This window comes from Enhydra lutris, unplaced genomic scaffold, assembly GCF_002288905.1.
Source record: "Enhydra lutris kenyoni isolate GAN:26980312 unplaced genomic scaffold, ASM228890v2 scaffoldscaffold19, whole genome shotgun sequence".
Lineage (NCBI taxonomy): Eukaryota > Metazoa > Chordata > Mammalia > Carnivora > Mustelidae > Enhydra > Enhydra lutris.
The window spans coordinates 9,095,622-9,239,800 of record NW_019154103.1 but is presented as its reverse complement, the minus strand read 5'-3'; the positions used below and the strand labels follow the sequence as shown (position 1 = coordinate 9,239,800).

At 38.7% G+C, this 144,179-nt stretch overlaps 2 protein-coding genes across 2 annotated transcripts in view; both read right to left on the bottom strand.

The window, feature by feature from the left end:
• Positions 1 to 27,584: 27,584 nt before the first annotated feature.
• On the bottom strand, positions 27,585 to 139,604 carry LOC111148298 (versican). Its single transcript, XM_022504787.1, has 15 exons — positions 139,244 to 139,604; positions 127,210 to 127,285; positions 120,931 to 121,308; positions 117,322 to 117,496; positions 117,110 to 117,237; positions 99,079 to 99,372; positions 89,533 to 92,547; positions 65,632 to 70,860; positions 62,202 to 62,315; positions 60,538 to 60,651; positions 55,496 to 55,654; positions 54,156 to 54,238; positions 37,159 to 37,303; positions 29,692 to 29,874; positions 27,585 to 29,546 (listed from the first exon to the last, which is right to left on the bottom strand). Exons 2-15 carry the CDS (start codon positions 127,277 to 127,279, stop codon positions 29,419 to 29,421), a joined length of 10,215 nt encoding a protein of 3,404 aa, XP_022360495.1. The 5' UTR covers positions 127,280 to 127,285; positions 139,244 to 139,604; the 3' UTR covers positions 27,585 to 29,418.
• A 3,794-nt stretch (positions 139,605 to 143,398) lies between these two features.
• Positions 143,399 to 144,179, bottom strand: part of LOC111148365 (X-ray repair cross complementing 4) — a 337,166-nt gene continuing 336,385 nt past the window's right edge. The window contains exon 9 of the mRNA XM_022504862.1: positions 143,399 to 143,565. Within this exon, the coding sequence (XP_022360570.1) occupies positions 143,399 to 143,565 (167 nt within the window). The remainder of the gene's footprint in view (positions 143,566 to 144,179) is intronic.

Below are 144,179 nucleotides of genomic sequence, written 5' to 3'. Positions count from 1 at the left end.
CCTGTGATAAAACTTAACTTATAAATTAGGCAAAAGTAAGAAAAAAAGTAACAATAATGATATAATACAATAATGAATACAATACAATAATGGATAATAAAACAGAGTAAATATCATCATATACTGTAATAAAAGTTATGTGAATGTGGTCTCTCTCTCTCTCTCTCTAAATATCATGCCATACTTATTCATCTTCTTCCGGTGATAATGTAGATGATAAAATGCCTTTGTGATGAGATGAAGTGAGGTGAATGACATAAGCATTGTGATGTAGCATTAAGCTTCCAATGACCTTCTGACATCAGAAGAAAGATCATCTGTGTCCAGACTGTGTTTGACAGGTTGACTAGAACCACAGACTGTGAAACCATGGATACGGGGGAGAGGATTGATGTATAGTATAGCAAAGGTAGTTTCTCCAACAAATGGTGCTGGAACCACTGAACATGCAAAAAATGAATTAGACATAGACATTACAGCCCTTACGAAAATTCACCCAAAATGGATCACAGTCCTAAATGTAAAATGCAAATCTATACAGCTCCTAGTAGATCATATAGGAGAAAACCCAGATGACCTTTGGGATAGTGATGCCCTTTTAGATGCAACAGCAAAGACGTGATCTGTGAAAGAAATAATTGCTAAGCTGGACTTCATTACAGGTTAAAACTTTAGTCTGTGAAAGACAATGGCAAGAGAATGAGAACACAAGCCACAGAATGGAAAAATATTTACAAAGGATACATCTGATAAAGGACTTTTATTCAAAATATACAAGAACACTTACAACTCAATAAGAAACCAAACAACCTGACTTAAAAGTGGACCAAATTCCTTAACAGACTCCTCACCAAAGAAGATATACGGATGGCAAATAAGCATAATGATGGAAATATGTCACTACATATTTCTTCAAATCCATAGAATATACAACAACAAGAGTAAACCCTAAAGTAAACAATGGACTTTTGGTGATAATCATGTGTCAATGTGGGTTCAACCCTGGCAAAAAATGTACCATTCTGGTGAGTGATGTTAATGCTGGGAGAGGCCACATGTGTGTGGGCCTGGGGATATTTGGGAAATTCTGTACCTTCCTCTCAATTTTTTTTATAAACTTAGAAGTGGTCTACAAAATTAAGTCTGTTTAAAATGTTTTGTTTTGACTTGTTTTATTTCTTCAAGAAGGATTATAGTACGTCACCAACCCTCCTTGCAGGAGAAACACAGGGAACAGGGCAGAACATCTAGTGTTTGTGACATCTAGTGGCTCTGCATCTGAATGACAACCTCTTAGAGAAGGAAAATCTGGCAAAGTCAACAGTGGCTCTGCCTGGGTTTTACCAGTTCCTGAAAAAAGCACGAAAGCACTCCTAATTCCCCAGAAAAGTTCAGCGGTGCTCTAGTTTCACAGCCAAGTAGATGGAAATAGAAGGTGTTTGTCTGTCTGCCGAGTATTATTATTATTGGATTTAAGAAAGTACAAAAGCCGAGGTGCACCAAAGGTAGGAAATAATAAGGGCAGGGAAGGGTGGGAAAGCCAGTTCCCATCCTCAGGCTACTCCTTAGCACAAGAAAGGCCATGAAAGAGCCCGCAATCCTCCACAGCAGCATCTTGCCTCGTAGTGGAAGGAAAGACGCAGAATGCAACTTCTGGCTAAATGGCTGAGGTCTTCCTGGAGGCTGGCTTCCTGGGAGAGAATGGGGAAACTGACCCAGTCTTCAGTCATTTCTGTGACCATGTTGACTTGGCTAGTTGATATCCTCTTTGTGCTTTTGCATAGGTGATCTCCCTAAATTTAGACCCCACAACAACTCTAGAAGGCAGGTGTTTTACTTCCTTGTTTTGGTAAGTGAGAACACAAAAATCTCAGAGAGTCTGTAACTTGCCCTAGTTACAGCTAGAAAGGAGCATTTTGTCGACAACTGATTCCATGTCTCTTTGGCTTCAGGAAGCCATTTTTCTTCTAAAATGCATTCATCCAGATTATAGCTTTCATAAACTAGTATTCTTTGTTTTTCCACCAGTATTTCCCACTTTTCTAACCCACCTCCCTTGTAAAAAATAATCTGGGTTTATTGGCTCAGGGGAGGGATGTGGGGAAACAGAAAGCTGTGAACATCAGCAAATATTTGGGAGCAAAAGTCTAAGTTAGGAAGTTAGAGGATTCAGGGCATACAGGAAGAGCGTAGGAAGAGTACCCAGAATTGAGGTGGAGGGACCTGGGTCTACTTCTTTTCTGGAAGAGGTGGGATAAATTTGAGAGAAGACAGGTATGCATTGGAAAGAGAGGCCCTGAGGCTTCTTCCCTGGCAGAGCCATCATGGTAGAAGCATTCATTGTGGAAATGTCCAGAACACCTCAACTGGTGCATGTGACTATAAATCACCTGTCTGAGAGTCTCACGTCCTGTGGTAGGTTGGAAGCTGCTAGAACCATCGGATTTGGAGAGACCAAGGTTGCAGAGACAAGGCACGTCCCCGACAGCTGGGTTAGCATGGAGCGCAGTTAACACACAGCCCTGGGAGGTGTGGGGAATCTCACTGGACTGGGTTTTAAGGGTTTACCCCATGGAAGAACTGAAAGACTAAATAAATTTCATGTTGGATTACAGAGAAATAAAGGCATATTTAATAGCCACCTTGTATTAGCTCCCTAGGACTGCTGTAATGAATTACCATAACGTGGGTGGCTTGAGAGGACAGAAATGTATTCTCTCAGTTCTGGAGGCTAGAAACACAAAATGACGGGGGCAGCAGGGCTATGCTCCCTTTAAAAACTATAGAGAAAGCTCCCTTTTGGACTCCTCTTGGCTTCTGGTGGTTACCAGTGTATGGGGGGAAAATAATTTCCCCAGACCCTTCTAGGTCTTAGCTGAGAGCCAAGGGTAACATGAGAGAATCACACGGAAGTTTAATAACATATGCACATGGGAGATACCTCAGGAAAATTGAATAACTTCCCCAAATGGCCCAAGCCACCCCCTTAAATACCATGTTCAGCTCAAAACGGAAGAAGATGTTGGGGGAGGGCAGTTATGAGAGGCGACCAGACAAAGCCCGGTAAGTGAAAGGAGTGAGTGTGGCTAAGTGGATTTGCGTCCTTGCTTTCTCCACTGGTAAGAGTTCTAGAGATTTGGTTATCCTCCTCTTCCTGGTACAGACAGGAAGACACTAGAAACAGAGATTGCCCTTATAAATGTAAATGTCTCACAAAAGGGTAACTTTGACTCAGGCTTCAGAGCATTCCTGTGGCTGCTATTGCTTAAAATTAATCAGCCTAAAATAATCCTTATGCTAAAGAAGCCTATTTCAGGGCTGTGTGTCCGGAGCGTCTTCACCAACAATCCCCAGCAGTCTCCTTCACACTGCCCCTTTCCCTCTGTGTGTGACCATCTGTGTCCTCCCTTCTTCTCATAAGGATGCCAGTCATCAGATCTAGGGTTCCCCTAAACCAGTATGACCTTATCTTAATTCGATCATATCCAAAAAGACCCTATTTCTGAATAAATTCCTATCCACAGATTGCAAGAGGTAAGGCTCGAACATCTTTTTGCGGGGCTCACTGCAATGCTCCACACACCTGAGTCTGTGGTCTGGGGTTCCTACCTGCTACACATGTGAGTTTGGTGTGAAGGAGGTGACACTGTGCAGGGTTCAGAGCCTTGAAGTTCAGGGGGCTGGTCTAGCCAAGTTGATGTAACATAGGACCTTGAGCAAGGCAATTAGCCTCTAGTGGTCTTGATAACCTCAACTCTATGGTCGAGATTCTTTCTAGCACTGACGGTTGATTCTACTGGCCCAGAGTGGAGAAGTAGATGAGTCCTCCCCTTGGCCCAGATACAGTGTGGTTTAAGAGGTTGTCACAAGACTCTGCTGGTCCGAACACTACCCTCCACCTTATGATGCTTCCTTCCTGGCCTGCTTTTCTCATCATTAGGATCACAAAGGTAGTGAATGACAAATAAAGAAATACTTTGTGGATTTAGGGCCACTGCAAGGATTATCTAGATTCTGGAAAACCAACAGTTCTATTGACAACAGGATTCAGTCTTGAAATGCTGAAACTACAGGGAGACCTGCTTTGTGGGGGGGGTCAAGCTACATGGTTGCCAAGAGAAACGAGGACCTGACTTAGAGAAAACTCTGGGCTTAGGGTCTGCACGGTTCCTTTGTTATCATTGCAAATGCATTCTCAAAAGAAAGCAAAGACTGAGGAGAACCAGAAGCCAAGCGGGAAGGCAGGCCAGCCCAGATTGCACTACTCCACATCTCTGGGGAGAGCTGGTGAGCCGCTCAGGTGGGCTGGCCCTGAGCCTGCACCAAGAGGAGGCAATGGAGATGTCTCACTCTGTCCTAAGGAGACAGTCTCAAGGATTTCCACAGCCAAAGCCACAGGTGTTTTCAGAGGCAGAGGCCTGGCTGAAATCTGGGCTGCTTTTTAATGCCTAAAAGCTCTGTAAGTAAGAAGCAAGGAGCACTGAGAAAGGAGGAGGCATCTGAGTGCTGTGGCCAGGAGCTTTGAGTTCTGCCATCAGAAAGGCTGCCTGGGGGGCCATGTTTACTAGCTGTGTGACTTCAGGCAAGTTATCGTCTTCTCTAAGCCTCAGATAAAATAAAGATTATTATCCTACAGCCTATCTAGGTGTGCAGTTGTGACACGATGTAGGTCAAGTGCTTCATAGAAGCATAAAGGAAGTAGCCAGTTAGTGTTATTATATTCCAGACACAGAACAGGATACTAAAAATTAAGTGTACTAAGGCCACAAGGCTAAACATATACTTCCAAGGTGAGAATCCAGGGCTGCCGACTCCTTAGTTCTTCCACAAAATAATACAGAAATGAAAAAGGAAAAGCCAGGCACACTTTATGTACTAGTTATCATCATGTTTACCCTGTGCCAGGTGCTATTCTAGGCACTTTATAAATACTAAGTCACTTAAGCCTCATAACAATCAATGTAGGCACGATTATTGCCAAGTTATAAATGAGGACAATAAAAACAGAGAAGGTGAGTGACTTGCCCAAGGTCACCCAGGGTCAGTGGGTACTGTGTTGTATCTCAGGGATCTGAGGCAAATTAAAAAAAAAATAAATAAGAGTATCATTATATTTAGATCATCTCTCTAGAAACTCATTAACTAAAACATACTCTTCTTTTTTTAAAAAGTATTTTAATTTTTTTGAGACATTTAGTAAACTCGATGGCGTGCATAAATCTGAAACTCCCAGTTATCCATGAGTAAAAATAAGCCTAAAATTTCAGCCTGTGGCGCATAAATTGATAGTCTACCCAGCTGGTAGAAGTTCCACAAATTGCAAATGCATTTCTGTAAGACAGCTTGTCTTCCGTAAAACAAGCCTTACAGAATTTACCTTATAAACCATATTGCTAGGCTCCAAATTTCTAAGTTCCTTAGAAGTTATTTAAAAATTAATCTCAAATGTTCTAAACATCTAACACAAATCATAGCACACATAAATTAATCTATATTTGATGACTTTGGTCTTGCCTATGATTTTCTGTATCTGTCCTACAGTGTGATTTCAAGGTTCACAGCACCTGAAACCTCAAACACCCTAACAAAAAAGACCCTGATGGGCTCCAGAACTGTGCACTTGGCTCAGGACAGAGCAAAGTAAGGTCGTCATCCAGCAAAGAGATGGACTCTCGTAAAGTTGAAAAACTAAGCAAAAGGTGAGCTATGGTACCCTGGTGTAATGTGACGGAAGAATTCAGGTTATTCCCAAGTGCCTGGCAGAGCCAGGCAGAGCAAGGAGGCTGGGGAGAACCATGTCCTTTACTGAGACAAAGAACCCGGGAAGAGGTGGAGGTCAGCACACAGCACAGAAATAATTCAACTTTAGACATACTAAATTTGGAAACCCTGTGAGTCATCCAAGTGGAGATTTTTAGTAGACTGTTTGATCTAAGTTGTGAAGCTTAGAAATGGGGCCTGGCCTGAGAATATAGACTGAAAGTTTCCAGGATATTGTGGCAGTCATTGGATTTCAATGAGACCACCTACAAAGGGGTGATGGAGTGAGGAGAAGAGAGCACCTATCGGAGGGTGTGAGGAGCCCCAACATGAAAACATTGGATAAGGAAAATTAAGTCAACATATAAGACAAAGAAAAAACGGTCACAGAGGTAGCAGGAATTCCAAGAGTGTGTGGCAAGAAAGCCAAAGACAGGAATCAGTCAACTGTGTCAAATGTTACTAAGAGAGAGAGTCGAATAAGGACTGAGAGTACCCAGAGGAGAAACACCATGGAAGCCATGGGTGATTCCAGCAGGAAGCTTCACAGGAGGAGTGGAATGGAAATTACATGACAGTGAGTTGAAGAGTAATGGGGAGCTTGTTCCAGCCATGGCAGTGTCTCTCGTATGGGATTCTATGACTGGAGCAGTCATAAGAACTGGATAAAAGGTACAAAACAACGGCTCGGGGGAGCCGGCAATATAGGTACTGTAAGCCTTGAGAAGAAAGCATAATATGTGAGCTCCACATTCCCCCCTGCCTTTTTCTCTGAGGTAGTTTTCCACATTCAAGCATGGGGAAATAGGGCCCACGTAGAAAGTGGCTGTCTTGCAGGGGTGAGGCTGCCAGAAGCAATTTCTGGACAGTGAGAGAAATTCAGAAAAGGGGCCCAGAAACTGATGTACGTATTTCCCACAAGTTGTTGGGCTGTGTCTAAGCTGTGCAGGAGTCCAGCGAGATTCTGCCAAACCAGATGAAAACAGCGGCTGGAAAGATAAAAATCTGATCACAGATTTCAGCAACGTGCTGTACAGAGAAAACAGAGGTTAGAATTTAAGCCTTACCAAGGAGGACATGCATTAGTAAACATTATAAAATTTTAGTCAAGGCTTCAGAAGGGGCATGCCTTAGTAGCAAAGGGAACCCGCAAGAAATAAGGTCAAATAAGGTAAAAAAAAATTTAACAGTCTAGCCCCATGAAAGCCTAAAATCACACCTCAGCAGGATCTGTCTGCCTGCCAAAAACAAACAAAAAACCAGCTCTTTTTGAAAGAAATCACAGAGCCTCGACAGTTCTTTTTTTAATCCACGATATCCAAACTTATGAGGCATGCTAATACATGGGACACATTAGGTTTGCTAAAAACCAAGAGAGGGCAAAGAAGATCCACAGGTAATTCATATACTAGAGGAAAAAGTTGGTCAAAGAATAGAAAAGACTGAGCATTAAGCAAAAAAATTGGAATGCATAAAAAAATCAAATGGACATTTTAGAATCTGAAATTGGGAAAACGCTGGGTAGGTTTTACAGCAGACAGAACACAATATGAGCCAGGGCTGGAGAACTGGAAGACAGGTAGATAAGAGTATGCAAAACAGAGGCATAAAAAGAAAAAAGAAACAAGACAGAACGTAAGAGATATGTACGGCACAGGCAAAAGGGATAAATCTGTGTAACTGGTGTACTGGGAAGAGGGGAGTAAGGGAAGTGGACAAAGGCAAAATTCAGAGGGAATAGTCTATCCTACCATCTTTGCTGCCTTATTTCCGAAGTCATCATTGTATCCTGAAGTGACAAGTTTTGCTTGAAGCCTGATATCTGGTAAATATTCTCTTGTATTTTTGAACACCTGCTCTCTTAGTCAGCATGGGTTGCTCTAAAAAAAAAATGTCATGATTGAGAGGCTTAAACAACACTCATTTATTTCTTACAGTTCTGGAGGCTGGAAAGTGCAAAATCAAGGTGCTGGCAGATTCAGTTCCTATTAATTAATGATCCTTTCGCTGGTTTGTAAAGGCTGTCCTCTTACTGTGCGCTCATATGGTAAAGAGGAAAAAAGAAAGCGCTGGGTTCTCTTTCTCTTCTTATAAGCACACTAACCCCATCCTGGGGCCCCATCGTCATGACCTCATCTAAACCTAATTACCTCCCAAGGGCCCCAACTTTATATACTATTGCACTGAGGGTTAGGCTTCAACATATGAATTTGAGGTGGGGCGGGGGGAGGGCACAAACATTCAGCCCATAACTCCTGCTGTGTGCACTGTGCACACAGAATTGAGCCTGAAGGACAGGTCCATCTGATGCCAAAGTTTAATGATTGCTCCTTGCCAGGACCATGCAGCACCCCTCCTCACCCATTTGTCCCTACTCCAAAGCTAATATAGCCTCCATATTCTGTCAAAAGGCAAGCAAACTAGAGCCTGTGGCCCAAATCTAGCCTGCCACTGGGTTTTGTAAATAAATTTTTACTGGAGCCCAGCGGTGCCTCTGTATTTCCACTCTATCTCTTGCTGCTCTCATACCACCACAGTGGTGCTGAGTATTTCCAAGAGACCGCCTATGGCCAGAGAGGCTAACGGTATTTACTCCCTGCTCCTTCGCAGACGAAATGCTTGCTGACTCATGCCCTAGCTCACTGTAAAAAGGAATTTGACTGTGGCAACGTATGAAACTATTACTGCTATTAATTTCTTCATTAACTAAGCACCATAAACTTATCACTCCTTAATATAAAGTGAGTGATGCTGCTGATTCTCTGGGAGAGAAGAAAGTGGTCGGTGCTCAGGATAGGAAGTGGTACAACGTCGGCCATAATGACCAACGCACATAATTAATTTTCGACTGAGAGGGCAAAAAAGGTCTCCGAGGATAGAACCCTTTAAGAATGGGGAGGTGATTCGACAGACATCACCATGTCTCCACATTGTGGATCCACTATCTCTCTCAGGTCTACCTCTGTATAATCTCTATCTTTTTCCTCTTTCCCTTCTCTCTCCCACTGCTGTGCACATGGCCTTGCTGTTGTCCACCCGCAAGTAATCACTCGTCTTAGAGCCTTTGTGCTGACCACTCCCTCAGCATGGAACACTATTTCTTCTGATATCACTGGAGTTGAATGCCTTTAAGTTTTTGATCAAACCATTCTTTTTCCATGTGATCTACCCAGATCCATTGACATGGTTGGCAGCTTGCCTGCTCCCACCACACTTCCTATTATTTTCCCCCAAAGTATTATCAGTTTCTCTACCTTGTCATATACTCATTTATTATGTTTATTTGTATTGTGTTTACCCCCTAATAGGACCTAAGCTCTATCAAGGCAGGAATTATAGGCATTTTTGGTTTTGTCTACTGATGCTTCCAAAAATCACCTAGAACAATTATTGAAACATTGTTCCTGCTTATCGTATATTTACATATATTTTGAATGAATGAGTGTACATTCACATTTTGTTCTGGGGTCCCAGAAAAACTTTTAAGTCGATTTTTAAAAATAAGTTCATTTATTAATTAATTTATTTTTTGAGTGGGAGGGAGAGTGAGAGAGAGAGAGGAGGGAAAAAGGGAGAGAGAGAATCTTAAGTAGGCTCCATCCCCAACACAGAGCCCAATGTGGGGCTCGATCTCAGGACCTGCTGAAAGCAAGAGATGCTGAACCAACTGAACCATCCAGGTACCCCTAAGTGAATCTAGAACCAATAATTTAGGACTGGCCCATGTAAGCTTGACTGAGAAAATGATTTTTTCCTTTCCTTTCTTGTCATAATTCTCCCTTTGTTTCCTGCCCAATAATAGCAAGTATCTCCCAGAGATTTCTGATGAATGAGATTTTCACAAGTCCAGACTTCTAAGCAGCTTATTAACCAAAATGCTTTAATGAAGCTTTTAATCCAATTTAGTACCTAAATGCTGGATGCCAATGCCAGGCCATTGTGGTTAACCTAGTAGTATGGAAGAGTACATTTTGTATTCTGTTAACATTTTTTTAAATAAAGATTTTTATTTTCATATATTTGAGAGAGAGAGAGAGAGACAGAGATAGCAAGAAAGAGCACCAGCTGGGAGAAGAAGCAGAGAAGAGATATGGGGCTCTTTCCCAGGACCCTGGGATCATAACCTGACCCAAAGGCAGATGTTTAACTGACTGAGCCACCCAGGCACCCTGATATTCTGTTTACATCTAAAATTCAAATTATGTTATAAAAAAATCATTAGTTGATATCCTCCACTTATATTAGAACTAGTTGTTCAGTCTAAATTAGATTTTTCCCCCTCCTTCCAGGGTATCATTATGTTCTTTATGCTTTACAAATATAATATTATAAATATAATAAAAAATACATTAAAAGTATCTAACACAACTTCTTGGAGCCAGATTAGGTCTGAATGCAGAAACTGGCATCACATACTAGAACGATTACCAACAACAAGTTCTTTTTGTTCTTTATTTTGATGACACAAAGGATTAAATAACAAATAATTTTCTAGGCTATAATAATATTATCCATTTTCAGCCTTTTAACTGATAGAGAGAATTTTTTTGTTCTAAATGAAAATAGAAAGTATAATGGCTAGTGGATGACTTCATATCTAATTATCCACATCTTAGTTTGTAGAAAGGCAATTCCAGGTTATTTAAGTTGAAATATTTTGCCTAGAAATCAATGTAATAGAAGCCTGATTTTTCTATTAAAACAATACCTTCTTTTTTGTTTGTTTTGAACCATATTCAACACTCTAAGTATAGATCTAAGTATAGATTGGATAAATTTCCACATCTATTCAATTTTAGCATTTAAATATATTTCCAGGGTGGGAGGTAGGGGCACTCTTTTTACAAGAAAAACTTTAGTATCGACTGTCAGAACAATTAAATTCTTACTGAGATTACCTTAGCGTGTTTCATTTCTAGCACTGTCTGGTTTAGGGAAAGATTAACAAGAATTGTTCAAAGCACCACATAGGGTCTAGACACATGTTGGATTTGGGGTCTCCCAGAAGAATCTACTCTGGGATCTGCCCTAATTCTCCAACCAACTAGATCTGAAATAACAAAGATGAGTGCAAGGAAAAGAGCAAGGAAATGCTAAATAGACCCTTCTAAGTTTGCATCCGTACAACATCATGCATGGTATCCCAAAATGGGAGCATATTGACTTGGGTATCAAGGATCTGGGGTACAAACGGAGAGAAAACAAAATAAACTGAATGAATTGCCTTTATCGAGATGCTCTCCATTTGTTAAAGTCCATATAGAGAACAGTCATTTGGAGCCATAAGTGTCACATATGTGGAATTATTTCATTTCCCCCAAGACAGAGAAATGAGACCAGATTTACTCTACAGTTTTAAACAACAACAAAACAGAGAAAATCTATAAAACAAGGGTTTCCAGATACTGAATGACAGGCAGCACCTGACAAGAGCCCCTGAGAGAAGAGAGACAAATGAAACAACTAAAATGATACCTTTCCACCTGTACAGCTGAAAGTGGAAATAATTCACAACCTCTGGGAAAACATCTTCAATCATTCTTCTTTCATTTTTCAGAATACGTAAAAGAATCCATTTATTCTACAATAGGCATTGAGTCCCTTATAATCCTTATAGGCTGTCACAGCCAGTAAAGAAGACAAACAAGAAACAAGTAAACAATGAAATAAGTAACACAATTTCAGCTGAGAAAGAGCCTAAAGCAAACAATAAAACAGTAAATGATTCGTTGGGACTGAGGACAGAGTATGTGCCTGTTTAGGCATGATAATCCTAAAAGTCATTTTTTTAAAAAAAGATTTTATTTATTTATTTGACAGAGACATAGAGAGCACAAGTAAGCAGAGTGGCAGGCAGAAGGAGAGAGAGAAGCAGGCCCTCCGCCGAGCAGGGAGCCCAACGCGGGGCTCAATTCTAAGACCCTGGAATCATGACCTGAGATGAAGGCAGCAACCAAGACCTGAGCTGCCTAACTGACTGAGCTACCCAGGTGCCCCCTAAAAGTCATTTTTAAGAGGGCATTTGAGCTGAGAGACCTGAGAAGTGATGAGCAGAGAGCTATAGAACAAACATTTTGGATATGAAAAACATGACATCAAAAGACCATGAGATGAGAATGAGACTGAGACAGAAGAGCATAGTAATGACGGGAACCTGGTAGAAAATGATTCCAGAATGGCAGGCAAAAGCCAGATCATGGAGGACCTTAAGGACCATGGAAAAAGCTTGGTATTTTATTCTAAGTGGATTTACTTTAAATCTAAGAACGTTTCAAGCAAGTGAATGACATGATTAAATTTCAACAAAAAATAATTTCATTACATTTCAACAAAAAATAATTCATCCTGACTTCTAGGTGGAGAATGGATTATACTGGGTTTGGAGTGAATACTAAGAGCCAACATAGAAGGCAATTTGAGGAACAGGGCAAGAAAAAATGGTGGACCCGAGTGGCAGCTGTAGACGTGGTGAGAAGCAATTAAATTTGGAATACACATTCAAATTTATATTAAAATATTTCCTACACTGCAGATATTGTTCTAAGTACTTTCATGCAATAGCTCATTTGATACTACAACGACCATATGATGTGGGCACTATAAATATCCCAATTTTAAAGATGAGCAAACTAAGGCACAGAGTAGTTAAGTAACTTGTCAAATATTGCAGGTTAAGTAAGAGGTGAAGCCTCTTACAGGGCTCTGGCTCTAGAATTCCAATTTCTTTACCATTACAAAATTTTGTAGAACCCACAGGAACTGCCAATCTCTCACCTAAATCACATTATCTTTCTTTTGGTTTCTATAAGATGTCATAGTCTTTTTATTCCCCTGGGGACTTCATATGGGTTTGTTTTCTTTTCCTGAAGTGTACCCCCACCAGACTTTATGTCCTGTTTTATTCATTCCTTCTCATCCTTCACACCTTCCCTCCACTTCAGTGTCACCTCCCTACGGTGGACTTTTCATCCTGTCTAGAGTTCCCTCCCTACACTGTTTTCCTTTTTATTACACTACTCTGTTTCTGCCCTTGTAATCTTTTAGTACAATCTATGGTTTACATATATTTGTGTCCTTTTTCTTCCAATGTCTTTCTCCAACAACCATATGATAGACTCTATGACACCAGGGATAGTGTGTGTTTCATTACAGTATTTTTCGGCACCCAACACAGTGTTGGAAACATAGCCATCACTCAGTAAGCAATGAATGAGAAAACCTGAAAATGGAAGCCTAGTTTTTGATAAAGATAACAGACAGATAACGAGGAATAGGGAGAAACAGCATATTAAGAAACAGTTCTGTAAACCACGTCACACATTGCTCAAAAGTTCAGAAGAACTGCATATAAGAAGACAGTCATTCTTTCATTCAACAGGTATTACTGGCTAGTTCATAAAGGCCCGGTGTACTTGGGTCACTGCAGTAGTAAAAAAAACAGACAAAAATACCTGCCCTCGTGGACCATACAATCTAGAGGGAGGTAATAAACAAAATCGATAAACAAATGATAGGCTAAAAATGAAAAATAAATCAAAGAAGGGAGCCAAGGAGTGTTGAACAAGGGAGTTGGGATTTTCAGTAGGTGTTCAGTGAAGTCTCCACTGAAAAGGTGATATTTTAATACAGATCTGAAGGAGATGAAAGAACAAGCCAAGCAGGTATCTGGAGGCACAGAGGTCCAGACAAACAGAACAGCAAGTGTTGAGTGCTAAGGTGGGAGTGGACTCAGTATGCTTTAAGGAACAGCAAGAAGACCAGTATGGCTGGAGCTGACTGAACATGAGGGAGAGCAGTAGAAAAAGGAATTAGAGAGGTATTATTGAGGCAGGTGTACAAAGACCCTCCACAAATTTGGCCCATTTGTGGCCTCCTTTCCAAGAGATATGGGGAGCCACTGGAGGATATTCAACAGTGGAAGAACATACTCTGACTTAGGTTTTAGCAGTTTAGCTGCTCTGATAAGATTAAACCAAAGTGGAGTCAGGATGGACCCAGGAATCCAGATAGTAAGCTATTGCTTAATCCTGACAAGAGATAACAGTGGCTTGGACCAGTATGTAGCAATGGAGGTGCTGAGATAGGAAAGACGGCGGAGAGACGAGACAGAAGGGAAGGGAAGGAGTTTGTATTGGAACATGCTACATTTGAGATGCCTAGTAACATTCAAGTGGAGATGTAAGATGGGCAACAGTCTTTGCGAGTCAGGAGTTCAAGGAAGACATCGGGGCTGAATCATAAGTATAAACCTGACATTTACAGTCACAAGAGTCTGTATGAGATTAACAAAAGAAAGTATATAAGCAGGAAAGATGTAGATGAACCAACAGGGAAGGAAGATACCCAAAGAGTAGAAGAAAAAAGAGGAGAATGTGATTCCTGGAAGTGAAATGCAGACAGTGTCTACAGGTGAAGTTTCAATGAAAAATCAACTGGGTCAAATGTTACTGGCATAAAACACAACCATTATGTCCTCCTTGGCTGGGGTTCCTTTGGAAAGCCTTGTCTTTGTCAATTTTTTTGTTTGTTTGTTTTTAAGTACTAGAATTATTATCTATCTATCTATCTACCTACCTATCTATCTAGGATAGCCAACAAGAAGGTCTGGGGGCAGAACGATACATTGCTTCTTTTAAAAAAAGATACATTGTTTCTGTGTATAATTATAGCTACAAATCTTTACAACTCTGGTAGGTTTATTTTCATTACAATTATAACTAGCCTTATAGACTGTTGCTCTTAGAGGAAAGGAAATACCAGAGGTTAGGGTTCTAAAGCCTCCATAAGGATGTTAATGGTCTAGAATTGGATTTTGCTACCAATCCCCCAATGCAGATAGATGTCAAAGGAAGTTAGAGCTGTTATTTTCACTGCAGCATGGTGAATTTTACTGGAGAAGTGCACACTACAGAATCTGGAATCTTTTCTGTAATTCATAGACATATGTTTAGCAATAGTGATTACTTGGACTATACTTTTAGAAATTTGCACATTTTTTCTGCTCTTCTACAAGATGCATCATATAAATGATGCCATGCAGGGTCTAAGTTTTCAGATGGACAATTTCAGAAGCAAAAATCCAGGATGAAAATTTATGGATACAGATATAGACATAGATAAATAATTTATATGATATGCAAATATTTATTGTACAGTATCTATTTTTATAGTTATATTTTTATTATATTTACTTTAGTGTATACATCTCACTGTTCTAATTAGACATTTTTGCATTTAGAAAACAATCAAGTGTGGAGCACCTGGGTGGCTCAGTCAGTTAAGCATCTGACTCTTGATTTCAGCTCAGGTCATGACCTCAGAGTTGTGAGATCCAGCCCCGTGTTGGGCTTCTCACTGGGTGTGGAGCCTGCTTAAGATTCTCTCTCCCTCTGCTGCTTCCCCCTGCCCCAAATTTTAGAAAACAATCAAGTGATCACATTTTGTAAGATAATAACATCCCATTTGAAACTAAAATGCAATTTCATATTCTTTTGAAAGAGTCACCATTTCCACTGAGGTTTGCATTGGCAACATCAGAGTATTAATTCAGTAAAGAAAATTAAATATTAATAAAAGTGTGCGATAGATCATGTTCTTTATTTCTTGGATTCAGAGCTTTGTTCTGCTTTTTATTCCAAGTACATGAGGTGAGTGCACATAAAATAAAATGAAACATAATTTTAAATAAAATTAATTTAAAATAAATGAAAATAGATATATGAGCATGCTCTAATTAATGCCAAATGACAAAAAATAATTTTTGCAGGCTAACTTGAAATGAGTTTTTTTGGACGCATGTAATTATCTATAGTCTCAATTTTATTTTTAACCACTAACTGCTGGGGCTGACTTCAATTGGCTTCATTTGTGTTTTAAATAATTAGTATTTAATAATGTATTATGCATTACAGGGATAGTCACAGAGAACCCAAGTTTCAATTACCTGCCACTTCAAATTATAGACTCTCAGTAATTAGCTTCTGCCACATAACCCATAATGGAACAGACCAAAGTTAATAGAAAGCAGGAACAAAACTACATAGCCAGTTTGGCATGAGTAGATTTCAAAATAAACCAATTTGTGTGCCTTTTAATGTACTTCTCTGCAGGAATTAAAAGGCTGTCCGGCTAACCTTCCCGAGTCTCCCTAATTTATAATAAAAGAGATAATAATGAAGTTAGCGTCTGCCTCGTAGGGATGACTTATTCACCATGAGAAAGGCATATAGTTTAGATGTCAGGATTTCATCAACTCCAGTACACAGTATTATATTTAGAATAAAGTCTGAAGTCCTCACATGACCTAGGAGGCCTTTTATCCAGGGTTCTCACAGCCAACTGGACAACAGGATCAGTGGGGCTGGGGGAGGGGATCAGATCAGATTCTGTGAGAGCAGGGTATGGGGAGGTGGGAAGGCTGGAGAGGGCTGGAGGTGCCTAGCCTCAGTATGCTTTGTAAGTGTACCCAATGAGCAGGTTTGAGAACCCTTGTCCTACAAGATCATGTCCAGAGTTACACTGCCTGCCAGCTTATAAGAAATGCAAGTCATCAGGCCCCACACTAGACCGAGTGAATCAGAAGCTGAGAGCAGGACACAATGCTTTAATAAACACTCTGGCAGACTTTGATATGCCCTAAAGGATGAAAACCAGCGCTCTAAGCTCTTGCTGTTCCAAGTGTGCTTTACCTTCCTTCCAGCAACATCAGCACCACCTGGGGGCTTGTTGGACATGCAGAATCTCAGACCTATCCCAAGACCTCCTGAAGCAGAGTCTGCATTAGAACAAAATCCCCAGGTGACAGGTAGGCACATTAAAGTTTGAGAAGCACTACTCTGACATAATGGTTCTCAATCTTGGCTACAAATCAGAAGCATTTGGAGGAGCTATAAAAATTACAGATGCCTGGTAGGCTGAGCAGGGAGCTCCTGGTTCTCCTATTTCAACGCACAAAGCTCTACCATTTTGCAATAAGCTCTCATTGTAAGAAGGGCTCTACTACAACTAAATGCTTTGGGCTTCATCTACCCCATTTTCACTAGAACAGCCTCACGATGGCTGAAATAACTAAATTAGTACAACTCTTGCTTCTATCTATGATCAGAGGGCCTCGCTGTATCCCTAGTTCCCAAAGCAGCCTCTAGTTCTTTCTGGGAGTCTCGACACTCCCACGGACACTGTGGTATGTTCCCTAAAGCCCACACTCTGCCAGAGCCACCAGATTTGCTTTGCTCTTCTCCCACTAGCTATGGGTCACACGTCATCCCTTTTAGCCCAAAGCCACAGCACTGCAAAAGCCTTGGTTTCAGAGTCTCTTAAAAAAAAAAAAAAAAAAAAAAGGTCCCTCCCACTTCCTCACCAGGAACAGAAAAGAAAAACCTTTCCCTTTAGTTTTCAATGAAATGAGAATTCCCCATAGCAAGGTACATGATTTCCCAGAACTATCTCTTTAGATGTATCAGACACCACCAGATCCTAAACACCAGCCTAGGTCGTGGTAGGAGCAGTTATATTTTGGGAGCAAACTGAGTCCTATCGGAACCAAGGCTCAAGAAGCCCCTTCCAGAATCGATGGAGATGCTGGAGCCCACCATACCACAGGTGCTGATCTCAGGCAGATCTGCTTCCTGCCACACCTCACCTGCCACTATTTCCTGTGGTCTGACAATCACTCCTCCCCCGCACCCTTTGGGGAGTTAACTTAGGATCTTTCTGTGGTGTTCCAGACACAAAGGGGCCTTTGCCATCCATTTGGAGCGTTGAGTACACAGTTTCCAACTCCCAAGCAAGGAACTGGCAGATGTAAATACATGAAGTTGGGCCAAAACATTGTTTGGCACCATGTCAGTATACTGTAAATCAACTTACAAGATGGCAGAAGACATGACTTTAAGAGAAATATTTGAGACAGTGTTTTCAAAAAGATTCTTATTTACTGCAGAATTATCACAAACTACATGCTGCTTGAAAACAAATCTTCCTTTCCACACTCAAACATTTATTTTCGTTCTGAACTCCCAGGCTATTTCTAGTTTCCAGCAAAGTCTGTTTTGTTCCAAAATGTCTTTAATCCTGAAGGAGATAATATATATTTTCAGTGTGTCACTGTAGATGTAGGATGTTCTCAAATTGTTTCTAGAATACTGAAAACTTTCAAACTTTTCAGGAGCAACTACTGCAAAGCCAGAGGTACCTTGTTATGTTGTCATAATCTTGTAATAAAGTCAGAAATGAATCAAAGAAAGTTAATAGAATCATTCCTGGGTTATAGTTCCAGCTCAAAAAATATTTGTTGAATGAATGAAAAAACTGGTGTACAAATGAATCAATTTCTGCTTTTATGTTGGTAGCCTAAACCTAAAGAGATTTCTAAGGTTATGAAAACTTGGAGCACATTACTTCCCTAATTATTTTCGTTATCTTTTCTTTGAAAGTAAAAAGTTGGATATTTTATTTGACCTCTATTTTCACTTCAAAAATTCGCATATTCACATACTTAAATAAACATTCTCAGGACACGTGGTAAAAGTGTATCAGGACTTCACTATTGTGCCTGCTATGATGTGGGCTATACTTGCAAATTTCCTCCAATACTTTCTTGATCTCTGGGATCAAGTTAAATGGCTATATGGAGATTTGCCCACATCTTTCTGGAAAGCAAATTCTGGTTCGGTTCTAATGACAAATATTTCCTTCGGTTAAACAGGCAAGAGTGAAAGTCACAACGTGACTCCAGCAAGAAAGGACACTGATATTTACTCTGACAACGTAGGCTTATTGAGACATGAATTGCACCTGTATTTTTCAAAACATTCATTTCTATGATAGTCTACAAATCCCAATAGTCCATATATCCTCATCTGCTAAACCATTCAGCCACTTACCTTAGGTGGCTGACAACCGTGGATGGCATATTCCTGGAGCAGAATGGTCAGAGACAGAGAGACAAACAGCTTCACATTTTTCTTCTTTTGTCCTCAGCTTCTGAAGCCACTGGTTAGTAGAACTGCTCAGTGAATAAAACATAAGTTCTTGATGGCACCTGTGGTGAAGAGGTAAAAAGTTTCTGCCTTAGTTTCATTGCGGTGTTATTAACATCATCCCACTGACCTTAATTTCAACAGGCTCCCCCCTTTGCCCCCACACCTAAGGAGTAACAACCAAAAGTATTAATGAGCTCCAGAGTCCAACTTCCTGGGTATACATCCTATCTTATGCACCAAGTGACTTGGGGCTGTCTTGTAACCTCCCTGCTCCTGTTCCTCTGTCAGTAAATAGGAATGATAGTAACATCAATGTGAATCTTAAGGAAGGTGGTTCAGTCATCCATTGAACAGATGTTTATCAAGTGCCCACTGCGTGCCAGGCACTATGCAGGTGTTTGGAACACAGTGATGATCAAGACAGAAAAGAAAGTCCCTGTGCTCATGGAGCTCACGTTCTTGTGAGAAGAAACAGTTGGAAATACACTTAGGAGAGTGACTGGTTCCCAATTAATAGTCCTTCTGCACTTAGTTACTGAGCGCTCTTTGGAGCCATGGGGGTTAAAAATAGTGATCTCAAGCAAATACGCTCTTGAACATTTTCTTTCCTAGTCATGCTTTTCTGTATTTTCCAACACGTTTACAATGAGCGCTGGTTACTTAGGTAGTAAATTAACAACAACAACAACAAAAAGAGCAATGACATAATCTAACAAATACCTCATGGGTGTCTACTGGAGAGAGATATGGTTCTGGTAATGATTCCATGAATATCCACTGCCCAGGCTCTTTGCAGCCCTGTGAGCTTTTCTGTTATTTCAGCATCTCTCATCCTTTGGTCTAGTCTCTATCCTGAACCTCTTCCTTTGTGGATGGACAAGAGTGCTATTTTTGTGTTTTCGATCCTGCATTTAATTAAAAAAAAATCACTCCAAATTTTTTTTGTCCTTATACAACGAGAAAATCCCAGGCAACTATCTGCCCTATTCTAGTGAGCTTCAGCTATTTCTTGCCTTTTCAGAGGAACTGTCTTGTATCTTTAGCATGAATGCTTTGTAGTATTTATTTTCCTTAACTTGGATGCTAAATGTTATAATTAATATTTTTCTTCTTTCAGCCTTTCATTAGAGCCTCACCAAACCACAATACCTTCTTTTTAATGACATGTTTTGGCTCTACCTAAAGTAGCACAACCTCTAACAATCCCAGCAAATGATCTTCCTTTCCTAAATCCTTTTCCAAAACCATGACATTGTTGTGTTACTCTCATTCTGCAGAAATTACTTGGCTTTTTATTTTCCTGGGTTACCTTTCTGCTTTGCTCATGACGTTCCTTTTTCAATTCCCAAAGTACTCTTTTGTTCTACACAACCTTGTACAAAATAAAAGTATCTGTTAATTTGTTAATTTCCACAACACTCTCAGGAGAAAAGACTCAAAGTTAAAAAAATCAAAAGTATTGCCACGTAGTAAGCATTGAAGATATTACTTATAAGAAAGCCTATGTCATACAGATGTTTTTAAATATAGGTTTAAAAAAATTGCACCTCCTTTTAGCGCTAAAACAATATTCCTAAGACCACATGGTACTTGAAAAAAATACAGAAAAATTTTAGCAGTCTCCTTTCCCCCAACATTCATGGCACACCGGTATGTTTCATAAATCCACCTTGCATGTCACTCTGACCCTAGCAAGTCTGATACCATGCATATGATGGCAAAGCACATCACACCATCCCTAGGTGGCGAACTGGGACTGGAGCTGATTTCTCCCTATTCCTCCCCAGTGAGGGAATGGCCCAACCTTTACTTCTGAGAAGGTCGGTTAAGCCTTAACAAAATTATGCTGAGGACTTGAGGGAACATAAAGATTTCTGACCCAGTCAGGCAACACTTAAAACTGCGTATTTTACTGGACTACTTCCAGAGTTTATAGGCTGTTCCACTGAACTCCACTAGAGGTTTCTCTTCCTTTCAGCACATCTATCACCTCTGTTGAAGAGGGAAGCCCTTCTACCAATAATTTTCCACTCCTTGGAATCAAGACCCCAGAGAAAATGAACAGAATATTTCTTGGGGTTCCCGGGTGGCTCAGTTAGTTAAGTGGCTGCCTTCAGCTCAGATCATGATCCCGAGGTCCTGGGATGGAGCCCCGGATTGGGCTCCCTCCTCAGTGGGATATCTGCTTCTCCTTCTCCCTCCGCCTGCCACACCCCATGCTTGTGCTCACTCACTCTCTCTTTGACAAGTAAAGGAACAAAATCTTAAAAAAAAAAAAAAAAAAAAAAAGAATATTTCTTAAAGTAAAAATTTACTCTAAAAATATAACATTTTGTAGAAGAAAGTAACATCACCTTCTTAATGGAGACCAGCTCAGCTTTTCTTTTTTACTAATTCATTCCAAAGTAGGTGCTTATCCTTCAACTTGTAGAACTCAAAGACTTACTGAAATGGGTGTTCCAACAACAAAGGGGAAAAAGTCTTCCCTGAAGGATAAAGGCATGCCTCTATCCAGAGAACCAAGATGGGCTGGCAGCTGTAAAATAACCTCCCTTCCCTACTCCTCACACTTTCCCCATATATGGCCATAATGCTTTCAAAAATATTGGGGTTTAGCCTCAGAGAAAGTTGTGACGCACATGTGTAACTTGACTCCTACTCTTTTCTTCACTCCTAATTGTAAGACAAGCATTGAAAACCAAACCTGCTTATGATTTCAAGCTAAGGAGTGTCATACTTTATTTTGGAAATTTAAGGCAGAGAATACAACCTCAGGACCAATCAGTTGCCGTGTGGCTATGTTTATGCACAGCTGGGGCACAACTGAGAAGACTGGCAGTTGCGACAATTACGTGGTTAGTGTTTAGTGGTTGTAAGGAAGGAACTAAAGATAACTAAAGATAAAAGCACACAATAGGAAGAAACCAAGAGGAACTGACACATAGTGTTCCAGACTGTAATGTAGCATGCCCATCCTATGATTGATACGAAATGGGTTACTGCCATAATTTCTCTAAAGAAATGCATCTAAAACATTCTGCCAGTCAGGAATCCAATAGGAAACAGATGGCATAATCAAATTGGATAAGTTAAAGATAGTTTAATAAAGGAACTATTTATAATGGTGGGCAGCTTAAGGAACCCACAATTGGTAGTGCAGTACTAGTGGGCCAATAGTGGTGAGGTCTTACTGCCTCAGTCCTGAAGGGTCAAGAAGAGAGAACAGTTGGGAACCAGGAGGCAGAGAAGGCTATCTGGAGATGGGTGCCTTGTAGAAGCTAATGACATTATTGTAGGGATAGGGCAGCCTATGAAAATCCCACAGTGTCAGGAAGAAGCCAAGAAGAAACACACGCTGATGTCAGCCTTCTCTCCCTATGATCACCCACCATTGGTTCCCATGGCTGAACCTGATAGGAACAGTCTCACAGAGTCTCACAGGGCACAAAGCAGGAGGAAAAGGGTATAGAGCATATCTGGAGGGGCAAAACATATGTCTCCCTAAGTCAGATAGTTTTTCTGGTCTTCCATTTCTGCCTTGTACACAACTGGTACAAAGGGAGTCTGACTTTTGATCAGAGAATGAACAGGAAGCCATGCTGATCTAATAGAAAGAAAAAAAATAAATTTAATGATTGATTTACTTACGATTTTTTAAAAATTAATTCCTCCATTCTTCTTAGGCCTAGAACAGGGTTTTTGGTTTTGTTTCTTCTAAAGCATTTTGATATACATATGAAATTAGATTTTATTTTGTAGGTCATAGGTTCTGAAGAATTTTGAGCTGGAGAATGCCAAGCTCTATTTGCATATTTTAAAGAATGCCTATAGTATTTAAAAGCTGATTTTGAAAGTGATGCATCTAGAGATAGTAATACTCTCTGAAAGTTGGGAGAAAGAGAAGGCGAGGGATATGAGAAATTTGCAGAGGTAACATTAATAGGATTCCATCTTAATTGAATATGAGCATTAAATTATGAGTGCAGAGTGACTCTTAGACTCCTACTTTGAAAAACAACAAACGTGTAGATGGTTATTGGGAGAGGTGGATACTGATTCAATTAGGGACATACGCAGCTAATGTGCCTACAAAATCCAACCAACTGGATACTTACCCATCACACATAAGAAAGAGATATGGAAGTTATCATAGTGTAGGAAGTCGTTAAGGCAATGATGATGGTAGAATCAGGTAAAGATGGAGGGGAGCACAAAGAGATGGCCAAGAATGGAGGCTTTGGCCAATAACATTTTGAGAAATCAGACCTCTTCCTGTTTTAGTGCCATTGCAAATCCTTCCCATGACTGTAAGCCCCATCCGGGACAGAGACTGGCCTGTTTTGTTTCTCCTCAAGATCTAGCACAGTGCCTGGTATATGGTTAAGCCCTTGCTACATATTATTGAACAACTGGTGAGTTCAGTTTGGCTAATGGGCACAGGAGAGGGTGATCTGATTTGGAACTGGAGTTATTCCGAGATTAATTCACTCCCAAGGATTCTCCCACTTCTGCCTTTTTTGGGGCTCCGCACTGAATCTGAATTTCTTTTCCTCAACTCAGTTGCTGGGAATTTACAATATATCTTCTTTGCTTCTATTTTTCTATTTTTAACTTTGTCATCAGAATGATTCATTGAATAACGTCGTTTTTAATTCCTGCATTTCAGACTTCGTTTCAGGCTTATCCTTTAAGAAATAAATATTTTTAATCATGCTGCTTTATTCAGTTCTTTTTGTTTTTGTTTTTTTGTTTTCTGTAGAAAAAGATGATCTCACTTTTTTCTTGTAAAACCAGAGGTCCATTCAAAGTTTGGATAGTAATCATCACCAGACTGATAGGACACATGCTCATAAATATGGAGAGATCATGTACCAAAAATCACAAGTACTTTAAGGACTGTGTATCTTAAAGCAGTGGTCTCCAAACCAGGGTTGCCTACCCTGGGAGTACCCCAAGACACCCCCGCCCCGCCAAAGGGTACATGGGCACAAGAGGGAAGCAATTTCCAAAACTTCCAGTCTTACTTGGCCTCTTGCCTAAGACTCATCTGCCTAAGAAGGTGTCTGTGGTGTCTGCCTAAGAAGGTGTTTGTTCTCTTTTTGCATCTTCTTTATCAGTTCTCATAAACTTCAGTATGGATCCAAATCATCTGGAATTCTTGGGGAAACCCGGTTGCTCTCCCATTACCAGAATTTCTCTCATTACCAAAAAGTAGGGTAGGGTAGGGTCTTGCATTTCTTTTAAGTTTCTAGGTGGTGCTAAAGGAGTTTTTTCAGGAACAAACTTTGAGAGTCAAAGGCTTCAGACAATCAGCCTTTTCCCACTTTACAAAAAACAACCACCACATCAAACACAGTTCTAATCCATCCTGGATCTTAGGATGCATTTCCATGGAACGTGGAAAAACTGTGAGCAAACAGGACAAACCAAAATTAATTATCCCGATGATAGTGTACAAATCAAATCGTTTTTTAAGGCAGGTGTTTGCAAAAATATTAAGAATGACTTCATTGAGTGGTCAGCTGAAAGATAATTGAAAACAACTTTCAGTAGAATGCTATGGGATTTTTGGCACATAATTCAGAAAGAGGTGAAAAAGTTGAGTAACATTGCACAATAAAACTATGATTTCCATCATTTCTTTGTATGTGAATAAGTTGTCTCAGTGTTTAAATCCGTAAAAACAAAATAGGAACAGAACTGAAGCTAAGCTGTGATATATTTCTAGTTCTTAACTAATATTTACTCACAGAAATCTGAATTGGGAAGAACAGTTCCAATTACCTCACTGAGATGTATTTCTCTATTTTAAAGATTTTATGTATTTATTTGAGAGAGAGTGAGAGCAGGAGAACATGAGCAGGGGGAGGGGTAAGGGGAGAGGTAGAGGGAGAGGGAGAAGCAGAATCCCTCCTGAGCAGGGAGCCAGAAACAGCTCCATCACAGGACCCTGAGCCAAAGGCAGACGCTTAACCCATTGAGCCACACAAGCACTCCTGAGATACATTTCTAATAAAATTTTACAATTTGTATAATTATCTTTCAAGTTCTGTAATAGCGTAATATTGTTTTGATCAATTATATAATCAGTAAATTACAATGATAATTCAGTATGAGAGAAGATTTTAAATTTTTGCACAAGAAAAATTAATTTTCAACTTTTAAATCTAAGTTTTGATCTATATATGTTTGATAACTAAATCAGTAGAAGACTTTCAGGCATATTAATGTATAATATTTGTATAAAATTCCATGGGGAAAACTGAAATTAAAAAACAAGTCTAGGGGCCCTTGGGTGGCTCAGTGGGTTAAGCCCCTGCCTTCGGCTCAGGTCATGATCTCAGGGTCCTGGGATCAAGCCCTGCTTCGGGCTCTCTGCTCAGCGGGGAGCCTGCTTCCCCCTCTCTCTCTGCCTGCCTCTCTGCCTACTTGTGATCTCTCTGTCAAATAAATAAATAAAATCTTTAAAAAAAAAAGTCTAAAAATAAGGAAAAGAAAAATATAAAATGTCTGACTGTTAAAAGTCTTTTCTTCAAGCATTTTAAAAATGGATAATAGTAGGTATGAAACCACTATGGTATTTAGATTCCACTGAATATATTTAAGAGTAATGTTACTTGTTTATTTTAGAATGGCAATATTTAAAATATGCCAGACATACCATCCTTTACAACTGTTTGACTTTATGATGAAAAATGTTTTTGTTGACAACTTAAAATGTGATGGGCATATAAGCTTTAAATTTTTATTTTAGAAGCAACACTACCAAAAATCATTTCAGACTTCCTGCTTTGAGGCAGTAAACTTTTAATCTTTGGCAGGGATCATTTGATAGGCTCAGACAGAACTCTGAATTAAGTTTTAATTAAAACCCAAGCTTTGCTTATTCTATAAACACCTCAACAAAAACCATTTCTGTTCTTGTTTGGCATTCGCTCTTTCTTGTCCAGCTGGGATCCAAACATACAGAAATGAGTAATAATGGGAAAAGATTATACAATCTTGAATGACTCACTCAAAGACTTTTATAAACTTTCTATTTAGACTTGTTTTAGAAAAGAATCATTTTCCCGAAGTTTGGTTTGTTTAGCAAATGTAAACTGTGCAAAAAAAAAAAAAAAAAAAAAGCCCAGATATCAGTACAAAAACATTGCTGTGGGCATTTTTCTTCAAAAACCATTTCATTGCATTTGTAATATTAGGAAACACAAAGAGAAACGCATTAGAACACATTGACATCATCAAGTCTGTAGCCACTTGATAATAACATATTTCTTTTTCTAATATATATGTTCTTTGCAGATTATTTTCTTAGGAGACATTCATGCTCAGGTTAGGCACAAAATCTACTCTGGACTTTTTGCAAGCTATTACATCTTTTCTGTCCATTTCCAAACTCCCTAACTTTATTGTACATGATATACGACTTCTGGACAATTATTAGCTCAAGGCTAACCCAGTTCCTATTTCCTGTACTGTACTGAAAATTCACTTAAGATTAGCAAAGGTCTATTGTCTATCACATTAAAATGATATATCCCTCCCTGTACAATCTCTTACCTCTTTTTCATTTTAGCTACTCTGGAAGATTACCTCTTCTCAATAGCCCTCACTGGTAGGGACACATTCTTCTTCCTGATATGCAGTCTAGCCTTTAGAAACAGAAAACTACCTCTGGCTGACTTTGAGTGCTAAAAGCCTCCTTAAACTTCTCACTCTGTCCCATATTCTGGGTACTAGAACATCCCACAGATTGCATTATTTGCACCTAGATCAATAAAAACTTATGTGATGTGCTTATAAACATCTACTAAGAGTGTATATGCACAAGAAATGAAAATTCTTGTCCATTCCCTTGGGTAATTTCTGTTTAAAGTTCTGGGTAAAAGGTATGACAGACTGGATTGCACATTATAAGGACAAGCTCAGCAAGGAAAAGAATCTCTTCTGCATCTATTCATGCCCAACTTCCCAGATATTTTTGACATTCCAAGAAAAAAACCTCAAAATAATTTTCAACTCACCTGTGTCCCTTCTGATATCTTCTATAAAACCTTAGAACATATCATGGATGTGTTCTTCCAAATTATTGGTAAACATATTGAAAAGAATGGGCTGTAAAATAATCCCCATGGGATGCATGCAGTATAAAAACTTCCTGTGGGCAGAGACCTGTCTAACTCATTTGTTGCTGGATCTCCAGGGCCTAGGACAGTGCCTGACGTAGCCAGTACTCAATAAGTAGTGAAAGAATCCAACATGAAGGAATGGACGGAAATCTGGGTGGACAGAAACTTGATATTTTTGACATCTTCTGATCACTTTTTAGATAGAACCTCCTAGCCAGTAAATCAATCTCTTAAATGTATAACAATTGGAACATAAAATTTTGTATTTTTCTTGAGGATATCATGCAGGCTCTGGAGATTACCTACATTGACTACAAACTAATTATGTGACTTTAGACCAAGCACTTGAGTTTTCTACAGCTGGTCTCTCATTAATCAGACAGTAACAACACCTGTCTCATAGGCCTGTCAGGAGATGATACACATAAAGCACTTGGCCCGGTTCACAGGAAACACTCTGTAAGTCGAGGTATCACTTCTCCTACTGCATGTTTCTTTCACATTTGAGATTAATGCCTAACCATGCAGATGTAAACACTATCGGAATTACTCTCTCAGTTTTCGCAGGTATGTATATAATCACTTCTCTGTTAGCCACAAAAGTCATTTCATCCAAGCCATCAGCTTGAACTTTGTGATGGAACTAGAACGTAAAAATGTCGGTGCACATTAGCATTTACAGTTGTAAATAACCAGACCAGTCACAGTATAGTAAAAGAAGGACTTTAGGTTTCTTTGGTGAAACAAAAGCAGGTATAAAAAGTTACAAAGGTTTTAGATTTTCATTCACAAAGAAAAAAAAAAACAGTCATTCACATTTTACACTATACATGTTATAATATAAATACAGGAACGTATTATGTGCATTGTAATGAAGGAGAAACATTGAAACCTAAGAGGTCAACACAGTACTGTTCTGTGCTCTGGAACACTCAGGGGTGGATTATACTTGGGGCAGCAACCAAGGGAAGTTGCTCAAAGACGCTGAGGATGAGGGGAGCCACTGTTGCTCCTTCCAAGCCAAAGGAGGTTTCATGAAAACGAATCCGTGTTGGGTCTGCTCTTTTTGCATTTTATTTGTTGTCTGCTCTTCTCAAGGTTGTTCTAACTGAAACTGGGGAAAGACTCCTAAATGCCTTCTTTCCATTACAGGTTTTTCCTCAAATGTTAAGTGGATAATGATTCGAAGTCATCTTCAGCAGTCACTTTATTCAAATAAAGGGGAGAAAACACAGTAGGAAGAGATAGGGAGAAATGTCAACATGTACACTCCACCTAACAGGAAGAAATACCCACACTTCATGCGTAGCTCCTTGCTCAGAAGGGGCAAACACCATTTGCAGAAAGCTATACATTTTCCACTCTTCTCAGAATAAACACTGGATGCGTTCTATCCATCACATTATTTAATCAAGGACAAAATACCTAGATTATATGGTCCCAAACGGTGTGGGGGAAGCAAAAAGGATAACACTGAAAAATAACTAGCATACTAGGTCAATTTTCAGGTTTGGGGGAAAATAACATCCAATAAATTAAATCAGTATGGCTTACTTCATTTATTTATGTATGCTTCACAGCTGCAGCATTCATACATGAACATTCAAAACTTTATAAAAGATTAAAATGGTTATATATACAAAATTTCTTTCTTTGAATGTGTGTGGTTGTTTTAACAATCCCCCACCCTCCAGAATCCTTAGGTCTATATCCACTTGAAATGTGTTGATCTGTAACCTTGCAAGTTAGTGTTATGAAAGCCATTAAAAAGGAGACCTGGTTGAGTTAATAATTAGCACTTTGACCCCTAAAAAAATGCTCCTGGTCCTAGAAAAGTCCTCCATTCAGGCCTTTCTTGTAAGTGAAGAAAAAGGAATGCAGCAAAGAAGAGTTCCACGGTGCAGTCCCTAGTTCTGTGGGGATCCTATCAGCCAGGCTTCGGCATCACATGGAAGCAAATTGCCCTTATGGCTGACATGGCGCAGTGACCTACGAGACCTTGCGTTTTTGTTAGCTGTCCAGAAAAAGCCGTCCTCGGTCTTGCTGACAAAGGGCAAGTGAAACCGTTTCCAGCCTAAACAAACTACAAAAAGCAGCCGAACCAATGATTAAAGACCTCTGAGGCTCCATAATCATCATTAAATACGCCCAAACTCTGTGTGACTTTTTATTTTATATACAGGATTAAAATCAACATTAAATCATCTTATTTACATTGCCATTGGTGCTGAAATGGAGCTTTTTAAATAGTACAGTAGGCTGGTATACATTATAAAATGCTCTGCACTGGAGGCAAATAGAAAACTAAAGAAATTAGGTAGGCTGGAAACGGTTACTTTCTGCCCTCATTTTCTTTCATTTTGTTAGCTTTCCTTCTGAATGCCAATACTTTCATTAAACGTTTTGGGAGCACAGCAACCCCAAATGACTGGACGGTGGTCCAAAAATCCAAACCAACTGATAATACTTCTCGAGGTGATAGGAAAGGCACAGGAAGTTAGGACTTTGGCTGAAATGATGAAAACACGTGTTCGCCATTTTAGGGATCAACGCCTGGACTCCTGCCACCTCCGGCTCCAACGGTGATCATGTTTTGATGTATTTATTGAATTGTCCTTTGCTGATGAGGAATTTTTAAAGTATTTCTTAGAGTAAGTCCTTTGGTATGCAGATGCTACATGGAAGGAAAGAAAGAAAGAAAGAAAACACAACAATATTACTTGCTCCATACCCTAAACTACCAATACCGTAGTCGTAAAATGAGGGTGTCTAGTGGTTGTTATAGCACGGTTGTCCATTCTTTCTAAAGGACCACTTACGGTTCATGCAGGTAATTTTAGGCATAGCCCATCTTCCATTTCCTAGGCAACGGATAGTTGGAAGGTGGCGTTGAATGAAACCATCTTTGCAGTGATATCTAATCAGGGAGTTGATTTCATAACGAGGTTTCATCTTTCCAAAGGTCTTGGCGTTTTCTACAACAGGGGGCTGGCCGCAAGCAACTAAAGAAAAGTAAATTGGGTTATTGCCAAATAATCTAAATATTTCTATTAGTATGAATCTTTATTTTTTCCTCTTTCCCTTTTTCTGCTACCCAGCCAAGTACCCTCATCAAAGGCAATTGTTTAGAATTAAAAAACTGAAAATTTTCAAGAGAAATACTAAATACTGAGGCTCTGGGCCTAGTTTAAATCTCAGATTATATCACCTTCAGTTGTGTTTTATTAAAGAACCTTTGGGCTAAATGATCATATATGCATCTATTCATCTGGAAGGGTTACTTTTCTGAAAAATTCCAAATTAAAAATCACCTGTCTCATGCCAACATGTGGCTTTTTGGTATTGTCTCCACAGCATCCTAAAGTTTGTATTTACTACCCATCTGCAATTGGAAAAATAATGGATTTGTGACAATTAACTATCACAGTCACCTCCCAAACTTATAATCTATAATAACACGTAGTTTTATAATATGGATAAATATGGACAAAACATGGATTCCTAAGCAGAAAGAAAAAATCTTTGTTTCCCTTTATGCTTATTTTCTGTCTGTCTTCTGCCTGGAAATAGGGGGAAAGTCAGGACACAGCATTCATGTTTCAGTTTTATAACTCACTTATAAATTTCAACTCTTCAGAAGGGTAAAATAAAGGTAAATCTTAGAATATATAACCATCATTCTAAATTTACAATGAAAAATTCTGAATATCAACAAATGTATCAAAGCAGAAATAACAAAAAAGAAACAGCAGTAAAAGAAACCTTGCAATTTTGAAATTCAAAAAGCTGGGAAAATTAATTCAACTGAATTTGTATTAAACTTACAGTTTTATTCAATATTAGTGCATTTGTTTTAAATGATATACTTCAATAATTAACCTTTATTAAGTTACTGTGTTTTGCTATATGTCTCTAATAAAAAATATAACTTAACTTCAATATAATTTCCCTAAATAGCACTTCCTTTCCAGTTTACTTTGAGAATTCTGATATCACAAAGCCCATGTCATACGCTCTCACGAAATAATGCAAGTCTTCTAAGGGAGAATGATTACCGGAAACCTTCATACCAAGATGTTTGGATGTCAACATCCTAATATCAAAAAGTTTACAAACATTAAATTTATTTACATATTCAGAAGGCTATTTACAACTATATTCTTTTGTAATGACAAATGTGGTTTCACTTAAATATTTTGTTCCTCTGATTTACTTCTCCCTGGCAGAACAGCTTGGGACATATTGACCTTATGACAAAGTTATCTTTAAAGAAACACAATCCAAGTGTATCTTTTTATTCACATAAGATACTGTCACTCAGATAGAATCTAAAAATAGATTATGATGTCATACTATCTATAACTAAGAAATTAAAAATATTTGTGTATGTGAATATTTGATCTTCACAAATTCCTACAGGATAAACTGCAATGTCTATAAAAATATGTTATTTTCAATTAGTAAACTACACTGTATATGGATCAATGATAACTCCAATCTGGAATATCTATAGCCTATAACTGGTCAAGATACTAGCAAGCATCAGATAGAATGAAACCAAAGAGATACAAAAGGTTAAAAACTACCAATTAGATAACTCATTTATACTTGATTCTGTGCTATGCCAACAAATTAAAAGTTGTCCTTATCAATGGATAGATTTCTTCGAAAACTATATATGAAGACTTATGATGAAGCTAAAATAATTCAGTGAGTGTGGTATTGGGAAGGACAGGCAAATAGACCAGAAATAGATCCACATATATATGCTTGATACTTGACAGAAGCAACATGGCAGAAAAGTGGGGGAAAGGTAGTTTTTTCACTTGGACAACTGGGTATTATTATGCGTAAAAATGTACTTGGTTTCCTACCTCAAAGTATATATGGGAAATGAATTCTAGATGATTTAAATATAAGAATAAAGAAGGCAAAAACTATAAAACATTTATAAAACAACATAGAAGATCTTTCTGACTTTAGGGTAGGTAAAAATTTGTTAAGACACAAAAAGATTTGAACCATAAAGGAAATTGCAACAAAATGGAGAATCTGTTCATCAATAAATACCACAGGGTAAAAGTAAAAACAATGTACAAATTGTAAGAAGATATATACAACACATATAATTGTCAAAGGATTACTAACTAGGATATAAAAAGGATGATATATGATATGTGATAAATCATCATATAAAAGAGAAGCAATCAATTTTTAAAAATAAGGAATGCACATGAACAGAAACTTCACAAAAGAGCTATAAATGAAAGACATGTAAGTATATTAAATGATATTCAGGGAAAAGCATCCAAGAAAATGCAAAATAAATCACAAGAGATAACATTTTATACCCACTAGATTGGCAAAAATCTCCAAGTCCAATAATACCAAATGTTAGAGAAGATGTGGAGTAACAGGACCTCTCACATACGCTGGTGGGACTGCAAATTGGTACAACTACTTTGGAAAACAATCTGGCATTTTCTAGTAAATTTGATGGTACATATATCCCATGACTCAGCAACGCCACTCCTGGAAAAATACCCTACGAAAGCTCACAAAGGGCTCCTGGGATCAAGTTCAAGAATGTGGATAGAAATAGTGTTCAGGGGTGCCTGGGTGGCTCAGTGGGTTAAAGCCTCTGCCTTCGGTTCAGGTCATGATCCCAGGGTCCTGGGATTGAGCCCCACGTCAGGCTCTCTGCTCAGTGGGGAGCCTGCTTCCCCCCTCTCTCTCTGCCTGCCTCCCTGCCTACTTGTGATCTCCTTCTGTCAAATAAATAAATAAAATCTTAAGAAAAAAAAATAGTGTTTATAGTAGCAAAAACACTCAAAATAACCCAGTGTCTACTGACAGGAGAACTGGTAAATGAAGCATTATATAGTTAGTTATACATAAAATACTGTAAGCAGCAAAATGAAGAAATATAGCTAAATATATCAATATGGGTAAATCTCACAAATGATGCTGGAAAAAAAAAGCAAGTCACAAAATACATATAGGATGATTCTGCTTGAAATTCAAAAGTGTGCAAAACAAAACAATTTGTTGTTTACAAATGCAAGTATGTGTGATAATACTAAAGAGAAAAGTGAGGGAATTAAGTCATTATCTATGGTTGGAATTGGAATGGGATTGTAAGGGACCTGCAGGATGCTCCAAAGATGTGTGGACAGCATGCACCGTGTTCTTTAAAAAATACACTTGGGGCGCCTGGGTGGCTCAGTGGGTTAAGCCTCTGCCTTTGGCTCAGGTATGATCTCAGGGTCCTGGGATCGAGCCCTGCATCAGGCTCTCTGCTCAGCAGGGAGCCTGCTTCCTCCTCTCTCTCTCTGCCTGCCTCTCTGCCTACTTGTGATCTCTGTCTGTCAAATAAATAAGTAAAATCTTTAAAATAAATAAATAAACAAATAAATAAATAAAATAAAAAAATACACACACACACACACGCACGCGCACTTTGAGGGTGATGTTACCAAGAACAACTAGCATCTATTCAAGAACAAGACACCACTGAGAGATTCCTAGTACCGGGAGGTGAGGCTGAAACCCCTGCACCACAGAGACCAAGACAGACTACATTAGCAAATAACAGATGGGTTAAACGTTGACCACTCTGCTCTTCCCCCAGGACTGCGCAGCACCATGTACAGAGGTCTTCCCTGAGCCGCTGGTTCCCACAGTTGCAAAAAAGAACCCGTGGAAGATAATCAGCCTGCCCCAGCACTACGGGATGCTTTGTGGGAGCTCTACTCTGCTCTTGCACTGCAGGGCTTACAGGGGGATTTTTGGGGTCCAGCCACTGGGAATCCGACTGTGACTATGAAGGGGGAGGGGCTTGAAACAACCAGCACTTATTCAACTTTGGCAGACTAAATTCATACCTGTACTGCCTAAGTAGTAGCCCCCAGACAGCAGTTTTGGTTACCTGCTGAGGCCAGGCAGAGGCATACTCTGATCATGGACCTTGGCCGGATACAGATCTGCCTCATTCAGATCCTCAAATGAGTTTTGCCAGGCTAGAGGCTGGCTTGCCCACATCCAGGCAAGGTGCTGAGTCGCAGCCCCATCTGCTATGGAGAGTGTCTTCCAACTCCTCTGACCAGGAGGGCTGATGACAACTCCAAACAACCGAGTTTAAAAAAATGGACAAAGGGCCTGAAGAGACATTTCTCTAAAGATCTATGAAAGGCCAAGAGGTCTGTGAAAAGATGCTCAACAGACTAGTCATGAGGGAAATGCAAATTAAAACCATAATGACATCACCTCACGCCTATTTGAATGGCTATCATCAAAAAGACCAGAGATAACATACTGGACAGGATACGGAGAAAAGGGAACCCTTGTGAGATTGTAAATTGGTACAGGTATTAGGAAAGTAGGGAGGAGGTTTGGGGGATCCTCAAAAACTTAAAATAGAATTACCATATATCCAGCAATTCTGCTTCTGGGAATATACACAAAAGTTACAAAAACACTAACACTAAAAGATATCTGCACCCTCCATGTCTACTGCAGCATTATTTACACTAGTCAAGATGTGGAAACAACCTAAATGTCCATCAATGGATGATGGGATAAAGAAGCTGTGGTAGATGTACATACATGTACCATAGAATATTATTCAGCCATAAAGACTGGGGAAATCATGCTATTTAGAACAACATGAATGGGCCTTGAGGGCATTACACTAAGCGAAGTATGTCAGACAGAGAAAGACAAATACTGTATGATCTCCCTTACATGTGGAAGCTAAAGCAAATCTAAAATCTAATTCTAAATATGTGGTTACCAGAGTTGGGGGTAGGAGGTGGGGGAATTGGAGGAAAGTGTCGAAAGGTACAAACTCCCACTTGTAAGATAAATAAATAGTAAGGATTTAATGTAACATGATGACTTCAGTTAACACTGCTGTATGATACATAGGAAAGTAGATGAGAGTAAAGCCTGAGTTCTCATCACAAGTAGAAAAAATTTTCCCCCTTTATTCTTCTTTCTTTTCTTTTTATTTTATCCAAGAGAGAGGACAGATGTCAGCCGAACTGTGGTAATCATTTCATAATATATGTAAATCAAACCGTCACACAGTACGCCTTGAACTTATACAGTGATGTCTGTCAATTACCTCTTAGTAAAACTAGGAAATATAATCTTCTTTACAGGTATTTAATTCAAGTAAAATTACTTGGTTCTCTATGTTTAAAGATGTCTAAGATTATCTGAAAGGAGAAATGAGTCTTTTATTAAGTCTATAGACATTAATAAAATTCCCCAGAGTATTGATTAATAAAGAGTTAAGTCTCTATGACTAAAATGATAGTAGGATGATAAAATACAAGAATCATTTTTCTTTTGTTTTGTTTTCCCTTTAATGAAACGGAGTCCCTATTTTACAAATCTCTTTCCCCCTCAGAAAATGCAAACCATAGTGCTGTTTTTGTGAAACATTTGTAGCTATAGGGCTGTGGTGGTCAACCTGGGGCAGTTCTTTTCCTCTCCCTCCCTCCCCAAAAATAGGTGGTAAAGTTTAGAGACACTGATGGTTATTACACAGCAAAGGAGGAGGAGGGTCTGGAGGAGAGGAGACTGCTACTGGCATTCAGTGCACTGAGGGCAAAAATGCTGCAAAACCTTCTACAATGCACAGGACTGCCCCCACAACTAAGCATTAACTGGACCAAAAGTTGAACAGTGATGCTGTTGAGAAATCCTGCTTTAGGAAAAAAAACCAGGGGAAATAGACGAATGCTCTCAGATCACAAAGGGAAAAGCATGACTCCAGGGAACATCTAGATATGGAAGAAGACAAACATGACATTTAGATTAAGGCAAACAGTTCATCAAAGACTTCTTAGACTAGGAACAGGGAAAACAGCAAACACTTGGTTTGCTATTTTCATGAGTCCCATGGCAAAAGTGCGGAAGTAATGCACGTAGCCGAGGAAGCTGCTCATACAGAAAGGATATTCAGAGTCAGTTCTGCTTTAGGTAAGAGAAGAGCAGAGAGAGTGACAAGCCGGTAGCTGAGTTTCATCCGAGCTCTGTGTATCTCAGTGTTTTCTTTTTTCTGATAGAACTTCTTACTATTAGAGTTGAAGTCTTTCCTAAAATATCTACAGAGTGTATATTTTTAGTTGATTATTTTTTATCCAAAGACAAAAAAATCAATTGGATTTCATTTTTTGCATTTGTATTCTCACTCAATGAAAAAGTCTAGGTAAAGTTATAGGCAAAATTTCATGTTCAAAGACCATTATCAATTGTAAGCAGGTTAAAAAAAATGTGATGGAATTCCCATTTTTTAAATGAAGAAGTCTGGACAGTGTACCTTAGAAATTCAAACATATTGGTCAATAATAAAGACTTTTTAAAATCAGCATTTGTAATTTTATCTATTTAATGTCAACTGAGTAATTCTTATTACAGAACTTACATTTCAAGTGTTATTATTTTATCATATGTTGAAGGTATTCAGCCAGAGAGAGAGCAATGCTGTTTTGGGCTATTGTTTACACCTAAGGAACTCCTAAGGCAATGATGAAAAAATTCAAATGCCTGCCTACAAAGACCAGGCACTTAACCACAGTGAGGGAAGGAGCAAAGAGCTGGAGACTGTAGTCCCCATGGAAGGAGGATGGTGGTTCTGAGCACTCGTAAATTTGCACATGGACCAAATGGTACCAGTTCTTATTTTTTTACAAAAGTAAAAAATCCAGATTATTTTATAATATATCCCAATTTTTTTTTTTGTTCTTTGTTTTTATTTAACAGAGAGAGAGATCACAAGTAGGCAGAGAGGCGGGCAGAGAGGGGGGCAGGAAGCAGACTCCCTGCTGAGCAGAGCGATCCCAGGACCCTGAGATCATGACCTGAGCCGAAGGCAGAGGTTTAACCCACTGAGCCACCGAAGTGCCCCAATATATCCCAATTTTTAAATGTTGACAACTAATTTTTCTTAATGTTCTCCTCATCAGAATAAGCAGGTGGATAGTCTCTTGGACAGCAATTTGTTTTTCTGAAAGATATTGCCAGGTAGGGGTTTTTTTTGTTTTTTTTGTTTTTTTTAAATATAAATGCTACATTGTTATCTTAGCATCTCACATCTAAAGTAAAGACATTACTGAAAATAAACTTTTCAAATGTACTGGAAGAGTGGAATATTCCAGAGGCAGCAAGAGATGCCGTGCATGACATCCAGCTCGTGTCTTGAAGTGATGAAGGTTATTCTTCCTGAATTCACTTGATAACTAAAATGCAGATCAAGTTCTTTATTAATTAATCATTACCTGTTCCTTTTTTGCAGGTATAGGTGAGATGATAATTGCAGGGAACATCATTCCACTGGCCGTTCTCATGCCAAATGATTACGACACAATCTTCTCCAGCAGAGAAGAAGCTGTCTGGTTGGTTGGGCCTCCAGTTCTCATATTGCTGTGAAAATGGAGGAAGAATAGAACTAACTACTTGATAGTTAAAAAGTAGCAAATGATAAGACTGACAGAGACATGACATCACAACGGAATTAGAAATACTCAATTTTGATTGCATGGAGCACTGGGTATGGTGCAAAAACAATGAATACTGTTACGCTGAAAAGAAATTAAAAAAAAAAAAAGAGAAAAGAAATACTCAACTTTTAAACTACCTAACTGAAATTATTTTAATGGTAAAGAAAAAGACTTCTATGCTTCAAGTGAAAAACATCTGTATCTCAGTCTCTCTTCAACAAATATGTAATTTTTTTTCCTTTGACAATAAAATAGGTCTAAGAAATTCTGTTCTAGTTATTTTAGATGTTTAAATATATAATCAATGCTCGACTTTAGAAATGTAATCATGTTATTATTATTAGATGTAACAATATTAATGGAAGTGGAAATAGAAAAAAATCCATCACTCGTCACTCTCTCATGCTTTCTCTCGGGCCTTATGTATAATTTTATGTAGTTGTGATTATAGTGTAATAGGATTTTTATTCTTCCTTTTACATCTTTATCACTATAAAATATGTTTTCTTGCCTTATTTAATGTTATTGTTTTTATCTAAGAATGAATTACAAGAATATATTTGGAAAGATAAAGTCAGAGAAGAAAGAACTGTATGTAAGGGTAAGGCAATTGTTTCCAATTCAGGGCATGTCAAAAAACCAAACAAACAAACAAACAAACAAACAAAAAAGCACAATGGCTACTTTTATGTCTTTTAAAAACGTATAATAAATAGATTAGAGAATATCTATATTTTTTTCTTTCTTCTCAGAAAAACAAATAGCTTTTAAGACCATTAAGTATGGTAAAAACCTTGATCTTTGATAAAATAATTTGTGAGAAGATGTAAAGTTTGAAAGCTTCCAGATTAAGAGACCTTCTACTTTTTCTTCAATTTCTTTGCCTCCCTTTGCTTTAAAATCCTCAATCATGCCAAAATTAAGATAGGAGATAAGAGATTCCTGCTATGTAAAAAAGAATCTTTGGAAAGTAATAAAATTGGAAAGAACCAAGATAAGCTTAATAAAGTTACTGTGGTGTTTTAATTTTTGTTTTGTATTTTTGTGGGTCTTTTGGTTTGTTTTTACCAAAACACAGAATGAAGGGTGTTTTTATTTTTCTGGTGAAAATCCACGAATTTTATGGACTGAAATCCAATTTAGTAGCCTGAATGGTACCACACTGAGTTGGCCTTGGAAAGGTTGCTCACAGGACCATACTCACCAAAGCGTCTTTGACTGGCAGGTCGCCCTGCAACCAGGAACTGACATTTGCTCTAAAATGGGTTTCCAATTATTTCTCCATTTCCTTCTCTTTGCTAACTGACCTCCCTTATCATCCCTCACCCTCCACCTATGTTTGTTTTTGTTTGTTTGTTTGCTACTCTTTTAAAATAGATAATAAACAAGAAAATGGGAAAAGAAAGCAGAGATATAAGTCATATTCAGCCTATTGCTGGTCTATATAACTAAGTGGCCTTTAGCAGATAAATTAAAGCAGGATCAAAATAAAAATTCTTACACTAAATGAAATTAATAAATAAAGGAATAGGAATGCCTTGAAACTAACAAAAATCTGTATTTCATACTTTCTAATGGCCAAAGGTTCCAGAGTTCCTGAGATACTTACGGATTTTGGAGCTCAATAATTTCTAGATAACTTTCTAACTAACCTCTTACATGAAACAAGCAAAAGTCCTCAGAGGTGGTACATTTTTGAAGATCTCAATAGAATGTGCAAACTATGCAATGCTCCCTGCTTCTTTGTCCCTACCCACACTGCTCATGTCTCTTCCTTGCTTTGTCTTCATAATGACTATTAACTTCTCATGTCCCATATAATTTATGCATTGTATTGTTTTCTCCTTAGTAGAATGTAAACTCATTGAAGACATGAATTTGGGGGGTGCCTGGGTGGCTCAGTGGGTTAAAGCCTCTGCCTTCGGCTCAGGTCATGATCTCAGGGTCCTGGGATCGAGCCCCGCATAGGGCTCTCTGTTCGCCAGGGAGCCTGCTTCCTCCTCTCTCTCTCTCTGCCTCTCTCTCTGCCTACTTGTGATCTCTGTCTGTCAAATAAATACATAAAAATCTTAAAAAAAAAAAAAAGACATGAATTTGTCTTTTTTGGCTCTTCTGTTTACTACTGTATCCTTAGTGCTGGGAATTATGCCTGCACACACTGGTACTGTTTAATAAATAATTTGATATTTAGTAATAATGAACAACAGCATGTGTTGCCTTCTTCCTTATTCATATCAACTTCTTTTTTTTTTTTTTTTTAATTTATTTATTTGACAGACAGAGATCACAAGTAGGCAGAGAGGCAGGCAGAGAGAGGAGGAAGCAGGCTCCCCGCTGAGCAGAGAGCCCAATGCGGGGCTGGATCCCAGGACCCGGGGATCATGACCCAAGCCGAAGGCAGAGGTTTTAACCCACTGAGCCACCCAGGCGCCCCTTCATATTAACTTTTTTTTTTTTTTAAAGATTTTATTTATTTATTTGTCAGAGAGAGAGGGAGAGAGAGCGAGCACAGGCAGACAGAATGGCAGGCAGAGGCAGAGGGAGAAGCAGGCTCCCTGATGAGCAAGGAGCCTGATGTGGGACTCAATCCCAGGACGCTGGGATCATGACCTGAGCCGAAGGCATCTGCTTAACCAACTGAGCCACCCAGGCGTCCCTTCATATTAACTTCTAATTGAAGATGTTGCTTGCGGCTACCAAATGCTGGGCAAGACAGGCAGTACCATTCAGGAAAACCATTGGTAATACATATCAAGAGCCTCAAAAAGTTCCAACCCTTAGACCCCCTAATTCCACTTCTAAAATTCTATCCTAAAAAGTAATCAGAGGTGTGAACAATAGTTTATCCAAAATATTATTTATACTAGTAGTAAATGGGTAAAAATCTATGGAGTGAATATGTATTCAATAAATTATGGTCAGACAAATAATATGTTATATAACCATTAAATTATTTGTCTGTGAAAAATATATAAGGAGACAGAAAATATTAAAAGATGTGTTACATTAAAATTAAAAAGCAAAATACTAAAAATACACAATGATCCAAATTTTACACGTACTCTCAGATATAGCTGTGTGTGTATATGTGTGTGTGCACGCATGCGCCCATGTGCATGTCTGTGAAAGACCAAAAGGAAATGCAGCAAAATGTGACAAAGTTTATATCTGAGTTATATGAGACAGAGATAATATTTTATTCCATATATTCTTATACATTTTTCACTTCCCTAGAGTGAGCATAAATTATTTTTCTCTCTTTTTTTTTTTAAAGATTTTATTTATTTATTTGACAGATAGAGATCACAAGTAGGCAGAGAGGCAGGCAGAGAGAGAGAGGAAGGGAAGCAGGTTCCCTGCTGAGCAGAGAGCCCGACGCAGGGCTCGATCCCAGGACCCTGGGATCATGACCTGAACCGAAGGCAGAGGGTTTAACCCATTGAGCCACCCAGGTGCCCCAAGCATAAATTATTTTTCGAATCGGTAAAAATGAACATTGTAAAATGATCTATACAGCAATCAGAAATAACTTATAAAATTCTTAGCTAAACTTTTTCTGATCTAACCTCAACAAATATCACTTCGTTACCAGTTACTTGACTGCCATGGATTTTGCAGCTGACATTTCCTCCTGATCTGAACAATGATCGTCTCATTTCCACACTGAAATGAGATTCAGATTCCATGCCACTGAAGTGATTCTCAGGGCTTACACTGCCCAGACACAGGCCTCTGGTAAAAGATTTAATTGTTTTTGGTAGGAATTACATTCGGCTTGCAACAGTGATTTAAAACCTGTGTTCTGTGTCATTGCTTGGGCAGAACTGTGGCTTAATGGTGCAGGACCAAACTTTGGGTCTGTGGTTTTTACAAGAATGTCTGATACCCACAGGCATGTCACACTATTACCTCATATCTGATAGCTCCATTGTGCAGATTTATTTTGGCTAGGATGCTTTGATTTTGCTCCATGTTATTGCCTAACTAACTTAGCAAAGGAAACTTCACTTTTCTGAATAACTTTCTTTGTTTCTCCTGGAATTCTTTATAGCTTTATTTTTAATATCACTTGCAGGGGAAAGAGTATAAAAAATAAATCGTTGACTTCAGGTTTAATAATGTATTTTTTCCACCAAAGTTAAATGTTAGATAGAGATCTCTGCTCAGGAAATCAATTCTGAGTTATAAGAATGTAATAGAGCCTCTCTCATATAGGCAGTGTCTTATACATACGGAAACGTAGATTCCTGGAATGAGCAGAGAAAAATACCCCAACTCCCATCTTGATATTTTTTCTCTTCATTTGGAATTCTAAGCAGACATCCTGGGTGATCTCCCCTAAATCAACCCTATTCTAGGGCTGGATGGGCAAACTAAGAATTATTCCAAAAAAGCCAGCATGGTTTGCAGAGAATTCATTTTAACACCATCAACAAAAACAAACGCTGATCAGACCTCTGAATGTCTGTCTGTGTCTCAGAGACTCATGTGCTCCAACCCAAACCCCACACTCTCATTGCTTCGCCAAGAAAGCAGAATTAGATGAAGACTATATCTGAAAAGAGAACCCTAAATTACTTTGCATTTTCATTCTCTTCTACAGCAAAGAAAATCACGACATAAAACTCAAGTAGCTGACACAGAAGAAGCCTCCTCAAGGTAGAAAATTTTCTACCTCATCTATAACAAACTTGTATATTATTTTGTATCAGTATGAAATTGCTTCATGTTGTCTATTGTATGACAAAGAGTTCCAGTTAAATGACTCTTCTCTGTATCTGTAGAAAACAAGTGCCAAAAAAGACAACTATTTCAATTAAATTGGATTTAATAACTTTTCAGTTATTGCTTTCTCTTTCTTTTTTCCCCAAATGGGTTCAAACAAGTCAACTGCCAAAAGCATAAAATGATTCAAAAAATCCTGGCCACAATCCAACAGCAAAGCATGGTTCTCTCACATGAAAACTGTCTCCACAAACCAGAGAACTCATTTTGAATCAGTCCTGATATCAAAAAGAAAAACTCAGAAGAGACCGAAGTTATTCACCAAAATCTATCAAACTTTATAGATGTTTAGCTTATGTTGTTCCAAATAATCTGTATTTTATTGTAAAAAATTTGTTTCTGTCTAACCTTAACATAAAACCAAAGAATTAACCTGCAGGTCCTCTGGAGCACACAAGAATTCTCTGTCTGCCAAAACTCTTCACTCTCAACAAGTGACCTCAATTTCACAGACCTACAAGGGACCTGACTCATTCTTCTCAAGCAGTATGGCTGAAGAGATATTTTCTCTTCCCAGAGCTTTGCAAGTCTCCAACTTGATTCCATAAACACACTGAGAAGGATAAAGTGTGTGTGTGTGTGTGTGTGTGTGTGTGTGTGTGTGTTTGGGGGTAGAGGTGGGGTCTCTGCTTTGGAAAGTTATTAGCAATCTACTCAAGTTAGATAGGGTTGACATCCTTTCAAGGTGAATCTCTGGTTATATAGTGTCTAGGAGTCCCAACTATCACTCAGAGATACCGGACACACTTTTTATCTTTAAAATACACACCACGGGGCCATGATCAATGGCCCTAAAATCTCAGCAGATAACTGGTATCACAGGCATGAACAAAACAAATTGATGATAAAAATGTAATGAGACTAAATTGACCTTTTCCTTATGTGGAGATGGATAACTGCCTTTTTTTCTGAGGTTAAAAAAACATTATTTCAGAAATATACAAGATTTAGAAATAAACTAGTTCCTTTGCTTAGCTTTTAGAAAAGGAGTTTCTTGGGTTCAGCTTTGAGCATGGCTCTCAGTTAAAGAAAAGAAACAAGATATCCAGTATTAATCAGTTACTGCTGGGACAGTCACAACCCAGCTGGTCCTTTACTTGATACGTATATAAGCAAATCCATTTAGGAGGAAAAATGCTAACAGCTAGGTGGTGAAAAGGAAAGACCGGAGCAAGGGAGGTTCTTGAAACACAGACTGACTTAGCCTTATCCCTCCATGCAACTTTCCCAATAGTATGTTTGGAAAAAACAAGTTTTTTAAAAACACATCTTTCCAAGAGAGTGTCAATTCAAAAACCAAAACTTTGAAGGTACAAGGTCATTTTCAACCTCTAGTGGAGAAAGAATCCCAGAAACCTTGAACTTTTTATTTTTTTTTTGAACTCTTTATTTTTAATTTTAAATCCTTTCTATCAGCATCTTAAAACAAAGAAGTGTTCAAAGCAACTGGTCCCATCAAAACTTCATTGATAATTAACTCTTCTCCATATTTGACCCATTTCAAATTCTTTTCACTGAGTTTTATGATTTCTTAACTTGGACAAATAACTATAAAGAATAATGAGTGGCACTATGTATTTCTCCTAAAAAGTTAGATACTCTAGAATTTTTTGATTTCTCTTCCTCTTTACTTAAAAGAAAGCAGAATTTTCACAGATACTAAATAAAATTGAAGTTCAGCTTTTTGTGAAAAAAAAAAATGTGAGATTTACCACTATCAGTCACAAACACAGAAATACAGACACACACAGATACACACACCCCTACAAATACAGTACTTCTTGGCACTAGAGAAGAATTATCTAGGATAATTAGAAATGTCTCCTATTTCCCCAGAACTGTGTGGCAGATAGGTTCCACCATAAATACAATACAGAAGATCCAACATGTTTAAACTGACAGAGGAATAAATAGCAATAGACCTCTTGAGGTGCTAAAATCAAGCTATCTACTAGAAACACATGAGAGGTAATTGAAGAATTCTTACACACTAGTAAACAACTGAGTATGGTTCAAATTTGAACCTGAGAAAGAAGTACAAATTATTTCATATTGTAGATCTTTAGGGTCTCTTGTTATAACTGAAACTGCAAATCTTGAATATGCAGCCACCAAGGACCCACTCTATTTGCCTATCTATCTATATATCAACCTATCATCTATTTATTTATCATCCACCTATCCACATATTTAGCTATACTTCTTCAGCTTAGACAGAGTCACTTTTTATTCTTTAAAATTTACTATAATTTAGATTATCTTAAATGGCCAATTAAAGCCTCTATGTTTTAGAACTATTATGGATTTTGCCAAGTACATTTAATAAATCATACACATTCCATTGATAAAAACCATTCTTGACATTTGTCCAGTGAAGCTGTCCTGTGACATAATATATTATTGTACTTGTTGGGAAAACTTCCTAAGTCTTCCAGCTATAATTTAGAATCTTTCCATGAAGGGTCTAGTCACTGCTTTCTACTTACTCTCCCTCCCCCAAACACTGCTAATTTAATTCACTGTAAAAAGTTTCATAAGAAAACCAAAAAAGTCCTCTAGGTTCACATACCAGTGAAACTGGCCAAGGAAAACTTTCCACTGTGTTCTCTTACAGTGTATAAAGTGAAGATATGGGAAAGACTGGATCCAATATTTGCCTCAGTTGTTGGGAACTTACTAAGCATGTGGCTCCGTGTGTTAGCCTCACAGTGCATTTGAAAAATCATCTAATTTCACATTTAACTTTTAAGTTCACAGTATAATGCAGACCACACTAGAATTTTTACACTCAAAACTACAGGAACTTAATTCACGGGGAATGCTATTCTTACTAGATCTAAGTGGAGTTCTGGGTATGTGGTTTGAAACACAAAATACAATATGGCCACTAGGTGGTGATCTCTATCCATTATTATATTATGAATTACCAACCAAGCTACTTAACAGAATTTAAAATATCCCCCTCCATCATGATTATTTCCTTCATGTGGCAAGATTAAAGAGTTATCTGTGGTATGTCCTCTCAGTTTTGTGAGGGAAAGCATAAAGAGAATATTTTGCTCGAAGACGGACCTCAGCTAAACAGGATTTACCCGTGAGATTGCATTCTCTTTTGTTATAGGTCATGGCAGCTATAATCTGAATTTTCTATCTGATTGGAAAGTTCATCTACAATAGTTGATTTTTCTCCATTTTGCCTTTTAAAATTATCAGTTATTTATGTTTACATCAGTGGTGAAACTGCATCGGAAGCAATGCCGAATATATACTCTCCACCCCAAATCCTTACGACAGGGCGGATCATAGACAAATACCTATCTGTGCACGCAAATTGATGTCTGCAGTGTGATTCACATGTTGTTTGTTTTTTGGCAAAAACTTACCCAGACTAGCCACAAAAAGTGGCACCTGGACTCAGAGCTGATTTCTCTGTGCAAAGCCCTGTCATCACCTGGGACTGAGGGTGCCATGGCTGTGCTCTCACAGCTCCAAGTTAACACCCAAACACAGGCGATACCAAGGGGAAACAGATAACCACCAAGTATAAAAGCAAACTCCACAAATAGAAAACGCTTTCCCAAGAGGACTGCTTCCCCATTTGAAACATACGCTGATAAGAAACCACCTTTTCACAAAATACAGAACTCAGAATAATCACTCTGGGTTACCCCCAGCCTTTCAGAAAAGAGGTCAAACGGTTATCTGCAAGGAAGTTAGGAGGACTACTCATTACAGAAATCAAAACATTTGGTAACTTTAAAATGCCTTTGTCCCCCCTAGATGGCTGTGGTACACAATAGGCGTTTGTTTCCAGTCTGTGGAGGGTATATTTCACTTTGTTTTATTTAACTCCTTGGGGCAAATGACCTGCCTTCCAGGAGAGATACACCTCTTCTGATCCTGATACTTGCTTAAGGTTACTCTGGCCGGGGCCTGCTGTATTTATGTTTTAAGGGAGGTTACGGTTTTCCTGTTGTCTTTCACACCAAAAGGAAAAGAGTAGCTTTGTTTTTAATGGAGAAAGAGACATTTGTTTTGGTGTCATTGCCCTGGGCTGGCAGGCTGGAGTTGGAGCCTACAAACTTAAATATGCTGAAGGGAAGAAAAACTAACTTGGGGTCTCCTGATAGTTGTTAAAGTGCCAATATGCCCATTATTTTGCTAGCTGGCAAGTGTCTGTGCCGGAGAGACAATAATCTTGTGTAATAGCGTGAGCTCACTGGACTGCAAAGCTGTAATTATCAACAGCATTTTCCAAAGGATGTGAGTTCCTCCCACTGTGAGAGCACTTGGGTTGGGGGTGGGGGGGCAGACAGAGCCCCAAGGAGCCCTTTGCATTTAACCCCAATCTCAAATGGTGCTGGTGGGTTCCTTCACCCCAAGCTTGTTTGCAGAGGTCTTCAGTCAGGAAGTGCTAAGGATCCCATCCGCATGCAGTGGGAAACTGCCAAAACCCATTCTACATTTTTGTTTGCCTTTTCCGTGAATTGCGCTAAAACAATTAGCAATTAAATGTAAATTTCTGTACGGGATTTTAGAGGTTCACAGAGCACTGCTGGAAAAGCCTCCACGAGAAGGAACTACTGCATTGATAATTTTCTGAAGGGTAATCTTGTCAATGATGAAATGATTTTCCAGTGATGGGTAAGTGTTCTTCCAGCTACCTGACCTATCATTAGCTATCTGCACTCAAGGAAAGGCAAGGCAGAGATGAGGGTTTTGTGTTCCGGAACCACTCTGTGACTTGTTTTATTTCACATGCAGAATCACAAGAACCAGTTCTTGGTTTCCAATCAAGCTGAACTGCAACACAAGTACGAGTTTTTATTAAGAGCTCAGTGGTCTTTTGCAGAACAGAAACTGAGAATTCTTTCCTCATGAGTAATGTGTTAAAGGATGAGGAAACAGCATATGTTTTCCTTGGCTTTTAGGTTAATATAAGAAGACTGTGAGGTTTAACATAATTAAATTAATGTTGATATGCAGTGTGACTTGTTCACAGAGAAGTAGCATTGGACTCGGAGCTCAAACCACACCACAGCAGACACACCTCCATCTGCAAATAATTTTCCGAAAGTCTTCTAACATTTTCAGGTAGAAAAAGTAAAACTTAAATTTTTGGTTTGGGGCTTTTGTTTTTCATTGTTTTCTGCCAAATTATGGGCAATCTTTTCAAATGAGCAGAAACCTACAAACAAGCTTGGAAAATAGTGGGAATTAGTTCATACTCTTGATTCTCTTTTCAATGTCCAAGACATCTGGGAAAGGGAGGAGGATAGGAACCTTTGTGTTTATAAAAGGGGAATAATGATACAGTCCTGCCGAAGAAAAATAATGGTTTATGGCCTGCGACTTGTTACTCCTTTTCTCTGCCCCTTTTAAGTGTCTCTTCCTGAGTTTAGGGCTATTTCTTTATGGTTTCTACCTTTTTTCAAAGCTGGGTTTTCTCACAATACTTTGTGTGACAGGCTGACATGTTTATTTATGAAAAAAGGGATGTCTGTATTTGAAGTCAATCCACAAATCTGGCTCTTCTCATGCATCAACTCTAACCAGGAGGGTAACCCACTGTCCCAAATTCCAGGTGTGCAGCTTGCCAGTACTGAACCGTGCTTATCCAAAAAAAAAAAAAAAGCAAAATTCACTTATTTTCCAGAAATAGCTTTCAAGTGGGATATTTTTAAGTGCAAAAGCCTACCAATTAGCCTTTTGTAATCTGTCTCATAACTATCAGGAGGTAAGATGAGTTGGTTAAAGCTAGAAAATAAGATTTTTATGGTTCTGTGAATTAGGAACGTGTTTGAGAACTTGCTGGATGGAGTGAGACAAGTGCAGAGGAGATGAAATTTTTGTTTCCTCCAGCAGTACGCTGGAAAGTGAAGGAGGCCAGGACTACTTCCTGGGAAGCTGACAAACCAGCAAGCAGCTTCTTACGGTGAGGCAGAGTGCCGACAGAATAGAGATGGCAGAAGGAAATGTGAAAGGGGCATAGAAAAAAATTTTTTTTTTTAATGCCTAAGAATAAAGTCAGGGATTTTTTTTTTTTTTTCACCAAACAAATCAAACTTTCCAGAAGTTCTTCAATATTTTTAAAAGGGAACTGGATTGTCAGTTCCATTCAATCCTCAACCTCTGGCCAACACTACCTAAGGTGACGTTTTTCTTTGAACTGACCGCTTCTGATCCACTGAAGCATCCAATCCCCAGTGGTGAGGGGTAAGCTTTGATGGTGCTGCAGAAACTCACTAAAGAGAAGAGAGAAAGGACCAGATTCTCCCGTCAGAATTTCTTCCTGACAGTCAGAGAGAGGAGGGAGCAAGACAATAACAGTTGTCACCTGAGGGCCACAGGTTGATGTTAAACCATTGGCTGCAGAGATCTGTTATACAAAGTAGTGTCATGAAGGCACCTAATAGTGTCCAGTCCCTAACTGTGCTATCCACAGACACACCATAGTCTATAGTTGAAAAGAAAGTTGTGGAAATGCTTTTGCTAGGAAACACACAGACAGGGCAGGATAAATGACTCCATGGTGTTCCTGATGTCTGCCTCTCTCTGTGTTTGAAAGAATCGACTCAGAGAGAAGGTGAATAAATGAAGCCCTGTCCAGCCTCAGGCAACCAATTCATTCTTGGTCAACCAATCTATAATAAAATGATCTGATAACATTCAGGAGTAAGATTTTCTTTTGCTTGTTTTTGGATAACAAGGGTTTTTTGTTTGTTTGTTTTTTGTTGTTTAAGTCATTTTTCTTTAGAAAGTGCAATGACAGAATGTGTACCTATCTTGAAAAAAAAATCCTCTTCTAAGTTTTGAGTAATTGTTGGTTTCCTAAAGTTTCATGGAAAATCTGTCCTGATTTAACTCAAACCCGCAGGGGTGGCAGAGGCTGAAAAGTTTGCTTCCCATTTTTTTCTTCCCAGAGCTTACTGTAAATGTATTCTTGGGACAACCATGGACAAGACTGTCATCATTTCCAGTAGGCACATGTTTTCCTTTGGGTTAATAACTTTTGTAAGATGCATTCTACCCAGCTGTATATATCTGTTTGGGGAGAACTTTTTTTTTCTTTTCACCATTTTTGAAATCTCACCTACTATGTTTTAAGTTTTTCATATTGGCACAACATTAAATAAAATATTTAACTTAGATGAACAAGAATTGTCACAAAGAGAATCTGCTAAAAGACTTAACTGGCCATTTAATGACTCAACATGTAACAGTAAGTTGGTTAAGCAATGTATAAATATTAATTATCATTAAAAAATTATTAAGTATCTGTTTTTGTCAACAATTCTGCCAGGTGCCAAAAAAATAGAGATGAAAGTTACTCCCTGATTTAGAAAGCTCAGTGGCAGGAAGTCAGCCCCACAGGGGATGGTGGTAAGATGGGAAAGGGACACAAGGGGCTTCTGGAACACAGTGGAGGAGCTCTTAGTCACACCCAAATGGGTAGTCTTCCGAGATGAAGGGGAGTCAGCTAAACATGGCATTTGAACATTAATTAAATAAAATTAGGACAAGAGATAAGAACATTCTTAGCACTAGGGCAAGGCTATGCAAAGAACTTCAGGAGTTAGATGTCATGGCTCATTCCAGGAACTGTGAATATTTTGAGATGATACAGCTTAGGAAGGCAGGTGGAATTGTTGGGCTTGGTATAGCACACTAATAATCAGAATTTTATATTGAAGGCAAGAGGAAGGTATACAAAATTTCAAAAAGAGAGTAACAAGTGTTCATAGCACGGGGAGAGGCAGGTCATAGGCACTGGAAACCAGATCTGGGGGAAACACTTCAGACTAGTCATTCATTTAACAATTAGGTTAAAGAAAGAACTTAAAAGTCAGCTAAAAGTATAGAAGCTAGATAAGAAATGTTTGTTTAAGTTTGCCAGCTTTCATGTGTATTTAACTTGGATGATTTAACTTAGTGTCTTTGAAGATATTACTTGGGTGACAAGTAAAGTAATTCATTATTGAAGTTATTTGTCAGTTTCTAATAAAGCACTTTGGGGCATTTCACTGTTAAGAGATCAATAGTCAAGTTAAAGAATAACTCATTAGTAGAAAACCAAGGGACAAATTGAAATGTGACTAGTTATTCGAAAACCAAGTAATAAAATAAAAACTGAAATGTGTTAGGAGAAAATAACCTTAATGGAAATCACAAGGGTAAGGCTAGACCCAGTCTCTGCATTGAGTACACTTTTGTGAAACTTATTGGGTAAACACCCCAAATAATAATAAAAAAGGACTTCGATGATACAACAAAAGCAGGAATATGTCATGTTATCAACACCATATTATATGGGCCAATAATGTGGAATGGGTCAATCAGAATCTGAAGAACAAGGGCAATTTAGATAACTCGGCCAAATAACATTATTAATTTAGTATAAGCATATAAATTGGTTTAGTCTAGCTATAAAGCATAATCATGTAAATATGATATAATTATACTACAAGTTTATTGGAAGCACAGTTTTATTATTTCAAGAAAAGAAATTATTGAAAATAAGAGAGACTGAAAAACCTAATAGAAACTAGTTTGTTTTTACTGAATTGTAGGACCGAATAATAAAAGATGATATATGGTAACTATCAAAGGTTCTTTTTGATTTTAATACTACTCTACCTCCCAAGGAGAATAAGCTCTACTAAATCTTTCAAACAAAAAATGGGGGCAAAGGGGAGAGGGGAGAAATCACTTTAAAACATAAACAAAGTCCTTAAAATTGCACACAGTCAAGGTAACACCATTTCCAAGTGTAAGCAGATACAGCTTTGCCTTGAAGACGTAGAGTTTACTATTAGGGATTTTTTCAAAGGCAAGACACTTGGAGTAAACAGCGAAACAAAGAAGACCTATTTTATTCAAAGCCTGCAAACATATGGAACCTGTTAAGGGGATGGTGGCTGCAGAAAGAACTACAAACGAGTTTAAGAGACACCTAAGGCCGTCTCAGAAAGGAAGGGAGAGGGTGGCTACAAAAGCAGAGTGGGCCAGAGATCAGTCAAATGGGAGGGAGACAGGCTGCTGGGCAGATGGTCTTTTCTGTTCCAAAATGTTCAAAGTTAGGGACACTCCTTAGCACACTTTTATTTGAAACAAAGAGGGAATTAAGAAGGGACCAAGGGTCTGTTAGAATGCTTTCTGGATTTGCTTGTGTCATTTCTTTGATACACTTTCCTTGTTTATGTAATTCATCTGCTGCCTTCTTCAAACTGAGGACTTCACTTGATGCTCTCTTCATAACCTTTGGGTTTTAATGTAAAAATGTAAACTAATTTAGGGTAAGGTTCACCAGAACACGAGGGATGTTATCTTCCTCTGGAAAATTTCCTGGGAAGATCAAGATTTGTTTTTTGCAAAGTGTAATGCTCGCTTATTTACTAAGTTGAGGACCAGTCTGGACCATGGAAATGGCAATGAAGTTATTTTTTTACCGTATTTTTCATAGTCCATTAAAAATTAATGGATACAGGAAAAAAAATCGTTGAGTTGGCTTGCTTGGGCACAGTGGCAGAGTGACATCTGATGAGTGAAGCCTCCCTGAATGGCACCTGGCAGGAGAGAAAGGTTCCCTGAGATGCTTTAGAGACCCCGACACAGCTACCAGCTACAAGCCGATTTCAGTGTCATTAGCCAAGCTCATAGGTAGTATATGGCCTTGTCCCAGACACCATAAGAAAGAAAAAGTGAGCAAGAGAACCACTTCTTTGAAAAGCTGAACTGCTAATGACCAGAATAAACATCTAGAAACATACAAAAAAATGCCATGAATGAAAACAAATCAATTCTATATAATCAACAACAGATTGGAAGTTGGGGACTTCGTCTAATCAGGGCGGTATGTAGCAGATGACGGACTTTACATACATTATACCCGGCCAAATGCAGCTATTCCAGGCTCAGGGCAAGAACACAGATGGACACCGTGAGATAAGTTGTGGTCAAGGTCTGCAAGGCACAAGTAAGTACCAACAAGAGCCCTACCTGAGTCCTTGGCTTTCTAGTTTCTCTAATATGGTTGGGACCTCACAGGACCTGCACTTTTCAGTGGGCTATGTATAAGGGAAAGTGTGTGGGAGGAAGATCAACAGAGGGTCTTCAGACCCCAATAATACCGTAGGAACGAAATATTCTTTCCACAAAAGAAAACTCGACAAATGTCTATACTATATAAAAATACATCAACAAAATTATAAAAACAGTTTTAACATACAGGAAAAAAAAATCCTTTAGTTTTTATGTTCACATATAAATTAAATTAATAAAAGCAAAATAGTCCATCTTCAGTTAAAATTAATATAGAAGAACTCATGGCCTACCAGCCTATTAATCTAACTGACCAAAATTATCCCCCCTGAAATTATTATTCATTTTAGCAAAATAAAAATAAGCAGATGCAACAATTGTCCAGTTAGGACAATTATAAAACAAGGAGTATTGATCCAGAGAATGTGGTTCACATATCTTAGTGGGAATGTATTTCATGGACAATCTACCTTCCCTGTTTTTTCTGCATCTTGCCAAATGACCTACGTTTGGACCTGAGTGACAACAGTCCAGATTAAAGATAAGGCGTGATGACACAGAGAGGGGAGGCCAGATTTTATTTCAGGGTTGCTAAAGGCAAAATGTAATAAGGGATATCATTTCAAGTCAAGGAGGTGCCAGCCAAAATAAAGCATGGCTTTGGAGACTGGCTTCATCACTTAATAGCACTGTGACTCTGGGCAAAAATTTCAGCCTAACTGACCTTCCCTTTCTATACCTATAAAACACTTCATACCTCTCTTAGAGGTTATTGTGGGGAATATACGAATGCAAGGTGCTGAGTATAGCAACTGACACAAAGACGAACTGAGCGGTACGTCCATAAGAACATAGAAAAGCTTTCTTCAGCAGACAGAGGAGAACATCCAAAAGCAGAAATTCCTTCGGCATCTGTTCTAAGGATGAATTTTACATTTTGCCAAACTCATTAAATCCACATGAGTGGCAAGTAATGAATGAAACTTAGGTACCTAAATAAATTCACACAAAGAGCTTAAACATTATTTTCAATTCTTCCTGTTATTTATCTAATTTAGAACTGAATTTATACTTATTGTCCAGCCCAGTGGATCCCAACTTGTCTGCAATTTAGAGTCACCTGGAGAACACGTGGAAAATACAGCCAGCCACCAGGGTTTTGTTTTGTTTTGTTTTTTCTAGTGATAATTTTTAAAAAGCAAAGTGGGGTTTTGCTTTAATGAATTTGAGTTGATGCCTAGGCACCAGTTGTTAAATTATGTTCCCAGGTGATTCTAATGAACAGCCAGTGCCTAGAACCACTAGTATATAGCTAACCACACTTGACCTATTTTTAAAAAATTATATTCATGTGTATTCAGAGTAGTGACTCAAAACAGGTTCAGCTGCCCCAAAATCTTATTTCAGCCAATTCAAGTTTGGGGCCAGTGTTACCATTCTATTCCTTTCTTTAAGAGGCAGAAAAAGCTTAAAATATATAATTAGTCAGCAGAGTTTGAATGGAAGAAAATCCACAAGATCATAATTCAGCAATCTTTTTTAAGATGAAAAAAATGAGCATCTTGGTTTGGATAAAAATGAGCCAGGCCCCATAGATTTCCAGTGCAGTTATATAAGAAGGAAAGGTAGATTTTTTTTTTTTCAAGGCTTTTTCTCTTACATTTATTCTTCCCCCCCCTTTTTTTTAAGCCATAAAAAGCAAAGATAACCATCTGAAAGACAAACCTGAGGCAATTCTGCAGCTGATGTGGTTTTCCAGTTCAATGGACTCTGATACACTCCTCTTTCAAAGAGAGCCACAGTGACTCTATTCTAACATTCATTTATCTTACTGAGTGAACCTGAGCAAGTCACTTAATAGGTCTCAATCAAATACACCCCCTGTAAAACGCAATCAGCACATGCTACCAAGTTCCCAGAATTGGTATCATTTTTCATGAGCAACTTACCAGTGTGCTGCCATCAGTCCAACGGAAGTCATGTTCAAACATCTTGTCATTGAGGCCTATCCACTGATAGTCATGGCCCACGCCTAAGAGAAGGGAAACAACAGATATTTTTACTACCTTTCCCATATATGGATGAAATGTATCAAAATTATTTTCAGAGTGAATCATGCATCCTCTTTTCTGGCTGGATTTTTATTTAGTTGCTCATAAAAATCTCTCATAGTCTAGCTATCTTTTGTTCTTCTGCCCAATGTGCTTTAAACTAAAAAGCTAATTCACAAACATTGAGAAACATTAAAATATCAGACATAAGAAAATAATTTCCCTAGCAGTTTACTATAATTAAATATTTTTCCTTCCTTACTCATGATAAAAACTTTCCATTTTTTTTAAATTAAGCTATGCCATTGGCAAAAATTCAGTGACCCAATAAAATGTGACAGATCATTCCCATGCTAGCCTCACTTTGAAAGCCACATGTTTCTTCTTAAAGCATTTTGAACAGTGAATACCTAGACCAGACAGTTCTACAAAATTGTCTTCAAAAATAATTAATTTCATCATGAGACGAGTCACTGACAAGAAAACCATGCAAGAAAGTTAATTGAACCTCTGTACAGATTGCTACCTAACAACCAAACTTCTGAAAGCCAGCAGGCATTATGAGAACATATTTAATAGAGCATTGAACAATGCTTCATATCAAAAAAACTGCTACATAAAAGCTAGCTGCCCTCCTCTTTGCTATAGTTTAATAAGTTATTCAGCAGCGCTGGTAGTAAGTTTCATTAACTTTCATTCTCCATTTGTTCATGTTCTTAATATGAAACCCACTTTCTATGGCCTAAAATCATTAGCAGCATGGATGAGAACCAATTTTATGCAGAGGGTAGGATTAGGGTGCTATTGACAATTCAATTTTAATTAGTGGGATAAAAAGAACTGAAAGCGATTTTCTCTTTAACTCTGGACAACATGTGCATATCTTCAAAACAGAACTACGAAGGCAGCTGTGACAAGAGTGAGATGGAACCATAAGAAGTGGCCATTTTCGTAAGTCAGAAAATGATCAAGCAGCAACGTCATTGGACTCCACCAACAGCATGCCGTTTCACCCACTATTGCTGAAGGCCAGGAAATGCTTTCCTCTGTTAGAGATGAGTGTTTCTCAAAGTGGAGGTCTCACATAGGAGAGACGGTTTTAAGTAGTTCAGAAGAGGGATTTAATAAGTTGAACCGCAATGGAGGAAGCTACATCTGTTCGGTTAGATACAGAGAAAATGAAGAAGATGGGGACACAGAGCGAAGCTTCAGGAACCCTGCGTCTATTTGGTACATACGGTTCACAAACATCTGTTCTTCATGGGACAGGATGCTTGTGAGATGTGCGCCCTGCAGACGGCACTCCCGTTCAGCTGCATCCCATGTGCGCCGGTGGGCGAAGTATTTGTAGCACTGCCCTTGGAATTTGTGCCAGCCATAGTCACAAGTCTCTGTGTCTGGAAGAAACAAGGCAGGGGCTTAGTAACTTCACCTACGTCATTCAATCTAGCCTCACGGATCTGAGTGTTGGTCAGAAGACCTAAGCCAGTATCAGTGCAATGTCCCTGAAGTTACATGTTAATAAATTTGGTCATGATGACAAAGAAAGTATGATAAAGCCAGCTCCGCTGACTCCTGCCAAGTGGGTGGCTGTACGTCTCTGGACGGAAGAGGCAGTATCTAACTGCAGTTTCCTTGTTTAGAGCCAGGGTCAGCAGGAAAGAAAACTGGCAGAGGGGCCAGACAAAACTTCTCAGGATGCAATGTCTACTGACTCACTTGTGAAGCAACTGGGCCTAAATCCTCACCAACACAACTTTTCTGAAGAGAGCCATTCAAGTGATAAGATAAGAATTCTGGCTAATAGGATTATGAATGCCCTATTTGAATAAGGACTTCAAAGGCTAAGTAGTTCCTTTACCACTTCCCAGAGAGAGCCGCTGGGTGGCCACAGGATCTTGTCAAATAAGATTTACAAAGAGAAAAAAATAATAATTGTCATCAGTAGGCAGCTTCTGTGATATAGCTAGGACTGCTGGCCTTTCTCTGAGGGAGAGGAAATAGAGGTAACTCCCTGTATAAATGCATCCGGATTTTAAGTTTCTTTTAAGTTTTTTAAGAATCAAATAACTTGGGTGCCTGGGAGGCTCAGTGGGTTAAGCCTCTGTCTTCGGCTCAGGTCATGATCTCAGGGTCCTGGAATGGAGCCCCACATAGGGCTCTCTGCTCAGCAGGGAGCCTGCTTCCTCCCAACCCCCTCCCCCCCACCGCCTGCCTCTCTACTTATGATCTCTCTCTCTGTCAAATAAATAAATAAAATCTTAAAAAAAAAAAGAATTAAATAAGTTCTTCAACTTCGTGCCCCACCTTCCACCAAGCCATACACACACACTCATATATATATGTCTGTTTATATATGTATATGCATATTTTCTCGTTTATAACAGCACACTATAACCAGTGTCCTGGTAGGATGTCAACATTTTTCAAATAAATCTAAATTTTACGCTGACAGGAAGCTTCGGCTGTACTTTCTAGATTCTAGCGTGCCAGTTTTTAAATACTTTTACAGGAAAGCAGTTGGCTCAACGGTACATATTCAATGATGATCACTGGAAATAATTTTGACTATCACAAAACATACCTCAGAAATCCACTGAACTAGTTACACGCAAACACTAACAAAGTTTATAGAATTTTAGGCACCAAGAAAACTTTCCAAATCACCTAGGAACTGCCCTCCCTTACTCTAATCTTCCTGGTTGATGAAGGAAACAAAATCCTTCCAGATGAAATACATGCTTTCTGTATACATCAGACCTGGGGGCAAACTGATAGATCGTCTCCTGTCTGTCACACCATTTGCTCCTCTTTCTGTAATTGTGGGAAAGTATGCATTCTGAGAGCTTTTCATGTTTTCCTGGCTCCAGGGATTTTGACCATCATCATACAACAGATGCAGCTTATCTCGGAAAGCGGGCTTTATTTCAGTTTAGTCTATCTGGCTTCTTGTTTGGTTACGGCCAGCTGACTAACTGGTTTAGATACTGCGCCCTGGAAGTTTGAGTTTTACTAAAGTGTTTCTGGAGACCACCAAATCTCACAGGAAAAGAATCAAGGCACAGCTAGATGATTTGGGATTAAAGTAGTCCCCAAGGATGAAGTGCAGTTGGGGGACTTAGATGCTGTAAATTTCCTTTTGCTATGCTCCCCGTGGAAGGATTTAGAGGTGAGGTAGGAGGGGTGGGGAGGAAATGGATCTTCATATTTGAGGGAGTTAGTTTATAAAGGAGGAGAACTGGAAAGATTTTTTTAGAAAACTCTACTGCCAAAGTCAGTAATGTGATATTATAGCAGCATAGCTTGCCTTAACCATGGAAATTAATAATATTTTAAGTCACAGCTCAAAATTCAAGAGGATCCCTACCTTTCCGAATAAGACATTAGGAAAAAAAAAATGCTTCTACACCCTCATATCCTCTATTAACCCAATGGTTTAGTCCAGTCTTCTTTCTTTGTGTTTTATCATTAAAACAGATTATCATTAAGTATTTTTTTCTTTTATACCAAAAAACCCAAAGGATCATAAAATTTAGATGTATCACCACATCATTGCTATAACGCCTTCTTCAGTTAACAGGTGCATATATTCCTATCAGAACACAGGTCCAAATGGGACTGCTTGTTGGTTTTTGCTAATTTTTTTTATTCATCTATCCTACTGAAACCATAGACTTATGGTCCTAATGATTATGAATATATGTGCAAACACTACTTAACAAAGTGACTCTTTATTGAAAAAAGCCAAATATCCATGTGGATTTACTTAATTATTATTCATGAATTCTCTAAATATGTAATGAAGGACTAGGCATCCCGCAGCATCTTCTAGGATGCTATTCTGATAGCAGTTATTAGAAGCAGTGTGTTTTTCTAATCTCACCTAAAAAGAGCACGATACACATTTCATTCATTAAAAGCAACACATTTGGGTGATATTTTTGTAAAAATCATCTGACATAGGGAAATACTTCTTACACTTTAAGACTACTATAATGCATGGGTTGTATCACAAAGACCCACATTTAGTTGTGTGTGTGTGTGTGTGCGTGCTGGCTGCCTGTGTGTGTTGTAAGGGAAAGTGTGACAGCTCCCGTTCATCACTACAGAAGCCAAAACTATAACTTTTAAACAATTTTACTAAAAATTTATGTCATGTAGGTAATATTTTCAACATCCGGGACATAGAGCTATCAAGCCTTAAGAAACTGTTAACATTTTGGTGCTTTTCGCTGGTGAGTCCTACCCCTGACTTTGGTTTGGGGCAACCAGTGTGTACAGAATTGTCTCCATGCTGTTCTAAGATCCACTTCTAGAGTTTATGTTGGTTATCACTACCAAAATAGGTCCCTTATTCCAGAGTTGCTGGGAGTTGGGAAGTTACTAATGCAGAGAAGAAAAGGTCAGCTGAAGAAACAACAACACAGTCATTGCTGAAATTTGGATAGAAAACTGTTTAGAAAACAATGCTGCTGTTAATGAAAAAAACATTTGTTCTTAGGCAACCTGCAAAGAGGAGAAAAAAATCTTTCAGGGTCCTGGCAATAAATCACAGAAGCACAGCTGCGTCGGGTAAACAGACCGGGAAAGCTGTTTCTCAGCAAATAATGGCGATGAACGTATACTCGCTTTAAGACAAAACAGAATGTACCTGAAAACTAAGTGGTACTACAAATGAGAGAAGAAAAGCAAAACCTTTTTAATACACATGTAAATAAAATGCTTATCTGTGAGAGTTACTTTGAAAGTGTGAAGATACTGAGATAAACCTGGGCCTTAAAAGGCAGCCTAGGTTCATTTTTCCTACTCTCTAATTTACTAGCTGTGTGACCTTGAGTACATCACTTCTCCGAGCCTCAATTTCTGGCCCATTTAGCCACACAGGGATACTGTCAACCAAACAAAATGATGTACCTGGGAACATCTGATAAACTATAAGGCATTCAACAAATAGCATCTCTTTTTATTCCCTGCCAAGAATTAAGTTGAGTCACCAGACTGGGGATCTTGTCTAGTTTGCTCCAAGTTCTACCTCCAGTACCCAGGATAGCACTTGGAAGACAGTAGGTGCTCCGTAAACATTTGCTGAATGAGTGATTTTTCTAAATGCTGCTCGGACTTGGAACTAAGGGAAGCCAGAATCGTTGTAGCATATGTGATACTTCAAGGATCTCACCCTTATGTTTTCTTCAAGAAATGGCATCTTTCTTACTGTTTTCCTTAAGAAAAGGATGAGACTGGTCCGTTTTCATATTTACCTTTTAAATTCTAAACAAACTCATCCTATGTAACTAGAAAAAAAAAAAAAACTAGAAATGAAGCCATTACCTACCCTTTTTGATGGGCAATTCAATATGTGCTGCTTTCGGTTTTGTTCTAATTGTGGTGACGTCTGGATTAACACAGTAAAGCAGAATGTGGGGCCAGACCAATGTGTCTGAGTGTCTAATGCATTTTCATTCTGTCTGGTGGAATAGAAGTTTGGCACTGGGCATTTTTGTCAAAGCCAAACCACTGTATGACTTTAAGTAAAGGAAATCAAAATTTCAAAGCTGAGTATAGCTGAAAGTGCAATCTGTTTCTGATTGATGACTAAGAAATGTTACCATTAACCACCTAAAATACATTCTCAGGTTGGCCATAAAATACCAATTACAGGGATCATGAGATTCAAGCAATCATGAACACAGGCCTTTGTTTCATTCAGAAAAAGCAGATGCTTCTTGTAGTAGGAAAATTCCCCGTTGAGCAGATTTACAATACCTTTTATGTAACATTTACCAAGCCAAAGCTAATGTATTCTAACAACTATACCAATGCATTCTCCAGAGATGATGGATGATGAAAAATAAGCCCATTGACTCCCAAGTGCTTAGGAGGAGAAAATAAAGGCAGCTAGCACTGAATTCGATACTCCTTGGTACAAGCTACACAGATGGATTAAGGTCAATGCTTAGTTTGTCCTCAGTAAGAATACTGACAACAAGGTTCCTTTTGTGAGCTAGATGTCCTTAAATTCAGCTCAATGTGCCTGTCTGCAATTTTGTTCTATCAGCAAAACATCAGTGATTAAATCAACTCTGTTTTCCATGGGCTATGGACACATACGGACACCGAACGTACTTAAGTAACCTGTGAATTTCCTTTGCAGGAAAAAACATGCCATATGGCCAACATTGCTGAAAACATCCAAATAATTGTGCCAGAAAGCCGTCCAAAAGTAACATTTGAAATGAAATAGCTATCCTGTTCATCCTACAGATGTTGCATGAGCTCTTACCTTGTTCACAAAGTGCACCAACATAGCTCGGAAGGCAGAGGCACCTGAACGTATTAAAACCATCAACGCATGTGGCTCCATTGCGACAGGGGTTAGAGTGACATTCATCAAAATCTGAAATAAAATCATAAAAGGCCACAAAAATACTTTCAGAAAAGGTCAAAGGACCCTAGTTAGTATAAGGTTGCCAGATAAAGAACAGAAAGAACAGCCAGTTAAATGTCAATTTCAGATTTAAAGAAAATAATAATTTTTTAGTATAAATATATCCCATGCTGTATTTAGGGCTACTTACACTCAAAAATTATTCTTTTCTTTTAACCTGAAATTCAAATTTAACTGAGCTTCCTGCATTTTATTTCCTAAATCTGGCAACCCTAAAAAAATTTCAAAGTTATTCATAGGAGGGTCATTTTCTCCATTGCTTTTAGATGGGCACATGAATCCTAGAACTGACAAAGAAATCCCGGGAACATTCTACCCTCAATCTTAGCTTATGCTCTGATTACCATACCTGTGGAATACTGAAAATATGTAACTGGCCTGACTGGGCCTTTTCCTTTCCAATCCATCCTTCATTCTGCTGACTGTCATCTCCTTCAAACACAGACATGATAATTTACTCTTTGGCTTTCAAACCTTCAAGAGATCCCAACTGCCCAGGGCAGAGATCTTCCAAGTGTAGTCCCTGGACCAGCAGAATAAGCATCACCTGAGAATGTCAGAGAGGCACATTCCCAGTACCCGCCCCCCCCACCGCCGGACCTCCAGAATCAGACCTTGGGGCGGGGGGATGGGAACAACTGGTATTGTAGAAGCCCTGCCCATGATTTTGATGCCCACTGAAGTCTTAAAAATCCCTCTACTAGAGTAGGAAGTAAACTCGTCTGTACATTGGATTCAGAACCTTCTCAGACCTACCCATATCTACCCGGCTTTCAAGGACTTTCTCCCACAAACCCATACATAGGCATGCCTGAACACTTGCAGTCACCTAAATGTATTCTGCCATCTGTGGTGTCTGTGCCTTTATTTGCTGTGTCTAAGTCTTGTCCCACCAGCTTTTTTTTTTTTTTTAAGAAAAGGAAACCTAAATAAAAGTGAGAGTAAAAGGAACTGATTTAGTAAAGAGACAATGATACTCCTTGAAACCCAAAAAGAAGAGGACAACAACCTCAAAACTTATGCAGGTAGAGGTGCGTTAGGCTGGCCTCTGGAGAGAATTAGAGAAGGATCTTGCCCATCCCACCTCAGAGGAGCAAGTTAACTCAAAACACAAAAACTAAACTCCTTCATTTTTAAATACAGCTTTCTAAAATTTTTTGTGTATTTAAATTGATTATTGATATGCAGATCTGGGGAAAGAGATTAAAATAGTTCCTTACTATTTAGGCAACTTGACATTTGTAAAGCCTATCTGTAGAAACTATAAAAAGACACTGTTCACCTCACTAAGCTTCACTGAGTTTTGGGTATATTAACAAAATTCAGCAAACACCTGTCCCCATTTCCCAGACTCCACTTAAATTACTCTATGATTTTAACGTCATTTAACAAATAATTCATTTACACATGGGTTTCTCTGAAATCCTTTGAGCAATATAAATTCTGCCCAATATATCTTCTGGAAAAGCATTACACTCTTTCAGACAAGAACATCTTACCAAGTTCACACTGGTCACCACTGAATCCTGGCACACAGGTGCACACATAGGAAGTTTCAGTAGGGTAACAGGTGCCTCCATTAAGGCATGGGTTCGTTTTGCAACGATCAGGTCCTACCATATTCAGGAAAGTAAGAAAAGCAATTAGGCTCATATCCAGTTTTCCATGTTTTGTAGCATAAATTGCCACTGATTGCTACCATAATGTAAGCTTTACCATAGCAATTTAGATACTATGCATAAAAATTAACATTAACTTTACTCTCTGGAGTGTTTCTTGGCATTATAACTAATCGTTACAAATTGCATCTATTCATTTCTGGGATTCAGTCATCATTATTTCTAAGCAATATTTTGTACAGTATCTGGCAACTAATATATTCTACTGCAGATTTAGTCGGCATGATAATGGCAATTGATTTTAGTCAAAAATGATTACACATATGTGCACAGTGAATGGAAAATGTATTCTTTTAAACGAGGTTAGTTCATGTGAAATGGTTGGATACACAAAACATGCATTCTTTTTAGCAGTTTGGCTTGTTATCATCATTTGAATTATTATTGCCTTTTACCACTTAATGCTCAGAAACTGTTTTTCTTCGAAAGTGTGCACTGAAGTCTCTTCTGCTACATTAATATGCTTTTTCCAAAAACACGTTCCAAATGTACTCCTTTAAACTATACTTGAAGAAAAGCAACACATAAATTAAGCTCTACTGTATAAAAACAGACCCAAAGACAAAAATCTCACCTAAAATGAGACCCCCATTTTTTTTTGAAACCCCCAATTTTTATTACAGGTTTTCTTATTAGAACACAAATAAAATCGACACTCCTAGAAGATAAATGTAAAGGCCAGAGACACAAATTTCTGAGAAACACTTTAAGATATGTTTCCTAAAGGCAAATATTTTTACAATACTTCAAGCACATATATTATTCTGTGGTATTGCTTGGATAATTGTATTTAAATGAGTTGCTTCTATTTATTATTTGAATGAGTTTTCAGAATTGCTTTTGTTTCAAAATGTTTAAAAATTCAGATGAGAGTCAAAAGTCTTACAAAATAATTGAGACAAATAGGTTATATATGGAATAAAAACCATATTTTCAAGAATCTTCAGTCCTGAAACCCTGAAGTAATTACACATAAAAAAAAGAGATCCACTTATGGAGCACAAACTTAAGGAACATTCAAATAAGGAAGCACTGCTCTAGAAGGTAACTGAGCCTTTCCACACAACAAAGTCAAACTCAAACTATCTGAATGTAAAGTAAATTCTGGACTATGAGAAAGACTTGACAGATAAGACATTCACACGCATGAGTTCAACATCATAATCAGGTTGATTCAGATGCTTACACCTACTTCTTCAAAAATGACCCTAATTTTTCTAAGACTCTTTCTCCTATAGTTCTAAAAATATGCAAAATCTCCCTAGCCATTTTAGCCTTCTGCCTTTGAAAGGACACTGCTTCTCTGTCAAGGACGCCGTCCACAACACATCTACACGCTGCCCTCGATACAAAACCAAAATGACACGTATGTGACAGTGCTTGATAAAACTGTGATGTGCCACACAAATGTGAAGTATTATTATTATTCCCACCACAGACTCCAGACACCATGCTGAGACTATGGACAAGGACTTGGCAAGAGAGTGGGTCTTCTGTGAACCTAAAGTAGTTTAGATCAGGAAAAAAGTTTTGTTTTGACGAATTCTGTTCTTCCCTAAACAGTTTGTATTACTCTCTGAAAGTTGAACCTATGAGAGAGAAACCAGGCAATCCAATGTGAGCCACTGTTTACCGAATTCACCTAAGGTCACAATTTGCTTTGCAATGAAGACGCAGGCTCTCATTCTAGGTAAATCCTGTGGTCTGGATGGATTACTGGCACAAATTTCTCATCCATCAGTCAAACCTAACTCTCTATGACTTACCCATGATTTCTGTATTGTATTTCATCAACCTGAGGAACTTTCAACTAAATTATAAGAGAATAAATATTGGCCAGATTACTAGGTTATCATTTACAGACTAAATATAGCATGACAGTAACAACAACAAAAATCCATCAACCACCTCCAATTAACTGTATTCACCAAATACTCTAAGTCATTTATAAAAGTTGCACTTTATGATTGATTATTTTACTCTATCTGAAGCACAACAAACAGAGAACCATTAGTGGCAAAAAGATAACATTGAAATGGTGGGGAGAATAATTCCAAGTATAGCCATGCTGTAAAATATATTCATTAAAATAAAAAGTATTTTCAACAACACAGCCCTTGAAGTACGGATTTTTATTTATTTTCTTTTTCACTAGGTCACTAGGTGGTAATGGCTATTTGTGGATTCCACTGACATTGTTATTTAAGTAACATTATTAGAAAATACCCCATTAAAGAAGACTTGTCAGCATTATCAAACTAGATTAAAAGGACAATAAATTCTACAAAGTAAATATTCTAAGATATCTAGTTTATAAATAATTAAATATCAATTATTCATTTTTATACTATATTAATTGGTAACCAGCAAAGAGCAATGAAAAGACCATGACTTTGGAGTGGAGCTGATCTGGGTTCAAATCCCACCAATGCCATGGTGTGTGTGGCTATGCAACCACAAGCAAATTACAGAACTTCTCTGAACATCCACATCCCACCCTTCTAAGTAGGGATAATAATATGGGGATGATGATAATAATAACATAGCATTTTTGTGAAGATCATGTAAGAGAGTCTGTATGAACCAATATCAAATTCATGCTTGCTGTCCATTCAGTTAAAAGAAAAAAAAGAGGTCCTCTTTTGACAGGCAGGATGCAAATATATACCCCCTTCCCCTTCCCTGCCCCCACCCCTGGCTAGGCACTGTGCTAGAAGCATTATACAGATTATCGAGAACAAGGAAATTACACAAAAGTATGAACTAATAACTGATATTGCACAAACTATGTGGATGTTTATTAGAGTTATTTACCACTCAAAAAATTTTAAAGGCCTGACAGATTTTGATATTGCCATAATAGCACCCGTCAATGAGATTTTTAAAAATGGGATTTCTCCCCGTTTTTAAACTAAGATGTGTAACTACAGGGCATATGACAAAGCAATATTTTAGTTATAGGTAAAACCAAATTGAATCTTTATATTTCACTTTTTCTATGTCATAATTGTATGTTGTTTCTAAAACCCAGAAGAATACAAAGAATATCTATAAAGCCCAGAAATACTCTACACTTATTTTCTTTGCCTCTAATTATGGACTCAGTAATGTGGCCTGTCCCATGGTTATGTGAATAATATAACAATCGCCACTGATTTAATATCAGAATAAAAACTATATGCATAGATGTGTTAGGATCAAGGGACTGTTTCCAAGTTTGGAAACAGATTTATCAATGTTGTGACCTTACCTGGTAAATAGACTGCTGTGCCTTCCACTGACTCCTCATTAATGCCAATCAGGAAACTGGTTTCATTAGAAGTTTCCAGAAGGGAAAATGATGGTGTTGGAAGCTCAGTATTTAACTCTGCAATGCTTACTGTTGCCTGATTATTGGAATCAAGAATTCTTGTCGTTACTTGCTGTTCTGATGTTGGTACTGTGTAATCCTCCTCTCTGATCAAAGCTGCATGGGTTTCAGGGTTTATTTCCAGAGAGGAAGGAATGGTGGGCCACTCAGAAGTCTGTGGGCTGGGCTGAGGCACGACATCTGCCTCAACTCCATAAATTGCAGAAGCAGAAGTAGAATGTGGCCACAGTGTAGCACCTTCTAACTTAGTTTCACCTGCAGTTGTGACCATAGTTCCAGGCTCAGGGGTTCTAATATTGCTCGTCATTGTTTCTCCAGAAAGGTGAATATTGGCTTGGGTTTGGGAATCTTGGAAAATCTCAGTTCCCTCTTCAGCAGTCAGTTCTGTGGAAGAAGTTTCCATTTGTTCTAATAACTTAGGATGACTTTCATCTTCTGAAGGTTCTAATCCAGTGTCGGGAGATAAGGATGGAGGCTCGGTTATGTGAAGGAGCTCTTCATTCAATGATGTGAAAGTCACTTCCATATCTGCCAGACTTCCTGGAGACCTCTGAGATGTGGCAGCATCTGTACCAGGCAGAGTACTTGCTGCATGGTCCTCTGTGTGTTCAGAGGCTCCACTGCCTAAATAGACAGTGAGCAGAGATGATGGTGTCTGAGAGGATAACTTTTCAAAAGCTGAAACTGCTGATGTTGTATCAGTGTAATCCGAGGGATTGGATCCTTCCATCAGGTTAGGAGCCTCTGTTAAACTCTGAGCCATAAGGTGGATAGTACCAATACTTACGTAGGGTGTAGGATCGATCAGTGCCTCCTCAGATCCTGATGAGAATTCTGGCTGAAAAGAAGGACCTACATTTTTCTTTTCATCATACTCATCCTGTGTCTCCAAATGGCCCAACGTTGATATTACTTCACTTTGGTCTGCAATAGCTTGACCATCAGACAAAGTACTTGATTCAAAGATGTCATCTAGGACTTTTGCTTCACTTTTCGGTTCTTCAATCTCTGGATTAACTGTGGCAGATGTACTAGGAAGGAGCAGGGATGTTGCTGTGGGAAGCAAAATATCTAACTTTGCTTCTGTGCTAGGAAGAGGGAGCCCAGGTGTGAAGGTAAAGCCCATGGGATCTAAGTGGCTTCTGTCTTCAGAAGGCATTGATTCATTATGTGTTGTCTGCATGTAGTTAGCCAGAATAGGGTCACCAGAACCCTCAAAGTTTTCTTCAGTTAAAGAAAGGTTAACAGCTGCCTCATATTTCTCTTGAACTTGAGTGCTTTCTTCGCTACTGCCAAGTGGTCCTGATAGTACCTCTGGATCTATGTCCGTTTGCATTCCAAGGATGTCTACATATATAGGTTTAGTGTGATCAATATCTATGATAGTATTTTTATCTGATGTCAGCTCAGGCAGAATTTCAAGAACGGTACTCTCTGTAATTGTCAATATTAAATCCTTGTCCTCTTTGTCCAGATCTATAATGATGTTTTCAGTGGTTTTTCTTCTGTTAGGTTTTACGGTGGAATCCTCAAATCCTCTGAGATGGTCTTGGAAACTATCTGCAGCATCTTCTGTGGCCCTCTCGTATGACACTGTATTTGACAGTGTGCTAGTTGGATCAGGGGAGCTTTCATTCTGCTCTAAATGAAGAGGCAGCAACATTGAAACTGTTGGGAATCCATCAACAGTAACAGCTTCAGCACTTGGAACCTCAGAATGTTTTTCCAGGGATCTATCAGAAACAAATGTGGTGCTTCCTTGCCTGTTTGCCTGAGTAGTTCCAGAAGTGTGGACTAAATCAACCATATTCAATTCCCCAGATCCCTCTCCAGAATGTTCATAAAGCAAGTCAGATGGTTTTGGTGCTGATGTAACAAATCCTGTTGCTGTTTCAAGACCATACGTTCTAGCCAGAAAATCGGAGGGAGGGACTGGTGTTTCTTTTGTTTCCACTGTTGAAGAATTCTCATCAGAGACTTGTTCAGTCACTGGTTGTGGTCTACTAGTCTGGATTTCTTCCGCTCGACCGTGGGTCTGATTTTGAGGATGTTCAGTATCTGTGGAGAAAGTGAGAGGTGCCATAGAAGGTCCTTCAGTTCTGGTGTCACTTAAAATTTTTAGTAAGGTTGTGCTGGACGTTGTCTCACTATCTTCAGAGAGGCTGTCTGTTTTGGAAATGGGTGGTCTAACTTCATTTGCTACACTTTCCATTTTTTCATAGTCTTCTGTTGTATCGCTTATGAGGCCGGTTTCTAAACTCTCCATGCGAGAAACCTGGGGAGAGAATGTGGTAATGATTTGCTCCATTTCAGTAAAATTCACTGATGCTGTAATAGCCAAAACTTCTTCTCCTGATCCCAGTCCGGAGAATAAAAGATCAGCATCCGACTCTATCATTGTTGGCCTCACAACTTTGGGAAAAGGTTTTATAGTTTCCTCCTTTTGGACTGGAGAACCTGTAACTAAACTTTCAGCTGATACAGATTCAGTCACTGAGGTAGTAGCTAAGAAAAAATGGGATTTTTCAGTAACTTCAGGGAGAGCAGTATAGCGTTCCAAGCCCTTTAACTCTGGATCTGGAGTAGACACATCAGTGAAGGAAATGCCTTCCTTCTCCATTTCCTCAGCAGTACTGTCAGTCCAATTCACTGTTAGTGTAGAATAATCTGTGGATCGGAGTCCAGTTTCAGTAAATGTCTGTGAATCAAACATTGTTTGTTCTGGTGCAACCGGACTTTGAGGGGATTCAAAAGACTTTGGCTCCTTAATCTTTTCCTCTGATGCTGTCTCACTTTCAATTCCTTGCCTTACAGGGTTGACTTCTTGCATGGACCATAATTTGGCTGGCTCCATAGTCTGGGGAAAATTCACTGAAACTGTGCCACTGACTGTCATTTCCACCTTTTCTGTTGTGGTTTCAGTACCTTCAGCTTCTGCTATTGGTAAAATCGTGGTTCTTTCATTGGCTTCATTAATAGCATCTTCTTCTCCCAATCCTTGGTCAATGAATGGGGAGTCTGTACCAGAAACATTCCCCACAGCACTAGGAAACACTTGGTCCACAGAGCTGCTTACTGAGACCAACTGCTCCCCTGAGCCCTCAGCTGAGGCTGTGAACTCTTCCCAAGGGAAGGTGGAAGTGCTGACCGAGGTACTCCTCAGTCCTTCTGAGTCAACTCTGTGGTTAGTGTGATCTGAAGCAGGTATTACAGATGATGAAATCTGGGTATCCTGAAATGCTGCATCTCCAGAGCCTTCCATCATTACCGTTCCTTCTTTTGCTATGGGATAAGTTACTGTTGAGTACTCTCTAAAGTCACCACTGAAATCTTCTTCCAAAGGAAAATCGGTAGAAAAGCCCTTTATTCCTGGCCCATGATTTTGTTCTCCTGAGACTTCTGAAATCAAGTTTTCTTTGGATGTTTGGCTTACAATTTCAGCAACCTCTCTGTCCATTATAGTACTCAAAACTAATCCTGTTGGCTTATAAGGGAATACAGTTTCCACATGGGGAGACAAAGTGCCAGCTGCTTCCTTCCTGGTTGGACTTTCAGACTCTAAATTTAATGAAAATGAAGACGCAGTGACTGTTTCTGGGTCAGCAGCAGCTTCTCCAGAGCCTGGCTCCATAGAGAGAGAGGCAGGGCTCCCTGGAATAGTGGACAGCCCCTCCTGAACCTCAGGTTGACTGCTACTGCTGGGCTTAGCAGTCTGTGCCCCCAGACTGTCTAAAACATTTGATTCTGTAAAGACAAGAGTGGAACTTGTCATTTCATTTTCAGACTCTGTGGGTTTTGTCGAGGACATAAAACTGTTCCTGGTAGCAGATGCTGAATCGCCAGATGTTGGTTCACTTGAGCTTTCTAATTCAGAAGGTAAAATCAATTGATCTGATCTTGGTGTTGATGAATATACCTGAACTGTAGAAGCTATACCTGGGGTTCCCTCCTCATCTTTCCTTTTCTTTCCTTCAAGAGATGTACTGAAGACCCACTCAGAAGTGTCTGCTTCCCCTCCAAATTTGGTAGGTGCTACTTCTGCAGAAGGTTGTTGAGAAACGGAGTAAAAGGTCGTTGCAGAAATACCAAAAAGACCTTCTGTGATCATGATCTTGCTGGTGTCTAAAGTAACCAGTGTATCCGTAATATTTCTCTGTGATAAATCAGTTGTCAAAGTGAACATTTTCTTTTTATCTTCTTCAGTTTCTCCAGAGCCTTCTGGAAATGGAATTGAAGGACTCCCTGAGAGCTCTATATTTTCTCTAGGGGTTGTTTCTACCCAGCTTTCTACAGTGGACAATGCACCATCAGGGAGGGCATTTCCTGTGAAGGCAACTGATACTTCCTCTGAAACATCTGCTGACACAGAACTTGGAACTATACTTGGAGTATATGTGATAGAAGTACTTTTGTCGGCCTCTTCAACAAATGTTCCTTCAGTAGCCTTCAAAAAGATTTTTTGAGATTCTTGGTCAATGGCAGCATCTCCTGAAAACTCTTCAGAAAACAGAGTTACAGGTTCCATATGTTCATGGACCAGATTATCAAGTTGAGGCTCTCTTTCTGTGACTGATTCTGGCCCCGCTGTGGCTTTTCCCTCATGGAACGGGACTGTGGGGAAAACATCAGGCTCACCACTTGAAAAATGTTCGGGTATTTCAGGGTAAGTCTCGGGCTTCCACGTAAGTTCAAATGACTCAGTTGTTTCTTTCGATTCATTAGGCTGCACGGCGGTAGACAATCCGGTCTCGGTGATCACAAACAGATGTGTTTCACTTTCACCGCTGTCTGAAAAATTTTGAGAAGGTGCAACACTCTCAAACTGGCCACGTCTAGCTTCTGCTGCTTCTGGGTCCTTGGGCACAGTGGTAACTAGCTGTTTCCCATTAATGTACTGCACTGATGGGGTGGTCGTGACGTCCGTAGCGTTTGCACACTCTTCATCTTCCTCTTCGTCTTCTTCACTGTGGTACAGATCTATTTCAATAAACTCAGGTAAAATTTCAGCAATTAGCTCGTGCTCTGGATCTGTTTCTTCACTACAAGGTTCATCTTCTTTAGATTCTGAATCTATTGGATGACCACTTACACTCAAATCACTCATTCGACCTGAAAAAAACAAAGAGTTTTCACAATACTTGAATAGAAGATTTGGCAGTGTATGACAGAAGAAATCGACAGCAAGGCTGGATGATCACACTCATGCACACAAAGAAGAATTCGAATCTTTTCACAGAGTGCAACTACCCTTCTACACGTGGTTCTCAGTCTCCAAATTTGTGGATTCACATTAACAATCGGAAAAATAAACCCAATATAAGATTATAGGAACAGGTTATGAGAACTCTTCAACATGTTTAACAAAGCAAGACCCCTAAAATGAAACAAGGAGTCACATATATACATTGTAATTGTGAAATGTGGAAATTCATATGCATGTGAACTGAAAAAAAAGAAAAAGAAAAATTAAGACCATTTCACCAAATCATACAGAAAAAAGTAAGCGATTATTGTTTTATGTAAGGGGAGTCTGAGACACCCTCTATTTGGTAAGGAAATAAGAAGAGATTCCTTCTCTAGCCATTATCTGTCCTAGAGAAGACTGGTTTCAGGAAAGTAAAAGAGAGGTTTCTTTACAGATCTTTCACAGTGCAACCACAGCCCCTCCCCAGTGTAACAGTGAGACAAAATTTAGCTGCAAAGGCTGTAGCCATGGGCCAGACACCCAGGCAGGAGGCCATGCATGGAGGCTCCACACAGGGAGAGCTCACTGAGAACACCAAGAAGGAAGGAAGGGCCCACCACACTTCACACCTTTGTCCTTCATGAGAGGTGATCTGGATTGGGTCAGTTACAGTTCCTTTTATTAACATTTCTCCAAGGAAAGTTCAGGAGTCACATCTAAACATCTGAACTAGCACACTTTAAATAACACATATCCTGAGAACACTCTCTTGTAAATTGTAAATTGCTATAAGGTACCAACCACTAAGCTAGCTCAATGGACTCTTGTGCTTCCAGAATTACATCAGCCAAACGCCTTGACTGGGCACCAGGAAGGAGGAAATTCTGGGCCATCACTTTTATCAGAGTGTAATTCAGTTGTCCTAGGAGAGATTTCTGCCAGTGCAACTGTCCTCGTCCCAGTGTCACGGGAGTGCAAAAAGGTACCTATGCGTGCAAGGGCCCGTGAGAAGACAGAGAGCAGCACGAGGATTGCACAGTATCTCACTCTCCTGTTGCAGAATTAATTTTCAGCCGAGTCCCAATTCATGCCACATACACTCAGATGAAACCGAGAAGCTTACAGAAAGAATAATTATGATGGATCCAGCCCTGTCCCCCTTTGGTAGGAAGATTGTTCCTGTAGCAAGAAGCCACTTCTTTCCATGTATGAAAAGATCAACATCAATCATTTACTGATAAGTTAGACGAGTCTTGCTTGTATTCCTTATGCATCAAAATAAATTCAGAAGTACAGGAACTACCAAGAAAAACTCTAAGAAGCTCCTCTATGTTTTTAACTATGGTTTGCTTAGAAAACGAAAGACCACAGAACTTTTATGTAACTGGAAGACATATATTATCTACCTTTATCCCTTTCACCCTACTAAAAGCAAAAACAAAACAAAACAAAAAACAAAAAACAACAACAACAACAACAAAAACAACTCTTCTCTGTATCCCATCACATCTTCACTACGTAATCTCCATAAAATATTACTTGTATAAGGCTGGGTTATTCTTACCCTAACCATATGTCCTATAACCAAATCTCCCTCTCATTCTACCTCAGACATTCTGCCTTCCAACTATAAAAACAAAGGCTCATGGGTATTCAAATGAATAAAAAATTCTTCTACCATAAGAAAAAATGAGATCAACACATAACTCTAGCATATTACGAAAATATAAAATGAAGACAAATGATTTCTGCCACAGATGCTGCAACAACTCCTAATTGCCAAATAAGAACATGACTAAATGCCTTACGTTTTTTCAAAAAATATAATTAGAAGTATAAGCTCGTTCAATATTACATCACTGAAGTTGTTATTGTGCTCTTACAGTGTCTCATGGTGTGTATGTTTTAGAAGAGGACACTTTTAAAATCTTCAGATAACATCTCTTAATAGTGCTTGCAATGAAGCCCACTGTTTTGCTATGAAGAAAAGTGATAATATATATGCATATGTACATATATGTATATGAGAATGCATTTTAAACGCCTTTGTACAAATGAATCTTTTCAAATATCATATCAGCAATTTTATCTAATCACCAAATTAAGTAGTCTCTCATTGCTAATACTATTTTAACATAGTCAAGGTAAGCCAGACTCAGGAAAACTATTTTGTACAACTTTATAGCATCTAACTGGAGCTTCAAAAGTATGCCTATCTTCAACTGCTAATATTCTCATTTTACGTTCAACCTTTTGCATTAGGTTTCATGAGGTGTAAATAAAACTAGGATTCGCATCAAGAAGTATCACACATGGACACTAAATTCACACAGAATCTTTCATTTAAATATGGAAAGAATTTTAAATAAGAAACACAGGTCTGTGTCAAGCATAGAATCCCCACCACATTTTTTACTGTTTTATAAATAATGAAGGTAAAACTAACCATTCAACCAAGCTTCTCCAAACAAACATAGGATACATAAGGAAATGACTGCTTGATAGTGTTTATTTATAAACTCCTAGGCCAGGAATAGGGTAAATAATACTCATCGCCTGCATAGGTTGATATAGGTTTCTAAATAAATTCCTTACTTTAAAAATTAGTAAAAAAAAGAAAAACCGATTAAAACATATCCCATCACCTTCTTAGTGAGTATAAATGGAGGTCGTATCAATGAAGGATGGTGGTAGCTCTAAAAATAAGTGGGGTGAAGAAAAGCAGAGAGAGAGAGAGAGAAGACACTAAGGTGTGTCACTGCATTAACTCTCAGTGTGTCAAAGGAACTGACATGTCATGATGTTCACTTAAGTGTTTTACAAAGGAATGAATAACTTAAAATAAAATGTTTTTTTTTCCTTAGAATAGAAAACAAAGAAGAACTATAATTGTAAATCAACAATTTATATACTAATTTCATTGACTATCAATTCTCATTAAATCTACTTAATTCAATTAATAAAACACCCTGGCATTTACTTTATATTTTTCTAATTTTAGTTCCAATGAACAAAGTGTAATGCTGTTTTAGTCCAGTTTCCACTTAGATAATGAACTTCCACATTTCGTATTGCACGTGAATCTATGGGGACCTCCCTTAGCACTTCAGACCATCATATCAGAATATTTTACCCAAAGATTCAACTGTTAGATGCAATATATTCCATTTTATAACCTAAGTAAATATCACAAGATTTCTATCACAGCAATTCAAACGTAGCAGAGTTGGCCTTTGCATCTTGATTTTTGCACATAAAATTAAATTCACTACCACAACCACACATGCCACCCAACTGTATTATCTTCCCAGAGGACAACTGACTGCATAAAATGTACTACCTATTATGTGTCAGACTGTATTGCAGATGCTTGAAACTCTGTAGAGACCTAGAACCTCCAAGAATATCTTCCAAGTCTGTTTGTCTGCCTGCCTGCCTCTTTCTCTTTTTCAAACAAACGCTCTTTCCAAGAGGTTAAAAAAATGGCCTTGGGGCGCCTGGGTGGCTCAGTGGGTTAAAGCCTCTGCTTTTGGCTCAGGTCATGATCCCAGCAGAGTCCTGGGATCGAGCCCCGAGTCCGGCTCTCTGCCCTTCAGGGAGCCTGCTTCCTCCCCCTCTCTCTCTGCCTGCCTCTCTGCCTACTTGTGATTTCTCTCTCTCTGTCAAATAAATAAAATCTTTAAAAAAAAAAAAATGGCCTTACTACACTCGTCTCTCTTAAGTTGAAAAGGAAAATTTTGGGGTGTACATATTGCAAATGTACCAATCATTACATTTAACCTAGGAATCCTTCCTGCACCTGCCTCCCAAGTGTCTGATCTGACTTACTCTCAGAATAGTAGAAAACACAGAAACATCTTAAGTTGTTTGGTCTTATGCTTCTCATTATACCATGAAGCCAGTGACCACCAAAGAACTATCAGCACATTACACTAAACAGTGACTAAGAAGAAGAGATAGATTTTAACATGTGCTCATTTGATCTGTATCACAAAAATGTTCTACTAGAGGGGAATTCTTAAATAAAACAGATACAAAATAACATTGAAATTATTTTGTTTCCTTTTTCCATAGTCTCACAACTAAGTGACTAATATTCATTGTTTAAGTAAGTTGTGTCAGCTTCCAAATGCTTTCATCACATTTCTTAATATTGTCTTGAGGGTGAGGGAAATGTTCATTTTCTAGGGCTTTAAACATATTTTTTTCCCACCAACAGATTCTCTACAGATCAATCTACATTTTATTCTGTCAGTGTGGCTAATGTGTTCCCATACTTTAAAAATCTCACAGGGGGTGTGGAGCTCTGAAATCTGCCCAGCACAGATAGGCGAGTTCTTTGCCACCATCCTATATTCCTGTTATGGCTACTGGACATCTCACCCAGATTCCCCTTTGCTCCTTTTTATTATTCAGTCTTTAAAATTATTTCTTCATCCCTCTTTCTTGTTACTACCACCACCCACCACCCATGTTATTAGACAGTTATAAGTACTATCATGATTGCAAACCATATAAATTTTCTTTGTGGGTTGTGGTGGGGAGACACCTGTGCATTCTAAAAGCAGGTATCTTACTCCAAAATCATGATCTGCTCTAGTTCCTATTAACAGTGCAACCTAATGGAGTAATTAACATTCCCAGCTCTTAGATGAACAAGTCCTTATAAAAGACTCTCTATTTTAGAATTTTATTCTAAGGATAATATAACTTTTATTTGGATTTCAAGAGTCAAACCACAGAACTCTACACAGTGTATGTATAATCTGTTCTATGTTTATACAAATGTATTTTAACAGCTTGACTTGAATATACTAGTACCACAGTTAATAGATTTTTTAATGGCATTTCACACAACACTTAATTCCTAGCTGACCTCAAATTATTCACCAAGTATATTTAAGTACTTCATGGCAGAATTTTTTGGACATAGCACAATCTTCCAGTCATGCTGCTAGTGGACACAAAACATTGTTGATAAGATGCATAGGCAGCTGGCTAAGGCTCACATTCTCTTCGGGGAATTTTACAATTTAAGTTTAAGAGCTTTTAATTAAATATAACTATATACCAATATACTCAGCAGAGATATAGTAGGATCACATTTTTTTAGTAAAATGGATTTCATTTTAATGTGCAATAAAAATAGTTTGTTCCCTTATTTTAAAAATAAAATAGGCAACCATACTGAAGTGGCTGAGCAATATTTATAGAATTTAAATAGAGAAAGTCTGAAGTTCTTTAAGATGTTTATATGTTTTCTGACACTTATCTATAGGTCCAATAACCAGAGAGAAAAAAATGCCTCAACTTCCTTCATAGTTGATGTGTTCTTAATTTAAAATACAATGCTGGCAGCTCAGGAAGCAAAGAAAATCACCTAATCTTTTTTAAAGATTTTATTTATTTGAGAGAGAGACAGAAAGTGAGCACAAGCAGGGGGAGGGGCAGAGGGAGAGGGAGCAGCAGCCTCCCAGCTGAGCAGGGAAGCCCAACATGGGGCTTGATCCCAGGACCCTGGGATTATGACCTGAGCCGCAATCAGATGCTTAATTGACTGAGCCACCCAGGCGCTCCCACCTAATAGAAATTTCAATCAGATTGTTTCAGATATCCTAAATCCCCTAATAGTCTCAAAATTTAAGATACTAAAAATGGTGCTGACTCAATATGCTACAAAAATTGAGGTTAGTAATCGAGATATAAACACCCTCCCCAAATCTCTTCAGATATGTTTGCACCCTTAATTACCTCAATAACTGAAAATCAAGTGATATTTACATCAATACTCAATCTCCTCAGAGATAAGAGAGACTAATCTGAACATTGGGAGACCAGCACTGGACTCTGTGACCCCTACCTCCCTATTAACTCTGCTAGCTGAGGTTCACTTGGTGCATCTCCCAAGCATGTTACCGTAGACCGGCAGCCTACTCGGGCTGAGCGGGAGCTTGATATTTTTTAATTCATGAATTTTACACCCAGAAAGGGTAATACATGTGTATAAACAACATAAGCGTTTCTGATGGCCTCACTTTAAAGAGGCAGACATGTTATGAGGATGATAAAAATCATCTCTTTTCCCCAACTTGAGATAATCCCCTAATAATGCTATTCCTTCAAGCGGAAAGAATGTGTTTAGATAGAGTCATCTAGTCTAAGTGTGCTCAAAGAGATATCACCAAGTGTGAGCTCTTCTTACTTACAGAAAAGCCCTAGGGGACTTTTCAACTTCCAATATTTAAAGAGCACGGGCTTTCCTGGAGAACAATCAAGTAAGTTTGGGACCTTCAAGCATTTCTGAACAATGAGATAAGATAAAGAACTATATGAAAGAGAAGTAAGCCAGGTTACTTAGGTTTCAAAGTTGCTTAAAAAATATAACAAATAGGGGCGCCTGGGTGGCTCAGCGGGTTAAGCCGCTGCCTTCGGCTCAGGTCATGATCTCAGGGTCCTGGGATCGAGTCCCGCATGGGGCTCTCTGCTCAGCAGGGAGCCTGCTTCCCTCTCTCTCTCTGCTTGCCTCTCTGTCTACTTGTGATCTGTCTGTCAAATAAATAAATAAAAATCTTTAAAAAAAAAAAATATAACAAATAAACAAGAACCAACCACAGGCAGTATATTTATTATTCTTTTCACTTTACTTCTCCAACATTGTGAAAGCCTTTGACAGATGATAGATAGATAGATAGATAGATACCAAATATCCTAACACCAGAAAAATGCTTTGGTCAGAATCAAGGATGTAAAATTTAAGTAAAAGCTTTGAGTAAAGTAAAACAAATGCCTCTCATAAATATGTTTATACTTCTTTTCTAAGACCTCTAAATTATCACTGGTAAGGTAAACTTTACCAGCACCATTTTATTTTTAATTATGTTACTCCTTTCTTCAATAGTCAATAGCAGTTTCTGCTCACCTCTTCTTTTTTTTTTTTTTTTGAGGAAATGCATCATTCGATTCTCACAACAACGATTTCCCTGAGTGCTTTTATTTTATTTATTTATTTTTTTTTTTAAAATTTGATAGACAGAGACCACAAGTAGTCAGAAACACAGGCAGGAGGGAGAGGAGGAAGCAGGCTCCCCGCTAAGCAGAGAGCCCGATACGGGGCTCGATCCCAGGACCCCGGGATCACGACCCGAGCCGAAGGCAGAGGCTCTAACCCACTGAGCCACCCAGGCGCCCCTCTGCTCACCTCTTCTATCTGATTTCTTCAACAGGGCGTTTAAACAGTCCGATGAACTGTCCCATATTTATCCTCTTCCTTCAGTTCTCTGTTAGAATTCTGTGCTGCCTTGGAGCCCAGCAACTCCATGTCCCCATCTTATTATACTCCTAATTCCTGGCTCAACTTCTGTTTAAGAAGAGCCTTCCGACCCCCAATTTGGAATGCTTCTAAATCCTCCTTTGAACTTGACCTTGCATTTATGAATGATCCAGCTAAAGCCCTCGGTTCTCCAGGACATCTTCTCTAAAACTCCTCAGCCCAAACTGGTTGTATCTTTGATTTGTATGCCACAGGACTTAGGTCATATCATTTCTTATGTATAAATTCCTTAGCTGTGTTTGTATTTTTGTCTCACTGCCCATTCCAAATTCTGTATTCTGTAATTAAAGTGCATGAAGAGATCCTTTAAACACGAATGACCTTCATACTCTTGCCACTCAACCCCTCTTTGAGAATTTTGTTGGCAGAATGTCTGCTCAGTTTTTTATCATCAAGAAGGAAAACGTTAACATTCTATTACAGTTCAATACTTCCTTTGAAAGATGTGAATTTTGGGCTGAAGAAATTGTTGTCCTTTGATTGCAGTAGCAGATCAAATACTGAGATACAACTAAAGAATCATACTGATAATGCAAACAGTAAAGACTCTTCTGGATATAAAAATCCAGATAATCTAAATGGGAAGACACAGTTTCAAAAAAAAATTTTTTTTTTTTAAATCATTCACTTTCTTTCCAAATCCAGTATTCCATATAGGCTTATATCAGGGTGGTAATCACCATTTTTCTTAATGTAAATGTATAATGAACAAAGTCACTTCGGTAGTAGAGTCAAAAGAATCCCTAAGCCAGGGGCGCCTGGGTGGCTCAGTGGGTTAAAGCCTCTGCTTTCGGCTCTAGTCATGATCCCAGGGTTCTGGGCTCTCTGCTCAGTGGGGAGCCTGCCCCCCCCACCAATAAATAAATAATAATAATAATAAAATAAAATCTTAAAAAAAAAAAGAATCCCTAAGCCATAACCATATGTATTTTCTTATAGTTTCCATGTTGATATAGAGAAGGTAACATGGATACAGCAAAGTGAGGTATGCAGTCTGGGTAATTCAAGACATATTTTCCACCCCTTACCATTACTTCTAATTCAATTACAATTATTCCTGAAACTTTTTTTAAAAAACATGTATTTTAGGGGCACCTGGGTGGCTCAGTGGGTTAAAGCCTCTGCCTTCGGCTCAGGTCATGATCCCAGGGTCCTGGGATCAAGCCCCGCATCGGGCTCTCTGCTCAGCGGGAAGCCTGCTTCCCTTCCTCTCTCTCCACCTGCCTCTCTACCTACTTGTGATCTTTCTCTATCTGTCAAATAAATAAATTTTTTTAAAAAAATTGAAAAAAAACATATGTTTTAATGATATTTGATTCTGTTTTCTTCCTTACTTACAGATGCCAACATTCATTTTAACACTTAGCACAAAATCTACCTTTCCCAAAACGTGATCAAAGAACACCATTTCACTCAAAGGAGACTGAATCAAACATATTCTTTTTCTCCTTAAAATTGGTAAAGTATAGCTTAACTGGCAGAAGCTTAAAGCATCCCCTTCCGCAGGACTGCCTACTTCAGCCAGCTGTCTGCAGGTCAGAAAGCCTTTACTTTACCGATGTTCAACGCTCACTGTGTATCAAAATCACACTTTTTAAAAATACAGATATCCTTGTGATCTCTCTCTGTCAAATAAATAAATAAATAAAAATAAATAAATAAAAATACAGATATCTAGTAATGAAAAATAAATGAAGGAAATTTAAGAAAACAAACTAACCAAAAGTACAAATGTCTGAGCCCTCCCACTAGAAATCCAAATTCAAGTTGTCTGATGAGGGATAGGGACATGGGCATTTTTACTTAGAGGCTCCTGGGTCATTCTAATAGTCAGCAAGGGTTGAGAAGCGGTGTTGGCAGTATTTATGCACTGGGCCATTTCCTGGTGTTTCTCAAATCCCCGTGCTCAGAATGGCGTCACTTTTGGTTAGCTGCCTGGTGCCTGGTTAGTGTAGCTCTGGGTCCTCCCAGGCAAGCTGAGTGGTTGCTCAGTAAGGGAATGAGTGCCCAGAGTTTCCTGTGAAGCAAAATCTAAAGATGCTTCTTCTATTAATTTATTTTATATCATGTCTAGTTTTCTTTTTACTAAAATAAGCAAATAGTCTTTATTATATGTTTTTGCTTACTAATTATTTCAAGTTGCCTTCCCTGTTAAGCAATAGATTGCGTTATCTTCTTTTCTTCAGCCACACAATAGCTTGACGGAATGACTTTATTTCAACACCTCCAATTATTTCCTGGAAGTGAGTGTGAAGAGATGGGAGGAGAATGTTTCATCTGCAGACAGTAAAATGGCTTCCCTACAGAGCAGAGTAAGGTGAGTGTGCAGCATAGTGAAAAATGGTAACTATAGTATATTCCGTTATACTCTACAGAAATATACCTTAATATATTTCCTTTTCCTTTTTCAACTTAGGAAAACCAAAACCTTCAGAAACCTACTCTTTGCAGCACATGGCCAAAGCAACTTAAATCACCCTGTGAGAAACCAAGAAGACTACAGGACAAAGCCAAAAGATGAAGCCACCAGAAGCCGATCTTTTATACACGTGTGCAAGCACATCTGGACATAATATCATGACACAATAGGTCAAATTTTTATAGACACAGATGCTGAAATATAATTAAACTTTCCCTCTCACTCCAGAGAGTCTTCCTTTCACACTTACACTTTAAATTATTTATGGAGAAATACTTTGTCCACTATTACAATAATTCCAACAAGTATTTAGAAGGCTTATCATAATTTATTTTCCTCCCAAGAGTCGAATCATTCTTTTTACGACAATTACAGCCTTCTTACCAATAGATGGGTGTTTTCCTCCTGATCTGTACTCAAAAAGTCTAAACACCCATATACCTCTCTAAGGAACACCATTTTTAATACATTAAATAGGTTCTCAGTTGTTCACATGATGGCTCTGGGATGAAAGACTATTTTACATTTTCTGTCACCTCAATTATGGTGTTAAAAAAATTCAAAGCACTTTGATACAAATGAAAAAATATATACAGCAGTTTTCACTAAAACACATCCCCAATCCCTACCTCTTGGCCAACGCCCGCTTCTTGGAATCATTCTACCAATGAAACAGCTGAATAGGCAACTCTTCTCGTACCTGACTGACCTCCCTCACTGAGGTGTAATGTCACACATTTTGTAAACTGATACAAATAGGCAATGCCTTATTAAAAATATACAATTTTCAGCTTTATGTCATAAAAATGAAACACCAGAGAGCATTTCTTTTTCCTTTTCTTTTATCCCTTTTGCTCCTTTCACGATGCACGTCTCTCCCCTTGGCTACATCCCTTCCCTCAGAAATGTTCTGAACACTGTCTGGGCCCATGAATACATTTTTTATTCACTGCACAAATGAATGATCTAAGAGCTATTAAGAAAGAAGAATGTAATCCCTGTGTAGAGAACTGGGGGTTTCCTTGACAACAACAAAAAGACAGCAGGGAATGCCCATGCATTCCATGAATATGCAAGAAGAGACTAGGCCTAGTACCTGGAAAAAATTTATAAAGAATTTGTGAAAAGATCTTTTTCTTTGGAAAAAAAAAAATTAAATGGGTGGTTATCAAAATCATAAGCCCGATTCTCACACATGAAGAAATAGCAGAAAGCTAATGAATTCTACATATAGGTGCTGTAGAATCAATACTACATTTAAATTTTAAATAAGGGTTGCAGCTGCCTCTGATTTGCACCCAAAATGGCATCACCCTAGACAAACACAATTCATAGAGGATTAAAATTTTAACAAGCTCTTACAGTCACAGGGATACTACAGTATAGTTATATTTGGCTCCCTGTGGGTCTAAATCTGGAATTTTTAAGATAATTTAATTTTTTTTACCTTTTTCCAGTACAAAACAATCTATAAGTGTCCCTACACATTGAAGTCCAGAATAAAACAACTGCTAACGCAGAGAGGGGATTAATTTGTACTCAGTAGTCCCCAGGTGCCAGGCACTACGTGGTGTCCTTTGTTGTCACGGGAATATTGGTGTGATGTGCCTACCACAGCGACCGAAAAGCCCTCGAAGAGATCCCTTCCTCCTCTAAGAAACCTGGTGAGTTTGTGGTATTATTATACATTTTAAATGTTATAACAACTGAGACTTCCTGAGATAAAGCAATCTTTAAGACCAAACAGATGGAAATCACAATGCTGACAATGAACCCAGGCCTGTTTCCAAAGGCTCCTTCCAGGACGTCAACTACCTCTGCCATCGATCTTATGGGGCTAACTGACCACCCATCCACATTCATTCAGAGAATCACAGAACGTGCTTCAAAAATCCAGTTCTAGTGGAGAATCTTACGTGTGGTCATTACTTGACTACTTGTTGAATAAATGAGAAAACATATATCTGTGTATTTTGTGTATAGGTGTGTATACATGTATGTGTGTGTACATGTACACACGTGATAATCTCGTTTCATGATCCCTGTGATTTGGAAAAAAGAGTATGTGTCAAAGTTTTGGAAACATTCCTTCTACACAGTAATAGCCATTAGGTCTAATTTACTGGCAAAAAAATTCTGACGGTGAACCTAAGAAATTTCTGGGTCCACACTGCAGATAAGCGAAGGAGAGACTGACTCCAGACTCACCAACTTCTAGCACTTGCTTCTGTAATACTACTGAATTAAGATGGCGTAAACCTTTAGCTCACCTTTTAGAGTACACAGCCCACTCTTTAAAAAGCAGTTCCATGCCATTTAACTTTACAAGTTATATGTGTAACTCTGAACCATGATACTTCATGGGAATATATTTTGAAAAGTTAAACATACTTAACCTACAGGAGATGCTGTATTTGTCAAAAAGCATGAATCACTGAAGCACAGGAAAGTCTTATGAGAGCACTCCCTCCTGAAGAAGTTGGCTAAATATTTGGTGTTCACCCACCTGCACAGGTTTCTAGGTGAACACTAAGAAGGCATTCATCTTCTGGAGTGGGCCGTGCCCCTCTGTCATCCAAGTGTGATTTAGAAAAATGCCTGACTATGCTTGTGGCTCCTTAGCTCCACTGATGAATCTCTGCTGGGCAGCTGGAGGCTGGCTAATAACTGGCTTCCAGTCATTTGTTTTTGATCTTCCTCTCCAACAAGGACTAGCTGAAGTTTCTCCCTTCTCATAAAATAGTCTCTGGCTTCCTGTCTTCATTGATTCCTTCCTTCGTGGATCTCAACTGCTATTTATAGTTGGTATCACGTTACCTAGTGTGTAACTATATTTTTCTGTACTGTAATTATACCTGATTGTGTTAATGCTGGCTCCCCAGAATGCGTTTAAAGTCCGTGGGAGCAGGGCCTATGGTTTATGTTTATTTTGTGTCTCTTTTAATATCTGTCAAAGGACTAGGCATGCTGTAGATTTAACTAAAGATAAATCTTGCTTGACTGTGCTCTGCTGGAAGACAGTCTGTGCCTTTCTCTCGAGTTCACTGCCAGTGACAGCTAAGTGGCATTTGTCTTTAGATAATGCCCCACCTCAGTAGTAGTTTCAAGAACTCCTAAGTTGTAACTGCAAATGCTATTTTCAGAAAGAAGAGGCTCATTTTAGGAAGATAACAAAGGTCTTTTTAGCTATCTATGGAACATGTCTTTTATTAAACTTCAACCTGTGAAGAAACAATTTCAGTTTCTTCAATTTTTCCTTGAGGTGAGTGGGTTAATCAAACATTCATAGAGCATTTTAAAAATTGAGGGTCTATTGTGTGCTTGTGTATGTGTGTCTACATGTGAGTCGTGTGCACATTATGTGTGACACATACAAAATACTACATTTAGAAGGAATTTTTTGAAAGGTAACCTTTGATCTGCAATACAGGGTTAAACTCACTAATCATTTAGAAACACTAGGGTCAATTTTTTTCTTCAAAGTGTAGAAACAAAGGGAAGATATAGCCTCTTCCCTTTTCATTTTATTTGACTAATGGAAGAGGAACTTAATCCTTTTCCAGATTTCAGGCAGTAAAGGAGGGATGGGAGAAGCCATCCTAATTCCCTGCAGAAAGAAATGTGCTTCTCTGGCAGGGAGCCACAGTGGAAGCCCAGCAAAGAGAACCACTTATGTGTGCAAGCACCAGCCCCAACCAATTTCAGGGATGTGCTCCAAAATTCTACCGGGAAGAAGCAGCCCAGACCCAGGGCTACCAATTTCAGGGTGCTGTTCTCTTGACACAGCAGGTATCTGAACAGCATACGTTGTCCCCCATATTAGCAGCAAACTAAACCTAAACACGTGGCTCCATTCGCCCACTGGCAATACTTTCCCTAGTTGTCTCACAACCGATCTCCAACGCTTAAACATGAAAATAGATGTAAATCGTGCTCTGAAAGTATCAAGCTCTGCAAGCTTGATGATGACTGAGCTCTGCACATGCATGTGATATTCTGAAATGTAACTATGTACTACCTTGATGACACATAGGCATCAGTGAGATTGAAAGTAGATTTGCAGGTGCCTGGGTGGCTCAGTAGGTTAAGTGTCTGCCTTGGGCCCAGGTCATGATCCCAGGGTCCTGGGATGGAGCCCCGCATAGAGCTCCCTGCTAAGCAGGGAGCCTGCTTCTCTCTCTCCCTTTGCCTGCCCCTCTCCTTGCTTGTGCCCATGCTCTCTCTCTCTCCCTCTTTCAAATAAGTAAATAACATCTTTGGGAAAAAAAAAAACCCTAGATTTGCCTAATTTGCTTTATTCAGCATCATACAAAGTTATTCAAAGGTAAATATCAGTGGACGCGTATGATGATAGTGAGATAAAGTATTGATAATCAGACCAATTTAAAAAATGCTTTTGGGGCGCCTGGGTGGCTCAGTTGGTTAAGCAGCTGCCTTTGGCTCAGGTCACAATCCCAGGATCCTGGGATCGAGCCCCGCGTTGGGCTCCCTGCTCAGTGGAGAGCCTGTTTCTCCCTCTCCCTCTGCCTGCTGCTCTGCCTACTTGTGCTCTCTCTCCATCTCTCTAATAAATAAATAACATCTTTAAAAAAATGCTTTTACGTTAAAAAGATCAATTCATTCAGGAAGGAATAATTGTTGCTGATTGCTTTTGAATTAGCTAGATGACAGTATTCTTTTTCTAGCCATGGTCTGAGGTACTTATTATTTTAGAAACTACCACAAGTTAAGAGAGAGGTCCCAAGAAATTGGGGGTCCTGATCTCCTTTCTCAAACGTCAACCAGAACAATGCAGCATTGCTGGTATAGTGGTGAGTATAGCTGCCTGTCAGATATTAACCAGGGGAGCCACTTTTTATCTCCTCAAGATATAGTGTTCCTAATAAGGTTTTATTTGAAGAAAGGAATCTGCTCCTATAATAAAAAAATTTTAAAGTAATTTTTCTATATAATCAATTCTATCAAAATGAAAAATATGTGATTTTGAAAAGTTATATGAAGCAATCTCATATAAACATTGCCTTTTAAAAAACGATGATTGTGAACACAATGAGATAAATACTGCCATTTTGCCAGGTGTCTATTTCCTGTTCTCAGAACCAACGCCCTTATTCTTCATTCTCTCCCCGATGCCTTCAGCTTTATGTACATTTCTCCAAAGTACAAACAAAAATGCAGGAGGAATTAATCATATAAGAGTTATTTCTCAATGATATTTCTCCAAAGTACAAACAAAAATGCAGGAGGAATTAATCATATAAGAGTTATTTCTCAATGATATAAGCAATAAGGTGCCATAATTTTCAATACAGAAACTGAGCAAAATGAATTCTAAGATAGAGGTCAAAATTATTTCTCAACATCTCTTTAATCTCTAATATCATTATATTAATAATTTCATCAATATTTTAATATCTGTATCACTTTATAGTTTAGTATTGGCTTTACACCTGCCCTGCACTTAGATATAAATTATAAAACTAGCAAAAATGAATGTTTGATGAAAAAACAACATCGAGCTGGCCTGACAAATAATATGGAATATATATGAACTTATTTAAAAAACTAATAAACCATCTATTTTAAGGTTATAACTATGAGCATTTGCATAATAATGTTTGAATTTAATATCTGTACATTTCCAAATAATTCTTTGGTTTAATGATAACTGCACAACAGTTTTTAAAGATATTCACAGTTCTGTCACACTAACTTGTGACATTTTTGATGATTTAGAGGAGCGTTCTTTAAAAAAAAAACCAAAAAACAGAATTGAAGAAACTATTCCCACACCACTAAATCCTGTAGACTTCATATGTGTTCACAAAGAAAGCCTTTCAATAATTTTTCATAATGCAGGTGTGCAAATTACTCTTGAACTAGACAGGAGTCATGTTTTCAGTATCCCCTGAACCACTGTTAAACACACCCCATAGCATTTTTCAGCTCATAAAACTTTTATGAGCTGAAAAGTTACTTCAGATTTTTTTTTTTTTTTACTGCTAACTACAGTTGCCCTCCAGCAACAGTACCTTAAGTTGCTATTAAGATCCATTTCAGCAAATATAACATAAACGTTTCTTGAGTAGCATGTTTCGTTTCATGGTAGTTAAAAAAAAAAAAAGTCAAGATTTATGAGACTTGCTGAGCATAGCAAAAAATTATGAATGCCTTGGTTTAGTTTAGCATGGGTGGCATTTTTGCTTGCTTGAATATACAGTATATGTAGAGGTCGGTTCTGTGTTTGTGAATAGATTTATACAAGTTCATACATGAACCAAGGATTTTCCAATCTGGAAAAATGTGCCTTGACACATAAAGAAGTTGGTTTCCAGGCACATATATATTTTTTCTTATTAATGTACACCTGCCTTAGAACCCATTAATTTAACATCTGCTTTAACGTTTTCCCTTGCCAAAGTTCAAGATGCTTGAAAAATTAAATTTCTCATAGAAAACAAGTAAAATTTGTAAAAGTAAGCAGCTGGTTCTGAGTAAACCTCATTGTCTTGTCAAGAAATAATCAACACTTTTAGTCTTCAGAAGAATGACATATATAAAATATACAAAAATGACAGATGAAAGAGAGAGACAGAGAAATGAGGGAGGGATCTAGATAGATACAGGCTCTACACCGACGCACCCCACCATACACACATTGGAATCTGGTCCTGATGGGGATACCCAACAATTCCCTTTCCACAGAGTATTCTGACCTACTGTTACCAACGCTGAAGAAAAACTGGTTTGAAAGCAAATCATGATCCCATGTTTTAAAAGTGGAAGAAGGAAGAGGACATACCTAGGCATGTTTCTCAGACCCAGTTGAACTAAGTTAACAACTCCAATATAAACACGCACCTTTGTATAAATGGGCTCTGGATCAGGTGACTCAGACCCTCTATTCAAGTCACCATTTACCAACTTGGATTTTTTTTTTTTTTTCTGACTGTCAATGCTTCCAGGGAGATTGAGTTGCACATCTTCTATTTTATAATTTGATCACCTTAACCTTATCACACAGTTTCCCATTTTAAGAGATTTTAAATGCAGACTAGTTTTTACTGTTTTCTCTACTATTTGATTCAACTTAGTATCTACACTAACTTGAGAGTCATCTAAATTGGGAAAAACTTCTGCATAGTCATTCACTCAAGCATTTTTTAAAAATTCTAAAATTAAGTGCTAGTAGTAATTCCCTTTCACTTTGGCTTTTTGTTTTTCATAGTAATATTGTCTTGTCACTTTTCCAACCCTACTAACATCAGTCCTCATTTCCACTACTTGTCAACTCATCTTCTCCCTCTGATCCCAGTTTCAAGAGGTGGAAAAGGAAGGTAAGAGACAGGAGACATGATATAGTTTCCAAGAAACGGCTTCATTAGCAGGACAGTGATGTCCAATCCTGGCCTCTTTCAACCATATGAGAAAGTGGAGATTAACAGTAATACTCTGGGAATGTATTTCCTTCTATTCATTGCTCCGCAAGAGCTTTTACACGAGCACATTCTGGATACTAGAAGCATGAAGTTTCCACCTACAACACTGGAAGCCAGCTGACATAACAGAGTTACCTGTTTGTTTCCAACAGGTGCACTCCTGAACACTCTAATGAGGATAGTGACACTCTTAAGAAAATGACACCCCGAAAGGAATATCCCAACAACAAGAGAGAAATTGTGGTGCTTAAAAAAAAAAAAAAAAGAAAGAAAGAAAGAAAGAAAAAAAAATTCTTCTAGCCCAACATCTTGGACCCCAGTCAAGGAAAAAAATAACTATTCATTCTTTCAATTCACATATTCAAACTAGAATACAGCAACTTCACTCACAAATCAGTGATCTCAACTTCTAAATTAAAAAGATACAAACCTGAATTGATCTATTAAACTGTATTCACTATGTGTCCTCAGCTCAGCTTACCAAAGTCAAAGATGGTGTGGTTTGACCTTTAGGAAGGAATAAGTTATGTTCGATAATGAAAATTGCAAATATTATTCAACGTTAAGCAGCAGTTTTTAAGAATTTTTGCCGGAGAGAAAAATAAAATATTTGAGCAGAATAGAAGGCAATTGTAAAAATTCCTAGAGATGAAACAATTAAATCATAAAATAAATAGCATTTTAGGGAACAGAGGTAATGCTGACATACCCATATCTGAAATTATCTGTGACACAATGAACTACAGCATTTTTTTTGGGGGGGGGGGACTGAGCTAGGGTTCTAAACATGTAAAGCCTCATTAAAATACCCAAGGACAACAGCTTAACAGTATGCTGAACTGGTATTAAAATAACATTTCAACTACAGACAAGCTATACAACAAACCTATAACATTTCAACTACAGTCAAGCTATACAACAAACCTATAAAATCCTGGGAAAGAAATAAACCAAAGCAAACCTTTAGACATCCTTCTACCAGCCCAAGACATGTGCAATACAGTTTTAGCTGTCCACAATGTAAGTACTGAAGGTTAATAGTTAAAGACCAATGGAATGTTAACACAGTCTAGTACTACACTTGAGTAGTAATGCATGGAAAGACACTGAAATTAAAACACTTTGTTCTGCATGTTCTGAAGTGATGTAACAGCGATGATTGGTTATATTAGATGACAAAGCAGGGCTTCTTAGGACTTTTAAAACATAATCGTATCTAACATTCTTCCAAATAACATATTTTTCCAATTCTTGTACAAATATATGAAGGTAAAATACAGAATTTTTTTTCACACTCCAGTTATCTTCTAATGGCAGCATTTGGCATGTTGATTTTTTTTCCCAAAAGTAATTTTCAAGATAAAATGCTGATTGCCTTGACTGGCATGTCTAGAAAGCAAAGACTTACCTGTCTTATTTTCTCTGACCTCAATAATATAAACATTAATGTCGGGGCGGAATTTTGTCCCTGCTGGGGGTTCTGGAGTGGAAATTTCCTGAGGTCTGAGGGCCTCTTTGCCTTCCACAGTGGGTGGTCTTGCTGGCTGTGTAGCAGAGGGAGTACTTGAAGTTGTGAAATACTCTCTGTCAATATCAGTTTCTGTTTCCTTCCCTACAACATCCTCCAGGGTAGTGGGAGGAACACGAGATGTTGATTCTCCGATGATTACCATGTCACGGGTTGTTTCTTCTCCAGGCTCCCTGTCAATGAGAGGCGGTTTCTCAGTGGGTCCTGGGGATGGCTTGGATGCTGACGTGGTGTGGGGTCTTTCTATTGAAGTGAAGGCAGCTGTGATATTACTTGGAACTGTGGCTTTAATTGTTGAAAATTCTGGGAGTTCTGTGGCTGTGGGCTTTTCGAATAATCCTGAGCCTACATCAATATAATCTAGGAATGCTTTCTCTCTTTTCTCAGTAGTGGTTTCCTCTATAAGCTGGGTAACATGGGTGCTGAAGGGTGATACAAATTCCCCTGGACTAGCACTTTCTGTCTCATACTTCTCTTCAGGCTCTGGACTCAAAGACACTGTTGGTCCTACACTTGGTGTTAGGGTTACCACTTCATCTGTTTCTGCTTTGTGCTCAGGGACAGCACCAGTTGGATAATACATACTGTGCTCAACTTTTCCAACTGGAGTTGTTTTGACAACTGGGACTTTCTCAGAAGCTGTCACCAACCTGTCTTCAGAGACTGTGTATGGTAGCCTGTCACGCTCTTGTTTACCCACAGCTGTTGTTGCCTCCTCAGCTGTGGCAGCTGTAGAACTGAGAGTAGGAACTGGCTTCTCTGCGGTTGCTTCTTTCCAAGGGAATTCTTCCTGACCTCTTCCCTGTGTAATTTCTATTGTTGTTCTTACAGTTTCAGGGGAAATGGTTGCTTCCAGATGAGTCTGATTAACGACATGTATGTCTTGAGAGGGTTCACCTAGAACTTCACCTTCTGGTGGAACAGAAGGTACCAACACTCCCCATTCTGTCTTGGGAATTACAGAAAGAGGAACGGTATGGGAGCTGTCTACATAAGCAGTAGGTTCTTGGGTGCTACTATAACTAACAAATGCCAATCCTTCCACGTATGAAGTGTCTACAAATTGGGGGACAGCAGATACTGGCTTAGAGACATCTATATCTTCTCCTTCATCCAAAGCACTTCCTTCTGTGGTTGCATAAATAACTTGGCCTTCCACACTTGTGGTAGGTGGAACTCTTTCCTTGGTTGTAGAATCTCTCAAAGTCGGCTTTTCTGCAATACCAATTAATGTAGTTGGCTGAAATCCAACTGTGACTTTCCCATGCATGTCTGTTGTATCTTCCTTAGTAAACTCTTCTAATAGCTTTTGAGTACTATCTGGGATAAGAGTAAATTCATCTCCTTCATCTTCAGTGAAACTTGGGATTTCCTTATCCTTCCCACTCACTTCTGTAGTGGTGAGTAAGGCAGGGGGCAATTTTGGAGGACCTTCATCTTCTGTGGGCTCTAAAGGCTTCGCTGTTGTATTATCTTCATCCCATGCCCATTTTGATACAGTGACCACCTCCACAGTTATAGTGCTGTGGCTCATATTCAGTGTTGTAATACCCTCATCATACTTTGTAGTATCTTGATAGCCATCTGTGTCCAATTCAACCAGTGTTGTTGTAGAGTCTTCCTCCGCATCTCCTGCCTCTGTTGGCACCACATGTAGCTTTGCTGTTGTCAGTGTTGGGGAATCAAAAGATCTGGTTATTTCCACTGAAGCCTCTGTAAGATGAATTTCCTCTGAAGAAGCTGTAGAGAACTTCATTCCAGGGAAGCCTTCCTCCTCTGTCTTTCCTATAAATGGATCTTTGGTGATCTTTTCCTGTATCTCATCATCAGTGTAAGTAACTGTTCTCATCTCTGGACTAAGTATTTCTGTTCTCTCTCCTCCTTCTGCCATTTCTGTTTGTGGAGAGGGATAAATAACTGTGGGTATTCCCTCGACTAATCTTTTATCACCAGAATAAGGAAACAATTCTACTTCTGTACGATGCTGTGATGGGAAAGGTGTGGTGGACACATACTGGCCAAAAAAATCTTCAGTTATCCTTCCATTAGTTTGTTTCTCTTCCCAGTTGTCTGTGGATGATCCATCACCGTCAGGCATAGTTACAGGTGAAACAATTGTAGACTCTGATAATGGCTCCCTGTCCTCTAGTGGAGGGGAGGTGGTATCTTCTGAAGTCTTTGACACTGTAACAACTTCGGGTATTTGGCTAAAGGTCAAGGTGCTCTGAGCAGATCTAACTGTAAATGTTCTGTCTTCACTGTCATCTTCTCCCACGGTGAATCCATAGCGGCTTGTGGTCATAGATTCAGAAATAGGGCTTACTGTTCTCTTTTCAGTTTTGGAATCCAGGGTCATTGTTGTAGACACAAATGGTATTTCAGTTACAGACAATTCCTTGGAAGGAATGTGCTTTGAGATTTCCACTGATGTTACCAAGGGACCCACTTCTATTTGTTCAATCTGTGTAACTGACTCTTGGGTTTGTATGTCTTCCCTGACACCATCCCATGAATCGGTAGCATGATGGGAGATGACAGCTGTACTCTGGGGTACTTCTTTCTGAATTTCAGGTATGTCTGGCTTTCCAAGTGGTTCTAAAGCTGAAGGTGAGTAGTAGTCCATATCCAAAGGCTTCATGGTAATCCCACCAGGTGTGGATGATTCGGTGGCTAATCTGTGTGTGACAGCTTGAGCCTGAACTATGGTTTTCTGCTCAAAATTGAATATATTTCCTACAGGAGGGGACTTTGTTGTAATGATAGGTAATTCGGTGATTACAGGGATGATTGGTGTTCTTTCGGGTACCATTTGTAGTTCTTCAGAAAGATTGGATGATGGAGTTTCTGTAAGAATATTCAGTTCGATGGTTGTAGCCTCTGATATATTCTGTTTAGCTAGAAAAATAATTTCAAAGAGTTGATTAGACAAGTCACTAATAAAAAGTTGTATGTCCAGTGTTTGTGAAGTGCTGCTGTGTACATTGGGGTGACCCAGAAGTGTTCTGTGATGAAGGGCATCTAGAAACTATAATTACATTAACTCAAGGGCAGACATTTGAACATATCATAGTCACAAACTCATCACTTGTTTTACATGGTAAGGCTTATCACTGCTTTCACCCATAAGGATGAATGGCTGCTTTCAGTTAAGGAAAATGAATATGTTGTAGTTTTAAGACAAGGAGAAGTCCAAAACCATATAAACGCAGAGTTTGGAAACAGTTGCTAGGTTACTTATCAGAAACTACAGCAGCAACTTGGGGCCTACTAGGAAAACGTGGTAATAGTGTTCTGAAGGCTTCTTCTGTCGCTGCCTCCTCTCCCTCCTTCTCATGCTGCACTCTGTCTCAGGGGAGAGGGAGTGCCTCAGATTGCAAAACAACAAAAAAGCCACATCAAATGTACCCGAGTTACATATAAGCTATTACATTGTCCATAACGCGGAGGGCTTCATAAAAACAGGATATTAAACTTTTTAGTACCACCCTTCACTTGAGTCCAGGTGTTGGGACATTTGTCTTCACCTTCATTTCAACTCTGCAGTGTAGTCTTGGGTTTCTAATAAACAATAAGACATTTCTGGCAGAAGCTGCTTGGCATTTGTGATAGATCCACATTTTGCTCTATGTTCTACACACTACGTTTGTAACTCTTACAAGGGTCTTGGTTCCAGGCTTACTTTAGCATGAAACGCAAAAGTCGAACAGGAAGTGAAGTACCCACATGATGTATTTTAGGTCTGTAATTACAAATCACTGGAAACAACCCTGAGCATTAGAAAGAATGGGCTCAGGCAATAAAAAGTAACATGTCATCATAAAATGCTACATTATAATACCTCCAGATTTACAGAGGATGGCCTCTCCTTTTTAAAGAAATTTAAACTGAGTAGTTAAGTGACAATGTTGTAGACAACAAGATTCTTCTTCAACATAGGGGAAATGCAGCAGAGCTTAGCATGCAAAGATTTTGTTTCTTACAAAAAAATTGGATTTTCAAAAATCAACAACTAGTCACCACTAAACTCAGAAAGAACTGTTCTAAAGAAACCTGTAGTCATTGTCTCACCATATCCGGTATGATTTAAAACTAGCTATATGGGGGAATACCTGTTCTCCCTGATGAGAGTTGTCACATCTGTAGTATCTGTAATATCTGTGTCTAACTCTCAATAATCCCCAAACAGTAGTCCTTGGAAAACTAAACTAGGTATCTTTGCACTCCACCTATTCTGTCAAAACTTAATTATATTAAGGCAGTGAAACTGCTGTGTCTGATACAAGAATCATAAATATATGTTGTTATGTAATTGTCCAAACCCACAGAACGTACAGCACAAAGGATAAAACTTTACCTACTATGAACTTTGATTATGGTATGTCCACGTGTGTTCATCAGCTGTAACAAATGCACCATTTTGGTGGGCAATGCTCATAATAGGGGAGGCTGTGCATGACAAGGGACAGGGGTACATAGGAAATCTAACTACTCTGAAACCTAAAACTGCTTTAAAAACTAACATCTATCATAATAATTTGAGGACAAAATGATGTGATTTTGTTGTAAATCAGACTTGAGTTATAACAGGTTCTTTATTTTTGGTTGGGATGAGCTGCTATTATCTGTGGTCATTCCCCAGACCATTCTGAAGCCCAGATTCACTAATTTTAGAATGAAAACTTGGTGGCCATTTACATTACGGTATCATTTAAATATTCTCCAAAGTCTGTCACTATTTACCTGTTACTATTTTATGCTGGAACAAAACTAAACAAAAATAATTGGACTCTTCAGAAACATTAAGTAATTTTTTTCTCCTCATAAGAAAATCTTTTTCTATATGCATTTCCTGGAAGAAGATTTGGTCTATTTTGATTGACATGAACAACTTAAGGAGCCAAAGTGTGGCTGATGATCTCTCTTTTAATTCAATTCTCTATCCTCTGAAATTCCACAACTATTACCTCATTTCACTGCCAAATATTATGTTCGTCTTCTAACAGTTTTCTTTGGGGAAATAGTAAAATGTACATACAGAGAAAGTTCCCGTGGAAGCATAACATAATCACTTATCACACTTCATATTAGAGAAAAAATAATCATATTACTGTTAATAACTGCAAAGGACCTAATTTTCTTTTTTTCCTCTGAGTATTTCCATGGCTGATGAAATTAACTTAAAATCAGGTTGTCCCACGTTCCAATCCAAGTTCTGGGCTAGCATCTTCTTACAATGCTATGAAAATACTTTTGTAGTGTTTTAAAAATAAAGGATTCAGATTTTAAAATCTAAATTGTACGTCATTGCCGATTATTACTGTATCATTGGTGTTGCCTTTGTCTAGTCCTGGAACATAGTAAAGTGACAGCAATATGTCTCAGAGAATCCCCCTTACAAAGGCAGGATTTATGTGACTTTGTTTTCAAAAATCAAAAATAAGGGTTTTTAATAATTTTAGAGCTCTGTTTAAAAGTCTGCTTATAATTAAGTTAATTAATTCTACTATTTGGAATGGAAAACCTCAGACTTCCTTGGGGTTGGGTGGCTTTTTCGTCAACTTAACAGCTGACTTCCATCATAACTCAGAATATCTGATCATTGTTCCAGCCACTCCAAAAAAAGGAAATAATTTTAAAAACCACAAGTATCTACAAAGAGATATCTTAAGGATAAATGCTAATATATTAATGGTGACTATTACAAAGGTGAAAATGCAACTCCAAGTTATGCCAAAAGTGTCCTTCCAAAAGAATTCATGTGGAGAAATTTTTGAATTGGAAAACTACCAGTATTCCTTTAGCTTCATTATTAAGGAAGCCAACAGAAATCAGCATATTTCTTTTCCCACAAAAGCTCCCTTCCAATCTTTGCAGCTGTCTGCCACACAGATGTTTTGTATCACTGTACTTATGGTATTTTATGTCCTATGGACTCTCTTCTCTGTGCTTCTGTTATAAGACATGAGGCAGATTTTCCCAATAAAATATAAAGATCCTGTTAGCAGCATGATAGTCGATTTAACACACACCCGTACCGCCCACATTATATGAAAGTGACTAATTTCAAATTAGTTCTCCTATATTAAAATGTTTCCTATGTAAATAACTGTAAACATAAGAATTCACAAATAGAGTGGGTATACAATAAATTGATTTGGACTTCATTGTTAAATAAAGAGTAAAGGCTGGAACGATGGCATTAGAATGCAAACTCTTATTAAAAAGTTTTATGAGTGATTGAATGCCAACAGACTGAAATTCAATAAACAGAAAACATATTTAAAATACCATTTAGGGAAGGGTTAGTTTTGGTGCCTACAGTCAGATTATGGTCGAGGGCACAAAAAGGATCACAAGCACACCATAGGTTAGAAGGACAGGTCAACTTGAAAGTGAACAAATATGTAAGAAGTATAGCATATGAAGTGGCGGGAAATTATTTAGCCTTCTCTAAATCATAATTCTAGTTCCTAGCTTAATCAAACAGAGGGATTTAAAAAAATGAGGGTTCGAAGCTAGATCACATAGATGACCAAACACAAATTAGAATTTCAAAACAAGAAAATTATTTCAGTTGAGGAAGATGCTGAGGGTCAACTGAACAACTGTGTTCAATAATAGAAATGGGTGTTATTTAGAGTTTGGTCTCCAACTTAAAAAGGAAAAATGGGCTCAGAGTCCAATGCAATGAATTTCAATAATTAGAAAAACTATCCAACGATGATGGTAATAGAATATGAGAATGGGTTTTCTAGGAAACATGCTCTATCTCCCTGTAATGGAGAGCATTAATAACATACCATGAAAGATTATCCTGTGTCTTGAGTGGCTCTGATTCACTTAAATTTGGGGATGTATGGGTGATTTTTCAAAGCCCTAACTCTCTTTGACAGACCTTGTTTAACTCTGAAGTCAAAGAAAAATCAAAGGTGCACAATTTAGTTTAATCATCACAGGGAAATACACAGGAAAATTTCATTTCACAAATGTACTAATTTCCTTGTTTTTCATTCTGCTTGACATGAATAGATTGTAATTATGCTTGTCATCGGCCATTGTTAATATTCTATTCAGTGATGGTAGAAGGAAAAGAGAATGAAAGCACAGTGAGGTTTGGTATTGCTCATTCACCAAGAAGTGTCTTTAAAAGCCCCTTCTACATTCGGTAAAAAGCAAGCAAGAGAAATATGGTTATATTTCTAAATTCCTCTACTTAACCAATCAGCAGTACATCTCTGAAATCGCATTAGGAGCTATTGCTGAGGTCACAACTCATACACTTTACCCTAAGTATTTAGCCACCACTCAACTATGTGGCAAAAGTGAATAGCAGTCAAGTCATTTTGAGAATATTTTTTAAATTCCTTTAAAGATATACACTAAGAGAATCCTTGAAAAAAGAAGTAAGAAATTTTGGGAAGCTGTTGGCACTGTGTATGGTTTAAGAAAGATTTTTATGTTATGACTAAGCCTTCTCAATCTTTTAGATGCTGAATACATTTTGAATATAATAGGTCTTAGGGAAGAAATAAACAAGAATCTAATCCTTAGATTAGATTTAGATTAGTTTAGATTATGCTTTGGTTTGGAAAAAACCCAAAATTTGAACCATGATATTTGGAAGTTATATATTTCCAAGTTCTATAGATTCAAATGAATTAGAAAAAAACTGGACCTAAACTTTCAAACTTTTGTCAGATTTTATATAGGTTTTTAGCAGATGTTTATTGTATTTGAAACTAAGTATCTTGTCATTTCATGTGTTCATGTGAATTCCTCATTTAAATAAATAATTTAAAACACATCAGGATGAATTCTTTGTGGCTACAGACAGCCTTTGGTTTAAGTTTTACCCTCAGGGAGGAAAAAAAGTGTTGTTTAAAAGTTCTCTCTTGCCAGTTGTACCAAGCACAAGAAAATACAATTGAGCAAGGTAGTCAAATTGGATAATTCCACTCCTTCCCTAATTAAACCTCTCTAACCCTGTCCCCCGAAACCAATCTGACTTCAGTTCTTAATCATAGTCACTTAATGAAAAACTGATTTTAGAGCTTCAACTACTTGAAAGTCACTGTTAAAAGAGTGTCTATGTTTCTACTTTTAGAGACAGGCTTTCCTTTTTAATGTTTCTTTTGCTGAAAATAACTAAGGAAGAACTTTTCTGTTGTTTCAGAGTCTAGGGACAAAAGTCAGTATTTTCAAGTGGCTTTTTGTGGCCAGCTTGTATTGCACTGATACCCAACACATGGCTTTCACACTGAGAAAGCTGAGTCCATGGGAGGGGATGTGGGCAGAGGCAGCTCAGAAGGGAGGCAGCGGCACATGAGATCACGGTTTTCCGCCTCACTAATGCCTATTCTACTCAGACATCCTAGCTGTGACTTTTTGGTTGATCTAAAGAATGCTTGTTTATTTCACTTTAGAAATCAATTACATAATAAGCTAGTATATTTTCTATTCATTTATTATGTATTGCTAAAACAAAATATATTGTAAACTTGGTAAAACCTTTTACTATATTTCAATATAACATGGCTCTACTTTGAACATACTCACCCCAAATGCTAGGAAATCTTTGTTTAGCTGTCACAACAATATAGATCCTTCAGTAAAAATCACAATGAGACTCTGGATTACTTGCTTGTTTGATCAAGCATCCTACAAGCACGATATTATATCATGTGACTACTACCGCTAAAATAATTTAAGGACATCTGAAAATTCTAAATATCATGAATATCATGAATGTGGAGAGATGTTACTTAAGATCACTTTTAAAGAGCAAACCTAACTGAAGATAGCCTACATTACACCTTTCAAAGAACACAGACCGTACTTCAATATAATACTAGAGAATTGGTGATTAGAAGGCACATATTTCCATTACTTGAATTAAAATCAGATAAAAGGAGATACTTATTTATAGCATGGTTTCCTGTTAGGTATTAATTGAATGTTATGATTATCCATCTCTGTTCCAAGTACTCACCTGCAATTACTGAAACTGGAATTCTCCACCACATACCAAAAACAAAATAAGCAAAATTCAAGGATTCAACTCAGCCACAGTTGGCTTCAAAATTACAGCACCAACAATCTAATTACATTTAAGGACTGCAATTAATGTTAAAAAGAAACACAAAAAAACTGATCAGAAATATGTTCTGTGGTTCTAGGTACAAAGGAGCACAGTTAAGACCCTAACTTGACACTCCTCATCACCTCTAAAAGAACATCTGTCAAACTTCCTGTTGTTTTAAACGTATCACTGCCATTTATTGGCTTTTGAAAGTCACCGAACTGTTTCCGTTCTGTGCATACACTGCAAGACATGGAATCCATTCCCATTGCTAGATGAACACCAATGCCTGTCTTCGAAGTATTTTTTTAAAATCTGTAATTTTTAAAAAGGTATCAAACACTTACGTTTAAAGCAGTAGGCATCAAATCTGCTATCAGGGGTAGGGAAGCCTGTCTGGTTCTCAAAACGATACAGGGTTCTCACCCCAAGTAAACCACCTCCACACTGGGCCCTGGCCACAGTCACAGGGTGGCGAACGCTGGCGTCGGACAGCCACCCATAATCGCACTGATCAAAGCCATTCCTCCAAGCGGCTTGGAGTTCCCCCACTGTTGCCAGCCGGGCGTCCTGGTTTTCACACTCTTCTTCAGCCTCCTCAAAGGTAAGTTTATCAGGAGCAGTGATATGGAACACCTCACCTGAAATAAGGAGGGGAAAAAACACAACAACAAACATAAGTTTTACTATTCATTCCCTTCCACTTCAGGGGTGGGAGGGGGGTACAAGAAGAAGGATATAATGCTTTTTTCATGTCAAGGCAGCAGCTTCTGATACTTTAAAGCAGTAAACAGCATGGTTACTCAATTTTGTCACTATTAATGTCACACGTTCCAGAAAAGTTCACATATATTAACTTTATTATCAAATGACTGCTTCTATGGGTCATGGGTATATAGAAGCAACCATTTGATAATAAAGTCACAGTCAGTTCTTTAAAATGAACAAATCTTTTCCATTGATTCTTTGGACTACTATCTGGGAAAAGAGTTTTCTCTTCAGCAAAAGGGCAGGCTGGAAAGGGAGACTGCACTGAAATGTCACCCAGGTTATTTCATGTTGTTTCACCTGAAATCAAACAGTAGCTCTTGAACCCTCCTTCTCACCTATCACTACCATCAAAATGGATGAGCTCCCATCAAATTAAACAACAAAACAAGAAAAACTCCAGGGTTTAAAGATGGGAAGGGACAGAAGCAAGATGGATTCCATGATGGCTATGTCAGAGACTAAGAGTGCATGGAGGCCAGCTAACTTAGCTCCCATTCAACTGGCCCAAGTGACCAAGGTCCCCCTGGAGGAAGTGGCATATTTTTTTTCTTTTTCCTCTTTATGTATTTTTTTTTTTAAGATTTTATTTATTTGACAGAGAGAGATCACAAGTAGGCACAGAGAGAGAGAGAGAGAGAGAGAGGAGGAAGCAGGCTCCCTGCTGAGCAGAGAGCCCGATGTGGGACTCGATCCCAGAACTCTGAGATCATGACCTGAGCGGAAGGCAGAGGCTTAACCCACTGAGCCACCCAGGCGCCCGTCTTTATGTATTTTTTTAATTGTGTATGTTAGTCACCATACAGTATGTCATTAGTTTCTGATGTACTGTTCCATGATTCATTGTTTCCGTATAGCACACCAGTGCTCCATGCAATTCGTGCCCTCTTTAATACCCATCACCAGGCTCACCCATCTCCCTCTCTTCTAAAACTCTCCATTTGTTTTCTGGAATCCATAGTCTCTCATGGTTCATCTCCCACTCCGATTTCTCCCCTTTCATTTTTCCTTTCTCCTAATGTCCTCCATGCTATTCCTTACGTTCCACAAATAAGTGAAGGCATATAATTGACTTTCTCTAATTGACTATTTGATTTATTTCACTTAGCACAATCTCCTCCAGTCCCATCCATGTTAATGAAAAAGTTGGGTGTTCATCCTTTCTGATGGCTGAGTAATATTCCATTGTGTATATGGACCACATCTTCTTTTTTTTTTTTTTTTTTTTTTTTTTTTTTTTTTTTTTTTTTTTTTTAGAGAGAGAGAGGGAGAGAGAGCAAGCACAGGCAGACAGAATGGCAGGCAGAGGCAGAGGGAGAAGCAGGCTCCCTGATGAGCAAGGAGCCCGATGTGGGACTCGATCCCAGGACGCTGGGATCATGACCTGAGCCGAAGGCAGCTGCTTAACCAACTGAGCCACCCAGGCGTCCCTGGACCACATCTTCTTTATCCATTTGTTTGTTGAAGGGCATCTTGGCTCTTTCCACATTTTGGCTATTGTGGACATTGCTGCCATGAACATTAGGGTACATATGGCCCTTCTTTTCACTGCATCTGTATCTTTGGGGTAAATACCCATTAGTGCAATTGCCGGGTCATAGGGTAGCTCTATTTTTAATTTTTTGAGGAACCTTAACAATTTTCCAATGTGGCTGTACCAATTTACATTCCCACCAACAATGAAAGAGAGTTCCCCTTTCTCCACAATTCCTCCAACATTTGTTGTTTCTTGCCTTGTTGATTTTTGCCATTCTAACTAGTATAAGGTGGTATTGATTTTGTGGTTTTGATTTGAATTTCCCTGATGGCTAATGATGATGATCAATTTTTCACATGTCTGTTAGCCATTTGCATGTCTTCTTTGGAGCAATGGCTGCTCAAGAAGACAGAAAAGGATGGAAGAACATTCCATGCTCATGGATCGGAAGAATAAACATTGTTAAAATGACTATGCTGCCTACAGCATCTATACTTTCAATGCCATCCCAATCAGAATACCAATGGCATTTTTCAAAATGCTGGAACAAACAATCCTAAAATTTGTATGGAACCAGAAAAGACCCCAAATCTCCCAGAAAAATGTTGAAAAATAAAACAATGCTGGGGGGCGGATCACGTTGCCTGATTTCAAGCTATATTACAAAGGTGTGATCACCAAGACAGCATGGTACTAGCATAAAAACAGACATAGACCAATGAAACAGAATAGAGAGGCCAGATATGGACCCTCAACTCTATGGTCAACTAATCTTTGACAAAGCAGGAAAAAATATCCAATGGAAGATAAGATAGTCTCTTCAATAAATGGTGTTGGGAAAATTGGACAGCAATATACAGAAGAATGAAACTGGACCATTCTTTTACACCATACACAAAGATAAACTCTAAATGGATGAATGACCTCAATGTGAGACAGGAATCCATCAAAATCCTAGAGGAGAACATAGGCAGTAATCTCCTTGACATCGACCACAGCAACTTCTTTCAAGACACGTCTCCAAAGGCAAGGGAAACAAAAGCGAAAATGAACTATTGGGACTTCATCAAGATAAAAAGCTTCCGCACACCAAAGGAAACAGTCAACAACACAAAGAGAGAACCCACAGAATGGGAGAAGATATTTGCAAATGACACTACAGACAAAGGGCTGATATCCAAGGTCTACAAAGAACTTCTCAAACTCAACACCCCAAAAAATAGATAATCAAGTCAAAAAACGGGCAGAACGGGCACATTTTTATTTGCTACTCACTCTGCTCAGTTGCTACTCACTCTGCCCAGGGTGCAACCTCTCACAATCTGTCTGCTCAGAAGAGGGGCCCTTTTCCAGGTCTCACAAAGACACCATATGTGCTAGCAGGGGCTCTAACCATGTTTGAGAAATTCTTCTATTTGCTTACTGATTAACAAAGAAAGGCTGAACGTTTACTTTGCTCATCACCCAGCCCAATTAGCAGAGAATCTGTTCATAATAACTTAACATGTCACAATAAAATATTCTGGAAATGCTAGAGACTTTGTTAAATTGGTACTTAGGGAGCTAACAAAACAACTGGCAGATATAAATTCAATGCAAATTAAATGATGCCTCTCACATTTGAGCACAAGTGGCTCAAAGACAGAGGCAGGATGAGAGAGTACCTAAGCAAATAGAGCAGGCAGAAGGAATAGAAAATGAGGCAGGGAGGAAGCTAAAATATTGATAGCCCATTACTACAGCAGCGGCGGGTCCTGGTCTACCTCTCACTGAGACCGCTTTCTGATTCTATGATATATTAGACAACGGGGACTCCAGAGCTCTCAGGATTCAGCTCTTTTCACCTGACTGAAGGCAGATGTAACAGGCAATTGTTTAAAATGAATAGAGCCATTACTCTCTCTCAGTGTGCGATAGCTTTATAAAACAAGAAAAATTAGTGACAGGAAAAATGGTCAAATCACACACGTCAGCTTTTGTCACTATGAATCTAAAATAGGCCAAATCCCTGTAAGAGCTATTTGAAGAAGAGAGAACAAAATGACTTCTACCTGATCAAAAAAGTAAGGGAAAGTGGGAATGGGTTTTTGTCCTTAACTGTGTAGGCTGGCAAGGAAAGCAATCTCAAATCCAAAAATACACCGTAAGAACGTAAGTTGCTGCCCCCCATTCCTGCACCATCTCCCTCCCTAAGAAGTTGTAAAAGCATAAGGGTCACAGTCCCACTTACGGAGTAGATCTTCAATAATCCTCGCTAAGTGAATGGCATTTCAAATTCTTGTTAAGAAACAAGGTGCTCTTTTTCTTCCACCCTCCCCAAGCAGCACATTCAAAAAAGCTGCCTGCTGCAGAGCTTTGGGGAGCTGCAGTCCAAGAACAGCTGATTCATCTCACCTATGGATTTGGCTTAAAGCAACAAGGGGAAAGGCAGACAGAGAGACTGTGTCTGTGTGCTCCTGAGCAGCCTCATTCACTTCAAAGGAAGGCGAGTGTGAAAGAGGGCAGTGCGCCAGACTGCTTGCCTCTAAGGTAGAACACTTGCATTTGTTATTACAGCTGGAATATCTTTCTGTGGCCTTAGTTCCCTGCATTGTGACGTACTGCAACTTCGAGGTGAACGACTGCTCCTTTATAGTAATGAGAGTGATCAGCCAGCCAGAGCCGGCAGAGAACTGGAATTGGGAGAGTAAAAGTCTGCTACTGCAAACAGAAGTGTCAGTCTGTATGTGGGGGGAAATCAACTTCTCCAACTGTGGCCAGACCAAAGGGCTAATGAAGGAAAATGATAGCATGATTTCATGGGTAACTGGTTTCCCCTCTTAAACAGCAAACATGTTTGGGGTGTTAAAGGAAAGAAAGGTTTCAGAATATGCTGATAGGTTAAAAAGAGAATTCCCTTATTATTATTCTTAAATCTATACAAATCTACTTTTACAATTTTTATATAGACACTCATTAGATCTGACTATATTGCAGTCAATTATTTAATTCATTTGTTTGGAAGATATAATTTCCATCCACCTATCCAGTGCCCATAAAATAATTATTTTACTTATTTGATTAAATTCTATTATCCACAATGCCACCTGTTTTCCTTTATATGTAGGAACTTTTCAAACACTGAAAATAAAATAAAAAAAAAATGAAAAAGCTATCATTATTGGGTTTCATTCAACTCAGATTTAAAAAAAAAGATTTTACTGGCACTGAGTTTAAGGTGAGAATCAAAATAATTCATTTATAAAGATATATATGACAAATTATTTTATTTTAAGAAGATGAAAAGAAAAATATTTATTTTAACTCTGTTCCAAAAAGTAAATGTCTAAGACCTCCTAAATCATGATTCTTTAACATGAACATTACTTTGCCCACTTAGAAAATCTAATAATATAGTAAAGCACTTACAGTATAGAATTATCTTACTGTATCCTGAAGCTGTTACAATTAACACTCAATCCATACCAAAAATGGCAAGTCAAATAACCAAACTTTGCTCTTCATATGTATTAACCTCAAAATATTAAGGCCAGGACATCTTATACTTTTGAAAAGTATGCAAGAATATCCTAGCATCTGTTTTATACTGAAACCCAAACGAGAAAATAGAAAAGGTAAGTCAATAGGTAATGCATAGCAGTAATTGAACTAATCCATATTACTAAGTGTCTTGGATTCCTAAGACATTTATGACCTGCTGAGAAGTACTTTTCTATTGTTGTTGTTCATTAGATGCTTGGTTTTCCTTAATAATCCTTTGACATTATATATCTTTTATCTAACATAATACAAACATAGGTGACTTATCTAAAGTCCAGAGGTAAGGGCAAATAAGGCACCAGAGAACCAAGAGAAAGAGAAAGCAAACCTGGGAAATTAAGAAAAGCCACTCAGTGCATTCACTTAGTTTCTCTCTCTACAACATGACTTAAGTGGTCAGGTTGTGTAAGTGCCTGCCCTAAAGGTATCTTAAAAGCACCTTTTTTGCCTCAGATGTATGTAATGAAAGTTCCTTCTGAATCACAGTACTGCTTTAGAGAAGGAGAGGAAGCAAATCTTTTCTGAGATAAAATGCCTATTTTATTAGCACAGGAAAAGGTTGTGTTCTCTTCCTACCTCTGCATACTTGGAACTAAGCCATTTAATGTACCTTAGATTTACTGGATAGTTGCATTCTCGGATGGCAAAAATTACTTTCACAAGTTGACAATGAGTCCACTCTCTAAGTTCCAGAAGTAGCCTCTTCAAGGTAGCTACATCTATAAGACACTTATCATCAAACTGGTAACTAGAGTATAGATTTGGAACCTGTTTGTAGATGTTATCTATCTATGAGAAAATACTTAATTTTTCTCTAAAGAGAACAAATAAAATGTCAGGAAAGAAATACACAAAATGTTTACACATAATTATTTAACATAAGAGGTCAAGTTAAGTTAGCGTAAATAAGAATTCATTGAGGTGTATACATATATGCTCACTTTAGTACACACGTGAGATATAATAATGCAGAATGGAGGATTGCACACATAGGATAATTTTCATATTCATCTGAAAAACATATATATGGTATCTTAATGCATATTTTCCCAAAATCTCAAGTTAAATGTCACTGGTTTGAATTATTACTGTTATTTCAACTTTCTAGGGATGTCCTAGAAGAAACTGGAACACCCCGCTGGTGAGACCTTAATATCTGGTGACATCCCACAAACTAAATTTACCGTAATCATGGGAATTAACATCATCAGAAATATTAAGGAAAAAAATACTTTATTTGAGAACTAACTGCCTCAAGACTCCCTGGAAATTGGACCATGCATGTTCTTTTTTCCACACTTCTGATTGCTAAATGGAAAAGTGGTTTCTTGGCAGACTAAAAAATGACACACACTAAAATGGCAAGCAATGATGAAAACAAATCAAACATTAAAATGACCCACACTGTTCAAAAGCTAGAGTTTATAACCAGGAGTAACTCAGAACAACTATTAGAAAGCCTGGTTCTAGAGCAAAGTGAGGATAAGCTCTTTCTCTCCTGCTGACAATTCCCTGTGAATACCAAGAGAAAAAGGGAATTGGCAGAGGCAGGACATACATAATTACTCCATTCCCTGCTGGACTCAGCAGCCAGGTAGCCAAAGTAAAAAATCCCACAATTTTTCTCATTGGGTATATCTGCTGGGTAATGTGATAAGTGTTTATTGTTTGTTTCTGTTTACTTGTGCTCATAACCCTTCTATCATGAACTGTCCAGTCTGAAAATAACTTCTTATAAACTAATCATATTTCCCTTTATCCATTTAAAAAATAACTCTCTAATTTTTTTTCACTTTAAGGAAGTTCAGGATTTGTAAATGTTATGACATTGTCTTGCTATTTAAGTATACTAAAGTAATAAATATATGTAACAATAGTTACAGTAAGTAAGCCAGAAGCAGTCACCTGACATGAGCTTCTAAATGCCGATAAAATAAAATCAGTTATGGCAAGTATCCTGATAATAAAAGCAATTCAGCATAATTATTACTAGCTTTGAAGTTTTGGACTTTTAAGTTTCAAAGGAGGTTTCTTTTTTTCTTTTCTTTCTCTCCATCTCTCTCCTGTCCTCTCTCACTCTTTCATTCTTGCTCTTTTTCTGACTATCTACCCACAATCAAAGCATTGAAGACTAGTGCCCATTATAATCTGGATCACAGAATCCATCAGTTGCACATGTTTGATTAACAGCTAACATATACTGCTATATAATCTTTTGAGGGCCGATATGTAAAGATAATTCAAAAGCATGTCAGTTTCCCTAAGATTTGATCCTTTAACCTGCTCGGAGATCAAACTTCCATCACGATGACAAGAAAACCTCAGGGGCTGCCAACATAACTTTGCTCCATCTCTAGTGCTAGGCTGGCAGTGTTTCCAATATGGCGGCAATGAGATTGGAAAGACAGATCAGCACCTTTCAGATTTCTCACTTTTCTTAGGCTGAAGGAGAAACAAGATGTGGCTTAGAGCATAGACAGAATTTTGAATTTTTAACTTCTAATTACTAAAGAATTGTCATCAGCTGGCTCTGATAGTCAGTTAACGTGCTCTAAGTCAGATAACAATTCATGAGAAAAGGAATCCATGTACTTGTCAATGTGTTATTATACAAGATCTTGTGTATGTCAATTTTAAGGGCTTAAAAGAGATAGGAAGTCCCACTAAAATTTAAACATATTTTTATGGTTTTTCAGGATGTCAGATCTCATTCCTTCCCACTGACAGAGCAGTAAGATTTTAATTAGAGTGAGAAAGAAGTTCTAAAAAATTTCTGGATGTCTGAGTCTTCAAAATATGTGAGATTGAATGTGTTATTTGATTTGACAGGCACAGTATGGCTGCAGGTCAACACAGGACGATCAGCCTCGTTTGGCTTTTTTTTTCTTTTTACTTTTCACAGATGAAAGGTAAATGGCCACTGTATTTCCTAAGAAGCTCTTTCAGTTCAGAACTCCAAAAGATCCTGACATCAAAACCTTAGAGCAAACAATTGTCACATGTTTCAAGGGATGTACATCATGACAAGTCTACTTATGGTAAGATTATAAATGCAAGGGTCTATATATAGAAAATCCTAAGAATGCCATTAAAAAGCTATTAGAACAAATAAACAAGTTCAGCAGAGTTGCAGGATACAAGGTACAAGACCAATATATAAATGCATTTCCAAATACTTCCCACAAACAGAAAAAGAAATAAAGAAAACTCCATTTTCATTTGCATTAAAAATAACAAAATATTTAGGATGAAATTTGACAAAAGTACTGTAAAATTTATGCTCTGAAAGGTATAAAACACTGATGAAAGAAATTAAAAACAGTCTTAAGAACGAGAAAAACATCCCATATTCATGGATCAGAAGATTTAATATGGTTTTAGATGGCAATACTCTTCAAATTGATCTAGAGATTCAACACAATCCCTATCAGAAGCCCAGCTGGCCTCTTTGTAGAAATGGACAAGCTGATCCTAAAATTCATATGAGAACTCAAGGAACCCAGAGTAACTAAAATGATTTTGAAAAAGAACACAGAGGTCTCATACTTACAAATTTCAAAATTTACTACAAAGCAATAGTAATCAAGACAATGTGCGACTGACATAAGCACAGACACATAGATCAATGGAACAGAATGGAAAGTCCAGAAACAAACCCAATGTATCTATGATCAGTTGATTTTCAAAAAGGTGCCAAGGCCATTAAATAGGGGAAAGAATAGTCTTTTCAACAAATGGTACGGGGACAACTAGATGTCCACATGCTAAAGAATGAATCTGGACTCTTAACTCATACTACATACAAAATTAACTCAAAATCAATCAAAAGAAAAGTAAAACTTAAAACTTGTAAATCTTGTAGAAGAAAACACAGAAGCAAGTCTTCATGACTGAGGATTTGGCAGTGTTTTCTTAGATATGACATCAAAAGTACAAACAAACAAGAACATATAGCTAAACTGGACTTCATTAAAATTCAAAAATTTTGCATGTCAAAGTACCCTACTGAGAAAGTAAAAAAGACAACTCATGGAATGGGAAAAAAATATGTACAAATCTTCTGAAAAGAGGCTTTAATCTAGAGTATATAAAGAACTCTTGTGACTCAACAACAAAAAGACATCCCAGTTACAAATGGGTAAAGGTTCTCAACAGACATTTCTTTTTTTTTTAAAGTGAGGTTTCATTGACATACATTATATTCATTTCAGGTGTACAACATGATGATTGAATATTTGTATATATTCAAAATGATCATTATAGTAAGTCTAATTAATATCCATCACCATACATAGTTACAGATATTTTTTCTTGTGATGAGAACTTTTAATTTTTACTCTCTGGGCAACTTTCAGATATGCAATATAATATAATTAACTATGGTTGCCATGGTGTATATTACATCATCATGACTTGTTCATTTTATAACTGGACTGAATAGACATTTCTCCAAGAAGATATATAAATGGTCAATAAGCACATGGAAAGTTGCTTAACATCATTAGCCATAAGAGAAGTACAAATTAAAACCACAATGAGATATCATTGCATACATGTTAGGATGGCTGCAATCAAAATCTCAGATAAAAACAAGTGTGGGCAAGGATGGGAAAGAACCAGGATCCTATTATAGTGCTGGTGAGAACTGAAAATGGTGTGGCCACACTGGAAAACAGGCTAGCAGTTCCTCAAAAAGTTAAAAACAGAATTACCATTTAATCCAGCAATTCTAATCATTACAACACAATGAATAAACAAATCATTACTCAAGAATTAAGATATTCCTATTGGAGAAATCTTATTGGAGATAAATAAATAAATAAATCTCCAATAAATCTTATTGGAGATTTGGGAGAGCCTGGAGAACATTTTCTCTCTTCTTGGCTGTTAAGACTGTCTACTACTCTGCTGGGGTATCTGTGGTGGCCACAAGAGTTTACCACAGTGGAACAGGAAAAAGGGCATAGCCCATTATGGCAAAAAGAAGAGTTAAAAAAAGGAAATACTTGGGGCGCCTGGGTGGCTCAGTAGGTTAAGCCTCTGCCTTCAGCTCAGGTCATGATCTCAGGGTCCTAGGATTGAGCCCTGTGTTGGGCTCTCTGCTCAACCAGGAGCCTGCTTCCCCCTCTTTCTCTGCCTGCCTCTCAGCCTACTTGTGATCTCTCTCTCTGTCAAATAAATAAATAAAATCTTTATTTAAAAAAAAAAAAAAAGGAAATACTTGACAAGGTTTTCACAAGGATTGAGTTAAATAATAATATAACCAAACAATAAATGGTTTCCTTCCTTCCTTACCCACAGAGCTACTTCACAGTCAGTCTATGGAAATCATTGTACTGAATGAGGATATCGTCTTCCAGAGGGGCTGCCATTGTGCCATGCCTGGTCGCTTTCCTGGCTGACTCTTAGCTTCACTGTTCAAAACTCCCAAGGTCAGTTTCAGGTCCCTAGCAAGACATGGTAATTTCCAAAGCCTATGCAAGAAGCCACAGCCACAGCTATGATATATGGTTCTACACATTCTACAGAGAATAAATGAAAAGATTTCAGCATCTTCTAGCACCAAACCAGAGTGAACTAAAGTGAAGAGGTTCTGTAATCCAGAATCAATATTTGAATCATCCACTGAACCACAGTGAGCAGGAAGCTCTTCTAGCTGACGTGGGACTTTTTAACTGAAAAAGACCAGTATCACTAATTCTTAGATAACTCCCACTGGTGAAATATTTTGTAGATTATATCCTATGAATCCCATTAAAATTAAAAGTCAATCTGAGAGGGGAGCCTGGGTGGCTCAGTGGGTTAAAGCCTCTGCCTTCGGCTCAGGTCACGATCCCAGAGTCCTGGGATCGAGCCCCGCATCAGGCTCTCTGCTCAGTGGGGAGCCTGCTTCCCCCTCTCTCTCTGCCTGCCTCTCTGCCTACTTGTGATCTCTGTCTATCAAATAAATAAATAAAATCTTTAAAAAAAAAAAAGTCAATTCAAGAATCTACAGGCAGGAAGTCACACAATTCCCAGATTTGATATCTGATTTTTGTCTAATCAAAGCCTCCAAAAAAAGCCTGAATCTTTAAGTTCTGCTTAAGACCTGTTTAATGACATTTGGGCCTTTACCTAAATTTTTAGTCTGGCACATCTAAAGGAGAACATATGATAACAAAAAGGAAAGGTTATTTTTTCGTTCTAGGCCAGACACGAGCATGGCATAGAAGTATTACATGGTCATGAAGGTGATAGAACTATCTTGGATTTTGACATGAGGAAGCACTATAAAAATTAACCTGTAAATTGCCAATAGGAACAAAGGAACCAATCCCAATAATTGGCTAGGGTGGCAAGAAAGGAAAATTACTGTGAGAAGCTGGAAAAGAGAAAAAAGTATCTCTAGGAAGGAATTTTAACGGACGCCATGGAAAAGAATGAGAGGAGCAATTCAGTGAGAAAAATTCGTACCATGGTGATCCAATAAAGATTAAAAAATAGATTCTTAGTAAATTTGGTGAACAAAGTGAAGCATTTTTTTTTCAAATATTATAGAAATGGAAGGGTAGTGGTGGTATTGTATCCCAAAAGAGACAAAGTCTGAAGAAATAATACAATTACCACCAAGTATTTCTCGAGTAACTTTTATGTTTGTACTAATGGAATAGGTCTTTCATTGTGATTGAGAGAGGCAGAGAAGATGTTTATGGCCTCATCTCTACCATCAATGACAGAAGTTTTGCAACACAAAACGAACAGATCACATTTTGCATTCTGTGACTAAAAAGCAACTAAAGGACAGTTAAACGTCAAACACATGGAACTAACTCTATGAGAAGACCAGTTCAGACTAAGGGAATCATGTGATCTGGAAGAGCCAAAGATAGGCACTTGGAGGTAGTAAGTTTTCAGGCACAGGGAAGAGCAGAGTGTTGGAAAGCTGAGGGGTCTATGTTCTCGGAGAGGACCAAAGCAGAACTGCAGGTAGGAGCAAATGCAGGGCCTGTGGAGGGCCCGTGCACGTGTCATGTTGGAAAGAGGGAGACAAGGTTGAACTGGTTATTCTCCAGCCAGGTTTGAGGGACTTCAAAGCACATGCAGTGTTTATGCTTGAGGAGGAAGATGACAGAAATCTCACCACAGGATGTTGAGTAGGAGAAGAACATGGACATAGTGTTTGAGTGCTTTGATGGTTGTGAAACAGGCCCTTTGAAGGTCTGTTAAAAGCACAGGGATTATCTGTGAGAATCAAAACCACAGATGAGAAACAGAAATGATTCACAAACTAGAAACATGGGTATGGAAATCAGAAGAGGATTCAGGGCTAAACAAGCAAAACCAGAAACTAATATTTCCATTTTCACTTATTTGTTATTTTGGTGTACTTTCATGCCCCATTCATCCCAAAAGACATTTGATTTACAGTTTACCAGCAAGAACAAATATGACATTAAACAAACATTAATTTGTTTAAACTAAAGGACACTGGAGCAATGAAAATTTGGGAAGCAGGTAAAGTAGCAGTTAAGCCTAGAGAGGGGTGAAGTTATCCAAGGGGTAAGTGCAAAGCAAAGTGAGTAGAGTGGGCACTTTTAGGTTGGAGGTTAATTCAGTAATTCAAAATTTATTCAACTCTATCTGTGGAGCATGGACATAGTAGGGATATACATGGTTCCTTCCCTCCTAGAACCCACAGTCTTTTTTTTTTCTTAAGATTTTTTTTTAAATTTTTTATTTATTTGACAAACAGAGATCACATGTGGGCAGAGAGGCAGGCAGAGAGAGAGGAGGAAGCAGGCTCCCCGCTGAGCAGAGAGCCCGATGCTCAATCCCAGGACCCTGGGATCATGACCCGAGCCAAAGGCAGAGGCTTTAACCCACTAAGCCACCCAGGTGCCCCTAGAGGCCACAGTCTTATGGGAGAGTTAGAGGCATACGCAAACATTTGGGGGTGGTTATAGTCATATATTCAAGGTTTGGAGATGTAAAGGTGAGAAAGATCAACTAGGACTTAGGAAGAGGATATGAGATGAAGGAGAAAGCCCATAATAAAGACACATCAAAGTGCTGGGAACCTTAAGTGAAAGCCACGAAATCAGAATAGTAGGGTAGTAGTATTCCAGGAGAAGTAACAGCCAAAGGGTAGAGTTGCAGAGAAAATACAGGCCATGGAAGGATGAGATGTAAGTCCCCAAGTTTGCCTATATCAGAGGGGCAAGGAGCTCTTAGATCAGTCATTTGTCAGGTCTAGGTATGAGATTGGCAGGCGAGAATTCTACCACTGAACCACCAATGCTAGGTATGAGATTGGAAGTATTGACTCATTTGCAAGGAAACTAAGCAGGTCACCCATGAAAATGAAAGCAGTCTGACCTCACCTATCACCGTTCTTTCCAACATTCTCTTATCGATCTTATTTAGGATAGTTTTTTGTTTGTTTTGTTTTTGTTTTATTTTTCTATGACACACATACTTCCTACAAACTGCCAGTTTTAGCACAGAAATGCATTAATTCACAAAGCACTCTCAGAATTATTTAAATGTCCCACTGGCATGACCTCCTATGGGGAATCAGATACTAGATTAATTCCTGAACACTGTTAGTCAAGAATATAATATTCTAATCAGAGAATAAACTGATTTTAAACTATTTAGGAGGGATAACACAAAAGAATTCTGTTTTTGCCACTGTATTAATTTTAATTCTTCAGTAATATTTAAGCAATTTATTGTATCCAAAATGCCTTGACATGAAAGTCATCCTTCTCATAAAGTGAGCCATTTCCAGTTATTTTCTATATATTTCAAAGTACCATGACTCAGACTTTGACAAAGCTTTGCACTCAGAACATCTCACAAAAATTCTAGTTTGTTTTTTTAAAGATTTTTTTTATTTTTTTTATTTGACAGACAGAGATCACAAGTAGGCAGAGAGGCAGGCAGAGAGAGAGGAAGGGAAGCAGGCTCCCTGCTCGGCAGAGAGCCTGATGCGGGGCAGCGGGGCTCGATCCCAGAACCCTGGGATCGTAACCTGAGCTGAAGGCAGAGGCTTTAACCCACTGAGCCACCCAAGAGCCTCTGAAAAATTCTAGTTTTAAGAAAATTCAAGAGAAGAAATTTTACAGTCTGTCAGGATTGTTTCTACATTTTGTAGTATTCATTATCAGAAAAATTTTCCTTATATTGAACCTAATTCACAGAGTTGCAATTTTTAGTCATTTCTTCTTTTTATGAATTCAGAGGAAATAAAGAACCTTTCATATAACCATAAGCTTTATTTATTGAGCAGTTAGTTTGAGACACCCACTGTGATAAAAGCTTTACACATTAACTCACTTCATCTTCATACCCTAATTAAAAAGTAAGTATTCTAATTGTCCCCATGTCAGAGGAAAAGAAACTGAAACAGAGGTAAAGCCTTGCTTAGGATCTCACAACTAGTAAGTAACAGAGCTGGGATTCAGTTGAAGTCCTTCCTGTTCTTAATCATAGAGACCTTAACTGCCTCCCTAGACTCCTCTCTCAGCATTGTCTTGATCACTCCTAAATAACTCCAATCCTTTACTCAATTTTCTGAACTGTATCATCATCTCAACTCTATTTTAAATGCTCTCAAAGTTTCCAAACCTACGTTTCCAGGAAACTCAAATTAAACTTTCTAATAAGGAACCCTCTCAATGTTTTCCAAGCTACCTCACCAGGAAACACAGATTAAATTTTCTAATAAGGATTATTTTGTGATTACATTATCTTAATTTCTAGATTTCCCACTTTAGAATCTTTTTTTTTTTTTAAGATTTTATTTATTTATTTGGCAGACAGAGATCACAAGTAGGCAGAGAGGCAGGTAGAAAGAGAGGAAGGGAAGCAGGCTCCCTGCTGAGCAGAGAGCCCGATGCAGGGGCTCGATCCCAGGACCCTGGGATCATGACCTGAGCTGAAGGCAGAGGCTTTAACCCACTGAGCCACCCAGGCGCCCCCACTTTAGAATCTTAATTCCCTTAATTTCTTGGTAACAGTGTTCTGTTACCGAATCACAGCTAATATGCTAATAAGCTACCACAATATCTAAGAATACAGGCTTAATTTCCAAGAATACAGGCTAATACTGGAATCCTGGCTTGTGGATCTAGCTAATACAATAGCTGTTTTACATTTAGTAGGTTATTTTTAAAAATAGAATTGAATATCATATTTGTATGTATATCTGTGCTATAATCACCATCTTAGAATATGAACCAGATTAGGTTTTTTTTCCTCCCTTAAACTAGCTGGATCTAATATAATTATTTGACTTTTATAAAGAAATACATACATCAGAATGAATATGACATTATTCAACAAGAAAGAGGGAAAAAAGGGTTGACATTCTGTTAACTAAATATCTTTCATTTTAAATGACTAAATTAAAACAAATTAGGGGCGCCTGGGTGGCTCAGTGGGTTAAGCCGCTGCCTTCGGCTCAGGTCATGATCTCAGAGTCCTGGGATCGAGCCCCGCATCGGGCTCTCTGCTCAGCAGGAAGCCTGCTTCCTCCTCTCTCTCTGCCTGCCTCTCTGCCTACTTGTGATCTCTCTGTCAAATAAATAAATAAAATCTTAAAAAAAAAAAAAAAACAAATTAATTACCTTTTTAAACTATGCTTCATTTTATACTTAATTGACCTTTTCATTAGCCATCTGGAATAATTTGGCTTCTGATCTAAAGTTATTGCACCTTAATTCATGACTGGCTATGTGTTCCATCACATGCATTCTGACTGCATCAATATCTCTATTTTTTCCTGTCTCTCACACACACTTAGCTGTCAAAAACACAATAAAATAGAGGGGGCAATTATGATACCTATGAATACAGTGATAAATCTCCCTTAAGAGGAATTTTGGCATACTGTCAAATAATCTGTCATCAATGTGGCAATTGAAACATCAGATGTAACTTTATATAGTCAACTTTCCACAAGAGTTTTTATCAATTCAAAGTTCAGCCAATGGCCTTTACTTCAAAGAGAGGCACACACTTCAGTAAAGGAAGGAGGGAGACCTTTACAAGAGCGATCTTTTGATCTTCCTCATTCATCCCTAGTCGCAAAGGCCTTTCTAACCTCCCCCACCATACCAGTCCAATTTCAGGTCAAGAAAGAAAAGATCAGTGTCCAAAGATTTGCAAATTACTCTAAGGGACAACAAACAAGGAAGAGAAAATTTCCAGAACAATGTCATTGTAAACATACTGAATATCCTTCAAAACCGTTAAATTCCTTCTATAAAACAATGAAAAGCCTTTTTACTCTGCTCACAGAAATTTCAGTCAGTGCTTGAATTAGTTATACTGTTTCTTCTGCCTTTCTCTTTCAACATTTATGTGCCCAAACAAAAACATTCAAATTCTGTGTATATATACACATACATTTTATATCCAAAATTCAATATACATATCATATAGATATCATAGGATGGGTTTGGTATGTTTTCCCTTTGTCCCTATAAAAAAAGGAAATTGCTAGTATCTAAAGTTCTCATTTAGAAAATACATTTATCAGTTTTAAAGGATAGTTATCATAAGAATGTTAAGATGCTCGGGAACCACACTTAAGCAGCCTTCTGGTAAGCCAGCCTGCTTATTCAAATTTAGTCAGGGCATTAGGAAAATATAAGCTGCTTAGTTCATAGCTTTCAGTCTCTGAGGTGGTTTATTCAAGTCACAGAATCATAGAATTTTAATGTTGGAAGGGACCATGGAAATTATCTAGTCCAACGTCTTTATTTTACACACAAGAAAATTGAGATTATCCTTTCTATATGTACCCAGCCAAAATTAAAAGTGTAACTCAATTCAAAACTCCCCTTTATATAGTTTGACTTTAGGCTGCCTGTTAATAAAAAGGAGACCCTATTTCAAAAGTCACAGAAACTTCTGTTCCATGTGTCTTATAATAAACTGTACTGTGCCCCTTGGGTGCCACCATTGAACTCATACCTGTCTTTAAGAACCTCTAACTCATGCCAAATGAGAAATAATAGTGCCAAAGTCAGTCAGGCTTTAGACCTCTTAAAAGCAAGGCCTCTGGCTTCTTATCCCTAACAACTAGCATAGCACCCAGCATACGGTCGGTCGGTCAGTGGTTTCTTTAATGAATGAATGATTGCTCTGAATATTAGTGCAGCAACGTTAACAGAAGAACTTGAGAATCCCTCCTGGGCTAGTTTCAGCTATTTAGTTGAGGTTCGGGGTGTTTATCAGCCCTTGGATTCACAGTGGTTTGTCATCACAGGATTTTACCTGAAGTTCTCACAAGAATAGGTACCACCCGTAGAGCCTTCTATTCTTAAGGCTCTAAAAGTGTACTGGAAACAGTCCAATAGCAGCATGCCTGAAAGAAAACCTGCCATTAACTGAAGACATTTCTAACCTGCATAACCATTTGCACACTCCTCCTTCTCTTTCCACTTTAATTTGAGCTTATTTCACCACAATCATACGGTAATTTAAACTAAATGCTGCTGTTTGGAATCCAAACAAGCATGAAAACTTGTTCTATTCCTACGTGCTCCCAGTCTGTCTTCAATTTTCTTAGTTCGAAGGAAGCGTTAGAAATTTAAACATCATACCATCCAGGTGGTCCACGTAGCAGTACACGTCATAAGTTTCATGAGGTGAACGGAATCCGTAGGTCCTGACTCCTTCCTTCCCCATCATATCTCCATAACAGCCTACTCGGGGAGCCCGGATGGGATACCTGGGGAAATAAAGGACGAGTGAGTAGCATTTATCCTTCCTCTCAAATTAATGAATTATAGCCTGTGGCCCCCAGACCTCTCACCTGACAGTCTGATCAGAAAGCCAGCCTGCGTCACACTGCTCAAATCCATCTTCATAGGCGGCATAGAGCTGCTCTGGGGTTGCTATGACGGCTCCAACGTCCAAACAAGCCTTCTGTGCGGCCTCAAAATTCAGAGTATACCTGCTGGTCGCCGCTCTGTAGTGAAACACAACCCCTGCCAAGAGAGCAGCAAGCAATTAGGGGCAGGTTCAAATATCCCCCCATACTTCTCAAAGTTTCTTACCAGAGCAATACATCAGATTCATTGCTCACATGGTCAGAGCAATATGATGATCTTTTATTTTCACTTGGTGTAGCACTACACAAAATTATGGTGATGTGAGGAGCCCCAGAAATGCCATTCACCCAGGTGTCCTATTCTGCTCCATTAGAAAGTTTCCCAGACAGGAATTTTCTATTCTCATGAAGACAATCTAAGAAAAAGATTTAAGCAACTAAATGCCACGTGGTGGATAGTTGTTCTAATTACAGGTAGTATTCACACTGTCATGGGAACACTGGATAACCAAAGGGAGTCAGTCCTGCAGGAGATACAAAGAGTCAAGGGGGCCACAGAATCAACTTGCCCTACTTCATGATTTTACACTGGGCCAACTCAAGAGAAGCATGTGGAACATTCACCAACACCACTTCCTCCAAACATAAAACATTGAGATATTTACTTCCAGAAACAATGTACTAAGATGGAAAAGATACCGGAACGTGTATGAGTGAGAAGGCTTATTCCTGTCCCTAATTTGTTCCTTAACCATGTATTGAGTTAATCTCCCCCCAGCATAAAGTGTAACGGATATTGCTTATGTTACCTGATATGAAAGTCAAATTATGTAAAGAAAGTAGGCAGAGAGGCAGGTAGAGAGGGCGGGGGGGAAGCAGGCTCCCCACTGAGCAAAGAGCCTGATGGAGGACTCGATCCTCGGACCCCGGGATCATGACCTGAGCTGAAGGCAGAGGCTTTAGCCCACTGAGCCACCCAGGCATCCCTAAAATGTATTATTTTTATCTCAAAGGACTGAAGTAAAGTTCCCAAGACTCCCCTGAGTTGAAGCTAGACATCTTGGTACTTGCCTCAAATTCCACTTTGCTGTGTGTTGGGAGTTGCTGTAATCTAGTAGTTCTTGAACAGTGCTCTAGGGCTTAAGGAATTGTTAAAGAGCTAAGGGAAGAGCAGCTGAGGAGTGAGGGGGGGGGTGGAGCTTTGGTCCTCTCCCGCCATTTCAACAGGAGCATCTCCATTTTTAACCAGAGTAAATATGGTGACTCATTTCTAAAAGACTTCAAAGTGAGTCAAGGTAAAGTAACTGGGAAGTCACTGGAAAATAGAAATTGGGGCAACTGGGTCTTATGGATGAGACTTTATTAAGAATTATATTGCTGGGGCACCTGGGTGGCTCAGTCGGTTGAGTGACTGACTCTTCACTTCAGCTCAGGTCATGATCTCAGGGTTGTGAGACTGAGTCTGGTGCCAGGTTCTATCCTCAGTGCAAGTCTGCTTGGGATTCTCTCCTTCTCCCTTAGTTCCCCCCACCTCAAATCAATCAGTCAATCAATCTATCTACCTATCTTTTTTTTTTTTTAAGATTATATTGCATAGGACCACTTTTATTTTATTATGCTGAATGAATTTGGTTCCCAAAATACCTTCCACTCTCTTTTTTTCCTAGTAATTCCCTGGGGATAACAACAGTCTATATCCCACAGCCTGACTTCTAGCTATAAGACTGTCTTCTACATGCTCATCAGTAGATTGTTTCCTTCTCCCAAGACAGGTTTGTGCCAATAAAATGATGCAGGGGGACAGACTAGCCACATCACAGAAAAGACCTCTGGTAAGTGTCAACACAAAAAAGACCTGCACAGTCACCAAGTAGATGCACTGACATTTAACATTCATTTTCCCATTTCCAATACTGCAATGGAAAATTCATCAGATGCCTTTCAGAAAATTCATACCTCTATAGAACTACTCTAAAATTGCCAGGAAGTTTATATCGTGCTATCTGGTAAGTATGAGATATAGTTTATAATGATCTCTAAGGCTTAAGTAAGAATTTGAATGGTTTTAGATTAGTCTTATGTTGATCAAAGCTTCAAATAGTCCTCTTGGTAATTAAAAATGTTCCATGTCCACTGAACACTGGCAGTAAGGGGGCACAGAGGGACCTCTAAGAGCAGGGCAGGGAGTATCAGTTGGTATAAATATCTGCAATTGTAGGGATAATTAAAGACCTCATGGGGATAAGGAGATTAAGTGGAGGATTTTCATTGTTTCAGAGGGGCAAGGGGCAAATCCACTGCTAATTCTTTAATGATGAAAATAGTAAGAAGTTGTTAAACTCCCGTTCGGGATTTAAAAAACATATATATATAAATTTATACATAGTGTGTATCTACTACTACTATATATATTTATAATTTATTAATAATCTATTTGCTTATACAAGATATAAAGGTAATATACACACATATAAACACACACACACACAGAGAAATAGAGCAAAACAGTCCTAGGCTAACTAAAATAAATAATAAAAAGGTTAAAAGAATGAAGAGCCCAGGATATTTTGTGGATGCGTGGACAACATAAAATATCCTAGACTGGTAGGAGAGGGTAACAGAATCTGAACATAAAAGGATGTTCAGAAAATTAATTCATTGCATCTGAAATTCAAAGTATTTCCTTTTGGCTACACAAGAAAGTTTTAATAAAACCCTTTGTATATGTTTCTAAAAGGTAAATATTTTATAGGGAAATGGAGGGATGGAAGAAAAATCTGTTCCATCATGTCTGGATATTAGAATTTTGCTTAATAACTTGCCAAAATATTCTGTTTCCAAGAGCTATGGTATTATGTGTGTACCCAATTAAAGCAATTTTTCTTTGCTTTGTCTCCTAACTTAAATTCAAATGACATATAAGCCACCACTGAAAAGGGGCTAAAATGAAAATGCTTCATCGTAAGACTTAATGTATAACAGCTAGTGTATTACCCTTTGTAAAAAATACACTGAATTTTATTTTGTTCCAATTCAAATGTTTATTAAGTCCTAGTCTTTCTAAGGCACTGTGAAAAGTACGATACTTATTAAGTGCCTCATTTCTTCAACATAAGTTAAGATGGAATTTATATTTCTTAAAAACTCAAAGGTTTTAATAATCATGCTTGGACACCGAGAAAAAAGGAGAAAAGGTAGTGTGTGCATGTGTGTGTGTAAATGTACATACAAACATATTGTAAAAAATAAACTGTAGATCAGCCTTTATGGTCTTAAAAAGTCATCATTGTTAGGTCTCAGTAATGAAGTAATAATTCTTGAGCTATTTATCATGTCTTCAGGTATTCATTATTTCCATGATACTGCACTTGACTGTATTGAGTCAGTGAAGTTGCTGTGCAAAAAGTCACCTTCGTTGACCCTTGTAGAAATAACAGCTCATTTTTGGTGAAAGGCATGAACTATTTAAATGACTGATGTTTCTTGCACTTGTTCAAACCCTGAACTATAGTTACTTTGGGTACTGTTTCACAACACTTCTGAACCAGGTATCATGTTACACTACTGTCTTCCAGATCTGGAAAGCCTTACCATCCACCGCCAAGGACACTGTGTCTTGTGTGTCTTCAATCCCATACATGACGTCACAGCGGTACAGACCCGCGTCACTGGCACGCAGTTTGACCATGGTGAGTGAGGCATCACCCACTACCTCAGAATGTGTGGGCACTGACACTCTTCCTTTATAGCCTTGACCAATCTTGATATTCCCGTTTTGGGCTACAAGAACAGTAGTCTCCTTCAGATCTTTCCCATTCTTGTCCAATTCGATCTTAGACCATTTGATTCTGAGAAATTCACTGGAAGTGTTGTAACTGGGTGGTAAGGTAGGCAGGGTTGAAAAATGACAAGGCAGGTTGACTTTTCCAGAAAGGGAGCCCTTGACAGGTGGGCTTTCTTGCACTTTGACTAGAAGAAAGAGAAAATACCAAATTAACAGTCCTAGAAAACTCAGCTGAGTCTATTAAATAAGTGAATGGAGGGGCGCCTGGGTGGCTCAGTTGTTAGGCGTCTGCCTTTGGCTCAGGTCATGATCCCAGGGTCCTGGGATGGAGCCCCACATTGGGCTCTCTGCTCAGCAGGAAGTGTGCTTCTCCCTCTCCCACCACCTGCTTGTGTTCCCTCTCTCACTATGTCTTTCTCTGTCAAATAAATAAATAAAAAATCTTCAAAAAAATTTATAAATAAGTGAATGGATAAGAAACCCTTGCCTTGGTTGGTTATACCTTCAATATGTGAGGTAATTAGGATGATTTTATATATAAAGAATAGTATACAATTTTAATAATGTTTTACAACAAAGACAGGGATTCATAATGCTCATCTTTATGTACTAAAAATACGGCATTTATTTTGAAGTATTTGTAACTTGGTGTTCAACAGGAACAGAAAAAGTGACAGAATAAGGTGTGTGTATATAGGAAAGCAAGCAATCAAGGGCAAAAGGAGACTAGAATCAGCAACGCAGGTTTCAAAGACTGGACCAATGTCAGGAAAAGCAGTTGAAAGGCAAATTTATGTCTACAGGTCAGAAGAGGAAAAACATTTAAGATAACTGCCACATTACCTTACAGGAAATGAAAATAAAATCCAAAGAGGAAGTAAAAATTTTAAAAATGTACTTCAGTAGACTGGAGCAGGAGGAAGTCTAACACTTGAAGGACCCTCATTTGGTTCAGTGTTTGAACCAAAGGCTTTCATCATAATGACAAATCCAGCTGCAATCACTTTGCAGTGAAACATTACCTCTCAATTATATCCTGGGGGGAAATTTTGGTCTGTTCATCCAACCCATGTAAAGTATTATTCTGCACAATGTCTTTCTGTTTAAACCCTTAAACTTTTAGTAAGAAAGAACACCTCGACTGCAATTTAATACTATCACATGCAAAAAAAAAAAAAAAGTTCTTTTATTCTTACAGGAATCCATACCTCTTTCTTTCCTCTTCCCCTTCATCTTCTAGTTCCTACTAATTGGCTAGAGAATGTGTTGGCAATAACAATAGAAATTATGTCAATACACAAGCAATCCTACTTCATGAAAATATGATGAACAAGTTAACAGTAGCCTCCAGATGGAGTGAAATAATATTTCTCAATTAACAAAATGACATGTGTCTAACACCTAGTGTGTTAGTAAATGTATTGACAACACACATCTCAATAGAGACATGCATCAGAAATGATATAGCTGTCAACACAGCACTGAGGATTCAGGTGGGGATATGTCATTTTGAAAATTGCAGGACAATATGGAGATACTATGGAATTTAAGAAAAAAATAATCTCTACTATTAAAGATTGAAATTAAATTCAAGATGACTGGCCTATAAAACCTTTCATAGGATACAAATAAATCTAAAGCAATCAATACAGTATTTTATTTATCGAATTTGGTAGAAATCACTCACATATTTCTAATTGATAATAGTCATTGCTGTCATGCATTTCTTTGTCATCTTACTAATCTATATATAACTTGTCCCAAAATAGTTTTTTTTTTTTTAAGATTTTATTTATTTATTTGACAGAGAGATCACAAGCAGGCAGAGAGGCAGGCAGAGAGAGAGGAGGAAGCAGGCTCCCTGCTGAGCAGAGAGCCCGATGCGGGGCTCGATCCCAGGACCCTGAGATCATGACCTGAGCCGAAGGCAAAGGCTTTAACCCACTGAGCCACCCAGGTGCTCCCCAAAACAGTTTTTAAGACACTTAACAAAATTAAATAAAAATAAAATATACTATTAACTGCACTAAGTTCTTCTTTAAGATGTTACTAAGATCATTATCATCCTGGAATATAGTATCAAGGGAACAATTCCATTCTATTAGGTCCTTGGCTCACAAAATAAATTATCTTACTTAAAGCTAACTCTCAGAGTGAAACTAGCCAAATCACCTACTATGGCTGCTCCAGTGAGAGGAAGTGACATTCAAGCTCCCAGCTGGCTGGTTACAGACCTGGGTGAGAACGCAAGTCTCCTCACAACTAATCAAGGAATCTTTCAGCTTTGGTATTTACTGCATTCTTCCCCTATCCCTAAATTAGTTTTGGTTCCTTTGCAGAGTCTATACCCATTCAATTTCTATCCCATCTTATTTCTATTCCATCCTATTTCTTTAATTGCTATCGGCACTGACAGCTCTCAGTAATTTCATGATCTTTTACGTAAATCTATAAAGTCCACAGGGGGCTTCCTACCTGATTCATAAATCTTTAATTTGGGCCCCATTAAGGAGATGATGACAACACAAAGGTTTGTGGGGTTTTTTTTGCCAAGAAAGGGGTTCTGAGAAGGGAAGGGGTGAGGATTCTATGATCTAAAAATCTCCTAATTTACATTTATATGTCCTAGGAAATCCCATCTTCCTTCTTGAAGATGAATTATTTAGATGATAAAGTTCACCACAAACAAAATATTGCTCTTTTAATGGAGAATAAACAGTTTTGCCACCAACCTCAATTATTATATAAATTATGAGATTCTTTATCACTACCTTAAAAGTGAGTTTAAGATAAATGATGTTCAATTCTGTAATATTTATTACTAAATTTTAATTTTTTTCACAATTTTAGACGTGTAGAGGCAGAAATGAGAGTCAGTCAAATCTATTCAGTTTTGTGGTTTCTGAGAGCATTGCTCAATAACTGTGCTATTATGAAAAAAATATATCAGAACAAAATGATGTCAAAAGGCAAATTTCCCAAGGGTTATTTATTGTTCTAGATGTTTATAGATATAAGAAAATTAAAAGCTTCAGTTGGATACAAATATATATTCATGTAGAATCCAATCTTAATAACAGGATTAACAAGAAGCTGTGTGGTCAAGTCTTTTGTGTATAAAATCTTGAGTCTTAATGCACTGGGTCGCAAGAACTAAGTTCACTGAATCTAAATATTTTAAGGAAGAAATTTAGTAGTTCAGAAGATAATGTTTATAGACCATGCATATTTTTAAAAAATGTTACCTGCAAGAAGTTGTCTGAAATTGTGAACAATGCAAGTAATAAAAATGAATGTTAACAAAAAGTTCACTGTTCCCACCAGATGGTTTGTGGTCCAAATGAGTGTAGTGAGGGAGAAATCTCTGAATAATGAATGATCATTTACCCTTCTTTTTCTGTCAGCAAATTCTGTGGAAAAGAATGATGTAATTTCCATCTACACAATTTTTTTTAAAAGATTTTATTTATTTATTTGACAGAGAGAGGGAGAGATCACAAGTAGGCAGAGGGGGAGGGGGAAGCAGGCTCCCTGCCAAGCAGAGAGCCCGATGCCAAGCAGAGAGCCCAGGACCCTGAGACGATGACCTGAGCTGAAGGCAGAGGCTTAACTAGCTGAGCCACCCAGGTGCCCCCCATCTACACAATTTGACCAAACACATACACACACACACACACACCTTGGCCAAATAAATGTCAGATTGAGAATATGGGAATTTATTACTCTCTCGGGTGATAAATATCACTCTCTTGTTCATTCATTTACTCATAACTGTGCATGTCTCATTTACTGATATTAGAGGAATAGCCAAACAACCAGGTCAACACTAGATAATCAGTATAATAGATATTGTTAAAGCTCAGAGCTCTTTTTACATTAAAATAAAGCCATTAACCAGGGCACAAGGTATCCATTAATGTTAGTTATTGATCTTTTGAATGCCTAGGAATAAATAGAGAAAAGCTTAAGATGACAATACTTGTGTTGACTCATAACAACTTACTGCAGTGTATCCCACTATGACCTTGACAAATCTGTTTTATGTGGATATGTTTTCAACTCTTACCCATCATATGAAAAAATTAATTTCTTCTGAAATCAGCCCCTAATTACATCTCTTAATTATGATCACAGATGTGCAAAGAACTTGATTCTTGGCATAAAGTATAATACAGCGGTTAAGAGCATGGACTATGGAGCCTGACTACCCAGGTTCAACTCCAGGCTTCATAACTAAACTGCTGTGTAAAATTCTATATTAGCTATGCCTCTAAACCTTTTGATAATACAGTTTCCTCATCTGCCAAATGGGGAGAAGAGAAGCATCTGTCTCATTGGAAAGTTAAGATTCAATAAATTAACTATGTAAAAAACTCAGAAGAAGGCCTTACATGTAGAAATTATTCAATACTGCTAGTTATTATTATTATTATTATTATCATTATTTTAAAATACTATCAAGGAGCTATATCACTAGTGTTTTGGGATTTTCCCCATTGTTTGTGTGAGTTCTTGCTTTGTTTTAAGCAGAAGATCTAAACTATTTTAAGTGTCCCTCAAAGTTCTCCCACTCTTTTCTCTGTTATTTCTCTTCTGTTATTACCCAACTAAACCAACTCCATTTTCCATATTTCCTTTCTGTGTTCTCCCTTGTCACTGGATGCTATTATTCTTCCCTGCCTGTGACCTTCACCTTTACTTCCCGAAAACACTGAAGAAGATAGTTCCTGGGCTGTTCATAGGTTGGTGGAGCCCAAACTCTGATAGCCATCTTGGTCATTCATATCTCGGTTTAAATGTTACTTTCTCAAAGAGGTCTTCTCACCTTCCCCCAACCCAGGCCATTCTTTCTCATATCACTCAGCTTTATTTTCATCAGTCTGAAAGTACCTGGATTGTTAGTTTCCTTCTTTATTGCCTGCATCGTATAACTAGGAGACTGAGTTTAATGAAATCCAGGACAAAATATGGCTTGTCCACTGGTATATCCCCAGATACCCATAATGTAAGCTGGCACATAGAAAGTAATCAAACAATATTGTTAGCAAGTAGACATAGGAATGGGTACGAGAATGCATTGATGAATGAACAGATGGATAGATAGATAAAATGATACTTAAGTTTTGAGTCTTGAAGAATGAATTGAAGAGGAACTGTAGAGAACAAGAGAAGGGTCTGCCAAGCAGAAGGAATTACATGTCAAAAATCAGGGAGTCTATGGTGAGTGCTGTTAAGTGTGTAAGCCTGATGATTCACAGACCTGTACCTCTGGGGCTAATAATACATTATATGTTAATTAAAGCAAACAAACAAATGCAGGGGGGGGAAGCAACAACCAGGGAGTGTGAAAGTCTATGCATGGAATTGCAAATTAGTTCAGAGAGTCTGAAGCATAGAATAAGTGTGAGAAGGAACTGGAAGCTGAGTATGGAGAGGAGCAGATCATTTAAACTCAGGGCAGTATCTTTTCTCATGGACTACGGTCCAGGAATTTGGAATTATAGAACCTTCATTAAGTAGATATATAATTTAAAGCTAAGAAAAACAGTGCATGTGCACTTACCCAGTTACTTCAAAAGGGAGAGAGAGAAGAGAGAAGAGAAGAGAAGAGAGAAGAGACGAGAAATACAGGTGTGGGTAAAAACTTGGTTGTCAGCCTGCTCTTTGTCTTTTTTTTTTTTTTTTTTTTTTTTTGGTCTTTTTGACTTCTCAAACTCTGGCCTCCTGAGGATTTGATAGGCTTTCTTTTCTTTATAGGAAAGTCTTAGAGTATATTGAAGAAGACAGATTTTTAAAATATGTCCAATGCCATATGTAAACCCTTTTGCAGTCTAAAAGTAATCTGGGAATTTACTGAAAACCCATTTGCTTCTTTAGCATTCTATTCATTATTTCATTTTGACTGATTTGCTTAAAACCATTTATTAAATAAAAAATAAATATTTCAGCTGAGAGTGTTCAGCACTATAAATCACTAAATAGATAAAAATTAATTCTTTATTCTAGTGGCCCCATATTACCATTCAATGCCTTAGTATTTATATTTTTATTTCACTAAGCACCAAATAAATTGTTATCACACTCACCTTTATGTAGTGCATGGGTTGCTATTAAGGTAGAACATATCCATAAGATGCTCTTTATATTTATCAACATCTTGTCCTAGAAATGAAGAAAAATACAAAGGAAATCATAAGCATTCAGGTTTGTGGTGGGCCATAAATCACGGGCTATTTGTGCAGTGTATGTAATAAGAGTACAAGAAGCAGCTCCTCTTAGATTGTAAAAACAAGAGAGAACCTGTAATAGGAAAAGACATCCAAACACCTTAATTATTAGTTTGACTCTCACCCAATGCAGTTGTTACCAAAATAACCCCAGAACCCACTTTGGGAACATATAACAATATGCATGTGTGGGACAGCCACAACTGGGTAGGCTGTAGAAAGAACAATTGAGACCACAGCCCAAGTAACTTAGTGGCTAGGAACTGGCACAAAGTGGGAGGGGTGACCACAATGTCTATTTAGAAACAGGAAGCTGGTCACAGATGGAGCAGAAAAAGATGGGGAAGCAATAGGCAGAGATGCTGAAAGAAAGGGATTCGTATCAAATGTAAGGTGGGAAGGACCCTGGTGGTGTCTCCTGCACATGGTATCAAAACAGGGAATAAGGACTTCAGCAGGCTTTTTAAAGCACAGACTCAATTTAGTTTCTTGGAGGCTGAACAAACAAAACATATGTATTATAAGGAGCTGTTAATTACAAAAAGACCAGTGCTTGCCATGAGTTTTAAAGCAGTTCCAATAGTTCTAGGGGTGAAAAAAGAAAGAAAATACTGTTCTGAGAGTCAAGGAACCCTGCCCTGGCTTTGTCGTTAATTTATTGTGTGACTTTGGGGGAGACATTTAATAGCCTGGGTCTCAGGATGGCCCCTTCCAGCTCGAATTTCTATGAAGCTTTAATTATGAGGTGGATAAGTACCAATGTTGGGGACCATCTGGAAAACAAAGAGCCAATCTCAGAAGAACTATAGATTATTTGATCCCCATGGTTTTTCCCTTCTCAGCTACATTTAGAACTCTTCTGTAACAAGCATTGCTGGTTGGCTACCCAGTAGCCATTCTTCTTTCTCCTTTCTAACAAACTCCCATTCCATTTTCCTGTATTTCACAGCCATACAACTTAGAGAAGCCTGAGTCAAACCCAGCCCAAGGGAATGATCTTCATTGTCCTAAGTCAGTCACACTGCTCCCATTCCTTTCTCCAGATTGGTTTTGGAATGAGTAGATGAAGCAGTCTTAACTAATGAGATGTGAGGAGATCTCAGGTGTGAGGGAGGAGGGGATGCTCCTGGGAAAGGTACATTCATCTTAAGAACAGAAAGAAAGGAAGAGATGGTTGCTTTTCGTCATTGAATACTGAAACAATAGGCTATTTTTTCTCCTACTATTGTAGCCATCTTGAATCCATGAGTGTGTAAGATAGCTTCTGGGGATGAAGCTGAGAAAGAATCAGGAGAGCTAAGGCTTAAGCCCTCACGCATTAGGCCTAGAGTAGACTGTACCTTTGGACTTTCTTTTTATATAAAATAATAAACTCCTTTATTATTTAAAGCCAATAAAATCAGGGATTTTTGTTACTTGTAGCTGAAGGCATTGCAATTGACACATTTGAAATGGTGTCCTAAATAACTTCCTAATATCATCCTTAGAGAGTACATAAATTCTGTATGATTTAGGAAATCTATATTGAAAATAAGTAAATGCTATAAGAATCCAAGCCCATTTTGGATTCAAGTTCAATTTCATAATTATAACAGCTAGTCCTTTTTCCTTGATATTCTTCTTTATTTGATTGTCTTTATTCTGAAATAAGCATTAGAAACTCTCTACAGCAAAATCCTAAAGAGCATCTTTTAAACCCAATAAATTGTATATCTGTTTTCCATCTATAAGCCATTTGAAAACTCACAATGAAAAGCATATAGTTGATAATCCTTGATACAGATAATTAACCTTAATAATTAAGTTTATTATTCATCATATAATTACTGGGATATGTAGCAGACACTATTAAACACTAACTGGAAAATTTGGTTTCTACGTGTCTGTATTTCTTATAAGCTACCACAGCAAGTAGGAAGTATACCTCAGTATTTTAGGGGAAAAAAAAAAAGAAGACCTCAATTCAACATATTCTATATTAAAGTTGCCGAAGTGAAATTTCAGGTTGTACCATAAAAAAATCTATTAAAGAAAATGCATTTCATGAATATTAACTGAATTTAAGAAGTCTTTTTATAAATATACTCATAAACAATAATTTCCTATTGTCATTAGAGAAAAAACTGTCCTCAATTTTTTTCTTTTTTTTTCCACGAAACTTTTATTTTATAAGCATATAAGTCTCCACCTGAATTCAAGTTCTGAATCCTTTACTTATACTCTGCAGTTTGGAGGTAAATTACTAACTCTCTCGTTTTCAGTAGCTTTCAAATTTGAAAAGTAGTACTTAACTGTTGGAGTGAATGTGAGGATAAAATAATGCATATGAAATATAGCTCAGGGATACACAGTGTATTCAGTACTCAATATTTCTTACTAAAATTACTAATTCAGATTTTCTACAGATGTTCTCTTCCTGCTTTCATATCACTAGTAGCAAAAAGAAAAGTATTTGAAGTTGTTGGATTTAAAAATTATAACATGGGTTGCCACTATAAAAGCAGGGGATAAGTTTATACTTATAATATATTGCCCTATAACTTATTGCTATGTGCATTGCTTGTAAACATGTTTTATCTTCTCTGTAGAACAGTAGGCTTTGGAGAACAGAGTTAATATCACATTCAATTTATTAATTCCTGTAATATTACCATAATATTTCCCAAGAGTCAGAGTAGACCCTTGAGGAAGGTTTATAGACCAAATGCAGAACCATTGCCTCCACCTCCTATTCCGAAACATGCTTTGAAGCAAAGTGCCAACAATCTCTTATGAATATGGGCAAGTAGGCTAACTGAATGTGAAATTCGTTTACACTAGTCCAGTTGACTAGTCATCATGTCATGATAATATCTGATGTTTGTCAATATTTGGACATTGGTGTTAGATCTCATAACAGAATCAGAGAAGGTGTGACCTTGACCCAGGAATGGATCTTCTGCAACCAGATTTCCTCTCCAAGGCCAGTACTCAAAGTCTAACTTTCTGTGTCAGGCTTCATCCTTATAAAAGCGTTTTTTGTTTTTTTTTTTTTTTTTTTAAAGGAGAAAGGAAAATGTTCTTTCATCTATATAAAGTATACTCATCACTTGTCTTAAGATTGCCCCAAGACTAGGCTAGGGAAGGAAGCTGGTATGTTAAAAATACAAGGGAGAGATAAGTTATGTCTTAAATATAGTTACATAAATATATTTTAATAAATATCCAACATCCAAAAATTGGAATTTTCACAGTAAGTCTCAGATCTCTTTCGAAAAATCAGATTAAACAACTCTAGGTCCATATTCTGGCTGGCCAGTCATCAGCACTAGGCAAAGAGCAAGCTCTCTCACCCTGGCTCTGTGCACTCAAGGTCATCATTGGCCCCACTCAGCTTCTCATCCACTTCTACTCCATGCCTGTTCCCTTCAGGCACCTGATTTAAAGAATGGTCATTTATCTCTTTCATAAATATGTCAGAGTGCTTTTACTCATCTTAATCACCTTAGAACTACATTTCTGTGGCCTCTTCCTTGGAGTCTATGGGCATTCATCCCATTTCTCTAATTTTCTTAAGGCTGTGTCCCTGTTCATGGTTGTTAAGGCACTCTTATTTACCTTCTGCACTTGATCTTACTAAATAAGAAACCTTCTAAAACCTCTTTCTTTTTTTCAGCACCACTCTAACCCCCACTTCTATTCTTCCCTCTTCCGTGTTGGTCTTGTAAGCATAATCTGCTAGTGATAACAAGTCTGTCTGCATAGACAGACCTCGGAGATATGAAAGCCAGTGCCTATATTTAGCATGCACTCTAGTGAAATCAGTGAGAAGAGGAGAAAGTCATGGAACAATCAAGGCACAGCCGACTGAAGCTATTTAATTGCCTGGGAGACACAAGAGACAAGGTTAACAGGACTCCTATACATGAGGAATATCTGCAAAATGGGTAAGGGTCATGTCAAGGATGGGCTGCCTTGAGGAAAGAGAGTCAAGGTTCTAGTAAACAGATGTTTAATATTCTCCCCTCAATCTCGGGGAAGATCCTCTGAGCTAAGGGTGACTTAAGGACACAAACATAGCAATTTTGTCTTCTAGTCTTCAAATTAGTTACTCTAGACAACCAATTGTCTAGGACACCTCAATCACAAAGTGGATATATGGTGCCTACCATATTGCTTCCTGGGTGCATTCTCACAGGAAGAATCACTGCAACGCAGAGAGAAATATTGTGGTTTAAGCAGGAAATCCTATAAATTTACTTCACAAAAGTAATTGCGCCATGTGAATTTATCACTAACCTGTGACTGGATTCCTTAAAACAGCATTCTCTCTTCCCTTTGCCATGCTCTATTTTCATCATAGCACATATCATTATACACACACACACACACACACACACACACACACACACACAAAATTAGGAATTGCTTTTCTTTACCCACCATAATATAAGCTCTGAGAGAGCAGACTTTGGTGTTTTGTTCATTGCTCAGGACACTCAGTAAAATATGCTCATTTTTTTAGATAATAAGATGCATATTATAAACAATGTGTAATGTATGTTATGTAAGATGAATGTTATAAACACTATAACTTAGAAGTATAGTTTTTCTGGGTTGTTTTTAACAGCTGTATAGTTTTCTACTAGATGAATGCAGCATCTTTTATTTCACCAGTTCCTATGATAAGCCTTTAAGCTGGTTTCACATTTATGCTATTAGAATCATCTCTGTCCATTTGTCTTGGGTGACACTTGTACCAATATCTGTATGACAATGTCTAGAAGAGAACTGCTGGGTCAAAGAGTATATGCATTTTTTTAAATTTTCTAGTAGCTCTTACCAAATTATTTTGTAAAGAAGATGACCCTGGGGCACCTGGGTGGCTCAGTGGGTTAAGCCTCTGCCTTCTTCTCGGGTCATGGTCTCAGGGTCCTGCGATAGAGCCCTGCATCTGGCTCTCTGCTCAGCGGGGAGCCTACTTCTCCCACCTCTCTCTCTCTGCCTACCTCTCTGCCTACTTGTGATCTCTCTTTCTGTCAAATAAATAAATAAAATCTTAAAAAAAAAAAAAAAGAAGAAGAAGATGACCCTATTTTATTGCCACAGTAGTATGTAAGAGATCCACTTTCTCCACAACCTGGCTGACACAACCTTCATCAAACTTATTTATCTTTAGTGCTGTGAATGAAAAAATAGTGCAGTATATCATTGTTTTTTAATTACTATTTCTTTTTTTAAATTACTATTTCTTTAATTATAAACGAAACTAAGCAATTTCTCATATGATTAAAAATACATTTGTTCCTCTGCCAACTGCCTGTATTTCACATTTGATTTTTTTTGGGGGGGGTGGGTTGTGGTCCTTTACTTATCTGTTAAAGTTCTTGTTATATCAAAAGAGTTATTAGCTCTTTGTCGCTCATATGTTGCAGATATTTTCCCAAGGTGTCACTTGTTTTTGCGTAAATAATTTAATTGTTACTTACTCATACTTATCAGTCTTTTCTAGGATGACTTCTGGATTTTACTTTTTGCTTAGAAAAGGTTTCTCTACTTCTATTTTATTATTTTAAAAGCCCTGTCGTTTCTTCTAGTTTTTTATTTTTAAATTTTATTTCAGTTTTTAGAGAGAGAGAGAGAGAACATGTACAAGCTGGGGGGAGGTGGGGCAGAGGGAGAGGGAGAGGGAGAGAGACCCTCAAGCAGGCTCCACACCCAGGATGGAGCCCCACATGGAGCTGGATCTCATGACTCTCAGATCAGGACCTGAGCCAAAAACCAAGAGTAGGAAGCTTAACGGACTGAGCCACCCAGGCACCTCCCTCCAGTTATTTTTTTAATATCATTCTTTACATCTCATATTTGATCATCTTAACTTTATATGAGGATAAGAAATGAAGTAGAGATTGACTGTTATTCTGAGTGGACCAATCAGTTGTTCCCAAATCATTTGTTGAATAACCCTTCTTTTCCACTGTATTTCCATGTCTATTTTAGTATATTTCTGGACTCTATCTCCTGTTCAGTGAAACTAGAAAATTCTTAAAGCAAAATGCTCCTATCTAACTCACTTTATAGATTCAGTAGGAAAGATGTGATTTAGGTAAGTGTTTTTATTGAGATTATTGAATTAGATCAATAAGAGTCCCAAGGATACAATATTAACACCACTTATTTGTATAGTTTTCCATTTGCCAAAGCTTTCCCACAGGTATTCACCCTTTTGATGTGTATAACTGTATATGCATTTAATAGATTCTGACATCAAGCTTTTTGATTCCAAGTCTAGTGTGCCTTCCCCCACACCACCGGTAATAGCAACTCCGTAATTTAATAATAAAAAAATATTGTTACATTATATCTGTGTTTATTATAAGCTATGTGATCTCATTTTTATAGACATAAACAACTCTCAGAATTCTTAAAAGAATGAGGTAGAAAATATACAGATAAAGAAATGAGATAAATTTAATTTTATTTTTTAAACATATAATATCTTTTTATCCCCAGGGGTACAGGTCTGTGAATCGCCAGGTTTACACACTTCAGAGCACTCACCATAGCACATACCCTCCCCAATGTCCATAATCCCACCCCCCCCAACCCCCTCCCCCCATTAACCCTCAGTTTGTTTTGTGAGATTAAGACTCACTTATGGTTTGTTTCCCTCCCAATCCCATCTTGTTTCATTTATTCTTCAGAAATGAGATAAATTTAAACACATATGTGAATTCACACACTTTTATATTTCATAGATCTATCAGGAGGAGTTGCAGGAAACATAATAGACAAACCCATTCAACAAAGTTACTTTGCACTGACCACTGAACTACAACCACCCCGGTACTTTCAATGACAAGAACCTAGCAGAGTAAAAAAACAAACCAACCAAACAAAAACCCAAACACTGGAGAATACATATAAATAAAATAGAAACACATAAATATATATTTATGAATGGGGGTGTGGGGGAGTGGGCGTAATTTACTAAATCTAGGCTACCAGAGGAAATAGGCAAAAACTCACTAATTGAAGCAGAGCTTGACCAAGATGTTTATCTTTAGAGTCACCTGGGTGGCTCAGTTGGTTAAGTGTCTGCTTTTGGCTCACGTCATGATCCCAGGGTTCTGGGATGGAGTCCCGCATTCGGCTCCTTGCTTAGCAGGGAGTCTGCTTCTCCTTCTCCCTCAGTCTGCTACTCCCCCTGTGTGTGTGTGCGCTCTCTATCTCTCTCTCTCTGACAAAACAAAATTTATCTCTACTTCCTCCTGTTCTTTTCTATTCTTTTTAAAAGATTTTATGTTTTTATTTGAGAGAGAGAAAGAGCAGGGGAAGGGAGAGAAGCAGACTCCCCACTTAGCGGAGAGCCCGATGTTGGGCTTGATCCCAGGACCCTAAATCAAGACCTGAGCCGAAGGCAGCCGGTCAACCAACTGTGCCACCCGGGTGCCCATCTACTTCCTCTTGTTCTGATTCCCAATCAGAGGGAGTAACAGTGTTGTGTTTTCTGGTAAAGTACAGACCTATGCAACAATCAGCACGTTTTCTCAGACTAGAGCAACTCACCCTCAACAATGAGTGTTTGTAACTCCTAACTGGTTTCTCTAGGTGGGTGGTGAATAATAGCCTACTACAGTATAGTCACTGAGTCGTCTCAAGAGAACCCATGTATCTTGAGAAGTTGGGTCAGTCCTACTGCAGTAGGAAAGAAAAGCTTGGTTGTATGACTATTGGAAGACAGCTTTAGTGGATCTTTATGCTCTCAAAGGTTCTGATGCTCAATTAGTGAACATTCATCAACCACAAAGTACTTACGCATAATAATAAGGTGAGGAAAGAAAGAACAAAGACTATATTTTTAACATTAATCATATTCAGCCTTAAGTTAGCTTTTTATGTCTTTTGCAAACAGAATTTACAAGCATGTCGACTCAGGTATCTTAGAATATCAGAGACATTCTCCAGTTTGCAAGCACTGAGAAAAATTAGAGGAAACCTACACTTGTAAAAATATAACTAACTCTAGGGGGATTCTTTTCAAACTTCACTTTTTAAAGAAGAAACAATTTAGGAGTAATTTTTAATTTATCTACTAGGAAAACAAAATAAAAGTTTGAATTCTGACATAAATCCTTAGATCGTCTTATTCTTATCCCTCTTCCCACCACCCACGAGATTAAGGATTGTGGACTTCCTGCTGGAGGGAGTAATTGCTCAATCACTTTGGAATCCACTGGAACTCTTTGCTGTATTAGTTTGGACAGACATATACAATTGTGAAATCTTCCTTTCCTTTACTGAGAGATAGCACTAGAAGTCAGTCCCTGAGACCTTCTGCCTGATATGCTCTTATATCCAAGTTCCATATTCTCAGGACCGGAAACAGATTTCATCTTAGAAAACTAGTTTTTTCTTCCATTGATGCCTTACCATTTTTACATTAGACTCACAACATCTTATTTCAGGACTTCACATGAATATTTTCATGATATGTTTTGCATAGTGGACAAGCAGTACTTAAAATAATTAAGGTCATAGCTTTTAGAAAGAGACAAAAAGAAAGGGAAAGCCTATCAGTTAGATAATCAGAATTTGAGATCTCAGAGATCCTTAAAACCCAGTTCTCTGACGTAAAGCGAGGAAGCAGGAGGGTTTAAAATGCAGCTCCAAGTGACAGCGTCTAGACTGTGCCGCGATCCCCCAAGTCACTAGCTCCATCATTTCATAAATGTGTACTGAGCTGCCACTGTGCGTCAGACCCTTGCTAAGGGTCCTGATGCACAGGGACCTGAGTTACACCCGCAGCCCCTTAATGTTGATGCTCATTGGAATTACATCAGCCCTGTCAAATGGCAATCGTTTGCCGTTCCAGACGCACTCTTTATGACAGTGTGGACGTGATTATCCTGTAATTGACTAAAAACAGACCTTAAACTTACTTGAACGTATTTGCAAAGTCAATGTATGAAGCACAGAAAAAACTCGTGTCATTTTTCTGTCAAAAAAACTTTGCTTGGAGTCAATCTTTACTTCCTCCCTGATGCGGGGCAAAAACTCCTCCTACCACTCCCAAGAAGCAAGAAAAAAAAATTTTTTTTTTCTTTTCAACTTGTTAGAGTGTTTAGCACCTTTTAGACAGAAGTCCGGGAGCCTCCCGCAGCAGGCTGCGACCACAGAGCTTCCGCCAGTGAGCCCCGCCCTGCCTTTCCCCGCCCCGCCCCCACCGATAGCGCAAGGCCCCGCCCCCACCGGCCTCTGGGCGGGGACCCCAGGCGTCGCGCCAGATTCTGACTGGGCTGACTGCCGGTTCGGCGGAGCGGTTGTCTCAGCGCCCAAGTCACACCCGTCTAGGGCCGGGAACTAAAGCCCCAGCCCACGTGGCGGCGGCTGGAGAACTCCCGCGCAGCGACGAGCGCCCGGCGCGGTTCCTATCTCCGCGCCTGCTGAGAGAGTGGGGGTCGGTCCGAAAACCCAGCCGCTTTAAAGGGCTAGTTTCTCCCCTACCCTTCCAACCTACCACGCCGCTTTAGTCGCGTTTGTTGTCACTTATTAAAATATATCTTAAAACAAGACTCGAAATTCAGCCTCAAACTTCAAAACGCACCCTGCCGGTCCTCTCCTGTCTGTCGGCGTCCATCAGCCCCATCTCCGCTCCTTCCTTACTCCGACTTCCTCCCCTATACCTTTCTTTACCCTTCCCTTCTCTTCTTTTTCCTCCCGGCGCACTCCTTCCCCTAAATTTCCATACTTGATGTGTGTCTTGAAATTGATTAACTTTAAACTTTGGATTAGGGGCCTTTCTTTTGCCATATCCTGGGGCGGGCCCTAGTATCGGGTTCAAGTGGTCAAGGGCCTTAGTAAAGTTTCCAAAAGTAAAGCATTCTGTATTATATTTCTTAAAGTGATGCCTAAGATAGAACATCAAGCCTTCCAAAACTTGGATCCGCCCCTGGCCCTGTGCGTTCCTCGACCAAGCACATCCCCAAGGACTCGCGAGCAGGCGCTTCTACACTTTGCAAAGACAAGGTCTCCTTTCAGGGTCCTCCAAATCCCTAGATTTACGTCGCAGAGTCTAAAATAGAAAACTAACGACTAAAGGTTCTTCACCCTTGAATGTATAGCTGTAAGGTGGCTCTCTTCGTTTTTGGGGGGGTGGGGCTCGGTTTTCTCCACCTGTGCTGCATTTCTCCATCAGGGGGCGCCCACAGCCGCCACAAAACACCCTATTCCTAGACATCTGGGTTCTGCAAGCCCTAAGCACGCCTACTGGGGGCAGATCCGAGGGAGCTCACTGCCTCTCTCGCTCCTCCCTCCTAGCCTGCCTCCGCGGACCCGGGAGGCAGGGATTTCACACTAGCCATTCATTTGTCAGCCGTGGGGGAGGGGACTCAGGAGAGAGAGACACTGAGAAGAGGCTGGGAGAGGGGAAGGGAGGCACAGAAGATGGAGACAGAAAAGGGAGACACAAAGATGAGAAACGGGACACAGCGAGACTGTCTTTCAGTCTGTGTGTGTGCGCACGGTGGGACAGATCTCCAGGCGTTGCGTAGATTTCTCCCCCCTCCCGCAGCATCTCCCGGGGACAAGCAGGACTTGCTGGGGCGCAGCTGGATCGGAAAGCAAATAGTTTAAGCTATGACACTGTATTTCTAACCCGCTCTGCGAAGCCTAACACACAGACCGCTCCACGCCCAGTGACACAGACAGCATGCCGGGACAACCCTGTGGCCCCCAAATCCGCATGCACTGGGGATGTCGCCCCGCGGCGCCCACACTTCTGTAGGGTGGTGGGACGCTCCAGCCTAGGGCGTCCCCCAGCGCTCCCGACACATGCTCTCCCTGGCTGGGGGACTAGCCAGTAAAGTTGCACAACTACAGCGAAGAGCTGGGAGGGGGTGGGGAGATGGCAGGAAAAGAAGGGGTTGTAGTCGGGGCGAAAAGGCTGGTCCTAGAGGCCCCAGATTCGGGTCCCCGCGCCACCTTTGTCTGGAGAGCGCTCTGAGCGCTGGTTTGCTCGTTGATACCAGAATGGAAGCCTCCACTTCGCTCTTCTGGGTGAGATAAAATTCTTGCACATCGCTGATGGTTCAAGGCAAGCTTTTCCCGCCCAGGCTCTTCCCAGACCGCCGCGGCACTCCAACAACCCCGCCCCCATCCCCTGCTCCTTCCCGGCCGGCCCCTGTGCTCCGCGCGCAGGACAAAAGAACCCAGGGGCACCAGGGAGGGCCTTGACAGACCCCAAGTCTCCAAAGAGACGCAGCCGGGGGACCCCGCACATCCTCCGGCCGTACCTCTTTCCAGACTGCTTGCGGACAGAGAGGGTCACGTCCGCCCAGGTCCCGGGCTGCTGTGTCGCCGGATCGTCCTGTCAGGAGCTGCCCTGGAGCAGCATTCCAGGAACGCCGGGCACTGACCACACACCAGGGTCCCGGGAGCCAGGTGGCCCGCACCAAGGCGGCTTCGGGGACTTGCAAGTGGACAAGTCTCGGGAGTCCCCATTCAAACTTTTGCCTCCAGCAGGTTAACAAAAAAGCTCAAGGTGCCAGCGGTCCCTCCAGCTCTCTAGCACAAGACCCCAAGACTTTTCTAAGGGTTCTCTACAATTCTCTTCCCTCCCTTCCCCCAATTCCGTTAGTCCTTCTACCCCCACCCAATTCCGGGCTTCTTTTGTCTGGATCTTTTTCATCACCACGGTCCTTCGGTATTCCTCTCCCCAGACGTCCTTCTGAAAGTTACCTGCATTTTTAAAGTGCATATATTTTCTTAACTTCGCCTTACAGCTAGATCTTTTTGCCTTAATTAAAGCCTTCTACCAATTACAATGTACTTCGTTTTTCTAAGCTTGCTCGTTTTTGTTGTTTTTTTTTTCCCCTATTTTTTTTTTAAGGGGGAACAAAAGAAACGTGATTACCTTGAAAGGCGGCTTATTGCAGTTTGGGGGAAAAATCACCGCAGCGCTGCGCGAATGGGCTCGGTGTTGCCGGGGCGGGTCACATAGGAAGCTCGGTGGCCTGGGGAAGGGTACGGAGGGTGCGGGACGGTGCTGAAGGATGCAGGAGGATGCGGGGCTGGCCGCAGATCCCGGTCCCAGCGCCTGTCCACAGCACCTAGTGTTCGCGGCTGTTGCTCCCGCCCGCCTGGAGTTCTTCCCCAGAAAGGCTCGGGGCAGCTCGCCTGCAAGTTCAAATGCGGGTTGTGACACCCATCATCATTATATCACTGTACCGTCAGCACCGAGGAGGAGACTCAGCGAGGAGGAGGAGGAGGAAGAGGAGGAGGGTTCATTCACAGGCTCCTGAAGCGCTCGGCAGCTTCAGCCACTCCTAAAAGCCAAGGCTTGGAAAGCAGGCAGAGGGGCGGAAAGGCAGCTCCCCGCGCCTGCGGTAGGGACCGCCTGCCTCCCTCCTCAGGCACTCCCACCTCTCGGCGTTTCTTCCTGACAAGAAGTACCAATCGGCTTGGGGACAGCAGCGCTCCCCATTCAGCGACTCACTAAGTAACATCGCGCTGTGCGCACGGAAACCACTGCCCTCCCACCCCACCCCACCCCCACTTCCCCGCCCCCTGTGCTGCCAGTTCTGGGATTCGGGAAAGGAGCCCCCAGGCTCTTGTAGGGCAGGCCAACACTAGACGACTGAGCCCCCTCAGCTCTTGGGAGCGAATGAAACTCTGTAAAATCAGGAGAGAACTTGGTTACAGCGTGTTTATGCGGCCACAGAACCAGCCTGTCCCATCTGAGGGAAGTGTCAGGCTTGCGCCGCCTGCCAACCTGAAAGAGACACTGAGAAAAGGAGATCCTTCTAAGACCTTGAGAGAAAGTGTAAGAACTGCCTTACCCCCGGAACTGCCCAAAGCGGAGCCCAACGTCATAGCGCAATTTGCAAAGACCCTGGTAATAAAGGCTTGAACAGGAAATTCCCCCAAGCAAATCCCCTGTTGGATTTAAACATTCTCTAATTCTGCCACAAACGTACAGAAGTCTAGATTTTGCTTTCTTCCTTCTTTCTTTCCCTCAGTTTTTCAAAGTGTCCCTTATGGTAGAATATTTAATAATTTTTCTGAGTAACAGAGACTCCTTGGATGTACCAATCCTCTTCTTTGTGGTCAGGAAATGGGACCACAGTCTTTCTTGAGTTTTTGTGATTTTTGTTTTCAGCCAGGCTGACCAACTATGTAAACAACATCAACACAAGGAAGAGTCCCCTGCATTGTGTTACAAAAGGTTTCCTATAGGACCTTAGAGAGCAAAGGGTCAACCAGTTAACACAAAGGATTTCTGCCTCTTAGAAGAGAGGGACTTTGTATTTTCCTTTTCTTTGAAGTCAAGTATGAGTTTATACAATGGGAACAAAATAAGTCCAAGGTGCACATCAGTTTCAACATGGGGGATACTGGAGTGGACAGCAAATTTTTCTTTCTACACAAACATGGAAGTATCCTCATGGTTTTCCTCTCTGAAGTCTCTACTTAGAAAATTCTATCAAATACACAGTGATGATTAAAGAAAAAAGTCCAGTTCCACTCTGAATTTCTTTGAGTGAGTTGGCCTTAGATTCATACGTTAAAACTGGTAGCAGCTTAGACTTCTGTGCACGCACATTTATAATGTTTCTTTTCTAAGTTTCTTTCACAAGTTGTATGCATTTTTCATGATGCTAGATTTTAAGTGGTAAATAGGTAGAAGTGTTGTTGGGAGAATTTCTGTCCTCAAAATGTGTGTTTTCCATTTCTTTTTACGCATTTATTTATCAGCTCACTACAGTGAGTAAAATAACTATTAATTGCAGGATTTAGGAATCAATTTTTTTGTTTGTTTTACAATGATTTGTTTATTCTTACTATTGTTATTATACCACCATTCTCAATATTGAAGTTCTATTTCATTAAATATTTAGAATAACAGAGTCACAGAACAGAATAAGATTTCAACCTTTATATTTAGCAGATGAGCAAACTAAAGCTCAGAAAGTGATTTTTCCTAAAGTCACACAATTAATAGCAGAGCTGTTACCAGAACACAACTCTTGACTCCAGGTCCAGTGGTCTTTCCAGCACTCCTCATAGTGACTTTATAATCCAGATCACTTCATTCAAAAAGGGAGAAAAATCCTTATTGAAATTTACACTCCAGGCATTAGGATAGACCGTTCTCTGAAATACCTCAAAGTATGTATTACTGTTCTCATTCTTAAATTTGAGTAAACCTAGTTGAATTCCAAAGAGTTTAAATGTCTCTCCTGTGGGCCACTTTCTAAGTGGTACATCTGCCAATCTGAAAAGCTTATTATCTTTCCATTACACAGCTCTCCCTTCATAATACAGTTAAGTAAAGCATTTCTGTAAAGGAGACCTAAGGCAGAAGAAAGCAACTAATAGCAGATTAATATCTATTTTTAAGGAAATGTTAATATTTAATAGTCCCTGTAGATAATGCCAACTTTACATGTTGAAACATGATGAAAAATAAGGGTCAGAGACTACTTACAACCTGAGATAGTTTCCTTTATCTTGCCAAATGCGTTTCTCTAGCCCTTTAATGTTTATAGTTTCTTATAATGTCCACGGACATGACAACTCTTGACAGAGCAGTTCTATAGGGCAAAAGCACTTTCTCAGGAAGAGTTCTCTTGTGAGAACATGGACAATTTTGAACAACTTTATACTGCATGCCTTTTCTTTGCTTTGGCTTATAACATTATTTAGAAAATTAAACACTTCTGCAGATTGTCCAATAACTAAAATGAAATGACATTCCCAATATCAGCTTGCTTTCTCTAAAGCAGATTTTCCTCTCTAGTTACCTATAATAGGGAATAAAAAGGAAAGAATAAAGGTACATTCAGAGTAGACTCTACCTATGTATTATTTCTATCTAATTGTCCTTGAGGGCTTCTCCCTCTCTCTGTGTCTCCCTCCCTCTCTCTTTCTCCTACTCTCTCACTCCCTCCTTCTCTCTCTCCCTGTCTCTTTATGAAGACAAAGTGAATGACAGAGCATTATTTCTGATTCTCCCATGTTTGAAAAATTATCACAAGTTTTTGAATGGAAAAATATATTTTTTATCTTCTATAACCAAAACAACTTTGCCCATTACACTCAAGTCTGAACAAACAGTAATTAAAATCTCATTCTATGTGTCCCCCTTTATGTAAACTCCATCGTCCCAGGTATCAATAAAGCAAGATCTTCATTCCTAGTGCTGGTGTCTACAAGAAACCAGAAGCCAGAAGCTGCGTGCCTTGCTTCGTTGACTTGATCTTGTCTTCAGGAACTTGGCAGGAGTCAGGGGCAGTCAGCCAATGACTGGACAAGAAAGGTGTAGCTGGCAGGTAGGTGTCCAGGGAATTTCATTATCTTCATCTGAACCTCCTTCTGAGCTTTAGGATCACATTTCAAGTCTTCTCCTTTTTTAAGTATTCCTAGACGTGGTATCATCTTTTGCTGCCCTAAGGTTCCAGTCCCACCCACATTCAGAAAACAGGTTCGCATTTCAAGTCCCTGATCTGACTGATCCTAGATACAATGAAGCAAATATCCTCTGTGGATGGTGAAAAAAACATGTCATTAAAAAAATGTACCTTTAATTAATTCCACAGTGCCTAGAAAAAGAAAGCAAACTTCTAAAATCGCTTCATTGATTTTTTCTTCTTTTTTTTTTCTTTTCATTTCTCTTCTTTTTCTTTTTTACATGTTAGGGAGAGATATTTTATCCAACATTTTAAACCCTCTTTGTTTTCTAGGAAATGCAGAAATAATATGCAGTCTTTGTTGCCTTCCTTAAAAAATAAAGGAAACTCTAAAAAAGGCAAAGTGAAGGTGACAATCTCATTATTCTTTATCCTGGCATATATAAATTACTCAGAGAAATTAAACACAGACAAATATCTTCAGAAAGCCATGAAAAAGTTGATTTTTCCAGAGTGAGACTTTGCTCCCCAATCCCCAAATCAGAATGTTACAGTAAAATGTTTCTTTCAATAAAAGTCTTTTTTTTTCTTCTTTGCTGTAAATGTCCTATTCGTGGTTGGGCAGATTATTCCAGAACTTAACTGGAAGGCCATCTACATCACGACGGAACTATGCAAGGGAAAGCCAAGTTCCAACATGGAGTGATGGGAAAGGCTGGGCTGCCCAGAGGAGATGACTTCATTAGGGAGAAGAGAGGTTCTCTGAGTCGGTCCACACGGCAGCCAAATGGCTCAGCACATCTGCACCCGCCCCCGGGAAAGCTGTCTGGAGCAGAGTATCAAAAATGCCATCATTTTTATAAAGAAAAAGTTCAAGCCATAAATGAAGCAGTTCAACTGAATTGAACTGAGACAGTGTCGACCTTACTCCCCTCCTCAGTCACTTTCTCAAACTCTTTTCTTCCCCTCCCACAGCCCGAGAAATATAGGTCACTTTTTACAAAGCATTTGTCTCACTGAACCAAGATGAACTGAAGGATTTGGTTTCTGAACACAAGGAAGTGGTAGAGATCTTATAATCTTTGCAGTAGGGCAGAGAAAGACGCAGAGGTTTTCTTAAGAGGCAAAACTTTTGCAGTTACTATTTATTTTCAGCAAGTACCAGCTTCCATGTATTTAATCAGAGTACAATGGGACCCTGAGACAAGAAATTTGATGAAAGCACTATGGATGGCACCAAAAGCCACCCCAGCATCATTAATGTCTCGGGTGAGCAAAGGTGCGAAGCAAGACAGCAAACAAAGGAAGTTCTACATAGTGAGAACTTCAGTATAGCTATCAGAACAAGACACAGAAGTAACAGGCAGGCATTCCATTTTAGTTTTTTCAGCAAAAAGAACTGCAGGACAAGTTGAACGCCAGGGACTTTAGGCTTTTGTC

What these genes read in the sequence shown, in the direction of transcription:
- LOC111148298 (XM_022504787.1), bottom strand. Translation starts at nt 127,279, where the DNA reads ATGTTGATAAATATAAAGAGCATCTTATGGATATGTTCTACCTTAATA. An exon ending in TGATGCCTACTGCTTTAAAC is followed by an intron (nt 92,548 to 99,078) that starts GTAAGTGTTTGA and finishes TTATTTTTCTAG; the next exon opens with CTAAACAGAATATATCAGAG. An exon ending in TACCTGCAAAAAAGGAACAG is followed by an intron (nt 29,875 to 37,158) that starts GTAATGATTAAT and finishes ACTTTTCTTTAG; the next exon opens with TTGCTTGCGGCCAGCCCCCT.